This window comes from Brachyistius frenatus, unplaced genomic scaffold (genome assembly GCF_029030835.1).
Source record: "Brachyistius frenatus isolate BFR_SWC_R1_liver_20210118 unplaced genomic scaffold, ASM2903083v1 Contig_283, whole genome shotgun sequence".
NCBI lineage: Eukaryota > Metazoa > Chordata > Actinopteri > Embiotocidae > Brachyistius > Brachyistius frenatus.
Window position 1 is genome coordinate 257,464 of NW_027210882.1, and position 140,867 is coordinate 398,330.

General features: G+C 42.5%; 11 protein-coding genes and 1 non-coding gene across 20 annotated transcripts in view; 7 read left to right on the forward strand and 5 right to left on the reverse strand.

Moving 5' to 3' along the window:
- The window catches only part of aco2 (aconitase 2, mitochondrial), a 9,493-nt gene extending 1,376 nt beyond the window's left edge, over positions 1-8,117 (forward strand). The window contains exons 2-17 of the mRNA XM_069722162.1: positions 742-884; positions 1,089-1,347; positions 1,459-1,551; positions 1,664-1,822; positions 1,955-2,105; positions 2,264-2,368; positions 2,705-2,796; positions 3,717-3,822; positions 3,963-4,120; positions 4,212-4,285; positions 4,379-4,490; positions 4,584-4,862; positions 4,956-5,147; positions 5,368-5,500; positions 6,203-6,324; positions 6,420-8,117. Of these exons, the coding sequence (XP_069578263.1) occupies positions 742-884; positions 1,089-1,347; positions 1,459-1,551; positions 1,664-1,822; positions 1,955-2,105; positions 2,264-2,368; positions 2,705-2,796; positions 3,717-3,822; positions 3,963-4,120; positions 4,212-4,285; positions 4,379-4,490; positions 4,584-4,862; positions 4,956-5,147; positions 5,368-5,500; positions 6,203-6,324; positions 6,420-6,551 (2,310 nt within the window). The 3' untranslated portion in view covers positions 6,552-8,117. The remainder of the gene's footprint in view (positions 1-741; positions 885-1,088; positions 1,348-1,458; positions 1,552-1,663; positions 1,823-1,954; positions 2,106-2,263; positions 2,369-2,704; positions 2,797-3,716; positions 3,823-3,962; positions 4,121-4,211; positions 4,286-4,378; positions 4,491-4,583; positions 4,863-4,955; positions 5,148-5,367; positions 5,501-6,202; positions 6,325-6,419) is intronic.
- A 2,039-nt stretch (positions 8,118-10,156) lies between these two features.
- Positions 10,157-18,470, forward strand: csdc2a (cold shock domain containing C2, RNA binding a). 3 transcript variants are annotated; one of them, XM_069722199.1, is made up of 5 exons: positions 10,157-10,322; positions 14,096-14,467; positions 14,626-14,748; positions 15,324-15,517; positions 16,212-18,470. In XM_069722199.1, exons 2-4 carry the CDS (start codon positions 14,280-14,282, stop codon positions 15,484-15,486), a joined length of 474 nt encoding a protein of 157 aa, XP_069578300.1. In that variant the 5' UTR covers positions 10,157-10,322; positions 14,096-14,279; the 3' UTR covers positions 15,487-15,517; positions 16,212-18,470. The 3 variants fall into 3 exon arrangements, with proteins under 3 accessions (XP_069578300.1, XP_069578301.1, XP_069578299.1); XM_069722200.1 differs by having other exon boundaries at positions 17,803-18,470; XM_069722198.1 differs by having other exon boundaries at positions 10,159-10,322; positions 15,324-18,470.
- Positions 18,471-18,551: 81 nt separating this feature from the next.
- gucy2cb (guanylate cyclase 2Cb) lies at positions 18,552-36,099 on the forward strand. Its single transcript, XM_069722201.1, has 28 exons — positions 18,552-19,543; positions 22,774-23,319; positions 23,955-24,067; positions 25,311-25,378; positions 25,583-25,798; positions 25,963-26,084; positions 26,367-26,469; positions 27,372-27,486; positions 27,947-28,088; positions 28,972-29,054; positions 29,147-29,255; positions 30,015-30,096; positions 30,355-30,457; positions 30,605-30,664; positions 30,744-30,815; positions 30,966-31,070; positions 31,215-31,301; positions 32,451-32,583; positions 32,684-32,821; positions 33,050-33,126; positions 33,206-33,297; positions 33,386-33,544; positions 34,413-34,605; positions 34,675-34,849; positions 34,952-35,050; positions 35,236-35,330; positions 35,428-35,504; positions 35,758-36,099. Exons 2-28 carry the CDS (start codon positions 23,118-23,120, stop codon positions 35,972-35,974), a joined length of 3,237 nt encoding a protein of 1,078 aa, XP_069578302.1. The 5' UTR covers positions 18,552-19,543; positions 22,774-23,117; the 3' UTR covers positions 35,975-36,099.
- Positions 36,100-40,434: 4,335 nt separating this feature from the next.
- kctd17 (potassium channel tetramerization domain containing 17) lies at positions 40,435-56,074 on the reverse strand. Of its 5 annotated transcripts, none has more exons than XM_069722196.1 (7): positions 55,614-56,074; positions 45,941-46,049; positions 45,445-45,536; positions 44,597-44,692; positions 43,372-43,497; positions 42,649-42,784; positions 40,435-41,029 (listed from the first exon to the last, which is right to left on the reverse strand). In XM_069722196.1, exons 1-6 carry the CDS (start codon positions 55,968-55,970, stop codon positions 42,689-42,691), a joined length of 876 nt encoding a protein of 291 aa, XP_069578297.1. In that variant the 5' UTR covers positions 55,971-56,074; the 3' UTR covers positions 40,435-41,029; positions 42,649-42,688. The 5 variants fall into 5 exon arrangements, with proteins under 5 accessions (XP_069578297.1, XP_069578294.1, XP_069578296.1 ...); XM_069722193.1 differs by having other exon boundaries at positions 44,549-44,692; XM_069722195.1 differs by having other exon boundaries at positions 44,597-44,695.
- Positions 56,075-56,935: 861 nt separating this feature from the next.
- Positions 56,936-65,654, reverse strand: plbd1b (phospholipase B domain containing 1b). Its single transcript, XM_069722180.1, has 11 exons — positions 65,365-65,654; positions 64,595-64,817; positions 63,967-64,050; positions 63,318-63,459; positions 63,091-63,231; positions 61,943-62,087; positions 59,864-60,064; positions 58,668-58,808; positions 58,374-58,559; positions 58,134-58,240; positions 56,936-57,697 (listed from the first exon to the last, which is right to left on the reverse strand). The coding sequence occupies exons 1-11, from the start codon at positions 65,462-65,464 to the stop codon at positions 57,521-57,523; spliced, it is 1,647 nt and encodes a 548-aa protein (XP_069578281.1). The 5' UTR covers positions 65,465-65,654; the 3' UTR covers positions 56,936-57,520.
- A 10-nt stretch (positions 65,655-65,664) lies between these two features.
- trnar-ccu (transfer RNA arginine (anticodon CCU)) lies at positions 65,665-65,737 on the reverse strand. The gene has a single exon. It is a non-coding gene; the product is annotated as a tRNA-Arg (tRNA).
- A 470-nt stretch (positions 65,738-66,207) lies between these two features.
- On the forward strand, positions 66,208-67,513 carry cby1 (chibby 1, beta catenin antagonist). Of its 3 annotated transcripts, none has more exons than XM_069722166.1 (5): positions 66,208-66,281; positions 66,520-66,618; positions 66,839-66,944; positions 67,062-67,174; positions 67,354-67,513. In XM_069722166.1, the coding sequence occupies exons 1-5, from the start codon at positions 66,276-66,278 to the stop codon at positions 67,432-67,434; spliced, it is 405 nt and encodes a 134-aa protein (XP_069578267.1). In that variant the 5' UTR covers positions 66,208-66,275; the 3' UTR covers positions 67,435-67,513. The 3 variants fall into 3 exon arrangements, with proteins under 3 accessions (XP_069578267.1, XP_069578269.1, XP_069578268.1); XM_069722168.1 differs by having other exon boundaries at positions 66,214-66,366; XM_069722167.1 differs by having other exon boundaries at positions 66,214-66,361.
- An 856-nt stretch (positions 67,514-68,369) lies between these two features.
- Positions 68,370-73,195, forward strand: pdap1a (pdgfa associated protein 1a). Its single transcript, XM_069722165.1, has 6 exons — positions 68,370-68,616; positions 69,516-69,598; positions 69,678-69,752; positions 70,131-70,255; positions 70,408-70,559; positions 71,650-73,195. The coding sequence occupies exons 1-6, from the start codon at positions 68,604-68,606 to the stop codon at positions 71,682-71,684; spliced, it is 483 nt and encodes a 160-aa protein (XP_069578266.1). The 5' UTR covers positions 68,370-68,603; the 3' UTR covers positions 71,685-73,195.
- Positions 73,196-75,390: 2,195 nt separating this feature from the next.
- On the forward strand, positions 75,391-89,970 carry sh3bp1 (SH3-domain binding protein 1). The gene is made up of 18 exons (XM_069722177.1): positions 75,391-75,634; positions 78,520-78,562; positions 78,947-79,051; positions 79,135-79,211; positions 79,693-79,804; positions 80,163-80,239; positions 80,330-80,417; positions 80,495-80,563; positions 80,698-80,788; positions 80,871-81,007; positions 83,111-83,222; positions 83,584-83,665; positions 83,757-83,837; positions 84,841-84,954; positions 85,441-85,538; positions 86,318-86,483; positions 86,920-87,290; positions 89,208-89,970. The coding sequence occupies exons 1-18, from the start codon at positions 75,585-75,587 to the stop codon at positions 89,492-89,494; spliced, it is 2,160 nt and encodes a 719-aa protein (XP_069578278.1). The 5' UTR covers positions 75,391-75,584; the 3' UTR covers positions 89,495-89,970.
- Positions 89,942-103,031, reverse strand: cdc42ep1a (CDC42 effector protein (Rho GTPase binding) 1a). The gene is made up of 4 exons (XM_069722179.1): positions 102,920-103,031; positions 98,207-98,319; positions 95,185-96,176; positions 89,942-91,660 (listed from the first exon to the last, which is right to left on the reverse strand). Exons 3-4 carry the CDS (start codon positions 95,654-95,656, stop codon positions 90,942-90,944), a joined length of 1,191 nt encoding a protein of 396 aa, XP_069578280.1. The 5' UTR covers positions 95,657-96,176; positions 98,207-98,319; positions 102,920-103,031; the 3' UTR covers positions 89,942-90,941.
- Positions 103,032-124,121: 21,090 nt separating this feature from the next.
- Positions 124,122-127,496, reverse strand: LOC138634950 (probable endonuclease 4). The gene is made up of 7 exons (XM_069722191.1): positions 127,214-127,496; positions 126,156-126,365; positions 125,845-126,027; positions 125,031-125,162; positions 124,796-124,900; positions 124,549-124,678; positions 124,122-124,380 (listed from the first exon to the last, which is right to left on the reverse strand). The coding sequence occupies exons 1-7, from the start codon at positions 127,302-127,304 to the stop codon at positions 124,320-124,322; spliced, it is 912 nt and encodes a 303-aa protein (XP_069578292.1). The 5' UTR covers positions 127,305-127,496; the 3' UTR covers positions 124,122-124,319.
- Positions 127,497-127,509: 13 nt separating this feature from the next.
- The window catches only part of tnrc6ba (trinucleotide repeat containing adaptor 6Ba), a 20,078-nt gene continuing 6,720 nt past the window's right edge, over positions 127,510-140,867 (forward strand). The window contains 13 exon segments of the mRNA XM_069722188.1: positions 127,510-127,859; positions 130,037-130,126; positions 131,544-131,565; positions 131,915-132,352; positions 132,466-133,224; positions 133,227-135,012; positions 135,014-135,906; positions 136,716-136,880; positions 137,822-138,018; positions 138,355-138,429; positions 138,606-138,812; positions 139,016-139,135; positions 139,328-139,453. Of these exon segments, the coding sequence (XP_069578289.1) occupies positions 130,070-130,126; positions 131,544-131,565; positions 131,915-132,352; positions 132,466-133,224; positions 133,227-135,012; positions 135,014-135,906; positions 136,716-136,880; positions 137,822-138,018; positions 138,355-138,429; positions 138,606-138,812; positions 139,016-139,135; positions 139,328-139,453 (4,845 nt within the window). The 5' untranslated portion in view covers positions 127,510-127,859; positions 130,037-130,069.

Consider the following 140,867-nt stretch of genomic DNA (forward strand, 5'->3'; position numbering starts at 1 on the left):
GAGTGACCGCTAATCTTTAGGATGCATCTTCTGGTCATTGTCGACCTTCAGCTCCACAGTTTCTTATCAGGAAGCTTCTTTGATTTGTTCTCGTGATTTAAAAAAAAAAAAAAAAATCTCTGCTCACAGCTTGCTTTACAATCATTCATGAAAATATATATTCAAACCGAGCTGCAGCTGTAGAAGCGCCGTCTTCTCCTGGACGTTCCTCAGCAGCTGCTCCGGAGGAGCTTGTGGGTTAAAGGTCACATAAGGACCACTTTATAGTTGATCGGGCAGGACTCTGGACACAAACAAACGCCTCCTCAAGTTTCCACCCCTCGTTAATCCAGTCACATGCACCGTTTGATGTAAAAAAAAATAACCCTAAAGTCTTCATTGAGTGTTTCAAAGGAGTGAAGCCAGTGTTTTCATAAGCTGAGAATGTATTTGTGATCGACCTTTTGGGTGAGATGAGGCGCCGACATCTGACACTAGAGACTGAACTGAGAACAGGATAGCATTCACCAGCTAACTTCCCATCATATAAGTTATGTTTCCACATCAAGAGGGTTTTGGGGACAGTATTCCCCCGGCCTGCTCTCTCGGCTCGCTCCTTCAAAGATTTTCAGAATAAAAGAACCAAACTTGAAAGAAACATTTACATATCGAACAACCCCGTGTTTCGGGTGACTGCCCATATAAATCGCCCGCTCTGTGATTATGCTCATACTGGTATGTTTATGGTGTTCGTGTCTCCAGCTGGCCCTGGGCCACGGTGCGAGGCGCCTGCATGTGTCGGCAGCTTACAGAGCCAAGGCCCAAGTGTCCATGAGCCGCTTCGAGCCCACTTCCTTCGTCAACTACAAGAAGCTGCAGTCCAATGTTGACATTGTGCGCAAAAGGTCAGTGTTCTTCTATGTGCTCCTGGTCACATCTCTGTTTCCTCAAACACTCTGTTATCAGTGCGAATGTTTATCTGAACTTTACCCCAGTTGTTCAGGATAGTTGTTGTCTCTCCAGCTCTCACCAGTCTGCCCGACTCGCACTGCAAAATGAAATGCAGCCTCCCTTAATCATTAAGATATGGTTCAATGTTTTCTCTCCAGACTCAACCGGCCGCTCACACTCTCAGAGAAGATCGTGTACGGCCACCTCGATGACCCCCACAACCAGGAAATCGACCGCGGTCGCACCTACCTGCGCCTGCGGCCCGACCGCGTGGCCATGCAGGACGCCACCGCCCAGATGGCGATGCTCCAGTTCATCAGCAGCGGCCTGCCAAAGGTGGCCGTGCCCTCCACCATCCACTGCGACCACCTGATCGAAGCTCAGACTGGAGGGGTGACGGATTTGGCCAAGGCAAAGGTGAGAGGGATTTGTTTACAGAAGATATTCTTGCGTTGTAATGATAAATTCTTGTCAAAATGCGACGCGCAGCATCTTAAACTTGAGCTGGAGTCGTGGCTCTCTTCGTAGGAAGTCAACCAAGAGGTCTACAACTTCCTGTCCAGCGCTGGGGCAAAATACGGAGTCGGCTTCTGGAAACCCGGCTCTGGAATCATCCACCAGGTATAATTACTTCAAATTTGAAAGAAGCTTTGGCTGAACATGCTAATCTTTAGAGCCACTGTAATTATAGTGCTATAATTATGCTAACAGTTGTATTTTTGTATCCTAACAGATCATCCTAGAGAATTATGCCTACCCAGGAGTGATGCTCATTGGTACAGATTCCCACACACCAAACGGTGGTGGTCTCGGTTCCATCTGCATTGGAGTCGGTGGAGCTGATGCAGTCGATGTCATGGCGGGAATCCCCTGGGAGCTCAAGTGTCCCCAGGTTTGAAGAATCCACCATTTATCACACATTATTCTGCCGCGTCTCTTTGTTTCATCTCCCTCTAGTATGTAACTGCAGCTGTTTTGTCTCTGCGTTCCTGCACTTCTAAAACACCATAAATTCCCCTCTAAGGTGATCGGTGTGAAGCTGACCGGCAAACTCTCCGGCTGGACGTCTCCTAAGGATATCATCTTGAAGGTGGCCGGCATCCTGACAGTGAAGGGAGGCACCGGAGCCATCGTGGAGTACCACGGACCGGGAGTCGACTCCATCTCCTGCACAGGTCAGAAATAAAAGGTTTTTTTTAATTTATTTTTTTAACCTTGAACATGCTTCGCTCTTCCATAATAACGCACTTCAAACCAAGACAACCCTCTTTATACCAAATGTGTAGAAACAATAACAACAGTACTGCTCATGATTGTGTGTCTTTGTGTGCAGGCATGGCCACCATTTGCAACATGGGAGCAGAGATCGGAGCCACAACCTCTGTGTTCCCCTACAACCACCGCATGAGGACCTACCTGGAGAAGACAGGACGTGGACGTAAGTTCAGGGCTTATATGTAACGTTTTAAAAAGTATTCCCATTTAATCACATGCAGAGTGACGAAAACTTAATGATAGAGTTGTGTCGAGTTGGTAACAGGCTTTGTTTGAATCCGGCCAAATACCACACTTGAAAGAAAACATAATCAAGATTACAAAAAGGCATTACGGTCAGTTAAAAAACCTCTAATGCAGAAATCATGGAGGAATTGAAAGTGTGTGAAATGTCATCCAAAACTATGTTTACAGAAGTTTTCCTGGAGGACTTTGATGTTGTAAATGTGAGATTCAGTGTGTCTCAACACGGCTCCCTCCTCCTCGTGTTTCTCCTCAGAGATCGCTGCCCTGTCTGATGAATACGCCGACTTATTGGTACCAGATGAAGGATGCGAGTACGACCAGGTCATCGAGCTCAACCTGGACGAGGTTTGTCTTTTTTTTTTTCTTTTTTTTTAAATGATTGTTTGGTGTTTGTGCCTTTTTATTGAATAATTCAGGGGTCACTGAGCTCTACTGCAGAGATTTATGACCAAATCTCAACTTTCCTCACAGAAGTTTTATTTGTATATTCTATACACTTTGTATTGTTTATTTTAATGGTATTTTATAATCCGCTGAAAAGCAAGCTGTTCGTGAAATTACAATATTTACTCAGTGTGATGAAAAAGTTCTCCGACTGCGCCCACAACAAGCAAAAACTGCACCTGATTTAAATCTGGCTGCCATCCCAGCAGACAAGTGGCGTCCTTGTGCAGTGACACGGCGCTCGCGGTGCTCCTGCTATGCTTGGACGGTTCCCAGGAAATCCTATTCTGTAAGCGCCCCCGGCACCATCTGTGATTCCTGGTGGATCTCCTCCACAGTATCAAAACAGCTCAGCTTCAGCTCGAAATTCACTTTTGGGAACAGGAAGAAGTCAAATTCAGCAAGTAAGGGTGACGGGGAGTGATGAATGAGGAATCGTTTGAGGACGAGAACACAGAGACACTTGTGAGACAGGTGCTGATGCTGATAAAGCGATGTAACTTGGAAAACTTATCCACAGAAGTTATTACTTCCTCCTGCTCCGTGCTCATTACTGTGCTGCGCTACGTTTGTGCACATGAACAGTTTCTGAACTTTTTTAATCGCACCTCGTACCTATTCTGAAAACATGCAAACCTGTGTGGGTGCTGTCAGAATGTGTCTTCACCTCTGAATACCCATTTTACCACTAGAACTGATCATGTCTGTAATAACTCACAGCAACATGTATGTGTACGTGAGAGGTTCAGTTCATGTGGTACATTTCGAGTTTATCTGAGAATCGGCGTGTTCCTTCACCGTCATGCTATTTCTCTGTCCAGCTGAAGCCCCACATTAACGGACCGTTCACCCCCGACCTGGCTCACCCAGTGTCCGAAATCGGTGCTGTGGCTGAGAAGAACGGCTGGCCGCTGGAGGTCAAAGTTGGTAAGAACCCACCAGAGAGGGATTAGCTGCGTGGCTTCATTCATACTCCTGCTTTTTATGTTAATTGCAGACCACAGATGAACATTACCAGAAGGATGAAGTTGCGAGTTTAACTCCCTCTGGTTGCTTTCACTTTTCAGGTCTGATCGGCAGCTGCACCAACTCCAGCTACGAGGACATGGGCCGCGCCGCCTCTGTGGCCAAGCAGGCTTTGGACAAAGGCCTCCAGTGCCAAGCTCAGTTCACAGTCACCCCCGGCTCGGAGCAGATCCGCGCCACCATCGAGAGAGACGGATACGTGAGTCCTGGCACTGGGAAGAAGCGGAGAGTTACTTTCCTTACAGGTGGTGAAGTGATGAAAGCTTTAATGTGCTTTTGTTCTCCCGTAGTCAAAGATCCTCCAAAATGTGGGAGGTGTCGTCCTGGCGAACGCATGCGGACCCTGCATCGGACAGTGGGACAGGTAGCTATAGACCAAGAGCTTTGGAAGCGTTTGTTCCACGGCCAGCTCGTTCAACTCCACACGTCAACATACCGTCTGTGTGTTTGTGTTCAGGCGTGATGTGAAAAAAGGAGAGAAGAACACCATCGTCACCTCCTTCAACAGAAACTTCACTGCCAGGAATGATGCGAACCCTGCCACGCACGCCTTTGTTACTTCTCCTGAGGTAAACTCACAACAGACCAGTCCACGCTGACGAGGACACACGAGCTCATATTGTGAACCTAAATGCCTCCCTTCTTCTCCTCCTCCTCCTCAGATTGTCACCGCCCTCGCCATCGCCGGCACGTTAAACTTCAACCCCGAGACGGATTACCTCACAGCCCCCAACGGAGAGAAGTTCAAGCTGGATCCCCCCACCGGAGACGAGCTGCCCTCCCGCGACTTCGACCCGGGCCAGGACACCTACCAGCACCCGCCCCCGGACGGCAGCAGCCTGAAGGTGGACGTCAGCCCGCAGAGCAACCGGCTGCAGCTGCTGGAGCCCTTCGACAAGTGGAGCGGGAGCGATCTGGAGGACATGCGGGTCCTCATCAAGGTCGGGTCCCTGACATGAGTTTTAACAGTTTGCGCTGCTGCTGAAAGAAGAAGCGCTGTTTTTTTTTATCGTAACCACGTTCTGTCTCTGTAGGTGAAGGGAAAATGCACCACAGACCACATCAGCGCTGCGGGACCTTGGCTGAAGTTCCGCGGCCACCTCGACAACATCTCCAACAACATGCTGATCGGCGCGGTGAACAGCGAGAACGAGGCTGTGAACAAAATCAAGAACTACCTGACAGGAGATTACGCAGGAGTCCCTGACGTGGCCCGTCACTACAAGGTGAGGATCCCAGAGGAGGAAGATTCAGCTTCATCATCATCATCATTCGGCCAAAGCTGCTTCTTTCTTAATGTTAACGTTCATAATCTTGCTTCAATCACATGAATTCTGTTGCTTTACTTTCTGTTCGACACTTGAAAGCCACTGAGCTCTGAATGGAAGCACGTCCTGCTGAAACGCTGAATCGATGAACTCAGTCCTTGTATCTGGTTGTGTGCAGGCCAACAGTGTGTCGTGGGTCGTGGTTGGAGACGACAACTACGGCGAGGGCTCCAGCAGAGAGCATGCGGCGCTGGAGCCCAGGCATCTGGGCGGCAGAGCCATCATCGTCAAGAGCTTCGCCAGAATCCACGGTACCGCATGAACACTACACAGGAGGAGGGGGAAGTTTAGTATATGGAGGAAGCCTTGAAATCCCCCTTTGCATGCTGAATGTCTCATGATTTGTTCCAGTCCATCACTTTCGTAGTTTGCCCTGAATTTGCATAATTATGCATTCGGTTTTTTTGCGGTATCTCGGGAACGCCTCGAGGGAACAAACGTTCTCCTGGACTGGATGAACTGATTAGAATTTGTTGGTCAAAGGTCACTGTGACCTCACAAAATGTTTGTGGCCTTAACTCGAGGACCTTGGCGCAAATTATGACAACATTTCACACAAATGTCGAATAGGATCATTTTATATCCAAAAGGTTCATTTCATTGTGACATCATAGTAATCGCCAGAAACACTTTTCTGGTCATTATTCAACACCTTAATTTAGGAACAGAAAAGGAGACGGTGAGCTAATGTTTCATGTAATGTATCTTTATTTGTTGCATCATGTTTAGTCAGAATCAGCTTTATTGGACAAATTCCTGTAAAGTCATCACTGCATACATTATGTTGATTCTCTGGACAGATATGAATGTACTTGACTGTCTAGTGGAAACACAACTACTATACATATATTCTAGTATATTTCACCCTGCATTTAGGAGCGTGGACATCTTTGACCCCCGTGTTTGCAGGCTTTTTATCTCGGTGAACAACCATGTCTCCTTCGTGTCCTTAGAAACGAACCTGAAGAAACAGGGCCTGCTGCCCCTGACCTTCAGCAACCCATCAGACTACGACAAGATCCGCCCCGACGACAAGATCTCCATCAAAGGACTTAAGACCTTCGCTCCAGGAAAGGTAGGAGTGCGGAGCAGCTGGTAAAACGGCCTGGTTTAAAGTGAGCTGTCAGCAAAAAGCCTCTTTTAACGAGTCTTTCTTCTGTTCCTCCACAGTCTCTGACCGCCATGGTGAAGCACAGCGACGGCAGCGAGGAGAGCCTGAAGCTCATCCACAGCTTCAACGAGACGCAGATTGAATGGTTCCAGGCAGGCTCCGCCCTCAACAGGATGAAGCAGATGAACTGAGGGATGTAGAGAAAAACACAGAGGTGGAGGATTATCAGGAGGGAAAACAGGGTGGTGAGGAAGGATGTTCACCACAGTTTCATCATCAGCATCAGCACACGGCTTCGACTGAAGAAATGTGTTTGTATATCTCAAAGAGTAGAAAAACGTCGGACTAAGTGTCGAGCTGATGTTGATGATGGAACATTTGGTCTTTGGTCAGATACTTGTTCAAAACTTCATCTGTCAATACGTAGCATTTCTTGAAGTTAATGTAAGCTGCTATGTTTCAGCGTCCAGCAGTGATACGTGGTGGTTAGCGATTCAGTTGTAAAAACAAAGGGGAGACACACACGCGCACGCACACACACACACACACACACACACACACACACACACACACACACACACACACACACACACACACACACACACACACACACACACACACACACACACACACACACACACTAAGCGTGACATAAAACACTGCCAGCTGATGCGCTGCCAGTGTTTTTGCAGCTGTTCAAACACGTCAGTGCAGAGTGGAGGCTGCTTGTTGCTTTGGGTTTGTTTTGACCTCTGCATGGCAATAATAAGCTTTAGTCAGCTTACTCGTGTTATTTAAAGTACAGCCTAGACAGGTAAAAATTACACCATTTGTTTCATTTCCTGCTGTGTTAAGTTTGCTCAGTGAAGTTGTAATGATCCAAAAATAAACTTGTGGGCACACTTTTATTCACTCACCTACTTGCAGTTTGCTTGTCTGCCCCCTGGTGGCCACGAGGAGACACTGCAGAGTTTTGCAAGGCATATAAACTTGAAAAAAAGCAAATCCACATGTGTATAATTGGGATTCAGGCAATTTAGCTTAACTTGTTGGCTCCATTGAACTTCAGATGACTGTGTGTGTAACAGTGTGACACCACTAGGGGGCGTTTTTGTGTCCATGCCCTGCACTACTGTATATTTTTTCATCCATCACAAAACATACTGTAAGTGTTACAGGTTGTAGACATTTCCCAACACACAAACACAATACTGTGTACCAACACACAACTGTTCTTCCCTGCTACTTTCTCTACCGCCATCCTTAAACTGCTCCCCCCGTCGATCCTGACGTTTTTACAAGGTCAAATACATCCTATTTATTTATACTTCTTTTCTGCCGAGGTCCAGACCCTGCATGAGTTTTCATAAAAGGCTTTTGTTTTTTCTTCATGCTGAGGGTGAGCTCGGACCTGCGTCCTCTTCCATCCTGTATCTCCAGTGCCCTTTTTTGTAGGGTATCGTGCCATTGTTTTTTTTTTTTTTTTTTTTTTAACTCCCAGAAAATAAAACCACACAGAGAGGAGGGGGTCATTTTCAGATCAGAAGCAACACTTCACTTCCTGCTCCCTGCAAGATAAATGTACCAATCATATGAAGGTGAAATCCATCCCCCTTCTGCTAAACCACTGTATGTAAAGTGTCTGGTTCCATATGTGCATTTTAGTGTTTGTGTTTCTTTTCTCCCAGATTATCTTTTCTGTATTATGGAAATACCAATGGGTTGTAAAATAAAAAGTCACAGATCTCATTTATTTACATCGGCTCCAGAGATGTCACTCTCTAGACTTGGAGTTATTGATATCTTTAGACATTAACCTTGTTAGACTGAACCATCCTTTTTATTACAACTCTGTACATATTAACAATATTCAAACCAGGACAAATGAGCAAAGTCTTACACTTATAATGTGCTTGCGATTATCCTGTTAATCAGGATTGTTACAGGAGGATCGAGTGTTTTTCATCCATGTAAATGTAAAAAATTGAATCCTTGACACCTCTTTTGAGTGACAGGTTCTTGACAGCTCAGATGTATCTGAATAACCGAGGTGCCACATTTGACAAAAAAAAAAAAACAGACCTGAAGACAAAAAAAACAAACTGTCTGCCTTTGCTGTAGGACGGGGGTGTCAAACATACGGCCCACTGGCCGGATCCGGCCCGCCAAGGGGTCCAGCTTGGCCCGCCGGATGACTTTGCTAAGTGTGAAAATTACAGAAAGACATAAATTGCATTTCTATGAGAATATGGAGGTTTATGAGTACAAACGTTTTGTAATTTTTTTTTAATCGATCCAGTAATTGCTTCAAAAACAGCGTAAATGTGACGTCTGCTCCGGAGGCAGAAGCGCTCGCTGCTCGCTTTGTGACCCGTTAAATCTGCAGAGGAGAGCCCAGGCAGATAAACAGTGGGCTGATGTCTGAGTTTTTGGTCTTTATGTTTCTAGTTTATTGTAGAAAGACCTTAAAACAGGGTTTATCATCCAAAAACCTTCACCAATGATTTAAACATAGAGAAATATTGTCGTTATGTATGCGTTATTATGCTATGATTTTACTAGTCTGGCCCACTTGAGAAAGTGGGCAGTATGTGGCCCCTTAACTAAAATGAGTTTGACACCCCTGCTGTAGGACATTTGAATCTGATGCATTCAGATTTGTGGGGAATGACAAAGTGTTTAAATGTTTTTTTAAACTCTTTGGGAACATCAGAGGTCAGGTGTTTAGATATTGTCCACAATCAAGTATAATAGTAATCATAATATGCACACAGGATGTACAGGAAAATTATGAAACGTGCAGAATATGAATACATAATAATTTACTCTTGTCAACAGATGAATCTGAACGCAGCCGTCGAGTGTCGCACTGCAAGATGGAGCTCAAACATCGAGGTGAAGGTATAAGTTGAACACATTTTAAGTTGAGGGATACTTGAAGGACAATTTTATTTGCATAACACATTTCAACAAATAGGCAATTCAAAGTTCTTCACGGAAAACATACAAGTCATCTAACAAAATTACAAAATGTAAAAGCAAAAAATAGACCAAAGGAAAAAAAGAGGATTTAAAAATAGACATGCAAACCTCATTTCAAATGTGTAATTTAATTAAATACAGTCACACATTAAAACATAATTCCTGCACTTGGATAGGATTCAGTTTAGAGGAAAACTACCTTGCTCAAGAGCAAACTGTAGCATTAGTTAATAATAATAATAATAATAATAATAATAATAATAATAATAATAATAAATAGCCACAACTGTTTGGGGTAGTTATTAGTAAATATGCAGGCATATTTGCTAACTACCCCCAAACAGTATAAAAGTATGCACACTTTTCACAGCCTTTCATTGATAGCCTGAGATGATGTCATCAGAAACGTCCCGGAAGGAAGTGGTCCATTGAAATTGCATGAAAGATCAGAGTTTAGTGGGGAAAAGGCTGCAAAGCTGTCATATAACCAAAACATTTTAAATAAGCTTTATTAAGTGTCTCTTTAACCAGAAAAAGTCACAAAAACCCACAAATGATCACGTGTAAGATGAGTATATTGGACTTTTTGATATGTAAGGACACAGACAAAGCACATTAAGGCCCGCTGGCTGAAGTCTGTGAAGCAAATACCCATTCAACATCCAATTAAAACTCCCCGGACCGAAGAAAGCCATTAAGACATGTTTCCGTCCACGAGGAGAACAAAGCTTTGACTGTGGCATAGTGAAGCCCGCTGTTGTTTTCAGCACAGTAACCCCCTGCACCCCCGCCCCATCTCTGCTGCCTCCTTTTGATTTGCTGCTTTTTCATCCCGCCTGTGTGCGCCGCATCCATACCAACATCCACAGACTCCTCCACCACCACATGTCCCAGCAGCTCGCACCCGATTCAATTACATAATTGCTTTATATCGCAGCGAAAGTCGGAGCCGTCTGACGTCTGACTGACAGCCGATCACGGTAAGTAATCGTTTGATCGATCGGGTTTGGTGGGTGACGTGCAGCCTGGCTTTTACGCATCCGAGCCTTTTATTCTCCGGGGCGGGCAGGCGGCATCGGTTCGTGGCTGTGTGGTGATACGATCCCGGTGTGGGGGTCTTTGCTCAGATTTTTTTTTTTTGCGATCTCACTCTTCATCATTCTTTAACATGTTGTGACGCCGAGGCGAGGCGAGGCGAGGTGTCACATTTTGCGGCCGTCATTGGAGCATCCATCCTCTCGAGCTGCCACAGTGTGAGAATGTTCTGGAAACAACCCGCCTGGAGGGCTCGTATTTTGTAGTGAATTATTGAGGCTCCGTCAGCCTCACATTTGAATCTAATTACACCATAAAGCGGGCTGTTTGTCTCTTTAAAAGGCTGATTACAAGTTTGCAGACGGGCTCCGTGTGTTGCAGAGGAGCTGACGTGTCTCCCATGCTGATGCGGAGCCCCACAGACGGCCACAGTGCCCCGGCTTCACAGGGAGGTGCTTTTGGCCTTTTGTCTCCTCTCAAAGCCCTTCCAGCTCCCTTCCTTCCTCCAGTCCGGGGCTGACACCCTCCGGATTAAATAGTTCCCACTACTCATCACACACCAGCACTGCAGACTCATTAAAGAAGTCCCATTTGTTGGCCGGTAACAGCCCTAATATGTGGGCTAATGAAAGAGGAGCTCGTGCTGCTGAATTATTTAGGTTGCATATTTATGCCTTGTCATCCGTCAGTCATGCTTTCAGCCCGGTCCTCTGTGCCCCCATGATGACAGGTGCTCATCATCACTGCATCAACAACAAAATCCAACATGATACCTAGAGGATAAAAAAGCCCATCACCCTTCAGCCAAAACAGCCATCTCTTTCCCTCAATGAGTTTTTAAACCAGAGAGATTAAAGCCGATCCTGTGGTGATGCTGAGGACTTTTGAACCCCTCTGATACTTTCACACGTGGTTCTGCTTCACAGAGGCCAACTTAAGCCTCTCAGTTACTCCAAAGTACAATTTGCACTTCTCAAATATGTTTTCCATATCAGAGCCATTAGGTCTTTTTCAAAAGACATTGCTTCATTATTAAATATTTACTACTTATTGAGAAAATATTGTGGGGTGTTGTTTCCACCTCGCAATTAGGCCTACTTATGAAAATAATAAATGATACAAGCAGGCTATTTCAAAATTATATGACAGAATTAAAAACTTGATGCATGGTAACTTGTTGCTTCTGTAATGCAGTCGAAAACACATTCACTATATATCTTATTTTATTTTAGTCTCTTTGACCTAAGAGAAGGACAAGAAATCACTGATAGCAAAGATACGGCACACATCAACATAAGAAGTGCTTCTATATATCATTGTCAATAATTAAAATTTTAAACTAATTTGAACTAGGATGATTCGCTTCTACGGCTATCAGTGGGCGGGACGTAGTACCTCCGGGTTTCCAATCAGATGGAGTCGCTCCTCCCCAGCTCGTCCAAATATGGTCGCTACAGGCTCCAAAACCGCTCCGAACTAGCAAGATGGCGACGGCCAAAACCCAAACTCTTGGCCTCATAACGGCCGTTCAGTCAGACATTACTTTAAAACAACTGAATTGCAACCTAAATTTTTGTTTCCTTCCCTCCACATTTATCTAATTCTAATAGACTATTCCTTCTTTTTATACTTCAGTTTTCATTAGTTGGCCTATATTTCTTTCTCCAGGTGTACATGCTGCCTACTTTAAATAAATGATCATTCTAATAAGGACCTTTTCAAATACAGTAAAAAAAAAAAAAAAAAATTGTCACAAGATTAAGACTAAAACAATATAAAACATCCCACACAGGCCTCTCAGAGAGTAAAGTAAAATCTCGGGGCTTGCACTCTTTATTCTTCATGTGAGCTGTGTTTGTGCATCTAAAACCTCAGTTTGCGTTTATGACGTGTTTCTGTTGGTAACCTGTGCCTCAGGAGGCCTCCTGCCCGGGATCCTGTGGTCCGGTTCAAAGATAGCCTCCATCCCACCACACACGGCTATATTTAGACTGACTGTGAGAGGCAGAGAGTGTGATATTAGATGGAGCCAGTGGGACTCACTCTGACACGCACTCATCTCATCTGTCTTTGTCGAACACTCAGCCTGAAAACATAAAGAATGGCCGGGGGGTGGCTGCCGATGACCCCAATATCCCGCCCACACACGTCTGTGGTTTCACGATAAACCATGTTTTAGTGTAGGTGTCTAACCGCCGCAGAACAACGGCCTCGGAGCCCTTTGTGTTTGTAGCGAATGTCATAATGAGCCGGCTAATGACACGCACATCACAACCGTAAGTTATGAAATGATAATTGGGTTTGTGTCGAGGCACGGTGGAGCTCTGAAATGAAACGGTTCAGAGAGCAGCTTGTTGTGAGAATACCGAGCAATCCTGTAATGGATGTCAGTCTGCTGGAAGTGGTCACTTTAATGTAATAATGTGTGATGAGCCGAGCCCAGCACCTCCAGGATTGGATTTTTATTTACATTTTATTGGGACCTTTTGCGAGATTGTGGCCTTTCCTTTGGAAATCTAATTTTGTTGTTATTTTCTCACAGTAGCTTCCGGCTGTTGTACACCTAACTGTGTTGTACAAAGCCAGAAGGGATTCGCTATCAAACACGATTAAAGGAGAATCAACTGTTGGACATTTCGGAGCCTTTGTCAGGGTCTGTAATGTGGCCTTTTTCTTAATGGATAAATGTGACAACGTTCATTGGTGGAGTCGGATTCAAATTGTTGGAGGCCTTCATATTAAAAAAGCATAATGCACCAATATTCAACTTTAATGAAGGGAGAAATTAAGTATAAAAAAAGCACAACTTTGAGGGCTTCAAATTACCAAAATAAAAATAAATAAATTGAGGTATGTCAGTTCTGGGCAATAATGTTTTTATCCAGTGTTATCATACAAGGGATTTATGACTGAGTTGATGATACATTGATGACACCTTTGTGTTTATTCCAAATTTTCAGTATAACTGAATTTAGACCGGATTGTTTACCGGACAGAGACAATAAGTGTCCATTTTGGACAAAAGTTAATATCTCACTCTACGCGTGCTTCTTAAACCTCTTTGTAATGATTCAATTTACAATGTTACTCTGTGATAGTGAGTTGCTTAAAGGATCCACCGACTGAAGAAAACAAAGATGGCTAGAAATTTTGTAGTAATATTGTGATATCATAATGACCTCATATTGACTTTGACCCCTGACCTCTGACCACCAAAATCAAATCAGTTCAACAAGTCCAAGTAAACATTTGTGCCAAATTTCAGATATCATTTTCACGGGAATGGGACGTATATACGTCCATGCAGTGCTTTTTGACATCTAGAGCACAGGTCCAGAGTAATCATCAACCTCACTGGTGGAAACTAGACACAAAAAATGTCCCTGCAGTAAAATGTGCATCAATACCAGACAAAATTAAAGCTGGGTTGGAATATAGGTTGCTCGAAGCCATTTAATCAGTTTTGTAATCAGTTCGAAAAGCTTGTCTGGCCGCTGTTGTTATTTGGGAAAATATGTCTGACTAAAATGAAGGCAGTTAGTGGGGAAGTGAGTAAAAGCAACAGACGCTGAAAGCACTTCACCACAAAGTAACATTTTAACGTTGTGAATCTCACCTTCAGGGTTTTTGTGTGTCTTTGTCAGCCTCTGATCCCTGACGAAGCCTTTCTTTCTCTCTCTGTCATCGTTCTCGTACCTTTCTTGCTCCTTTATTGCAGCGTGTCGTCGCTCCACTCCTCCACCTGCAAGAGCTCCGCTCTGAACATCTCCTCTCCCTCACAACACACTCGTGCCATGCAGGAGGTGTAACCCTCCTCCCTCTTTTTCTTTGCACACCATTGGAGGAAACGTTAAAAAAAAGAGGGGGAGTAAAAAAAAGTTCCCGACCTGCAACAAGTGGAGATGTCAGACCCCGACCCGTCCTCGCCGGCAGACCCCCCGCTGCCCCTCGCTTCCCCACGCACTCCCCTGCAGCTCTCCTTCCCTTTCCTGAGGGAGGGCAGCCGGGTTTGGGAGAGGGAGAGGAAGCCGCCCCAGCCTGGAGAGCTGCCCAGCCCACTGCCTACCAAACGCACCCGCACATACTCAGCGTGAGTACGAACATATTGGCCGAGAGTTTTCCTTTTTAAATTTTTTTTTTTTTATACTGATTATCCAAAAATAACGTCTTCAAATTACTGTGGTGATGATTTATAATGCACTGCCCCTCTCTCTGTCTGTTTCTGTCTACGTCTCTGTTTCTCTGCAGGACAGTGCGAGCCAAATCAGGTCCTGTATTTAAAGGAGTGTGTAAAAACTTCTCCAGGTCTCAGGGTCATGGATTCATACGTCCGTCTCATGGAGGGGAGGACATCTTTGTCCACATCTCTGAGTGAGTGACCTCACTGAGCTGTCCTGCAACTAGTCGGTGAATTTGTTCAGCATTTAACTTCTAGCACATATAGACCAGCGGGCTCCAAACAGTAACAAATTACATAATTTTGCAATTTCGACCCCAAAAAAACCCATAAAACTTGCAAATGACCTCAAAATCTTTGACAAACGCTGCTGAAATTTTAACATTTTGTGATAGCAATAATTTAAAAAAAAAACTTCTGAAGGGACTGATTGAAACTATATTAGAGTTTTTATGATTGGAATAAGCCGGGAAGGTGACAGCAACAGGTGGATCTGAGGCTTTCCGTGGAAATTTAGGACACGTTATACAATACAAATGCGAAAGAAAACCAATTACTTGATCTTTATTTCCTATTCTACCAGGGCTCCTTATTCCTTATTGGCCCGAGTGCATTATTAGAGCAGCTTCATGTCAAAACTCACCTTAGCTTCAGAATCATTCTGAAGTTGAAAAAGTTTATATTGAAAGAAAGTACTGGCCAAATATATGAATAACCAATACTTATTAATTACTTCCTATTTTTGATGTGATTTCTGTTTCCTGGACAGCATTGACGGGGAGTATGTGCCTATGGAAGGGGATGAGGTCACGTACAAGGTGTGCCCCATCCCTCCCAAGAACCAGAAGATCCAGGCTGTCGATGTGGTGATCACCCACCAGAATCCGGGCACTAAGCACGAGACCTGGTCAGGTCAGATCATCAGCTCCTAGAGCAGCGCTTCCTGGCTGCTTGGATTCAAAGGCAAAGAATGGGTCGGATTTACTTTTTAGGTTTTATGTTTTCGGGTCATGAGGGATGGGACCAGGTCAGGGGGCAGAGGGATCCGAGCTCGGCGTACGATGAAGGCCGGCCAGATGTGGTGACCATTTAAGTATAAAGGTTAGAGTTGGAAGTTAAGCTTTGAATGTATTTGTTTGAATGTTTTTTTTGAAGGTCATGGTTTGGGTTTGGAGGTTTTTGTTTCGGGGTTAAAAGTTGGGTTTGGGAAGTTGTGGTTTTGGCCTTTGCACTAGCATTTTTACTTTGACCTAGGTGATAAACTTCAGTTGGGAGATCAGTGGCTGTTAAGGAAGTGATGTCGGGACGTCGAAGCCGCAGATGTATTAGGGGCCGAAATGCATTTTGAGCAAACTGGAAACAATTCAGCCATATTGATACTCTATGTGCACACTGCATAACAATTTGAGGTTCAAGGGACCAGCCCAATGGAGATCTGTGTTTTACTGCCACTTTGTTTTCAACTGATATAAATTGCAAGCTGCAGTTGCCAAAAAGTTATTTGAAAAAAAAAAATCCCATTGAAAACATACAATACATTCTAGCCATGTTGTGTGAGTGTTTACAACGACAGATGGAGACAGTTTTCTCCAGTCGAACCAGGATTTAAAGGGGGAAAAAAACCCACTTTTGTAACATCCCTGTCTGTTGTTTGCAGAAAGGCTTGGCTTCCCGTCAGAGGAACAGCTTGTCAGATCTGCCTTCATAAATTCAAAGTGTTCTCAAGGTTGTTTGATGTGCCATTAAACACAACCAAGTGAGTACACTCAGCGTAGTAAGTAGATACATTTTACACACATTCAATTTGCTCTCGATGTATTCTGGCCTTGAGAGCTGTGATAAGCTCTATATGTTAGGAATTATTTGCCTTCTTAATATTGTAGCACTGCAGTATTTTGTCTGCTCGGCAAGTGTAGAAATCCAGTATTATTGTAGCCAGCTCCTATGACGGTCTTACGTTTTAGTGGTAGAGACAGTAGAGGGATGTGGTGTAGGCCTGCCGCTGGAAAACCAGGCCAGAGGGTTTGGAGATGGGGGAGGAAACTGGAGCGGGGAAGAGGGTCAGGGAAGGGGAAGAGGATGGAGTGATAATCTGTAGAGGTACTTGAGCGCAGAGTCAGCGACATTTGAAATGTTATCAACCATCAAGCACGTGTGAGGAGGAAGATCAAAACTAAAGTCAGCAGTTTACAAACTGCCGGTCATCAGGTGAAGCTAATGATGTCAAAGAAACAGTTTGACATTTTGGAAAAAGAAACGCTAATTTGCTTTGTTGCCTGGAGTAAGCCTGATGTCACCCTCGTGCATGTGGTAAATATGAAGATATGGCCAAAAGACAGGTAGCTTATCTTAACATAAAGACTGGAAATAGAAAAAAAGACCTTGCCTGGTGTCTATTTAATCCAGCGACTCCCAAACTGTGAAGTGGTAATCTATTAGGAAATTTGGTTTGGTTGGAAAAGTTTGGGAACCTTTGAGGCTAAACTAACCAGCTGTTAGCTCGAGCTTCATATTTACCACACAGACACAACAGCAGTATTGTTCTTTTCATTTGACTCTCGGCATGTCAGCAAACACGTGTATTTCATAAAATGTCGAACCGTTTCTTGAAGTCATATATTTAACCAGAAAAAAGAACATTTTACCCTGAGACTGTTCCTGTTTTCTATCTTTGCGACAAATGAATTCCTTCTTTTCTAAATATCAATCAATTTACAAAAAAAAAAGAAAAAGAGTCACCACATGAAATTTTAAAAAGTTGGGTGAAGCTCAGGATGATGAACTGCTGATTTTTAGGTAGAAGATTGAAGATTCAGAAAGTTTCACAGGTCACGAGCGAATGACTGAAAAAAACAGAGCAGCAAAAGCTTCCAGATGTAAGTTTAAAAAAAATATTTATTGACTTATTTATTTTCATTTGTTACTATGAGAACATTAGTTGTTTGGTAATTAAGAGCTGCATTTATAGGTATTTGTGCAAATCTAAGCCTGTTTGAAAACACTGCACTTCTCACTCTGATGATACTACCCTGTTAAAATCCCCTTTGCTACTGTCATGTCGTCATCGACAGGCAAAAAAAAAAAAAAAGCTTTTCCGAACGTTTCTAATTTCTACATAATCTTTGTCTAATTTTCAATAACTATGTGACGTTCAAAATAACACATTTTGTTGTTTTGGAAATCGGCATGTTCTGTACTGTTTGTCGTAATTTATATGTAGAATATGTTCATTTTGTTTCATCATGCAGTAACGCAGCTGGAGCCTTCAGAGAGGCGTCGTCAGGTCTCCTATGCATCTTTGACTTCTAGCCAGAGTGTGACTTAACATAGTCAACCACTTTTCCAGCGCATGGTACAACTCAACTCGACTCTACTCGGCTTTTTTGGTTTTCCATCGAACAAAAGTTGTGGACATAGTTCCTGGTACTTCTTTGGTATCACGTCCTGCAACATCATTACATCACTGAGTCATCATTGCACTACACGGGGCATCCTGCTCAAAGCTGCCAGCCAAGCTACTATAGAATAGATGGCGACACGCAAAACAAAACCACTCCGTGGACATATTTAAGAGATGCAGACGTTGATCTGTTTGGTTCCAGGAGTATGAATACGGTGTTAAAGATGACTTTACGTAAGTTCTGTCCCTACGATGACCAGCTAATAGATCTGCAACAAAAAAAAAACAAATCCCAAAAAGTACCTGGTACCAAAAGTGAGTAGAATTAAATAGAACAGTCAAGTTGAGCAGGACAATGTGATGGAGAAGCTGCAATAGTAGCACACTGTATCTGTTTGGTTTCTTTTACATGTGAGAGAGCCAAGTTTGATTGTGTTCACAAGCACTTTTATTTTTGTCAGGTTACTGTGACACTTGTCTTTTATCGTTTGAATAAAACTTACTACTGTATTCACAGACCTGTGTGGCAGTGTGTTTAGAGACTGTTCTGTTTTTTTCTGAGACTGGATTTTCTCTCCGTCTCTCCGATCCTTCTTGGTGTTAGTACAAAGTGGAATAACTGGGGCAGTTATTTTAAGAGCCCTCTTAACTTTGACAAAGTTTTTGCAACGAGCTCTGTCTCAATTTCTCAGACAGCTGTGCACGATTTTGGGAAATATTCATCTGCATGTGGTTTTCGTCTTGTTTCATGTCCATGTCCTGTCCATTAGAGGGCATCCCTGCACTGATAACCTGCTGATTCAATTACATGACTGTCTTTGGTGGCTTTAAGACATGAGAGTCAGTGAAAAAGGTCATGACAAAAAACACAAATGGGCAAAAATAGGCTTTCATCTCGCTGACAAGAAACAAAGGTCGCCGCTGACAGACCGAGACACTCAAAGACACAGCAGAATATACTTTATTATACAAAACTGTTTTAGAGTTCAGAATCAGTTTATCGCCAATAAGTAATATTTTTACATTCAAGAAAATTGTCTTGGTGTTATGATACATTACAATCAAAAACTAACATAAGAGACAAGTAGCTATATAAAGTGAGAAACATTAACACAACAAATATATATATATATATATACACAATTTCCAGATAAGTACAAAAATATAAACTACTGCAAATGTACACAATAAAAACAGCATTTGAAATGTGCAAGTGTAATAATACAGAGAATAGTAAACTACTGTTTATCATTAGCCTGTTTTGTTAAGACAATAATTCTGACCACTAGATGTCAGTAATGTGTTGAGGAGAATGAGGAGAAGGAGAGAAACGTGAACTGTCCCATTTAACTTTTCAAATCTTCTCTGCCTTTTTATGTCAAACAAATAAAGACACAGGACATCTATTTACCAGGTCTGTCACACTTCATCCTTACAGCACAGTGGGATGAAAAAAAATACAGAAAAATTTATGAATGTGAATAGAAATGTCTGATTTTAATGCCTTGTTTTCATCGTTTTCAGGTTCTCTCAGTGGGTGCACTGCTTTCATGATGCCTATGTGTGTGAGTTCGAAGAATATTAAGAGGGTAAAATAAGCCTATTGAATATATTTGAAAAAAAAAGAAAAGAAAAAGAAAGTGAGGCTGAAAATGTTTCAGGTATAAAGAGAAATCAATAGAATAGACAATGATAATATGAAAATGACAAAGAAAGCAAACATGAGGTTAAGCATGAGGTGGTAATGAGAGGACTTTGGTCCGATTCATACATACTGTGTTTGTTTAGTTTTTAGACGTGACGTTTTATATTGATCGGTACCTTGTAAACCTCAAAATTGTAGTCAAAAGTTTGAATTATTTTAATTTGAGCACCTGATTTCTCTGATTAAAGAAATCATAGGAACCAGCTCCTAACAGGACTGTTTTTCTGACAGGTTTCCTGACTTACCATCTGTGAATATATATTCTTCAGAAATATATCCTAAAACATCATCAGATTTTTACCATCCTAAAAGAAAATAAGAAGAACCCAATTTAACAAATGACACTAAAATATAATACTTGGTACTCTATTAATTGAGAAGAATGATCTAATATTACATATCTGTGAAAAGTGTGGTAAAAGTAAGTTAACTTCCAAGATTAGCAGTTAATTTGAAGGTGAAATTAGACTCAGGTGTGTTCAATCAATGATAGAATCAATTGAGAATGAGAATCAATGAATCAGGTGTGAGTGGGCGCCTCGTTTTATTTAAAGAACAGGAATCAGTCACAGTCTGAGCAGAGAAAGAGTTGTTGATGCTCATCAGGCTAGAAAAAGGTTACACTATCCATGAGCTCTTCACACATTGGCTAATGTTAATGTCCATGAGTCCACCATCAGGAGACCACTGAACACTGAAGGGCAGAAAGCTATCGGACTCCAAAAAGAACATTTCTGCCCTACTGAAGTTTGCTAAAGATTACATGGACGAGCCAGAAGGCTGCTGCAAACATGTTTTGTGGACAGATGAGACCAAACTAAATGAAGAGCATTATGTTTGGAGAAAGAAAAAACACACGCAGTCCAACGTAAGAACCTTATCTGTGAAACATGGTGGTGGTAGTATCATAGTTTGGGCCTGTTTTGCTGCATCTGGGCCAGGACGGCTTGGCGTCAGTGATGAAACAATGAGTCCCGAATCAACTCAATGAACTGAATCTCGAGAAAGTATATCATGCAGCAAGACAATGACACAAAAATTGTTCTGTCAAAGAATGGTTAAGGAAAAATAAAGTTAATGTTTTGAAATGGCAGTCAAAGTGCTGAACTGAATCTAATGGTAATGTTGTAGAAAGACCTCAAGTGATCCGTTCATGTGGGGAAACTCACCAGCATGTCAGAGATGCAGCTGCTCTGTATGCAGGAACGGGCTGAAATCCCTTCAAACCAAAGTGCAGAACTGATCAACAGTTACACATAAAGTTTATATAATGACTCTCACAGCAAAGGTTCACATACCTCACACTCACACATCTGTAATGTTGGATCATTTTCCTTAAAAAATAAACGACCGAGTCTGATGTATTTTGCTCTCTCTTTCTGGACTTGTTTGAAAATCTGAAGATGTTTTAGGTCACATCTATTAAGATACATAGAAAAGTCTAAACTTTGGTGGTGGGGTGGTAAAATCAATCAATAATCCCAACGTGTTCTTCTGCCAGCTTCACTTCCCACAACTTCATTCCCTCAGTCAGTTCACCACGCCACTGCATTTTAAATGTAATTTAACTAACATATTTATTGCTTTATTTTTACTTGTATCATTTTGTTGTCTACGTAGGCTCTACACACACACGCACGCACACACACACACACACACACACACACACACACACACACACACACACACACACACACACACACACACACACACACACACACACACACACACACACACACACACACACACACACACACACACAGACAAAACTTGTATTGCCATGTTCAGGTTGGTTCCCTTGATGTCACAGTGATTAACAACATATTTGTGATGTGGAGAGGAAGTGCATTTAGTCGTCGACTGATAATTTTGAGTGTGTTTTTGTGTTCGGCTGTAGATAACTGACTGTGTGTAAAATAATTTAGATTTAATTCAAGCGGAGAGATAGTATTAACTGAGTGAGAGCACTCTCAGTTGGTAATAATGACTTTAATATAGACTTCATTCAGTCCCCAGTGACTGTATTGCAGAGTCTGGACATCCACATGTGGTGCAGATAAGCAGGAGAAAAAGCCTCTTGAAGTGAATCAACAGGTGTGTGTGTGGTTTCACAGTACAGGCACGCTATCTGTGAGGAGTTTTACAGCCTGAACAACCTTTGTTCTTCTCTTTTTTTCCCCTTCAATACTTCTCAGGTGTCATTCAGAAATTTATACGTTTATGAGGTGTGTGTCTGATTGCTATCTGCCTTCATATCTCTGAGGTGTACACGAGGACACATGCACACAGATGTCTTCTGTTGTTTTGTCATTCCAACTGTTTCTATCTCGAAGTGTCTTTTGTTTCTTACCAAATCTGTTTTCGTTCCCAACAAACTTTCCAATAATTGTTCTTTTCATCACTGTTTCTATGTCAGACAGGACAGAGCGAGAGCTCATTTGTTCATTCCTGCCGGCTGATTTCTATTAATTTAAATGCAACCTTGTTTTGCTTAAAAGTGATTCAAACTGAACTTTCCGGAACAGATGAGCCAAACAAACTTCGGTTTATTAATGTAGATAATTACATTGCTTCACCTGAACCCTAAATGACAAATAAAGTTCATATATTTGACTTTAATTTATTTGTCATACTTCGGCATCCTCTCGAGGGTAAATGGTGTTTGTTAAATGCCACTAAAAAACAAGTGTTGCTCCTGTTTAACTTCGACTGTCTACGAGGGAGGTATTGTTCCTTAGAGACATACGCTGCATCGTGTGATGGACAGATGTATCCACTGAGCATCACTATAGCCGTCACCTCACACCTCAGTCCCGATAAATGCCCTCTACAAAATTACAGGATGTTAGATTGTTTTCCAGAAGTTACATGTGTGCAAAATCTCATCATCACTCAGATTATTTAGGCCTAAATCACACCGATATATATTAAAAAAAAAAACGGTTGTCTTATTTTTACTGAAATATTAAAGTAATTTGTTATTGAATAATCTTTGTGTGTTAGCAGTAAATCAACTAAACAACCAGCTGAAACATGCGCTCTGTGTGTTTGTCTGTTTCAAGCCTGCACAACAAGACAGAGAAATTTATATGGCCTGCCTCTGTGTCTTTAAAGGTTGTATATTAACATGGTGCTGTAGAAAGGACGGGTGAGCGGCTGCTCAGAGGAACAAATGAGGCGTGAAGCTGGAAGGCACACATCCCAGAAGAGAAAACTCAGGTCCTGGATATTGCTTGTGTACATTATACTTTTCAGGACGGACTCTGTGAATTGGACAAAAGTTTATGTCCGCAGACCAAAAGTGAAGAGGACGTTTTTGGATTGTTTGGGGACTTTAAGACACGGTACACTTACTGGACTCTGGATCAGTGGATCAAGTGGGGGGAAAAAAAGCCTTCAGCGTACCATGGACTCTCTTTAACAGACCATAAATACACACAGTGACCTCAGTGCTGAGAATGGGCCGAGGTACATGGTGCTTGTGTTTGTTCACCTTGGGGGTTCTTGTAGCTCAGTGTCTGAGCACCAGACCGTGTCTGGACGGCGTTACAATGAATGTGATCCTGCTGGATGATGAAAAGTCTCCCTGGAGCCTGAAGTACGTGGGGGGAACAATATTAGAGGCCATAGAGAAGGACTCAGCAATTAATGCTGCACAAGGTAATTAAATATGAACATCTAAACATGTGTACAGAGAAATATAGGTAATAATACTTTGATCTGTAGTGTGAGAACATGATCAACTGTGTATGTGTGTAACTAAATTAATGTGTGAATAGCTTTTGCAATTTGAATACATTTGTTTATGTATTATTTTTGCAAAAAATTAATGGGTCATTATACAATAAACCAAAAGGACCTTTGGTCTGTGTGATAAGTTATTAGGCTATAAATTGTGACTTGTGGATGGATTAATATGCTACATTAGTTAAAGGCCTCTGGTGTTTGTGATTGCTTGGTCAAATACAAATTTATAAATTTGTCGGGTTAATTCACCCCTGCACCTCCTGCCAGATGTTATTATTACTGTTATAATGACTGTCTAGTTAGCACCACACCGTTTATTTCGGTTTCTACTTCAATTTTCTGTGATAGCAAATCTACTGTTCAGTGAATTATGAAACAAAAGTAGACAAAAACTGGATTTGTGATTATTGTCATTAGCAGATTTTTTTGCTAGATTTAACCTGCTCGGTTAAAGTTTTGGAAAGTAACCTTCTTTGACATCGCAGCATTCAGGAGTCCTGCACAGTAACATCTGGATCCTTGTCTTTCTGCTCACGACCACGTTACAGATGTGAAGTTCAATATTACGGCCAAGTTCGGAGGCTTCGACACGACATTGTATCCGCGAGTAGGCTGCGTGAGCACTCAGTGTGAAGGAGTGTCGGAGCTCACCAACCTCATGGTGAGTTCAACACCTCCGTCAACACGCACAGCTGGTTTTGTGTCTCGGGATTAACATCTGCAACAGAACCGATCAGGCTCTAAGCTTCATTTTCCCCAGTTCAGTTTAGACAACAGAGAACCGCAAGGCCTTTTTTTTTTTTTTTTTTTACTATATTTTCACAACGTTGGAACTGAAAACGTTTAAGTTAAGTTAAATTAAGTTTAAAAAAAAAAGTTACGGGCCTCAAGTTCCTGAGTTGTGACGTGTGTTCTGACGTTTACGGAAATGGCAGAAGTTCATCTTTCGTTGAATGTTTAAAACAAATATATTGCAATTTTACTCGTGGTGAGGTTGTTTTCATAACTTAGATCATAGCTACGTCTGAGGAAAATGTTGATCTTCACAACCGCCTCATATTTTCCCTCTGTGTCTTTACATTTTACTAAACTGTTAGCCAGTGTAGCTTCTAGACCTGTCCACTTTGCTGTTGCCGAGCAACTGTGTGTTTTAACTATTCAACCACCTGAGCTGCATGTGTTGCACGTGGCTTCCCGTGTTGTAATCACCATCAGTATTAACCACCAACCCCGCAATTAGTGGACGGCCCACTCTCCCGCCTGAGACACACCTGTCCCCAATGACGTCATCAGCCTCCTGTCCCCAATGACGCCATCAGCCTCCTGTCCCCAATGACACCATCAGCCTCCTGTCCCCAATGACACCATCAGCCTCCTGTCCCCAATGACATCATCAGCCTCCTGTCCCCAATGCCATCATCAGCCTCCTGTCCCCAATGCCATCATCAGCCTCCTGTCCCCAATGACATCATCAGCCTCCTGTCCCCAATGACACCATCAGCCTCCTGTCCCCAATGACACCATCAGCCTCCTGTCCCCAATGACACCATCAGCCTCCTGTCCCCAATGACATCATCAGCCTCCTGTCCCCAATGACATCATCAGCCTCCTGTCCCCAATGACACCATCAGCCTCCTGTCCCCAATGACATCATCAGCCTCCTGTCCCCAATGACACCATCAGCCTCCTGTCCCCAATGCCATCATCAGCCTCCTGTCCCCAATGACATCATCAGCCTCCTGTCCCCAATGCCATCATCAGCCTCCTGTCCCCAATGACACCATCAGCCTCCTGTCCCCAATGACACCATCAGCCTCCTGTCCCCAATGCCATCATCAGCCTCCTGTCCTCCAGGTAGCGGTGAACCGACAAAGACTCACACTGCTCTCCGTTTTATTTTGCAGGAATCAAATAGTTTGGGATGTGCTGTGCTCGGGCCCACCTGCACCATTGCTACCTTCACGATATTTGAGTAAGTGCTGGTTTTTCTGGCCTTCATGTCCACAGTTGTTCCGATTATTGGAAAAAAAAAAAAACAAACACCGTTAACGTATCTAAAATAGAAATACACTCACTTTGCATTGGGGACATTATTCCCTTTATCCCAACAGTGTAGACACCATCATCTGTCTCTCTCTCTCTCATCCCTTTCCTGTTTCTCATTGTCTCCTGTCAGTGCTCAATTCGGCATGAAGTTGAAGACACCCGTCATCTCGGCGGGAAGCTTCGGCGTCTCCTGCGACAACACGCTCAACCTTCAGCGACTCCTGCCGCCCGCCCGCAAGCTCTCCTGGTTCTTCATTAACTTCTGGTCAGAGATCAACGTGGTCAAACCAAAGTGGGACACGGCCTATGTTTACAAGAAGAGTGCCAACACCGAGGACTGCTTCTGGTGAGTCACTCAGGTGGTGTCTTCAAAGAGAAACTCTGGATCTTTATTATACAATCAGGTGATTCTGGCATTTAAAATGTAAAATTGTTAGATTCAATAGTCCAAAGGTCTGTAAATATGTTTTTTTTTTTTAAGGAGGAATTCACAGTGGTTTTCTTCTGCAGGTATATGAATGCACTGGATGCCGACATGAACGGGTTTGCCAAAGAAGTGAATCGAGTGGTTCTGCGCAGACCTGAAGACCTGATAAACGTACTTAAATCACCCAAAAACAGGACAAGCCATTGTACGTTTACAGTTTTTATTTATTTACACAATACACTCTGTTTCCTACAGGAGCTCTCTTTATACTTAAAAAAACAAAAACATTTCTAAGTGACTTTTAGAGGTTGATAATGACTGTTTTTAGTCAGCTTCAAATTAAGACTCTGTATTTCTTTTGTTTCATGCTGATGCGACCAAACATTTGAGTTTGGTACTAACTTTTAAAGGTTGAAGTGGCGATATACATGTAAATCAGAGTTTTATAGCCACCTACAGGTTAAATATGCCACCGCTTTGTTTGCAGTGTTCATCATGTGCGGGTCACCGTCGGACATAATGGAGGTGAAAAATGCCTCTAACGCGACAGACGGCAGCGATATTCTCTTCATCCTCATCGATCTTTACAAGTCAGTGTCGCGTATTCTTTCATCTCTTTTCGCATCTCTAACTTAGTCGTGTTTTTTTTTTTATATCTCGTCTTTCTCCTCTTTTCTGGTACTTCCTGTATTTGTTACGGCGACATGTTTTCACTCATTGTCGTGGACAGTTTGCCAAAAGCAATGAATACTCAACCGAAACAGTAAGCTCAAAGTAATGGATACACGATGGGCTGACCTTTTAAATCACCTGTTCCTCATTTTGTCTATAATAGCGATAACGAATGTGGATACGTGCATAAAATTACCATTTCGTAGCATAATGATTTTATATATTTTTTGAAACAGTTATTGTATATAAATGTATATTTTCTGTCTGCCCACCTACAGACAATCACAGTTTATGTTGGTAAGGTGGAAGGTGAACTAACCCTAAAAAAACCCTTTACTTAAGTCTTTAAATACAATCCAGGTAAAACACGGTCAATTCAATAACCAATTAAAGCACTGCAAGTACAACAATGCTCAACATGGTGAGCACAATCAAAGAATTTTGTGTCTAGACTGCAGCTTCTACTAAACTACCTAACAAGCACAATTATCCATCCATTATCCTGTATCTGGCAAAGTCGGGGTCAGAAACTATACAGCTATAATTACTAATTTAACTATTTACTAATATCTGTGTGAATATATGGCTCTGACACTGACATTTAATAATTTCCATTAATAGTTAAGGTTATATTTGTACATATTGTTCAGTCTTTCTTGATCTTTTGAAATTTCGCTGTGATAAAAAAAAAATGAAATGACTTTTAAAGTACGAGTCTAAAGATGTATCTATGTAAACATGGGAATGAGGTATTCCTGTGAAGTATGATGCGCATGCAGCTCTGTAAATTAACAGCATCCCCTCCGCCTCCTCCACACAGTGACATCTACTACACCAACACATCTTCCATGCCAGAGATGAAGAACGTGTTTGTGCTGACGATGCCCAACACCAGAAATTACTTCACCAACTCCGACCAAAAAGGCAACAAGACGGTGAGGACGCGGGAGTCCAAAATCACGCTGTGAAATAAGGGTTGGACATTTAGGGAAATAAATATTAAATATTTTTTTAAAAAACCTGATTTTTACAGGCTTTTGTTTATTTATTTATCTATTTAGCAAGACTTTCTTAGCTGCCTCCACGGGTTTTTCTGAGCACCAAAATGAAGAACTATCCCTTTTGATTTTTAGAGGACGCAGCTGTTATTGGTGTCCACTCACCTACTGAGTACTGACTCCAGTACACGGTAGGTGAGTGGACACCCAAACATTGATATAGTCTCAGTTACCTCTGATTTTATTTAGTCATTAACTTGACAGTTTTTGTTTTGAGGTAACTATCTTGGATATTTCCGTACAGAAACACCTCTTTCTAAATAACGGTGTTGTTAACAGTTCTGACAGGAATTGACTGAGAGCCGTTCCAACCATCTGTCTGTCTCCCTCTGCGCAGATGAATGACTACGTGGCTGCGTACCATGACTCGGTGCTGCTGATCGGCCAAGTGATGAGAGAAATCGCTGAAAAAAATCAGACGGAGCTGGAAGAGATGGAGTTTATGAACGTGAATTACTTCAGAGACATATCCTTTAATGGTAAGAATGGCGGATCAAGGAAGTCTTTATTATCATTGGGTCAAGGTCAATGGCAGCTGGGAGAAAAGAGAATCTATTTGTCTGCATGTTGGTATTTAGTGCCTGCGGCCAAACAGAAGCAATGTAAGCCCTTTGGGGCTGGCTAAGATCAGTCAGGACTGACGGGGCTTTCTTCAGGGTCCTGACCCTGTGCAGATGAGTAAAGGTCGTTCAAGGTCGTGCCTGAAATGTTGCTGCACACTTTAGCAGTACTCTGCAATCTGCCCCCATTTTCACGTTGAGTGACCCCTACACATGGTAAACATAACACGCTGAAATGGGAAGCATGCTTCATGTTAACAGTGACACTGTCAGGTCAGCATGTTAGCATACTGGTCGTAGCATTTAGTCATTTTTGCCCTAAAACTAGTCCCAGTCAAACATATTGAAATACTACAATGAGCTGATGAAATATTTAAAGTGTGCAAGGCTGGACTTAAATCTCCTCCAAGACGATGAAAACCTCCAGATCATTCCCCAGGATCCTGCTGACCTGAGAGCAGACACTGGTGGCCGTGAGGTCGACCAGATGGAGGCTGTCAACTGCTGTCACTTTTATCAACTTGTGTTTTTCACTGACATGCTGAAAAGATGATGCGTTATAAGCCCGCAGGCCGCAGCTGGAAGTAGCCTGTGTGTAACTGGGGGTGTGACACCCCCAGCTGGTAATTAATTATGTGAGGTCTGACTGTCTTAATTGTTTTTTCACCGATTGCAAAAAAAAAAAAATGCATGTTGAATCATATCACGAAACACCACAGTGCACCAGCTGGTAGCCTCTATAATGAAGACACCCATGAAAGGGACTGTTTGTGTATGAAGGTGTTTGTATGGTTTTGTTCAGGAAGTGCTGGATACTACAAGCTGGACGAATATGGAGACAGAGATGTGAATTTCTCAGTCATTTACACCACCACTGACAACAAGGTACCTTATGGTCATTATTTTGACATTTTTGTTTGAATCTCTTGCTTTTGATTTTATGCTGAAATGTTGTCGTTCTTTCATGTCGTCCTCAGTACAAGATTTTATTCTCTTTCGACACCGAGCACAACCGAACGACAGTGGTGGACACGAAGCCTTCCTTCATCTGGGGGAGAAAACTTCCTAATTTCAAACCAGAACACAGTATGGCTAACACACACACACACACACACACACACACACACACACACACACACACACACACACACACACACACACACACACACACACACACACACACACACACACACACACACACACACACACACACACACACACACACACACACACACACACACACACACACACACACACACACCTCTGAGCTTAGCTGACAGCGGTAAGTCATCATTCGCGAACATGATGTGCTATCAGGCAGCAGTATTGTGATCTGAGATCAAACTCGTCGTGTTCTTGTTTTATAGTGAAGAAATAATGTTCGTTAAAGATCAGAATCTCGTCAGAGGCTTTTCAACGCGTTACAAACTAGATTAAAATAAAAACTGACAATGAAGTGACAAGTTCTCTCTGACAGTTGGTCAGTTTGTCTCGTATTTGCTACGATCAGGGAGAGTTCATCTTTTTAAATGTTCATGTCACGTTCAAGCTGGCTCAAACCATAAATAACTGTTTTTTTTTCAGATTAGTGGTTAAAAGATAATAATTCCTAATGATCTTCCAATGTAAGTGATCAGAGACCATGTTTACAATCCTCATCATAACCTCGCAGGATTAGAGAGCGTGAATCTTAGTCTTCAGCAGTCTGGTAGAAAAATGAAGCACATCTTTAGCCTCAGTTTTATTTGTTGTCCTGTTATTCAAAATTTACATAACGAGTCGTTAACTTCATTAACTTTGAAATGAAGTTGTGTATTTTTCCTTTCTTCGTCCTTACAACCGCAGGCCCTGCAATTCACAACATCATCGTCATCGTGTTGGCCGTCACAGTGGTTGTCGTGGCCACCATTGCCTTTATTTTCTACAGGTATGCCATAGCACACAATATGTGATTTAATCAAAGATTTTCTTAAAATTTCCGTATATCTAGTGTACATCCTGTATGTTCAGTGAAAAAGGCCTAATTTGTCCGGATTTTCAAACTAGCTAAAATTGTTGTGTAAAATTTACAAAACTGACACTAAATAAGGGCCAGCACATATTTAGTTGCATGTCTTGGGAACCAGAGGTCTACCCTGTGTGAGTATTTAATCCTCTAATGGTGTATTTTTTTTCCCTTGTGCAGACAGAACCAGAGAGATCGGCTGCTCAGGAAGCGCTGGTCCCACGTTAACGCTGATCTCATCACACTGCTGGAGAGCGACGAACACAACGTCATCTCCCTGGAGGTAGATAAGATGTAAACCTGTCACTCAGCCTCATTCAGAAAGTACTAGCAGCATCCTAAAGTCAGAAACCTGCAATCAAGTGAAGCAGAAGCTTATTTTCTCTGAGAGGTTTGAGTTTCTACAGTAACCTTCATCTTCTCCGATCAGATTGAAAAGGAGAGGAAAAGCGTGAAATTCAAGATCCGCCGTGCGTTCTACGATAAGAAGGTAATGAATGAAATGAATGAAACTGCTTTTACACTGAGTACAAGATGTAATTTGATCGGTGCTGATGTGATGTTTCCAGATCGTGATCCTGAAGGAGCTGAAAAACTCGGATGGAAACTTCAATAAAGCCCAGAAGATAGAACTCAACGCAGTGAGATGAACACGCAGCTGATGTTTTTTTTTACGCTGTGGTTTCATTGATTTGATCTCCTTTTATTGACTGTTTTCTTTGTTAATATTCATCCAAGCTCTAGCCTAATGTTCGATGTCTTTTTTTTTTTTTTTTCCTTTTCCCCTGCAGCTGCTGCACATCGACTATTACAACCTCACAAAGTTTTATGGCACTGTGAAGTTTGATCAGGGTGTGTTTGGAGTGTTCGAGTACGCAGAGCGGGGGTCGCTCAGAGTACGTACGGCATGCACACACATCAGTGCAAAAGTAGAAACAAGCAACAAAAATAAATGCAGAATAATCTGATTTTACCAGACCACAGCATCATTTCATGTACAAGTCATTTAAAACACACGATCTGTCCCTGTTTTCATCCAGTATGTGCTGAATGACAAGGTTTCATACCCAGATGAGACCTTCATGGACTGGGAGTTCAAGATCTCCGTCATGTACGACATCGCCATGGTGAGACAGAAACTCTCGGTATTAAAGATGATCAAAGATCAGGCGCTACATGTGTGATTTGACACGTAACTCACTGCTCTGGAGATGAATAACGATCACGTGTCATAAAGAAGCGACATGCAGGAATCGTTCAACAACATAAATCATTAGCCGTGTCGGGGACAATATGTTCCTCTGTAATAAATCACAGGATTGTGTGTTCTGTTAAAGATCTGAGTCATAACAGTAGTGTTGAGCACTATGTCATCAGTTGTTACTTTTTAATCTTGAATTTTAGTACTTGTATTGACAAGATCATGGGCGTATTTATGAAGTTGGATGTAAGCAGGATCTCTTAAAACGAAAAGTGCCAATAAATAGCTGAAATTACAAGACGTTATATTTTCTTCCTCAAAAAGGAAAGTACGTGTCCAACTTGCCATCCAAAAGACCTGAACTTTAAAGTTGTCTAGTTATTTGGGATCATTGGGACCACACAAGTATAAAAACTAAGCATCGTCTTTGAACAGGAAGTTGTTTTTGAAAAAGATGATGTCCTTGTATGGGGACAATGGTCTTATTTAAATGTATAAAACAATCAAATGACAAGTGTGAAACAAAGTATAAAACACGTCTAAAAGCCTCGTGATTCATTCAATGTTCTGTGACTAAATTTCCACTGTTTTTTTTTAGTTACTTACTAAAGTTCTATATGTTAAAGCATCTATTTAGAAAAGAACAACAATTAAAAAGCAACTTAAAAAACATCAAAAATAAATACTTAATCTAAACTGTGGCACCACTTTACCTGTTGTTCTGAATTGAATGCACAATTATCCCTCGATTTATAAATCTATATCAGAAAGGAAAGGCACATGCAATAGTGCACCTGAAACTGTCAGTTTGCAGTGTGATTAAAAATGTTCTTACTCAAGCATTAGCTCCAGTTATAGCTCTTAGGGGAGTATTAAGGTACACGCCAGCAGAGGAGCATTTGGATGATACACGGGTTTATAATTAGGAATTGCTACTGCAGTTTTGTCGAGCTGCCAGTAGAGGTCACTAAACATCATGGATGACTCTGCTCTCTTTGATTCACTGTAAACCTGCATCATTGGAGAGTGTGTCTGCTCCTGTCTGACGCTCCCAGTGTGTGACTCCTCCGTGCAGGGCATGTCCTACCTCCATGCCAGCAACGTCCAGGTGCACGGCCGCCTCAAGTCCACCAACTGTGTGGTGGACAATCGCATGGTGGTGAAGATCACAGACTTTGGCTGCAACGCCTTCCTCAGCCCCGGCCAAGGTAAAGCCACAGTCTACAACTACGTCATACCTCCTTACGGTTTTGGTCCTTTCTTCACTTTCTTCTACTCCCACCTCCCGACGCTCCTTCATCCTCTCAGACCTGTGGACAGCTCCGGAGCATCTGAGGATAGAGGGCACCTCTCAGAAAGGAGACGTCTACAGCTTCGCCATCATCGCTCAGGAGATTGTTCTCAGGAAGAGCACCTTCTACAGCAAGTCCTGCTCCGACCGATCAGGTGCTAAACGCTCAACTCCACCAAAGTCCAAAATCAAAACCACACTCATGAGCTCGGATACAGTACAGGACGGTTATGGTCAAGTAGATTTGAATCAAACTGAGATTAGAGGCTTCTGTTTTTGTAAGAAGGAGTCGATCGAGGTCTGTTTGATGCAGAGTCATTGCTTTGCTTTGACACGCACTTTATTATATCGTCATTTAAACAGATTTCTGTGTTTCCTTTCAGAAAAGCTGTCCAGGGTCATCACATCCTACTTCAGACCTGATCTTAACTTGGAGATGCTTTCAGAGAATGAATCAGAGGTTTGGTCTCCCTTTCATCTCCCTGCATGCATTGTTGTGTCTGATGTGTCTTTAAAGCTTTGCGTCCTCTGACTCCCAGGTGTACACACTGATAAAAAGCTGTTGGGATGAGGACCCAGAAAAAAGACCCGATTTTAAGAAGGTAGAAAACTGCCTGGGGAGAATCATCAGGTAATCACGCCCACTGATCTTACAGCCTGTGGTACACGTCTCTAGTTGTTTCACTGAAACTAAACGTTTTCATTTCCTTCTCCTCCAGTAACATCCATAACCAGGACAACGAGAGCTACATGGACAACATGATCAGACGGCTGCAGATGTATTCCAGGAACCTGGAGCACCTGGTGGAGGAGAGGACGGTCCTGTACAAAGCAGAGAGGGATCGAGCCGACTGCCTCAACTTCATGCTGCTCCCTCGGTCTGTTTAAAGGAGCACGCAGAACACGGTCACCAAAACCATACACTCATCCTGAGAGAATTATTTCTGGTTCTAAATACACTGTGAACAAACAGAAAACAGTAGCTGGAAACACAGTATGAGCCCAGTGACTCCCAACCAGGAGTAGCCTGTTAAACACCAACTTCTTTAAGGTTAAGTAACTTGTTATTTAAACAAATAATTCCACATATTGAGTCATGTCAGCACCGTAACACCTCAACATGTGCCTCCAAATAAAAGGAGAGTTGGCAAGCAGGCAGGGAAGCAAAAAAACAGTTGGCCAAAGCTAATGAGTAAGTGGTGGATATAGTTAGATAAATGTACTCAACAGTTGCATTAGCTGAAAGTAATGAATGGCTTTAAAAGTCCATAGTAATGCAAAAACATTTGAAATACCAACTAATATGGATGAATTGATGGAATAGTTTCCTCGACTTAGTGACGAGTTAAATAGCTACCTGAAAATAGGCTAATTGATCGATTATTTAGCTTAAAGAAAGGGTTCAAAAAGTTAGCTTAAAGTAATGGCGAAACCTTTTGAAATTTCTAGCTTATGGTTGAAATAACTAATGTAAGGGATAAATGAGTGAAATAATTAGCTTCAAAGTGGATAAAGGTGCAATAGGTAAAAATGGATGGGTGAAACTGCTGAAAGTAAATCGATAAATTGTTTCTACAATGTGCCTCGATTGTTGTTGTGGTTAGCTAATGGATAAATGGTTAAAATGGTGAACATATAAAGTGATGGATAAATGGCTGAAACGGTTAACTTCAAGTAAGTGAATGGACATTTAAACCGGACTGACGGCTCAGTATGTGTCCTGCGTCTGCGTCTCTGTGTGTCCAGCCCTGTGGTGAAAAGCCTGAAGGAGAGCGGTGTGGTGGAGCCGGAGCTGTACGACAAAGTGACCATCTACTTCAGTGACATCGTGGGCTTCACCACTCTGTGTCAGTACAGCACCCCGATGGAGGTCGTGGACATGCTCAACGACATCTACAAGGGCTTCGACAGCATCGTCGACCACCACGATGTTTACAAGGTATGTGATGGGTCTGAAACTCCATCTATAGACGGATAACAGATCACCGCATCTTCCGTCCGTCCTCAGGTGGAGACGATCGGTGACGCCTACATGGTTGCCTCCGGCCTGCCGAAGAGAAACGGGAACAGGCATGCGGTGGACATCTGCCGCATGGCGCTGGACATCCTGGCTTTCATTGGCACCTTCCAGCTCCGACATCTGCCTGGGATCCCAGTGTGGATACGCATCGGCGTGCACTCAGGTAGACTGGATGTCCTCCCTAAATTCAACGACCTTCTTTCTTTTTTTTACTTCTGTAATCTATGATGGGAATCTGACTGACCATCTGTGTGTTTGTGTCCAGGTCCTTGTGCAGCAGGTGTCGTGGGGATAAAGATGCCCAGATATTGTTTATTCGGAGACACGGTCAACACGGCGTCTCGCTTGGAGTCTACAGGACACCGTGAGCAGACAAATAAACACACGCACGCACAGAGTCATTTAAACTGATTTAAAATGACATTTCCTGCAGCCACCTCCTCCGTTCCACTTCTTTTACATTAGCGTCTGCCTGCACATTGCTCTACTGCAATTACAGAAGCCACCAGTCAACCTGATTGAATAAATCGAGCACTTTATATCCTGCAGCCCTGCGGATCCACGTCAGTCAGCCTACTATAAATATCCTGCAGAGGACATACTGCAAGTTCGAGTACGAAATGAGAGGGGAAACATATCTCAAGGTAAAGGATGGCCAGTTTTGAAATAAAAAATGGTGGCTGTGCAGATTTCACTGCCACACGCTGGTTCCAGTGACCAGAAATATGTGTGTATTTCCAGGGTAAAGGCACAGAGACAACCTACTGGCTGACGGGTGAAACTGGCGAAGACTACGACCTCCCTACTCCACCCACAACGTGAGCAAACACTCCCAACTCCAGAGATTTACTCTTCTCAAATAATCTGTCTTTACTCTTCACTTTATGTTCTGTAGTCGTGGTTTTGATTCTGACACTTTGACTGATAAATATAAACTTAGTGTAGCATAAAGACTAGAAACAATGACCTCACTTTGTACAGTCAAACTTCAAATCTGACCCTCAGACATGTATTCTGCCTGGACATCATACTTGAGATTTGCCTGTTTAAACCCAGTTCCCTGTTTTCCAGAGAGAACTTCCAGCGGCTCCAGCAGGACCTGGCCCACATGATCCTGACATGTCTGGAGCGCCGCTATCGAGGTTCGGTGCGGAGGAAGAAGCCGCTGTCGAGTCAGAGCGGAGAGGACGACGACAAGGACCGGAAATCAGGGGTGGAGTCTGAGAGCAGCCAGCCGGAGTACCTGCAGCTGGCCACCGTGGATAACACCCTCAGTACCTTCCTGTAGGACACACCTGCTGCTGCTGAGAGCATCTCTGACACAATCAGCGGTTTAGGTTGGTGCACCGGTCAGTACGAGCGTAGAGGTGCAGACTGGGAAAAGGAGGAATATCTGTAGATATATAGAGATAGATAGATGGTCTCATTGTTGGTTTGTGCTGCTTGAGATGGAAAAGTTTTTATTTCAGAATATATTTCTGACATTATTTCTCCTTAGAAATGAGCTTATTGTGCTCCTTACCAATGGTGGAAGAAGTATTCAGATCCTTTAGTTATGTAAAAGTACCAAAACGGCAACATAAAAATACTTCATTACAAGAAGTACAGATGCAATAGTAGAACAACTTAGTTAAAGTAAATATTAAAGTTGAAAAGTCGATGGTTTGGTCTGTCTCACTGATATATGATTATATTTGACATCATTAGATTATTGATAGTGAAGCATCAGCGTGTTGGCAGCATGTTACTGTTGTAGCTGGTTTGAACTAGTTTAAATCCAGTTTTCAACACGGGGACAGCAGATAAAGGTGAGGGGTCGTCAGATGATTACTGGGAGAGGAAAGAAGTTCTGATCCACAAATATGTTTTAGGTTTTGGACTCTTTGTCTAATCTTTGATTTTTCACTGGAACATTTATTGAAATGAAACCATGTGAGAAGTTTAGAAGGAGAAATCATTGTTTAATAGAGCTGTTAACACCATCTGAAATGTGACCCTGACTACACTGATTTTTGTAAGAAATCAGTAGACAAAAAAGTGGGAAACTATTGGTTTCATCTATATCGTGTTCTATTTAAAAAGCTTGTTATATAATACATTGTGTCAAATATTCATTTTAAAAAGTAACTAAGCTGCAAAATAAATGTAGTGTAATAGAAAGTAAATGAGAGAGTGAGTGAATGAACTGAGATACTCTTCACTGAACCTCTGCTTCATGTAAATAGTCAGCTGTGATGCCGCGTCTTGATACAAGTTGTTATAAATTGATCGGTTTCATTCATCAGAGGCTGAACTGAGGCTATGAGGAGCATCAATGTCCAAGACTACATTCAAATATTGTTCTGGTACACGTAGATGTTCCTCATGTTTGTTCTGGTCAGTAACATTGATTGTTGAAGTTTGTGATATTTTTACTGCTTTATATTTGGGACGTGACTGGTGATTGTTTATCTGGAGGTCAGTAAGAAGAAATAAATGATGTGTTCAGATCTATAGAGCTTATTGATATGTTCCTTTATGTTTGCTATGAGATAATAATTTGCATTTATATTCTGATCTAGATTATATATCTCAAGATGACTTTTCTAATGGACATCTTGTGCATCTAATGTCACTTTTGCAGGTTTTCCAAACATGTCAACCACGAGAGGTTAAACTGAGTTCAGGGAGTAAACGGTCTGTGCTCAAACACTGAAACAAAACAAGACTTTAAAATCTGTATCTTAAACCAAAAGACACATTTTTAATTTTTTGTTGACAATGGTGACATTCATTTACATGAAAAAAAGAGCCTCGCCCTCTGTCACGTTATTGAACATGTTTGATGTTCAGCTCCTGATGAGATACAATTCAATGAAATTTAAAACACAGCGTTTGTTGAAGCCTGTACAGGATCGTCTGAGGTGTTACATTTCATGTGTCACATTGTTTTATGTTTACAGACAGAGTACAGCGAGGCTCTACGAACAGCAGGTGACAAACTCCAGCATCAGAGAGAAATGGTTTCCATACATATTTGCCTGATAGATATTTGTTGTTGTTGTTGTTTTTTTGCACAGAATAATGACAGCTAGGTAAGACTTTTACACATCAAATACTTTGGAGAAAACACACGCTCACAAGTAGTGCACAAATAAAATAAATGAAGTGTGGATCCAGAAAACCAAACGAGGTAACCGGACATGCAAGTGGAGGAAAACTCTCAACTTTATTATCGGAGTAACGCTTGTTTAACAGCATTATATGACCTACGACTAAAACCGAGCGTATTCAGTAAACCTGGTGAGACTTATAGACACACGTTTTTAGATCATCATCAAACTAATATAACACAAAAGCTAGTTTTCGAGTAGAAAAAAGCAAAAGTCACCCAAATATGACCCCCCAAAACTAAAAAAAAAAAAAAAATCTTCTTAGTGTCAAAAAAAAAAAAAAAAACACCTTGAGAATAAATTAAACAAAGTACAAAATCAATTTTAAAAAGGTGTTACATTTTATACAAAACAGCTTCAACTCCTACATGCAGCTGCTAACTTTCTTTATCTCGACTTAAACACCCTCTCGGAGCAAATACACCAAAAAATTTACATAAATAACAAACCTGAACTGTGAGATTGTAAACTATCCATTCTTTGACTAAAATATTAATACAACTTAAAAAAATATATAAATGCATGTAATAACACCCATGATAATTTTTGACATGTTGGTCTTCTGACATGTCGGTTTTGCTGCTTGAACTCAAGGCACTGAATGATCCAAGTTCAAAAGAGCAATAAAAAAAAACAATAACTCTTTGTCCACTTTGCTATTATCACTGTAATGATTATCATATGCATGTTGATTAATTGGAGCTAAACTAGTAACATTTAATGTGTTTTGCTAAGATCCTAAAGGTCCAGAATATCTCTTTAACACTAAAAATGGACGACACTTTTGTCCTACACACACGCAAACACCCAATATTGTATTTGCAGCCTTTTTTTTTCTTTCAGATTTAATTATCAAAATGTTGGCAAAAAAAAAAGTCGCCAAACATGATCTTAAATTGTCGATTGTCTCACATTGTTACTCCAGCTGCTTCTTTATTGCCCGTTTGAAACAGCCCGAGTGTACTTGTGTGTTTGCGGGTCAGTCGGGTTACACAGGAGCCGAACGGCAGCAGGTTCAGACTTAAGCTGCCGACGCTGAACACGCTGCAGTCGTCTCGGGCAGAAATAATCTCTGCGGGTTGTGGTAAACTTCGCTGGGCAGAATCGAGGAACTGTAGCGTTCAGGGTTGGAAAGATCTGGTGATATTTTAGATTTTTTTATCTTTAAACCAACAAAATCCATAAAAAGACTAAAACCAGCAAAGATTTTATTCTATTCTATGAAATGTCAGTTAATCTGTAGCTGAAAATAGACTCCAGTGAATCCACTATTTACTCTACTGTTGTGGTTATTTAAACCTCCATGAAACGACTGGAAAGAGAGTCAGTGTCTCTTCCATCTATATATTTTCTGTTGTATTTGACTAACTGTTGTCCGATTAAGCTACAACATGACGCTGGACTACTGTAGACATATTCTAAATGTGTATTTACATGTTTTATTACTGAACTGAACACCCTATTGTTTTGAACTGATGTGTAACCCTTTACGGTCCACCGTTCAACGAGTACTTTTCCCATCCAGTAAATGTGCTGTCGAAACCTTTGAGAGGTTTGTTTGCTGAATGAATCCAAGAAATTTAGTCTTTTATTATCAAAAGTCGATTCATGTGCCACATGCTTACGCGGGGATTTAAAATCTGACCTGTGGTGCAATTTTTAACAATAGAGGTTGTTAAAAGTTATGTGCCATGTCAGTCACTGTTTCTTAATTATTATTTTTTTCAGTCACACCTCTGCAGCGCAGCAAATCTGCCCACTGTGAGTTGACAGTTTCAGAGCTGTTCTTTACTTGAACAAAGAATACATAACCTGACTCTCCTGTCTTCTCATTTAAATCGGCCTTCCTTCCTCTACCCTTCTTCTTTTTTGAACTTTTCCCAACTGTGCTGCTGCACCGCCACAAGGTGATGCAGGTGTGTCTCGGCACACAGCAGGGTGTTGATGCAGGGACAACATGTGGAGCAGTGTGTGTTTCTGTCCGTGTGGTGTCCACGCTGGCTGCCCTTACTTTGAGCTCTGTTGGACAGTTTTTGGTGACCTTTGTAAGCTCCAGCAAACACGTGTTGAAGTGACACCGCGTCTGTCAGTTTAAAGCGAAGGTCTCCAACCTTTTTTCTTCCAAGAGCTACTCGTATCATTTATTCACATAGCTGAGCTCCAACCGAACCGGCTGAATAAGCTCCTTTTAATGTGAGCAATAACAAATTGATGGGGGCGAGATGTCGGTGAATTTCATTGGATAGAAATTTAAACACATTTAACAAGCGACTCCGTGGTATCAAATTTCCGTACATATTGTTCGAATGTTCAGTGAGCTACTCAGAAACGTGTAACAAGCAGCAGGTCTGGGATTTAAAGTCAACCAAACCAAACAATGGCTAAGCTGACATATAATATGATGAGATCAAACCAGATGCACCCGTGAACACACAGAGCAACAAAGAAGCTGAAAGAGCTGAAGGTGGACTGACTCGCGGATGAGGCCACGAACGCACGTTTAAACTACCATTAATATTTACTACAAGTTTAACAACCATGTGAAGTTCTGGCTGAAATCTTTTACAGTGAACAGTTAGTGGGATCACTGTGGCTGTTTATTTTTTATTTTTCCATGAATGTCATACTTGAGTGCAAAATAAATGGGGAGACTACAGGGGAAAGTTTGGGGAAGAAACGTGTCCATCACCGGGACGATGGCAGATAACTGATCAATGCCTCGTTAAGAAATGTAATGATCCAACACCGTCAGATCATAGTGACACAGTAACAGCTCCTCACGGGGTAACCAAGACGAGATCTGTGCTCTTCAGGCAGATTCATATTCGCTGCCATGTTATGGGGCTTTAGCACCTTGGTTCAGCCAGCTTTAATATGGATCTTTGGTTATGGTTTACTAAGCTCCACTACTGCCCTTTGGCAACACAACGCACACGGACACGTGATCATTTCTAAGAACTGAGTTGGACTGAATAGTTTTGGATGATATTGCTGCGACTCACTGTGATATCTAGGTGCCTTTTGGTCGTTCGCTAACTGGCATGGTGTCAAAGAACTGGTCATGATGCTACAAAGGTTTGGATGGCGGTCCATTGACGCGACACGCAGTTGCACCGCGCACAGACTGTCATAAGCCTAGAGAAAATAAAGTCTTGCCGTTTCTACATCCGGGAACCATGGATCTGGAAAAGCTGTGAAAAGATAAACAATAACAGATGTCAGGGATTCCATCTAATCTGGAATGATTTCATACAATCTAAGCTCTGTAATGGTGGTGATGATGATGATGATGATGATGATGAATATGGCGAGAGAATGACTGTAAATGACTTAACTGACAAGCATAATGACTGTGGACACCAACAAACCATACACAGATATCTTGAGCACTGATCTTGAAGTGTGTGTGTGAGTGTGTGTGCCCCTGTGACATTTACTTCATTTTATGTGTGTAAATGTCGTATCACGTGGTGGGTAATACTGTGTGTGATTTTTACATCGACACCGCACGTATGCACACAGACTGAGAAGGACATCTATCGCTACTGCTGCACTGAAAGGTCAGGGATATTCCATGTCACAGCATTGGTAATGAGAGCCCGTAGAGATGCAGCGCCTGATCAATAGCTGGAAGGTTTTGTCGGGTCGCTGTCGGGCCACACTGAGCACGCACGCACGCACACACACACACACACACACACACACACACACACACACACACACACACACACACACACACACACACACACACACACACACACACACACACCGGGCGGTGGAGGACATTAGGACAAGCAGTGCTTTTGGTTTTATATATTTCTGTCTGAGGAAACAGAGGAAACATTTTCAGCAGTGGGATGAGACTTTGTTTTTTTTACAACTATATTTACTGACTTTGCATCCAAACATGTTCTACTTCTAGTAAAGAAAGTAGGTTACATCCCAGCAGCTTCTTCTAACAGATGCTGGCCATCTTCTTCTGACGCCTGCTGTAAAACAGGACGACGGAGGGGAAGATGGTGGCGGTTGGAGCGTAGTGTGGTTTATTTGCAGAGATTTTCAGCAGACAGCATCAGGACTGGAGATTTTTTAATTAAATAATGATGAGAATTTTCCAGCAAATACTGTCATCTTCAGGGCTGAGTGATAATTCAACAACCCAATTCACATACTTCGGATTATATTTCTTATATTCCTCATTAAAGGGTGATGATAACAAAATTCTAGGTAGCTGCCAGAGTCCTGTGTGATTGGCCCGAGTAAAGACACAAACATCTTTACCACCATATAGCTGTTCATAAAAAATAATCTGTTGCCTGAGAATTTCTTTTCTGAATTAGCTTTCATTAAACGGAGAACAGAACTTTTGTTTCCCCTTTTTGCCAGTCAGAGTAATCCTCTCACTGTTGCGTCTGTAAAATGATGGATAAATGAAATTAAACAAATTGATACCCTGCGAAATGTCTTGTTTTACTATTCGATAACATTTGAAAAGTCTAAAAGAGCAACACGATTGATTTATTTTATTAGCATAGAGCTAAACCAGAAATCAGCTAACTTGGCAGTGTGGGAATGTCTCACCAGACACCAGATTTAAAACCTTCGTAAAAGAGGTTTGTCAAGCGGTGACAGTCTTTATCAGCATGTTCAAATGAAACAGAAGGGCAGCTTAGAGGTCATACTCAATGCTGTGCCATGACACACCCTGCATTTCTGTAGACATCACACACTTACACACACACACACTAAAATCTACCAGATCTACCCACTAGCACATCTTTTTGTTGTTGTTGTTTTTTTTTGTCCTCACCCATTCCAGCCTCTCTTTGGAACAAAGAAACATGACTCCCTCATTCTCTAAGCCACTCATTTGGTGTGGTATCTCTCCCTCCCTCCTCCTCCTCCTCCTCCTCCTTCGCTGCTTCCTCCGCTTGCATCTCTGCCGGCTTCATTCAGCATGAAGGAAGGAGGGGGAAAACACAAAAGAAAAAAAAAGAAAAACAAACGAGACAGAAAACGACAAAAATGAACACAATGATGAGTGTCAGTGAGTGGACAGTGAGAAGTTGAGAGGTAAATACAGAGACAGATATATTTCAATATATCCATATGAGAGAGGAAGGAAACAGAGTGAGACAGAGAGACGCTCGATCACAGCAGGGAAAGAGAGGCAGAGCTGTGTGAATGATGGAGTGAATGTGTTTGTGAATGACATTTCGAGGCGAGTGACATTTGGAGCTTTCAGTGGAGATCGCCGGATCAAAGCACGCTCCCATCCACTTCAAACGAGAGGCGATACCTCGCTCCTCTCACACATGCTGCGACACGACAGAAATACGCACATACATGACGAGGAAAGGACCACGCACCAACACACAGCACAATCCTGCAGAGTCTTTGAACATTCATCGTGTGTGTGTGTGTGTGTGTGTGTGTGTGTGTGTGTGTGTGTGTGTGTGTGTGTGTGTGTGTGTGTGTGTGTGTGTGTGTGTGTGTGTGTGTGTGTGTGTGTGTGAAAAAAGCAGAGATTCACCTTGGTTTTGTGGCTCTGCTTTGTAGCCAGCCCGGATCCAGGTGTGTGGAGCTCCTTGGAGACGACGCACAGAAACTCGGCCTGGTCTTCTGTTCCGTAGCTGTACGACGAGCCGATGTTCACCATCTAGAAAAACCAGGAGCGAGACACAGACGCGGAGAGATGTACAGGGGAGACAAAGAGGCAGAGTGAGCGTCGGGAGCAGAGACGTGGCAGCAGACAGAAAGTGACCCCAAACTACAGCAAAGGGAAGAACATCAGGCTCATGCATCTGGGAAAGGACAGCTTTCTATTAAACAGCAGTGGACTCAACGAGTACTCGTGGGAACAGCAAAAAAATAACTGTGGGTCAGCTTCTGCCTGAAAATGTGTGCAGCATGCAGTGGAGTGGGGTGCCGAAGCAGAGGTGTGGGAGAGGGGGCGGGGCCTTATTGTGATTTTTCTTTTAGGCTACAGAGTGGACAAGCTGATCAATTTAACTCCATGAGGCTCTTAGTTGGAGTGTCACTTTGGGAGAGAGCGTTAAATCGATCACAGAAAGGCACTCTGGCCTTCTTCTTAAAAGATAATGGCAACAGCGAAAGACTTTGTCTCATTACTGACATTAGGATCAATATAATCAATATCTGATCTTGATGCTTAGTAGTTGCGAGCTCTCTGCTTCTGAAACGGAGTAATCAGCTGGTGACCTATTGATCATGTTGCTCTCATTGTGAACACACCCTTTGTGTTGGTATTTTTTTTTTTTAAATTTTTTATCTTGTTGTAGCAGATCCAAAAGGAACATTTAATGGATTTAGTGGTTCTTTAATGTAGTGATTTAGACCCAGAACAAAAGGCAGAACAATTAAGTGATTACTCAGGGCTGTAACCCAAAACAAACCCGACTATTGTGCTTCCTTTTTGTGCTGTACAATTGCAAGTTATGGATTCAGTGGTCTGCAGCAGCCCGACCTCTTTATGTATTCAGAAGAACAGAAATTTAAGGTTAGACTTACTGGGACTACCTGAGATTAAAACTCTTAAGGTCAATGAATCGAGATTTGTCTATGGGGATAACCTATTTTCTGATATAAAGTTGTTATGTTTGGGGTTGCGGACAGCAGGGCTCAGGTCAGGGCCAAAGAGGGAGGGGGGTCAAGATTGAAGGGTCAGCAGCAGCGTGAGTCCAACCCACAGTCCAGAGCAGTCCGGTGCGGGGCTTTCTGCAGGCGCGCACGCTGACCTGCTCAAACTTCCAGCCGTCCGACATGGTGGAGACCATCTGGGTTAGCTCCTCCTCCTGACACTGCAACACCCGGTAGACGTGCTTGGGGGGCACCTGCTGGGGAGATAGAGAGATGGGGGTGGGGGTGGGGTTGAGGACACAGGAAGAGACAAAGACAGTCAAAACTTTGCTAGATTGAATAAAACAAAGAAAACTCAACTATAATGTGAACTGTTCAACTTACAAAAACAAAAAGAAACGCTAATATGTTGCACTCGTGCTATATACTGTAACTGTGAGTGTGTGGAGGATAAAAAGCCCTAAAAACAACACCCCGGTCTCTCACAGACCGGACCCTGTTTGGCCAGTGAACCCTTACAGCGCTGATGTGGCGGGCAGCAAGAAAAGAGATAGCAACACAGGCCATTTTGTATTTTCATATTTTTGCAGCATATTTAACCCGAGGCAAACACAAGCAGAGAGTCCAGTGAAGTACAGTAGAACGCCGGGAGAGTGGGAGTATGTTGGAGAGCGCAGAGGGATTATGTAAGCGTGAGTGCAACCATCCCGAGAGGAGAAAAGAGGAACGAGAAGGCTGACATACAGCAGAGGGTTCTTTAGAGAAGCACTGAACTCAAAGGAAATGAACTGGGAGTCAGACCGTATTGTAATATCTAGTACAGTGCTGGCTACACAGAGCTGGTGGATGTAATATGGTGTCACAATATCAGTAGTTACACTGTGATAGAAACAATGATATTTGTTTGTATTTGGGAGTTTTCTTTCAAAATGAAGTAACAGAGGAGACTTTTTATAGAGCTCAGAGTAGCACCAAACAAAAACACGTTGCCAGGTTGTGTGTTTACCTGCGTGGCTTTGGAGTCCCTCTCCACGATCCTCTCCTTGATCAGTTTGATCAGTGGGGTGATGTTGTAAAACTCAGCCTCTTCCAGGACACCTTGGAACAAAACAAACACACAACTCAGCTGCTGCAGTCGACCCCGAGTTCATGTCAAATGGATATGATATCATGATGTGCTGTAAAAGTTTACAGAGTTATGGTGGATGTTTTCATTTCAACCGCCTGTTTGCTGTTTCAAAGTCGCCCTCCGCTCAGAAATGTTTTATCTTCTTGTTCCTTAAGTTGAATGTTTGAGTTTCTGTTGAATGTGCAAAATGTTTCTCTGTGCCCAATGAAAAACACTTTTTAGGTATATATGTACATATACAGTAGCAAAGCAATGTAAGAAGAGAAATGACATCACGTGAAACAGTCCAGAGAATCCTCTCAGATGTCCTTATTTCTACCAGCCCAACAAACAGGACAAACTCAGTAGAGTTTAGAGTCAAAGCGTGCGAGACCTTCTTCAGCGAGCTCCTTGTTGTAGACCAGTTTGCCGTGCCGCAGGTAGTTGAGGATGGGGCCGAAGTAGGTGGGGTCTCTGTCAATCACGTAGGCTCCTGTCTCATCCTGTTACAGAGGACGAACCACAGACAGAAAGAACACAGTCCGTTATACGGTTATCACATGAACACCGTGTATCGTCAGGACCACAGTAGGCCTCGACGTGTTTAAACTTTGGACTATAGAACATGTATTGACCTGTATTAGGGCGGTATTCTCTGCAATGCTGTTTTATTATGAAAAGTAACCTGTTGCGGAAACTCAAGACAACTTTTTGTGGTCACGTGTGACTTAATGCACAACTTTTTCACGTGTGTAACAGTTATTTCTCGCATACGAATTTGGTTGCTTTATTTGTCTTCCTTAAGAAAAGGACTTATTTAATACACAGTCTGGTGTATTTTTGGGCACAAAAGCTCAATAGCTGGAGAAAAACCTGCCCACTCTGCAATGTGTGTGTACAAAGATAACAGGGCTACCAGAAGTCCAACAGAAAAGAAACCTTTCACAACGCTGACCATGAAAAGTTCAGCCCGCTGTTTGCCGTTCCTTTCAGAGCTTCCTGTAACAACGGCCTCTTGCAGAAACGCTCTGAGGAGACGACGGCGACTGTTGTGCTCACACGTGTGTCGACAGCCTGCTTCTCTCCCACCTCCGGGCTACTTCTGCCAAGCCTGCCTGTTATGTCATGACTGCTGCCCCTCCAACATATACACACATCCTCACCCCCTCCTCTGCTCTTCCTCGTGATGACTGCTCGGAGCGCCGCCCTCCCTTTTAGAGCTGAATTTGCAAAAGAGACACCGCTCGAGAAACTCGCACAAAAACACGGGTGCCTGAAGGAGATTCGAGGAGAAGGATACGGCGGGGGGAAGAAGAGGATGAGCTTTTGGGAACTGTAGGAAAAGGGAAGTTAAAGAACATCGTTGTCATTGGCTGATTGTGTGTCATTAACAAATGTTTCAGTGGGTTTCCTCCGTACAGGGAGATCAGGCAGACAGATAGACGTGCGTTACATTATATGAAGACAAATTTACATCTATTTTGATTATGAGTTTGAAAACCGGCTCTCTGACTCACAGGGTACGCTCGCTGCTTCCTGTCAACGACATGTCAAAACAAGAACATGCCTGAAGATACTGAATAATGAAAGGTGAAAAAGTAATCTGCAAAAACATAACACGATCTGAGCGATGAAGCCCTCGTACTTCAAACTGGGATCTCGTATTGAGACATCGGGGAACAGAGCGTGGCCTTATGTAGCTTTAACTAAACACCAGCATGTAACTGATGGCATATACATCAATATTTTGGCATCCATATATGGATCGGAAAAGACAGATAATACCCAGATTTAAACAAGAAGTTGTTCACCATGATGAAGAGAACCTGCTTCACGTGACTGATTCTTCGACTGCTTACTGAAGCGGTAAAATACAACTTTGGCCTTTTGGCAGCATCTTGTGCAGATGCAGCATTATATCTTTTATGAGTAGCTGCTGCACAAGCAAAATACAGCTCGCCATAACTGGACTATTTATGACCTTCTATTATTTGATTATTACCTGATCTCAAATATTGAATCCACACAAAGGCCTGCCTACATTGTTCACAGAAAAACACCCATGTATCTGATATTCCTGCTCCGGTTGGTGTGCTTTTGTAAAAAGGGCTTTTTCGCCCACACACTTCTTTCTCTACTGATGTGAACCTGGTCAAATCAAAGCTGAAACTTTATTGTAGTATCCATATTTTCAAACTGAATGAGCTGACGCACGAGTAAAAAGTAACATGATTACTGTACAATCGTGCAACTGGACAATAAGCAAACAATATTTCTTACAGCCTGTTTCCAGCTCGGGTTGTCTGTCTCGTTCGTCCTCACTTCCTGCACATGGAGAGGCTATTAGATTACTGTTAGGCCTGGCTTGTGGAAGTGGCTTCTTAACCCCCCCCCCTCACACACACACACATACATACACACACACACACACACACACACACACCCACCGATAATGTGTTTGCTAGGAGAGGCCTAAAGGAAAAGGCCTTTTGTGCTTTGACTGGTTGTAAAATCAGGCAGATTGGGGGTTGATTGCACTGATGTCTCCTCCTCAATGGTGACTTGTTACCGGTGGTTCTCCCTCTGAACACTCCTGCAGCACCACCCACCTCGGTCTTTCTATCTCAAGGAGCTGGAGGATGTAGCACGAGCTCTTTCTGAGTTATAACTCAAATCTTAACTAAAGGGAGAGCACTAAATTTTACCAGGCTGCACCGCACAAACTACTTCAGTTGAAATACGAAGAGAACATGATGATGTAAACAGATTTTTTTTTTTTAAATGTCTGTTACTAAAACTGCCTTTTCACAGCTTAGTATTACTATGACTAAAACTAATGTAGCATTGTTGTGCTTCATTTCTGTTGCATCTAATTTGTGGAGCATTTTTTTGAACTGGTTGAATAACATCAGTGACACCGACTTGTTATTATAAGGATATTATTTTCTCTCTAAAAGACGATTCTGATTATGTGGATGTTAAAAATGTCTATTCTTCGAGTTTTTCAAATCTCACTGTGACCCGGTGATGGGGACAAGGAGGCTTATTGTATTTCAGTGTGATAGATGGTGCGCTCCTGTCTGCCCAATCTTCATGCAGTAAATGACTTTGTCACTCACACTCATCTCTTCAAATCCAAACAATCGTCCGATGAGCCGTTCCCACAGTGAGACACGAAATAAATTCAATGAACTGGGACAGCGACAAACACACCGAGATGGATTCAGACTGTACAGCAGCCTGCGGGATGGCGATGTAGCTCGGTGAAGGATGGATCGGAGAGGGAAAAGAGAAACGGGCAAGGCGGGAGGAATCCTGGGAGAGACATTAAAATCAACAGGGGACAGAAGACGAAAATGGTCGGAGAAACAGCAGAACAAATAACTTCCTATTACAAATGAAGGGGAGACACAGTTAGAGACCAAATAAGCAACAGGGAAAACAGAGGGACACTGTCAAGACACGGAGGATGAGGACATGTGTGTTTTTTATGTCTGTGTGTGACTGAGAGACAAAGAGGGAGATAGAGACAGAATGGAGGGATGTGACGACCAAGAGGATTCCTGTAAACACAGTGTGTGTGTCTGCACTGAAAAATCACAGTGATTAGAGCGTGGAAGGGCTGAGACTGCAGCAGAGCATAGACAGAGGCACACACACACACACACACACACACACACACACACACACACACACACACACACACACACACACACACACACACACACACACACACACACACACACACACACACACACACCATCCTAAACGAGCAGAGCTGCAGTGGAGGACAGACCGACGCCTCATCAACGTGACTTGACTTGACAGTGTGGGCATGACAACGGTGGGGAGAAGCTTTCTGAATGTGTCAGAGCCACAGTTTCTCTCTCTCTCTCTCTCTCTCTCTCACACACACACACACACACACACACACACACACACACACACACACACACACACACACACACACACACACACACACACACACACACACACACACACACACACACACACAGACACACACACACACTCTGTAGTTATTAATTCTGACAGACGCATTTGCAGCCGCACTACATTTACTCTTGAAAAATATGATCACCAATTATGTATCTGCAACATACGGTGTTGAATGCACCCTCCAAGCCTCTCCTCGTCGCCCTCTTCTCCTTCTCTCGTCGTCTCTGCACCACAGATCGCACAATAATGCAACATACTAATATCCAATGTGCGAAAAGAACTCTGGAGTACACGGGCAACTTGTTTGGGAAGCTTTCTGATGCATCAGGGAATCTCTTCATCTCTGGACAGATCCCTTAAATTCCCCTTTTTTACATTGACTAATGTATAATGCATCTCATACAAGTACGATGGCATCATGCACATATTCTACATCTGCTTGTTGCAACAGTTTACAACATGTTAACAGTCATGCTGTAGGATTACGACACCAATCACTATTGAGCCGGTAAAGATGTCCCCATGTATTTATAGTTCTTTGGCCGTTTCCACATTCAGTTTGTAACTAAAGTGTGTTCACAGCACAATACTGTCAACTGCTGAAAGGACAGGGACACTAGCTGGTGAGTTAATGGTTTACAGAACATTTGTTCAGGGAAATAAGATGTGACTTCACAACATCACGTCAGCAACAACCAAGAGCCAAACCAAAGCCTTGTTAACAAAACCCACACACAAGATACACACACATGAAATCTGCTGCCTGTTCGAGCATCTGTTAACAGCCACCGACTGATACTGGAAAAATGTAAAACTGCAAGATGTTACGTTTTTTTTTGGCATTTAATTTTACCAGTCGTTGCGCTCAAATCCTGCGAGTGCTGTAAATATTTACCGGACAAGAGGCGGATTTCAGAGAAACCAGGGCGGATGTTCAATTTTCTGTTCGAGTCACTGTGACATCGACCCTTCAAACTCAATAAATCAATACTCGGTCGATCCAGGCTTGACGTACGCTTGTAAAGTTGTGGCACGACAACCACGCTGGCATTTTCTGCCTTTTGTTGAGGATCAAGACAAATGTTTGGAAAACCTGAAGTTACACTAAAGCCTGTTAAATTATTTTCCGTACGAATGTTTTCTAAAACCAAAAGTCAAATCCAACAGAGAGGGATGTTAAATCGGTGGTAATTCATGCAATATTCAGAGAGACTAGACTGTTGGTCTGTTACAGCGTGATGATGACATACGCATACGTTGTGATGCACATATTTATATACTGCTCAGTCTTGTAACTGATCTAGCGGAGGGGGGCAGGAGTTGTGAGAAAACGCTCGATGTAAGTGCGATTTCAAATTAGGGATCAGCCTAATTTAGCATCCGATCGCAGATGGTCTGGCTGAACCACTGATTCGTCAGCACTGGTGACATTTTTGATGTAGGAGGCATCAAAGCGGCTCCACGCTGAGAAAAACATCCAGTTTCGTGGGCCTCCGCTCCTTGCTGGGGGAACTAAACAGCTTTGTGGATTATAAAGTGGATTTTTCTCCCGAGTCCCAACCTGTTTTAGCTCTACAATCTGTATTGATTTAATTCTCTAAGTAAACAACAAGGCGTTTAAGGAAATAGGAACTGTCGCAACATTTCACCGAGCAAGCTTACACTGTGCCCCCAAACTAACTTATGTATCCTGATGCTGACAAAATAACAAGTTTACACAACTCTTAAATAAAAATCTTGTCTCCAGCATTGTTCTAAAGGTTACTCGTCCCAAGCCAGCGTCTCATATAAGACATCTCGCAGCACAGATAAAGTGATAATGCGAGTCCAGGCATGTAGGAAAGACAATTAATACAGGCAGGACCCCTCATGGCATTTAACATAAATCAAACCACTGATCATCACTAATAGAATCATGTGGTTGCATCAGATAACATCATCTCGGTATCAAAGCTAAATCTTTAGCTACATAATGTAATTGGCTCTAGACGGCTAGAGGTCAGATTAGGTTGCATTAAAGGAAGAGATCCCTAGGTTTGAGTCTTTGAGGGGGGGGCAGGGCCGCTGAGGGCAACGTAATCTCATTAAAATAGTGACATGCAGACACACTGTCCGTGTCTGCGGAGGACCCCTGAGCAGAGACACGCTAACACCAGCGAGTTAGAGGGCGACTCCGGCACAGATGAAATCAGCCTCTCTCCTGAGTGAAGGAAGGAAACACAGGTTGGACCACAGTGAACTGTGAGATTCAGCCTCAGACTGCTGTGTACTAAACAACCCCAGCAGAGGCTGGTGTCAGCTGGGTGTCTGCCGGGCAACACAGTACGCTGGCACAATGGGCCCCTTCAAAGACACCTCCCTGTTCGCTTCATACGTTTCCTCGTCTAATTATTGGACAGCAATTTCAGTGTCTTTAATTAATTGTTTCCCGAATTTCCTTTCTACAAAGGGAACATTGCAAAGGTAGGGTTTCACTCGGGAGAGTTTATCAGAGATCCTGACACATCTGGTCTGGTGATCCATGTAGTTACTGCTCCAGCAGCCATTATAAAACCTCTATTACCCTGAAGATTTATGTTTCCTTACATAAAAGTGCATTCATTTAATTCAACCTATGATTTTTGCTGGAGTTGGCTCTGAATTCAGGTGAAGAGGCGCACCACTGAGGGGGACCCTGCGTAGCTATTACCTGTACAGGTGTGTTGTTTGTAGTCGGCCTCTGCCAGACTGTTACTCACAGCTCCAGTTTTCTTCACTGTGATCGTAGCTGAGGAGCTCTGTTCACACTCATGTTTTCTCAGCCACTGTGAGGGGGCGACCAATCAGTGAGCATCGTCAGTGGTTCAGTGCAAAGTCGAGTGTTTTTTTTTTTTCTAGATGTAGCTACTGCCTCAATGGTTTCAAGATTAACCCGAGGTCTACGCCCAGCAGGATCCAACAGCTACACCAGGCTGTGATGTTTGCAGTCAGCTGATGCAACAATATGAGCCAAATATTGGTTGGTCGCTAATATTAACTTTCACATGTCAACACAAGTTTTAATCATCTGGAGGAATAAACAGCACTTGAAGAAGACACAGGAAGTTCCACATATGTCGACTTTTTAGAAAATGGTAGATTCACGAATCAGACTTTTTTGTTTCTGACCTCCTTTGCGCCCAATCTGTTGTATCTGTCCTGTTTGTTTGCTCTCAGCTGTTAAGATGAGTGTGTTACTGATTCAAAGGTTAATATGTCCTGTAAGGTTTCAGAGCTCCTTGTAATTTTTCATGTAATTAACAGTTAAACATTATTTAACCGACTCACCAGAGTGAGTGAGCTGCAGGGAGCGAGGATGAGGAGGGGACAGGACAGGACAGGACAGGACAGGACAGGACAGGACAGGACAGGACAGAGGACGGAGGAAGGTGTAGGCGTGTGTTTTGTATGTGTGTGTGAGGCACAGCGAGGACCGGTGTGTGTCTTCAGGCAGTGCAGAGGGAGCTCCTATCAGGTCACGGCTGAAGGTCACACAGGAATTTTTTTTTTCCCGCGGTGCAGCAGGGGAACAGTCATCATTGCTGTGCAGCAAAAAAAACAACAACAACCTCCTATCTCCAATCCTGCTGGTTGTTTCTGGTTTTACTGCCTCTGGCTGAAGGACTACCTGTTCCTCTGATCCAGCGGAAATTCTTCTGCAAGCCACAAGCATGTGACTCTGTCTGAAACCCTCTGCTGGATAACTTCTACAGCACACAGCGGTGAAATGAACACAAAGCCGATTCGGGTTTGGGAATATGACGCTGTTTACTGAGAGATGATATAAATGCAGGTATCAGGTATTCAGTTGGTGGTGGTATAAGGCAATGTGGGAAACCACTGAGCAGGACTCAGCATTGATGAGTTTCTATTGTGAAACGTGACAAAGTCGTGTCATTTGTCTGGTATTTGATTTTAAGCCATAACCACAAAATGATCTTTCACAATATTTTTTTTAAAATTGCAACTAACAATCATTTTCCAAATCAATCAAACTACATATAAATTTCTAAATAATAATTTGGTACATAAAATACCAGCAAGAAGTTTCCATTAGCCTGTTCGTCAAAAGAAAGACATAAACCTCTCGTTGTGTGTTGAGTCTACGACCACCACAGCCGGTGGAGGTGCTGGTGGACGAGGAGACGATATCTACAACACTTACTCGCTATTATATCCGTTTAGGATGCGTATTTGCGTCATCCCAAGACGGGCGGTGAAAGAAAAAGATTCATTTTCTGTTGCCACCTGATTCAACCAGCTCAGTGAAATGACCCATAGACGATGTCAGCGAAGTTATGAGACTTAGTCGGGCGAAATCATGCAACGAGTGTGATCGTTAAGAGGCGGGTAAAGGGTGACGTCGAACATGATCTGAAACATGTAAGTAGCCTCACGTTACCCACCGAGCACGGCTGCTCCAGATCGTTTTATGGGCTGCTGACGGGCAACTTGTGCACGATGTTTACAACATAACACTCTCTTGCACCAAAGAATATATATTCAAATCATTCACGTCAACACTTTCTGTCATTTCATGATGTGAACAATAGCTGCAGCTCCACATTTAAAAAGCTAATTATCAATATCTCTCCGGTGTGCTGCTGGGCTTTGGACGTTCACCATGTAACTGTATCGTCAGTGGTTAGCATTTGGTCAAAGGCCTCTATTAAATACACACACACACACACACACACACACACACACACACACACACACACACACACACACACACACACACACACACCCTATTTCCTGTGTGCTACCAAACAAAGACACTCTATGTTACTGATACTGCAAGATGGCCAAAATACTTCATATATATTGATAGTGGTATAAAATGACCTCCACCGTCTGGCATTTTATCCACATCATCCCCTCTGACAACTAATTATTCCTACAGTTGCTGAAGGAGATTATTATTATTTTTATTTTATTACCTGACAGCAACAAAATGCCAACTTCCTGTAGGCTACAGGCTGAGGAAGACCTCCCTCCCCCCTCCACCCCATCCCCCTCTCCTGTCTCCCTCTGTCACACACATGCATATCAAAGGCGGTGGGATAATAGAAAATCTGCATCATTTATTAGTCCTTCCAGCCCTCACAGTGCGGTCGCTCTACATGTGACTGGGTAGATGCATAATACAGCCCCGTCTCTCTCTCTCTCTATAAGATACCAGCTGTACAGCTACCGACTGTGGGCTCGCTGCAGAAGAGGAGGCACGTGTTCTTCCATCTGACCCAGGCTACGTTCACCACAAAATGATGCATAGACACACACAGAGGAAAAGGAGAGAGCGAGACAGCTTTATGCAGCACAAATATCAACTCTCTAAATCTATCACTGTGGTACTAAAGAGTTCCTTTTATGGCTACTGTCAGACCTGAGGAGATAAAATATAGAATAATATTCTGCCGAGCCAATTTTTTTAATTTTTTTTTTTTTTTAGCCAATCCCCTTTTGTCAGGTTGGACATTTAACACGCCTTTCATACCACAGCAGTGCCTGTTACAACACATCAAACAGATCAGACAGAACTTTTTTCACAGCAACAGTTTATAAGCTTTGTTTTTACCAGTGCATGATGGCAGATAGAGCATTTTTAAATCAACGTTGATAGTCCAATTTGATGTGAAAACACATATTTCAGTCAAATACCTGGCCTCCAAACACACACACTATATAATGTACTATAAATCTATATCAAAACAAACTCGAGCTCCCTGCCAGGTAATAACAATGTAAAGAAGGGATGGAAATGACACCAGTGTGGTTGTGAATATTAACATAAACTCACTCATAGTTTACTATTAGTATTACTAATTAGTCATTACTATTAGTAATACTAATAATAAGAAACTAAGAGTCTCTGTTGTAAAGTGTTGTTGTAGTTTTTATCTAAAACCCTCATTTCCACGGTGGTAACCAACAATGTGATCAAACTCGACATGCCTTCAGGTCCGTTTCAGCTCGTTAATAAACCACGTGCCGCAGGCGCGTGCTGACCTCCCGTTAAAAACAAAGTAACGGTTATTTCCCGCCAGTTAAGTAAACGACCGCCGGGATTAAAGCGCCCCGAGCGGGCTCACCGTGTCTGAGTGCAGGTCCTGCTGCTGGCACAGCCGGTACAGGAACGAAGTTTGCTCCTTGAGGAGGGTCTGCCGCGTCGTGAGGAACACGGTCCCGCCAACGTTCAGCCGGACCCACTTCCCGTTGTTCCCCCCGTTGGGGTTGATGACCGAGCCGTTGCCGATGCTCTGCGGCGCCGTGCCGCCGGATTCGGTCGCGCTGGCGGTGGCGGAGGTCGCGGTCTCTCCCGCCTCGCTGTCTTTGTTGTTATTGTTGTTGTTGTTGTTGCTGTTGCTGTTGTGATGGTGGCATCCGTGGTGCGTCGACAGCGCAGCGACGTCCGCCGGTTCCCGCCGGTCCTCTGCTGCCGTTGCCATTTGGGAAAAGCCGCTGGACACGAAGTAAAAGCGAGCGAGGACGTCCGGTCCGTCCTTGACTGTTGCCTCGGCGTTATCGCTCCGTTACCGACCGCGCACGCTCCGCCCCAGAACTGCACGAGCTCCAAGATCAGCTGAGTCAAGGTACAGAAAGTTAGATATACTACATCCGGGAAATACTTTAAAAAAGAAAAAGAAGAAGCTGTCCTATACATTTCTGCCATATCTGAGGCGGACTGTAAATAAAAGTTGTTGTTCAACAACAACAACAACAACAACAACAAAAGATGGAAAGAAAATGGTCTCACGTGCGCTTTTAAAATGTACGTTTTTATGAGGGCTGTGTTCACCTTCTTGGGACATTAATGAGTGGTGGGCCATTCATTCTCTGAGCACTGTGTGCATTTATTTGTATATGGGCCTACACCGTGCAAGCAGAAGATAAACAGAAATGATAAAGCCCCCCAAAACTACATCTTAACTTAAGGTTCCTAAATGGAGCGGTCCATATCATTTTAATAAACAAATCATAATTAATCAAATAATCAAATACCTGGAGCCCCATAATGATCAGGAGCAACAGAGCAGAAGTTGCTCACTTTGCCGGCTTGGCAATCCAGTTCAGGGTATTGCTGGATATTTAGTAAGGCTGTACCTGTTTTACGTGGGGCCTTTCTGCAACAAATCTGATTAATCTTGGAAGACTAAAGTACTAAAGTAAGGTTGAAGTTGAGTTGGTTTCTGTATTAAATCCATAGAATTAACCGAGTGAAGGTTTGTGTTTTATTTTGAAAGCATAATTGGCGCCATTTCTAGTTTGCACCTTCTTTTCTTTAGTAAACTTAACAGGAACGCCAAAAAAAACCTGGGTCTTGTAGTTTGTGTAAAACCCTTATGAACGTTAAACAGAAAAAAAGCAATATATAATATAGGAAACTTTATTATTGTTAATATTTGCATGAAGTCAGTCAGATAGTTCCAAACGGTGTAAACCTGAGTAAACATTGATTGCATAGAATTTAAAATAATAAAGCAAATCAAGTTATGTGCAAACATTAATAGCATTTCCCTGATGACTGAACTCCAAACCTTTGTGCAATCTTTTACACAGTCGGTGAAAACACTGACACATAATCCTAATTTGAATCCAGTCATTCTGCTGCATGAATACTGAGAATGTTAATTTAAAAATGCATTTTAGGATGATATAATAATTGATTAGGTACTAGTTAAATAGCAAATCATCAGCGTGGTGTCCATCCACCTCAGACCAGCTGGCACCAATCAGCTGAGAAATAAAGGATTGTGACACCAAATTCAAATAGATCACACACAGGACAATGGGATAATAATTTGAGTTAAAATATATATGATTAAATTATATTTCTGAGCAAATTAGGGAGACATTTGAATAATACATTTCCAATCTTATGTTCAATTATTAGAGGTGCATCAGCAGGATGTTCAGTGACGTGACAAAACATTTCAGATTTCCTGATTTGAGCACGTCAGCTCCACCTGGCTGGATGGCATCTTTAGTCTCTGTGCTTTCAGGGCTGGCACAGTGTGGGCCTCATGGTGACAAAGGGAAAGCTGTAAGTGTGTGGGAGACCCTGATGAGCCGTTAGGTTGAAGGATTGCCACGAGAACGGATGCAGACCCCCCTGCGTCGTGGGGCCATTTATTGCCTCGGCGACAAGCTGGAGAGCCATCTGGTAGTCCGTCACCTGTACAGCGAGGCAGACATGAAGGGGGAGGGCAGGAAAGAAAATTAGGTCATTTAATAAGGTTTAAATAAGAAACTGATACTGGGCATATCCATAAAAACATTGCTGCTGTCATAAATGGGGTTTAGAAATTCAAAACTTGTACTATACTGTTAGTTTCGGGGTAACATTAGCATTTAGCTCAAAGCTGTCAGAGCAGCTAGCGTGACTGTTGACATTTGTTAAAAAAAATTATGTAATTAATTTAGATAATTAAAATATTAAATGACTAAAAACAATTGTAAAACAAGTGGTGAGTCATTAACCAAATATAACCAAATACCAATTAACCAAAATATTATTTCTACAGAAAACCATTTCAAAGACATGCGAGAGTCACGAACATAGCATTTATCAGAAAGTCGATTCTGGCCCTAATGCACTGATATCCTCTAACCTTGGTATCATAGCAGCCTGCTGGGCGCGGTCTCCTTGGTCTCAGGTCGTTACGGCAACAGATGGTTTTACAGGGATGGCCCTTGGAGTAGGGATCTCTCCTGTAGTCTGAAACAGAACCGGCGTGGCTTTTAGCCATGCTGCTGGATATAACACCAACAAAGTCATGAAATGTTTTCTGTCACATCTCTGAGAAACAGATGCAGGACATGAGAACTGCGAGCGTTCTTGTTGCACCTACTGTTGTATCTCATCATGTGTTTGAGGGAGCTGAGGTCGGACACCTTGGCCTGGTCCCTGCGGAGGATTTTAGCTCGGGGACAGAGATCGTAGGAGAAGTCTTCTCCGTATGTCTTCCACATCACGCTGTACCCGCTCAGGTTGTAGATGTCAACATGAAAGGGTATGTTGTAGGACGGCCAATAACCTAACAGATGTGGCACAAGGAAGGCACATCATTACCTCAAGAAGTCTTTTTAGATTAAGCTGAAAGACCTACAAACAGTCAGAGAGACAGAGATGGGGAGTTCCTGACCTCTGCGTAAAGCTTGAGTCTGATCAGAGTGCATCACCTTCCCGGGAATCTGCTCTACAACAGTCAGAGCTCCGGTCCTGATGCTGTGACCCAGAGAGACTCTGTTCAGGTCCACCACCATGTACTGACTGTTGTACGTACCTGAAATACAGAGAGGGACAGAATCACTTAATACCAACAAGACTTACTTAAATATTAACGACCGATTACGTCTACTTCACACATGCTATGATACATTTTCAGAGAACGCAGACAGTCGGTGGTTGAACGAAAATCAACCTGCAGAGACGTAAAAGACTGATTGAGATTGCTAAACAGTTGGTCACGGTTACACCGACTGAGAACCAGTAGAATCTGTATTATCATAAAATAAATGCAGAAGATTTACAGGAACATTTTGATGTTTTTTTCTCAATAACTTTCAGAATTTTTTTTTTTTAGGACGGGTCACCATTTTAGTCCGAACGATGTCTGACCTGTATATCACTTGGCCGATGTTGACCCATCACATACATATCTGTTTGGCATATATGGTGGCCAACATGAAAACTTTTTTTTTTTTACAGAAAATAGTGCAGATAAAGAGGCTTAGGGTAAAATTGTCTTTTTTTTAAATGTATTTATTTTTCTATAGTAACTTTATACCAATACAGGGAGTTTCACCTTTGTTGCTTCTAGCAAATGATTATCACAGGAAAGATAACGTGTCGAGTCTTGCATGCGCCTGAGAGATTTGGATCTCGTGGAAGAAACTCCGTAGACTTCTGGCTCCTGGGTTACTTACATGCACAGACAGCAAGTACTGAACCTAATCCTGCTTAAATGAAATGAAAAAACAGACGAGGGTAAAGGGCTCCCGTGCCTCCCGGCCAGCGCAACGGTTCGGCAGGACGGTGGATATGAGAGCTGAGTGATGAGGTGACTGTCGGTCTCAGGAACACCCCGTCCTGTTCTCCTCTGCCCTCCCATAGCAACATGACAAGGAGGATCAAAGCAGCCTTCAATTAACACGCACAAGTGTTGTGTAATGAGCAGGATGGTCTGCTGCTTGAGAGTCAGTTAAATCACGATGGAAATCTGTCAGACAGCTTTATTCCTCAAACCCAGAGTGCAACACAACAGCAGCAGGTGTTTTCTAAGTTTTGATTAAAACACCAACAACCACCAATCAAAATCCTTCTTAACTCAGATCTCACCTGAGTTGTATTTGGAGAAAACTTGCGCCCACTCCTCTCCCCTGTGAGCCAGACTGTTAGCCAGGCGGACCCTTTGCCAGGCCAGCAGGCTGTGAGGGCTGAGCTGAGAGAACAGAGAGACATTGAAGACACCGATGGAGGTCTGAGTCATCAGCAGGCCGCTCCCCAGCAGGTAGAAGTCATCCAGAGACATCAGGAAGCCTGGAGGAGGAGGAGGAGGAGGAGGAGGAGGAGGAGGAGGAGGAGATAAGAGTGTCATAAAGAGGCCAAGGGCAAAAGGTGAGTGAGAGGAGGAGGGTTTTGTTTTGGGACAAATATTTAAGGGGATATTTAAGGAAGGTGAGAAAAGTACAAGGTTGAGATGTGATACCACCCACAGCTTGATTCACGCCTCTTTGCAAAGGTGGAAAGTTACATTAACTTAAATTTGGATTTCAAGTTCAAGTCTGAGGTATTTGTACTTGTATGCTACTTTATAGTTTGCCTGTATTACATTTCACAGTGACAGATACTGTTTTACATTTTGTTATAGTTACAATCAACAGACTGTCCAAACTAAACATGATCTAAAAAATAAAATATGACGCGTTTCTGTAGATTAAAATGTCAAACATAATGTATATATAGTCGTTAAAATCTCCCCTACTGTAAACAGGTATAATATCCAAATGTTGCACATGTTAATGCTTCAATATGAATCCATCTTCTTCAAGCCATTATAATCAATATTTTTGCACAATGACTCACGTGACTGTGTAATGTAAAAGTGTCAACTCATAATGATGAACCTGCTGAGAATTATATGATTCAACCCTGAAGTTTCCCTCTGAGCTTTTAAGCATCTTTCACCGTTTCACTGTTTTTTTGTTTCTGTTCAGCAACTTTCCTGCTTTATTTCACTCTCAGTGCTCCGATGTTCTCCGCCGCAGTAGGAGGCTGTTTACAGTGTGAACGCTCTAAAACCCCAGAGTACATTATTGGGGACAAGCAGCAGCCGGATAATGACTTCAGCTGCTAAACATGATTCAATATTCAGCCTCTAAAAGACTGTATTTCCCTCAGGATGTGGTGGTGAAGAGGGGAAGAAATACAACTCTAACTGCATGCTGATGTTATCTTTGTGTGCAACTGTATGCTAACAAGTTTCCTATATCATCTTGATGATATGTGGTCATGAGTCAGTGTTGTGTTAACACCTTGTGAACTGCGGCCTACAGATGGCTCTAGGAAAGTTATAGTATGTTTCAATAAAAAAAAACAAAAAGACTTGCATAACTGTTTTAAAGGGATAGTTCGACATTTTGGAAAAAGCACTTCTTTACTTTGACGGTGATAAACAATCTCACACCTGTCTGGGAAGCATCAGAAGTGTTCTTAGCGGCACTATTTGAACTATTAATGCTATCGTTGTTATTTCAACCAAGAATAAAGACTACTGTTGGTGCTGATCTGTTCAGTGTTGGTCATTACCAGAGACAAAGCAGCTTAAGAAGGCTGCAGGGGTTTCACATCACCTCCACTGGCCCCAGTGTATTTCATCTCTTCATTCTAATACGGTGCAGTGATGTCCTCTAAAAATAGAGCTTTAAAACCACTTGTGTTCTGATAGCAACGGAGCCCGTAAGAGGATTTTTATGACCCGGACCACTTGGCAAATTTTTGGCCATAAAAAAATTACTCAGCCTCCTCAGACTTTACGGTGAGGAACGCGTTTCTTGGATACGACTGTTTCCTTATTACTGAATAAGCTGTGTGCTTAGCAGGAGAATTATGTGCAGTATGAGAATCTTCATTGAGGATTTGGATTTAAGTCCTGGACGTCAGTGTTTATATTTTCCCTGATGAAAATGAACCCATGTGGATTAAGGACAAGCAGGTTCACCTCAGCTCAGAGCGTTTACAAGAAAGCTGTGATTTATCTGTGCTGTGGGTCGACAAACTTTGTGCTGCATTTCGAAAAACACGACTCCATCTGCAAGATATATATCTTGGGTCCTTTGGTCAACTTTATATCCCATTTAAGGAGGATACAGTAGTCTTCTGCAGCTCATATATGTGAGATACTGTGAGTGTGTGTACCAGGGTAGCTGCTGAACGACATCTTTCCAGTGGCGGCGTACGCGTCAGACACCCTGAAGTCCCAGTGTTTATAGATGCGCATGGTGGCTGCGTAAGTGTACCAGCTGGAGTGGCCAAACAACAGGTTCTCAAAGCCTGGCAGCACCTTAGACACAGAGAGGAGAGAAAATGGGTTGTGATGATGTTGTTTCTGTTTCTATGCCTCCATGACAGCCTGCAGTTAAAGAAATTATGTTTCTGGGTTGTCCCACTAGTCCATCGGTTCTCCTGAATCGCTCTTTAAATGTGGCACCAACATTCACTTGGACACAGTGATGATCACGTGACATTTTGGGGGTCAAAGGTCAAGGGCACCTAACAACCTTTCTGGCCATAACTCAAGAAGTCATGCGTGTAATAATGACAAAATTTCAAACAAGTGTCTAATAGGACAAAACGATAAAGTGATGTCATTTTTTTTTTTAATCCAAAACGTGAAAGGTCAACTTCAAGGTGACGTCATGATGGTTTGTAAAAACACTTATTTAGCACCATAACAGAGGAACAGACGGGGAGATTGTGACCATATTTGAGGTTTGGTCAGACACTGAATTGGTGACACTAATCTTGGGTGTCCATCTTGAAACTGTGGTGATCTTTTGGGCTGTCAGGCTGAAGATTTGTTTGAAGCATCTACGTTTTAGAGTTTGTAGCTTCATTGCAGCAACATCCATATTTGAAGCATTGTGCTCTATCATTGTACAAAACCAGCTTTATTGGCCAAATTAATTCAAAGTCTTCACTGTAAATATTGAATGAGTCTGGACAGACGTGGATGGATGTAAACTGCGACTTGGTTGGTGGAGGCATAAAACCAGCGGTTCCTCACAAGTTACAGAGACAAATAACCCGGAAATTGGAGTAACATAGTGCTGGTTTTCTTAGTGCACCTCATCCCTCAGTGTCCTCACTTCCATCTACACTTTGTCTTTGTTCTCTGAATGGGTGCAGGTGAAGGAGGAAATTTAACCCTTGGAATGGCCCTTTATACGCTTTGACTCATTCAGAAGAAAAACAACCCACAGGGGTCAACAATAAAAGCAATTAGGTCCATGTTGAAATTTGCCAACTGCTCCCTCGCAGCCTGAGCCAAATGAGCTTGGCCTAACCTTTATGAGAGCAGTGCAGTGGCCCATTCCTGGCATCCTGAAAGTCCCTGTGGAGGAGTTGGAGCGAGGCGTCAGAGCTGGGACGAGGTCCAGGAGGTCCCCAACACCATTCAGGAACTGGACCGCAAACGCTGAGAGAGGCTGGGCAGGAGGGAGAGCGAGTGGCACAGATTAATGAAATGATACTGTGACAATTCTCTCACCACCTCTCCTGCACACTCACACACCTCTCTCTGTTTGCTTTTAGCCCACTGTGCAGCTCCAGCCTGGAGTCCATCCAGCTGGGCCAAGATCAGTCCCAAGTGCTTCCACAAGGGGTCACTGTTCCTCCTCAGCTTCACCTGCTCTCTGACCCACTGGTCCTGTTTGCTGCAGATCGATCAGAGAACAGAGAACATTTGAACTGTTTCTGTCATGATGCGGTTAATTAGTTTCTCAAATGTGCCTCCTGATTGTCCCACACAACTACAACAATCATTTCATGCATACAAGTCATGTGTACATTGTGTGGCCTGTAGACTAACATTTGACAATTAACAGACAATACTGGTGACCCTATAATAGTAGTTCATATTCAGTATCTTAACTTTTTTTTTTAATGTGTAATAAAAATATATATATGAATGCAAATATTGGTCATTTAACCAGAAAAAAAACGTATTTAGTCAGGTAAAAAAAAAAGACTCGATCACAGTGTGACTCAAAAAAGTTGTCCATGAAGACTCAGAAAAATGAAATCCTCTCCTTTGTTGCAGGCTTTAAAGACTATTTCTCTGTAGCTGAACAGAGACACCACTGGTATATCAAGAGGAAACTAAATTCTGTCGATATACATGAGTTAAATTTAATTCAGATACTGTACTGTATTGACTGTACCTCAAAAAGTTTTTCAGGGGAATCAAAACGTTCTCGTCCTTAATCAGCTGAGGGTACATGTTGGAGTAATGACTGAACATCTGTCTGCAATGAACAAACAACAAATAAAAACAGTGACAACAGCTTTGTGACATTCTACATGTTGCGGTAAGTCATGACGTGATTACATCACATCATTTCTGCGGATATGTCAGTGTCCTGCTATGTCCCAGAGGTGCTCTACTGGATTCAGGTCAGGAGCTGAACTCTTGGTCATGTTTATAAAACCAAGAAACAGGGATGATTGTGACTATGAGCTGAAGGGATGTAAGCCTGCATGGTTGAAAGCAACACTCAGACAGGCTGTGGAACTGGTAAGTGATTGGTATGAAGGGTCCCAGCGTGTGCAAAGAAAATGTTCATGCTCCTGACCTTCATATCTGCATGATTTTATACATTTCACTGTTGCCACATGATTGGCTGACTGGAAAATTGCACGATTAAGCAGGTGTACAAGTGGCCCTAATATAGTGGTTGAATTTGATGCTGTTTTCTGATCTAAAACACAGAAGTGAGCTCAAAGAGTTTGGTTTTGAGAATATTGTTTCATTTACATTTTGCTTTTCTCTACAAGAACTGTCCTACTCACCCAGCAGTGAGGTAACCTTCCAGGTAGCCGGCTAGGAAGAAGGTGGTCTCATCTTCCTGTGCCAGTCCTCCATAACCTGCACTGATCTCCAAGATGCCCCATCCAGAGAGGAGCAGAGTGTCATTGAAGTAGCCGTGAGCTCCCCCGTCTCTCTCCATCACCCCCTCCTTTAGGATCACACTCTTCTGGGCAGCATCCCAGCGCACAGTGGCCTCTTGGAGCTCTACCATTGTCGTAGGATGGACAGGGTTGCAGGGTTGAAGTTAGATAACATGCATTATGTAAGATAATGACATGACACCAAAATAATGAGCTATGCTTATGTGTTGTTTAACTAGTTTGTGTCAGATTAATATAAGTTTTTACAGGGGTCCCTATTGCTTGGACAGACAGGCATAATTTAGGCTACTACTTAAAACTAAATATGGTTTGTTGGATGTGTAGGTTTAAACATAAGAGTACATGCAAGATTTGCTCCAAGTTAACATTAGCTAACATAAAACAACAGAATAGATAAGTGTTTTGATATTTATAACATTAATGCAGTATGTCCAAGTAAATACTCTATTATGAGGTGATCATATTAAAAAAGAAAAAAAGAAATGCAAATACATTTAGAATATAGCAAACAAAAATGTGCATGATGTGAGCCTTACATATAACGTATCTGTATCTGCCATACGATACTTTTATATAGTGTGAGGAATAGCTTGCTTTCTTCAACATAACTGTATTGGATGGATCCAAAACAACACAGTAACGTTACTCACGGTAAGTTTGCACCTTAGTTCTCCTTGGTACCTCCATGGATTGCACTGATACAGCTAAAGTGCACAGCAGTACGCACAGTCCGATGCACTGTTTCTCCATGTCAGATGACAATTTCCTGCGAGTATCTCAATAAATAAATGCCCTTGGTGCGGTAACTTCGAGAGCGACGTAGACCGAGGGCGATTTATCAAAATATTGTATCGCTGTTAAATTTTTATAACTTAAAAAAAGATTCTTCGAAAGCGTAAGTCGTTGTCTATTCATCAACTTTATTTCCCTAGAGATAAAAAAAAAGTGACCACCCCAGATGGGACTCGAACCCACAATCCCTGGCTTAGGAGGCCAGTGCCTTATCCATTAGGCCACTGGGGCTGCATGCGTCATGAGTGATATCACAGTGATGATGTAGATCATACATTCCATACGGCCAATGAGAGTTGACGACTTATTGACTTAATAATACTTTTATGTACAGTCTAAGATTAATAAGACATATTGACTAATCAATCGTTTTCTTTAACTTATCTGAATAAACGTTTAGAGTTTGATAATAATGTAAACGCTTGGAAAGATCACCATGGTGATGCGGTTACGTTTCACGGATGGTTCCATTATCGTTCCAAAATACGGGGAGTTTAGCCACACTAATGTGTGTGAGTATTAAAATTTAGAAAGAGTTACATAAAAAGAGAATTTAAATGACCAGTTATTTGTTAAATTTCTTTAACTTGCTACTGTTGGAGTTTTTTTCCAACTAGTTTGTACTAAAGTCGTTCAGTATATGGGAAGTTTTTTTTTTTTTTTTGGGGGGGGGTGATAAATGGTACATTCACACCTGCGCAGTAGCAAGCATGTTTGGAGAGAAAAGAAGTTGCAACCATCACGTTAAAAATTTAAATAAATAGTCTGTATGGAGGTAAATATTTTAGATATGTATTTTCAGTGACACGACAACTACTAACCCTTCCGAGAGGCAGTCGACAGTTTCAATTAAATGTAAGGTATGACTAATTCACACCAGTGGGTGTTAGCCACCTAGCATTAGCTTGGGATTGCACCCTATTTGTTTACAAGTAAACAAATAGTGTAACTAGGAGAGGGCTCGCGTTACTTAAAAAAAATACTAATTAGTCATTTGTAATGTCTTTTTTCAGGACCTCAAGAAATCACTAAAAATGCCGCTCTTTGGAAACACATTCAGTCCGAAGAAGATTCCTCCTCGCAAATCTGCATCTCTGTCCAGCCTTCACACGGTGAGTCGAGGAACATACTCCTGAATACTAATATACTACACTATATATACTACACTATATATACTACACTGTACTAATGTTCACTGGTGAAACATTGGTCAAAGTAGTTGTTTTAGGACACGGTTAAATGTGCAGAAGAGGCTGCAGCACAACATCCTGCGAGCCGGTATTTGTCAGTGTGTGTAAATGCAGACAGTTTGAACCTTCTCGTGTCTTTTAGTTGGATCGTTCAACGAGAGAAATAGAGCTGGGCCTCGAGTATGGACCTCCTGTGATGAACATCGGAGGCCACTGCTGGAAATTTGAAGACGGACAGTGGATAACAGGTAGTAACTAGTGGGTGTGTCGTATCTGCTGCTGGATAGTCTTCTTCCTCTTAACAGACAACACAACACAAATTCAGGTTGTTGTTGTTGTTGTTTTTTCTCGGTTTGTGAAACCAGAATCTGGTGGACATACATCTGGTCGGGAAGTGCAGCGGCTTAAGAATCGAAATGTCCAGCTGGAGGAGGAGAATAACCTTCTGAAACTGAAGATTGAAGTTCTCTTGGACATGGTGAGACCTGAGAAGCTGTTATTATGTTCTTACATTACAATGATAATAAAAGATGCAATATGAGATGCGGTGGTAGGAAAGATTAGATCGCAGATACACTGGGTTGCCTTTTCAGATGCCGACGTCATTTAGTTTGTGACCAAAACTATACGTAACCATATTTAATCTTCTCCTTCAAGCTGACAGAGACGACAGTCGAGTACCACCTGATGGAGAAAGAAGTGGAAGATGTAAAGACTCAACATCGAAGGAAAAAGTGACATATCTAATACGATGCCTCCTTTATTGTGGAATTAGCTGTTTTTGTATTCACAGATAGTAGCTTGTTGACGTAAGGGAAAAGATATCATACTTTTTTCTCACAATGAGAACTCTTGTGTTGTTTGTTTTCTGGCCTTAGAAAGCTGCTGAATCAGATTTAGTGACTCCCTGTATTTGGTTCGTTCTGCATTTGTTGAACTATTCATTATTATTCATAAATCTGTTTTCTTCACATTGTACTCCAGACAGTGTCCTTGAATTATTATTTAATGTATTTACTGTATTCTCATTTTTAGATTAAAAAAAAAAAAATCAAATCAAATTGATTGGATCGGAGAAGTGTTTTTCTTCTTTCAGCTTTCAGAAAACTAATTCAATCACTCATTGGATGAAGAGTTTTAGGAGTTGTAAAACATTAAGAAGAAAACAGATGCAAAGCAACAGAGTAAAGCTTGATTTACTATGTACTATTTATGCTTTTCCACACTGTATATGATTAGTATTCTTTAGTTTGGGGTAAGAGGTTTGACAAATTACACATTTTATCTGAAGGTCCACTCACATTTTGTAGAGTTTTTACTTGCAGCTTTCTAAATTGACATTGAGCAAAAAAAAAAAAAAAAAAAAAAAGATTCAGAAGTCTAATAATGGTTCCACAACATGATGATGGTTTCGTAGCGTTGATTTTATACTATGAATAGAAACTTGTATTATTATCTATGTAATATTTACCAGCACTGTGATGTACTGCTCACATTTCTGTAGTGAAATGTAGTTTTTAATTCAAATATTTTTCTAAGAATATAATCCCACAAAACTATTCTCCAGAAGTACAACTGTACAACTTCACCTAATGTATTAAACATACAAATCTGTAAAAGAAGGTTTACGTACGTATTTCGTCTCTCCCATCTGATTGGTGGATCTTCATGTCAGTTAAAATGTGCCGTGCAGCGATTGGCTCACGATATTTTTTACTGCGCATGCCCAAGTGGCTACGAGTGTGTGCAGTCGTTTACCGACGTTTGTTCCCCAACAGCGGGAGAGACGAAGTCGTTTCTAGCCTTTTTCTTACGGCACTTTAAATTGCCGGCTTTAGCTGTAAACTGCCGTATTATTCCCGCAACATTTTTAGTACACTTTGTCGGTACAAACTTCACTTTGAACAATGCCTCGTGGTGGTAAGTATTATTAAAACTATCGTAACATGTCGGTTTCTCGCGAGCTAATTCTAGCTAGCGAGTTGTTAGCTTAAGTAGCTTGAGTTCCCGTTAACTCTCACGTGTTTAGCTGTTAGCGTGCTAATTGGTTAGCAGAGTTGTTATTTGTGGATACTAACGAATCAAAAAAAAAAAAGACCGAGTCGACTTACTAATGGCCTTTTAAAGGTATTTTAACGTTATATTCATGTGTGGATCTCGGGACCAGTTCGTTTGTAGGTTCACCATATAACGCTGTTTGAGTGGTTCCGCTGTTCAACAGCTCGTACCATGTGGACAGGACGCGGTGCCGACCCACTGGAACTTAGTTATCCTCATTTATTATGACTCCTGCTGGGTGGAAGTTGTTAGTACTCACACATACATTCACACATGTTTTGTCACAGTCACCGCCGGCCGTGTATAGGGTTGTGTTTCTTCCGCTTTCGTTACCTGTGGTACTCGGTGGCCGGTGAAGGGAGCTGACGTCAGTGTGACTCACCACCTCACGGTCTCTCTGCGCCTGATCACACAGCAGACTGACATCTCTTCCGTGGACATGTTTTGAGTTCAGTCCGGGTCGTAATGTGATTGTATTGGGATCATATCGCTCAGGCCGTCAGGGGCAGATGTGTCCACATCCAGATGTGTCCACATCCAGGGGCTGTACTCGGTGGCTGATGTGAGGGATGGTCAGTCACCAGCCCGGGCGTCTCGGTGTTATCAGAGCATCAAGGCATCGTTTATTTAAGCGGCTACACCCAAGTGAATCAGTCGTCAGAGAATGTGCTGAACTCTACGTTTTTATTTCTGAAACAAACAACAACAAAAAACTTCCCACACCTCTGGATACCTTGACGACTCGGATAATTGTGTTTCAGGAAAAAAGGGCCACAAGGGCCGAGGGAAGCAGTTCAGTAACCCAGAGGAGATCGATCGACAGATGAAAGCACAGAGAGAGTTGGTGAGTGAAAGACTTTCGTGGCAGATCCGGTGTTACCTTCAAACCAGGTCTGGTGTGATTGTATGTGTGTTTTTAACAGGAAGAAAGCGGTGGTGCAGAGAAAGAGAGCTCTCCAGATTCTGATGAGGAGAGCAGCAGTGATGATGAGTCTGAGGTGAGTGAGGTCTTCTCAGGATATGATGCTGACTTAGTAAAAGTATTTGGTTTGTTAAATTGTCAGCGAACTCAAGAAGGCCTCAATTACAGTATTGCTTGCTGTAGCTTTTAATTCGTTCTCGGTGTCTACCTTCGAGCATTTCTGTGACGAAATCATTTAGTTTTCTTTGTACATGTTGATTATTAATTTCCCTGATTTCCTCTGAAAGTCTTCAGTAGATGAAGCTGTCTATGTTGTGCACAAGGGATCATAAAAGCCTTTTTCTAGAGGACAAAATCACAACAAAATAATGGTTCATTACAGCAGCCACTGTTGCAAAGAGACAAGCCCTGTGCAGGTAACTGGTTTTATAAAGGTGTTTCTTTTTGCACACAGTCTAAGAAGAGGAGTGGAGTGGAGGGGCTTATTGAGATTGAGAATCCCAACCGTGTGTCTCAGAAGAGCAAGAAGGTGGCCGAGGTAGACGTCACTGCTCCCAGAGAGCTGTCTCGCAGAGAGAGGTGGGTGTCGCGCACGACACAGATGACGTTATTTTTGGTTTAGATCCTAACGATATATAGTCTTTTTAACCCTTGTTTGTCCCTTCAGATTTATTGAGAGGGACTAAGTTGTACTTTATCTTATGAGTATACCTTCCTCTTCCCTCTGTCAGAGAGGAGATAGAGAAGCAGAAATCGAAGGAACGCTACATGAAGCTCCATCTTGAGGGGAAGACCGAGCAGGCCAGGGCCGACCTGGCCAGACTGGCCATCATCAAAAAGCAGAGGGAGGAAGCTGCCAAGAAGAGAGACGACGTCAGGAAAGGTGAGAAAACACATCAAGGAACCTTGTGTAGAGCGGAAACGAATGTATTATTTATCCAGTTTGAACAGTAATGTTCAATATTTTGTAGTAGCTGGAAGCACACAGCAGCAGAGATCACTTCGGACTGCATCAGCAAGTTCACTCTGCTGCTGGTTTGAACCTTCAGGTCGGCATCTAAACTCGACCCGTGTCAGGCCTGTGTATACGGAGTGGCTCAATGATATAGGAACAACTTTTAATATGATAAATGAAATTTAAATTGTGATGATGACAATGTTCCAACTTGTTGAAGTTATGACGTCTGACGGTTCTGCAGCGCAACGGTATGACCCACGTTATGTACGCAACTTCTGCACAGCAACAACAAACGCGGCTGAAAGTTGATCCACGGAGGAGGAAGTGTTTTCAAAAAGGAAAACCATGGAAATAGTTTGATTATAAAAAGATCAGATGTACAACAGACTAAAGTAATGTGTTAGTTTGTTACAAAATACTTAGCGGTAAACTTATTTATGCTGACATATGAAACTGTAACACTTATTTTGTTGCAACTGTATGTTCTTGAAATTAATAAAAAAAATACTTTCAGTATTTTTGCCATATCGTCGGGAATATTTTTACACTGAAATGCTGTGATATTTTTTAAGGGCCACTTCCGCCATTCCTACCGTGTGTAAGGTTAAAACATTAGCAACCACTTTTGACGGCTGTTAATCAGCCAGTAAGGTTTGAGTTATCAGTGAGTTCAACTCCAACACAAAACGGCTACAAATCGTGAGATGATTCAGCAGATTATCTTGAGCTGGAGGATTTCTTGGTTTTGATTTGTTTGTACATGAACCGAACACTTAATGTTTACACACTGTGTCTTGACAAGTAGAGAATACAAATGCCTGAAGAAGGTGGGAACTTCGAACAATGGGATTTACCACTTTTCTGGGTTAATTAACTATCTTCTCCTCATAATAACCTTTTCCAACAGCAGACTTTATGACTCAAAGTGTGTGGAGGACTTAAATGGACATTTGTGTCATTGCTTTACACCATTATCTCCGTCTTACACCATTCTCTCCGTCTTATTCGTTATCAGAAAAAGAAGCAGATGATACCAAAGCAAAGCGCTAGTCGTCCACTTGAAATCTCCAACATGTACTTCAGTCTCAGAGGGATGGTGGGAGAAGGAGATCTGGAACGAGAACGGGGAGGGGACCGATACGAGTGTGGCGTCAGATCACGGCTGCTCCTAAACTCCTGTCCCTCATTTCAAATCAGAGGGGCATGGGTCTTCCATGAAAGTGCGGTCATGACGGGGAAAAAAAAAACGGACGGAGCAAAGCAAGATGAAGAGGAATGCAACATTTGGGATGCCTCTAGTTTTCTTAAAAGTTGAAGGTTGAAGAGGAGACAATCACAGGTTTTCCAAATGCTTCACAGCCTCTTCACCCCCCCACCCTCCAACACACACTCACACACTCACACTCACTCGCCCAGGGTTTTAATTCTAAAGCTGCTCAAGTTATTTTCATTCCTTTTGGTTTCTAAATTTTTACAAGTTAATAAATATAAGCTTACTTGACATGTATCACAGTGAGCGTGCATGAAGATTACTTTGTGCTTTACTTTTTTCTTTCATCTCGTCTATTTGGTAAGAAGGCAAGTCAGATGGAGGAAAATAATCAGAGGATAAACCGATAGGCAGGAAATGGAGTTCACTGTTTTGTTCTGGGTTTAAAATGACATTTCATCATCTGCTGATGCATCTGCATCTGACATGATTTTTTGCTTTCTTTCCACCATCTGAATGAAACTTGTTCTTCTTCCACCGGTTCATCTTGGTCCCAGTGTCGGTCTTACTTTGATGTGAACTCTATTTTACAATTGGCAATTTACAAAGTTAGAATAATTAGCTTCTCTCCCATCCACAGCATGTCAAAAAAGTAGGAAATATTCAGTATATATTCCTCTCCCTCATGCATCTTTTCCAAAATTAAGCCTTTACTCCCTTCAGTCAACTTTTTGCTCTCAGTTCAAAAGTGTTTCAAAATGTGTTTTGTAGTGTTTCGCTCAAAGCACCAGGAATATTACTTGAATTTTCAGTTGTTGACCAGGAGTGCTTGTAAACACCGCCTCAAACTGCCTCAGTAACTCACCATGTTTCTGATGGGATCCTATGGAGGGGAGATTGTGTCTTTTGTTGCCTCTTGAAAGTTTACACAAGACCAACTTACTGTCTTTCTCCTGTAATTAAAGTGCGACACAGAACCTACACCGAGTTAGTTTATTAGGTACAATCTACAGCGACGCACTCCTTTACATCAGCACCACTAAGAACACACACACACACAGCTAAACTCCTCTCAGTGCAAATACAACATTAAAAACGGTAAAGAAGAGGCTTCACTTCAGGTCATTTGTATTGTTTAGACTTCACAGGTGTACATAACAAACTGGAAGCTCAGGACGTGACAGATTTAGAATTGCCTTGATCAGGAAAACGGTAATCCCTATAAGACGGAAGTAGATGACTGACAAACCATAAAGTTTAAGAATTGTAGCCACAGCATGAAAGTGAATTACACGTTTTCCATGATGTATTTCAAGTCATTTTTAAAAATAAAGTCATCAATAGATACGGGGCTGTTTTGTGTTTATATTGGAAATGTTAATCTGTTGCTCAGCTGAAGTAGCTGGGATGTGTCGTTTTATTTCATTCTAAGTGGGGTTTTTTTTCACTGCGAGTTGTTTTGACAAGAAAGAAAAATGCTTTGGCAACAGAACAAAGAAAGACTTAAGTCTATAACTTCATTTGCAGAACAGATAAGGTATTCATTTCATGTTAATTATGTGCATTTTGCTAACGCTACCACTAGACTGCAGCATCTGTCGGACACCTGGTTAGTCCGACCTCCACCTGCAGCATCTGACTTTGTGCAGCTCCTGATGTTTTGCCAGTATCTAAAAGAGTCATGTTCAGCAGTATTATATAAAAAAAAAAAAAAAGGTAAATACTATTTTTAATTTGAATTTTGACAGACATCAACAGGAAGCTAATGTTTGTGATGGAGTAATGCCATGTCTCCTAAATCTACAGGTCAAGCAGCACGGTTTGCCAAAATGTTGCAGCGTTGAGGGTGTAATTCAAAGGTATGTCACTGATATTAGGTGAAGTCGTCCCTCTACATGCACACAGTGGCATAGGACCGTCTCACACATGGAAACAAAAAGGGTTCAAGATGGTTTAAATTTTAAATCACAGTAACGGGTATTGTTGTCAGTAAATGAGTTGAGAGCCAAGGACATCCCCCGGTAGAGCGAGTGCAGGGGCAGAGGGTTGTTCAGTTGGATATGCGAGTCTCGCTCTATGTTAAAGGCTGAAACAACATATTGGGAAAATCTTTCATACAGTATATAAGTGTAGGCAGTGGTGGAAGAAGAACTAAGGTCCTTTACTCAAGTTAAAGTACTACTAAAACACTTTACTAAAAGTAAAAGCCCTGCATTCAAAAGCTTACTAAAGCAAATGCATGTGAGTATGATCACAAAAATGTATTGCTCCCTGTCAGTGTTTTGCGCATGATGTTTCTTTTTGTATTAATATTACTGCTGCATTAATTAGCATTTTACTGCTGTAGATGTTCAAGGCTGAGCTCATTTTAACTGCTTTATGGACTGTTGGGTATTTCTTTCTGGAGTCATGCATCAAATACTGTAAGATTTTTATATGTTTGCAGAATCCCTGTGAAATGTCAGAAAACAGCATCTAATCCTTAAATTTATCTAAAAATTCAAAATCATCAAATTTGGAGATACGTGAATTTCATTTGACAGGAACGGTATGAAAAGCTGTTATCTTGAAGGTACCTAAAGCTGTCAGACCGATGTAGTGGAGTAAAAAGTATCTAGTAGTAGAAGTATAAAGTTGCATACAAAGTAAAGTACAAGTATCTTGAATTTGTTCTTTAGTACAGTAATGTACTAAATGTATTTGGTTGCATTTTAAAAAAATATCTCAAACACTGCTGTGTGCTCCCTCCCCGGGGTTGGTGGTGGAGAACAATAATAGAGCTAAAAGGAGACTGGTCGTGAGAAAAACAAATATATAACTTAATAAAGGTTAATGTTGCTCAAATTCTTCTCAATGATTAACTGTTAAACTAAGCATGAAAAGAATGTAACATGTTAATGTTTGCAGCTCCCCCAAATAGTCCACAGATGTAGTACTGTAGGTTAAAGGCCCAAAAAAACAACAACCTTAAACTAAAATACACCTCAAAAATGTTAAAATAAAGGCAAAGGAAAGAAATTTCTCACAAAAATAAAACCTCTGCAGACGAATGGATATTAAAATAAGAATATTTTTAAAGCTGATGTGATTTTTTTTTCTCTTTTTTACAAGCAGCAGTTGACAGTTTCCTCTTTTGGCTATTTCACATCCTTTTAAGTGTTTAGCAGCGGCTGTTACAGAAGCAGCAACCAAACACAATCTGCCAGCGGGGATTTTGAGGGGTTGGGCGTCACTCTGGTTCCGAGCAGTCCTGCGGCACAGAACTGCACAAATTATGTTTCGTGAGATGTCCACCTGTAAAGACATAACGTCCAGATTTACCCTCTCGTATGGTTAGAGGTCAACAGAAGCCAAATGATCTGTCGTTATACCTACACAATCCCACTCGTTATCAGTGGCGTCTTTTTAACCTGTTAAAATCATAGCGCGACACTAGAACCTAAGAAAAAAAAACAACAACACTCCCTCTGACAGCTGACGCTTCATCTGTGTCACTTCCTCATTCTCCACCTTGTGTTCGACATGACTTCAGAGCACTCTCCCGAAACGAGAACGAAAACTGACGGCCAGAGCACGCATACCTAAACACAGAAAAACAACCACCGCTGGGGCAGAACGATCAGTCTGCACCTTCCCTTCCTGATGAAGTAACACACTGTGCGGACTGTTTTCGTGGACCGGGATACCTTGAGGGGCTGCACAGGTCAGGTTGAGAAAGCGGGTTGGACTCTACTGACAGCATGCTGCGGCAGTCTCTGAGCATCCTGAAGCAGCTCAGCTCTACATCAAAGTAAGCCTGTCCCCTTGTTTTAGTTGAATACGTTGAGTGTAAGAATCAATCAAGACGGTTACACTATTATTTACTCTAAATTCAAGGGCCTCAAAAGTTGAATGTTTTGGTGTGAGATACACGGCTGATGTGAGCTGAGTTAACCTGGACTTGGTCTGGTTGGACCAACAGCTTGCGATTACTTTTATTCAACTTTAGACAGAATTTGCTGTGTGACTCCAGGGTTCATCTGATTGCCTTCATGATGCTTCTTCACTTGTGTAACTTTTGTTTTTATAATGTATTCTTTTCTCAGAAGTCTGTTGAGTCTACATCGCAAATTCTTCCTTTTGAGGTGTCAATCTTAGGATGGATCACAAGACCTATTTTACTTTCCTCTACTTCTACCTCTTTTATGGACTCTCACAAAGGTTTTGGGAACTCCTGTGCATCATTACGTTGCCGCTCTTCAGAGGCTTTCATGCCATTGTCATGTTCTGTTTTGGGGAAATGTTGAATTCTGCTTTCGTTTCCATGTTCCCTTTTCACTGTGGCAACCATAGGTTTGAAAGGTGTGCTTGGCTGCTATAGGAGACAGTTTCTGGTTCCTCTTTGAGGTGACACATTCTGTTTGGGTTGGAGGGAAACCTCAGGCTCATGTACGAGTGAAAGTCACGAGCGGTTGAGCACATTTGACTTGATAAATGTGATTCCGGGTTGTGTTATATGTTGGCAACAGACAATGTTAAAGTAGTGTTTGTCGGCCAGATGTTGGTGCTCCTCGTGTGGACGTTATGGCATCTCTGGGAAGAAACAAAACTTTCAAACTGTAAAATTAGCTTTTTTTCAAAGAATTAGTTAAAAAAAAAAAAAAAAAAAAAATTTGTACAAGGCCGAATTACAACATAAGTAGTGGTAGGGCAGTTTGCATTGTATACTCGAGGCCTTACAACATGACAGAGAGAAACATAACAATTCAACAATTCCCACGAGTGACAGTGGGGTTGAAAAACCTTTAACAGGAAGAAACCTCTGACAGAACCAGACTCGGAGATCGGCGGCCGTCTGCCGTAACTGGTTGTGGAGAGCAGAGAGAAAAAAGAACAGCATAGAAAAATAACAAACTATTACAACTGGGTAATTGTAGATAGATTCCAGCTTGTTCATGTCATCGATGAATCTTCCACCCACATCAAAATGTATCACAGAGTTCTGCAGGGTTCTGTTTTGGGACCGATACACGTTTGGCTTTAGATAATCAAAAGATTTAAAGAGCAGAAAACATCTTTTGCAGCATGTTCTGTACTCATGAGTTGTCAGCTTATCTCAGCTTGGTTGATAACCATTGTGTAACTGATGTTTTGCAAATGAGTAGGTGACCAAATCATAGACCTTACACCCTATTTGGTTTCCTTGTTAGAAACCTGCCTGCGGTTGGATGGAAGGAGTGTGTTTGCAGGCCATGCTGCTTCCACTTCTGACGCACTCTGGTTTAATGACAAACCTGCATAGCATGCATCTGCAGCAGAGCAGCGTGGGCTCCAGCTACCACAGCATCTCACCCCCTTCTCAGCTTGTACTGAAGCGGTGACCTGTGATCAGATAAAAGCCCACGCAGGCTTTTACTTTTTCGATATAAGCATGCGTTTAACTCTGCATGGAACCAAACATTTGTTCTGATCCAGAGAGTCCGAGGACAAAAAAAAAAAGAAGGAAATGCTGTGTAATTTAAAAATGTTGAACATTTCTCTTCTTATTGTTTCTTATTGTCAGATGTTCACTGGAGGAAATAAGAACAGACACCTTGAAGGTGCTGAAACTCATCTGATCCCTTTGTGAACTGGGTTGGGTTTCCTTCTTTTGTGACACAAGCTTAATGTTCTTCTCAAAGCTAGAGAGAAATTTGTTGTCACCACTCTGTTGATCTCTGAAGAGATGGAAGAGGGTGTCGGTATTTTAGTCCCCCCCTGTGGGTAACAAAGTAAACCACAGCAGCAGCTCTCTATTTCAGGTTGAGGTTGTTGTCCTAGTTGTGTTTGTTAATCAGGCCTAAAATGTGTTTAACCACATGCAGTCATCTTGAATTTTCAGTGCAGGAGAGTAGTAAACTGCAAGACCTCTGCAGTGGATTATCACTTTATCAGTTGTCCTCAAAGTTTGACTTTGACACAATAGGAGGTCAGTGTAAGGATTCCCAGCAGGTAACCTAGTCCTGTAAAATCTTGCATCTCAAACTGCTCCACCAGCACGAGACGGCGGCACAATAGTTTTGCACTCTAGTTACATAAAAAAATGTAAATAAAAAATTCTAACTATTAGATGGATCACCATCAAAATGTATACATTTGACATTCATCATCCTCAGAAGATGAGTCTTTATGACATTGATGATCCTCAAAATGTTTCATCAAGCGCCATCACCAGGTCAAAATCTGATTTGTCCAATATGTTTTGGTTTATGTTTAAATTGTGTTTATGGTTCACATTAAATCAAGATGGTCACCATGGTAAACCTCATATCTGATAAACATTTACAGGTCACTGTGCTGATGTTAGCATTTCCTTCAACCCTTAACAAATATATATTCCGTCTTCAATTTTTAAGCATGATCACAATCATGTACAAATTCTTATATGTACTAATTTCAGCTCAAAATGTCATCTGTGCACCGTTAAAATTGTTGATATGTGATGTGTAGATTTATTTGGGACTGGGGCTGTCAATCATTCTTATTTTTAATTAATCTTTTGGTTATGTTTTGATTAGCCAAGCAATAATTTACTATTATCATTAAATTAAATTTCCAGTACAATATCACAGTCCAAGTTGACATTTTTCCGTTTGATATCAGACTTGTTTCCCTACATTATATATCCATTTACTGATAAAATACACACATCTGCAGGTCACAAGATGCCACCGAACTTCTACATGAGGACCTGGTTATGGTGAGAGAAAAAAATCAGTTTCATTGCCACAGTTATCAATAACTTATCAGTATAATTAACATTAGAGCTTTAGCTGTTTAATGCAAACATTGCTACTCCATAAGCTTCAGATGATACACCCGCTTTAGTTGAGTTGAACTTGGTTTTAGTCTGATATCTATTTTTATTAAGTGTAATCTATAGCATACATTATATTTTATTCTAGTTTTTACTTCTATAACATTACATGCTATTCACAGACATTATTGAAAACAAAACACACCATAACATCATCATTAGAGCCTTTTTTTTCAGCTCGCATCTTCACTGTGTGTGTATGTTTGTGTGTGTGTGTATGTTTGTGTCTGTGTCTGTGTCTGTGGGTGTGGGTGTGGTTGAATAAAGGTGGGGCAGCGGGTGGAGCCGGCCAAGAAGGCGGCCCAGGTCCTCCATAAGAAGCTGCAGGGCTGCATGCAGAGTCAACCGGGGCTGGAAGCTGAAAAACGAATGGTAGTGAGACTCCTACATCCACCAGATGTATAGAAATGTTTTATTGGCGAACTGAAAAGTCACATCTGCTTCTCTGTCTACAGAAAAAACTTCCTCTGATGCTGCTGTCTGTCAGCATGGCAGAGAGCCTCAAAGACTTCGATGCAGATTCCTCAATCAGGTGACACGTTTGATTCATTCATCAATCAGTCCATCCAACTGTCAAATCATCCATCCATCCAACCATGCCCTGCACTTGACCTCTTTAGTTTCTAACTGTCATGTGAAAACCTCATGACTCTTGTATAGAGGATTTTCACGTTTTCAGTTCTGAATGAAAAAGAAAGGATGCTGTCTACAACTTGTGACTACAGCTCAGTAGACTCACCAGATGAGTTTCAGTTAATATCATGTATCCGGCTCTGTATAATGACGTGTTAATTTATCTTAGACCTGACGAAGATACGTGCTAGATCAGATTATTAAGTTCTTATTATGTTGCAATTTTCCTGTGTTTGCTTTTAATGGTATTTTTTCCAACACATCTTTCTCTAGATTTTGATGTAAATGCATTTTTATTGTTTTTAATCCTAGCATAGATTCAAAAGAATACATAACTAGTGAAACTGGTGTTTACCATGAGGATTGTGTTTGGGAAACAGGAGGGTGCTGGAGATGTGCTGTTTCATGGAGAAGATGCTGGCCAACATGCTGGCAGACTTTGAGATGAAAGTGGAGAAGGAAGTCATGGAGCCGCTCAACAAGCTCAGCGAGGTGATGATGGCTCACACTGCAAGTTGTCGAACAGAAATTAAGATAAAACTTGTGATATGACTTTTGATTTTTTTTTTTCTCGTCATTTTCTTTTCATTATTTTTCAGTACAAGCACACTTATGTGTATGTAAGTTCATATAAAGGAGTGGAACAAAATAACAAGAACAGAAAGTTGAATTTTATTGTTAGTCATGCTTTATTCTGCACATCCACAGCACGTGCCACATTATTAGTAGTATGTATAAGTATTTTATTGTTAATTCCTGTCCTTTTATATAGCCCTTATAACTGCATGGACAATTAGCTGCAACTAAGGGATTATTTAAGGTAATTTTCCTTTTTTTTTTTCCCTTATAGGATGATTTACCAGAGATCCTTAAGAACAAGAAGCAGTTTACGAAGCTCACTACAGACTGGAACATTGCAAAAACCAGGTGAGTTACACAGCCTCACTCAGGACTATGTGCGTTATAATTTAACAACGACACTACAGCTTGCAAACTTCTATGTTTGTGTGTTGTCAGGAGTCAGGCCAGCACTGGTGCCCAAGCGAAGCAGGATGGACTCAGGGAGGAAGTAGAAGAAGCTTGGAGGAAGTTGGAGAACATCAAGGTATGAGCGTTTTCTTTTACAGCCGACTGGGCCATCCAGTTTTGACCTCTGACCTCTCTGTTTTTGTGTCTCTGCAGGACCAGTACTCTGCAGACCTGTATCACTTTGCAACTAAAGAAGATGACTATGCTAATTACTTCATCCGTGTGAGTTGCAGTTAAGATGATGATCTTTCTTCTTCTTAACGGATTTAAATGTGCACAAATGCAACGACATTGTATTCTCACATAAAGTATGATAAAGCTGTAATTTAACCACCAACTTTTGTTTCCAACCGTAGCTTCTCGAATTACAAGCAGAGTACCACAAATATTCACACCAGTTTCTGGACAAGAACATCAGCGAGCTCAAAGAGAACCACAATCAAAAAGGTTTGCGCTAATCTGTGCATTTATTTGCTGCAGTATTCCTACATGTGTTCTCATTTCCTCTGTGCACTCACTCGTTCTGCAGAGCCAGCGCTCGGCATCTCTGGGCAGAAGGTCTACGGCGAGCCTCTGCTCTCACATCTGTCTCAAAGCGACAGAGAGATCGCTGTACCAATCCAGGAGTGTATTCACATGCTTCTGAGGACAGGCATGACAGAGGAGGTAGGACTGATGGGACCACAGGGTTCACACTGAGATAATCACAACACTCAGTGATAACTGTGTAAATTCATCTTTAAAGCGCTTTTATTATCGACTTCACTTCCTCTCAAAGTTCCTGTGCACAAACACAGCAAAGATCTTGTTTGCTCGTGTTGTTTTTTAGACTCAGATGTTTGTCATTAACTGCTGGACGTTGATGTGTTTTTCCCTTTAAAAATGTGTCATTTTTTTTTAGGGTAGATTTATTTTCTCCTTGGCCCTGCAAATACATTTTAGCTCTAGAATCTGTACATAGTGCTTTAACATCATTATATATACACACACATTTACATTGTTATCAGCTCATCCTCATTTGTATTTGCAAAGACAAGATGGATCTGAAGCCATGCTAGCCGCTCTGCAAGTTAAATGCTACTCTTAGCATGCTAACTGCGTTCCAGTACTACCAGACTACTTAGTATGTCAAAGTTCAAAACTTATTTTTATGATGAAGTAGTGTGTCCGTATTGTACTACATGCAACAGTAGATACTTTTTAAGGGTAGCTGTAGTCCGCACTAAAAGTAAAAAGAAATAGTATGCGTTTGTAACGCATCATGTTTTTTCTATTTATATAAATTATATTTATAAATTATATTATAAGTACAATGCTGACATGCTGATATGCAGCATCCTGTTCATCCTCTTAGTTTACTTTGTTAGCGTGCCAACAATCGCTGACTTGCACTAAAAACAAAGCACAACTCAGACTGATGGGAGGACCATTCGTGTTTGCAAGTATTTAAGCACAAATCATCATGTTTGCCCATTTGAAATGGAGACCATTAATGCCTATGAAACACTGGTAATAAAAACCGACTGGACCCAAAAATAGCAGGCGTCAATACAAAAAGGGCTCAACAATAATCTAACCAGGAGTCATCAAAATACCGAAGTAGTAAGAAACACACTGGGAAAACCAGTGGGAACAAAGAGCACAAGATAAACAGAGTACTGGTACTAAAGGCTTGGAACCAAGCCGCCACCAACAGTGACATCACCCATTGTTTTGTGAACCGCTGTTATGAGGCCCTGAGTTCAGATTTTGGACGTCGCCATCTTGCTGGTTCGGAGCGTCTTGGAGCCAGAAGTGACCATATTTGGGCGAGCTTGGGGAGGGGGGGGGGGGGGATTTGAGCGCGGAAACTACGCACCGCCCCCCTGTAGTGAAAACCTGAGTGCACCAAAGACCTGTCAATCAAACTGATCTGATTGCTACTTATTGAGGCTTTATATCTAAATATTTATGGGATTATTTTCAGATTGAACGCCAGAAAAGTAATAAAGCGGAGGGACTTTAGTGAACTAAAAATATATATATTTTTTTTACTTTGTATTTCATGAGTGAAGTTGAATGGGAGTCTATGGAGCCATGGGCTTTTTTGGAGGCAACCCCTAGTGGCCCTCTGTGGCATTGCAGTTCAGGGCATTAACGCTTTTACAGTCCCGGAAACTACGTCCACTTTTATTTACAATCTATGCTTAGAACACACAGCTTAAGTACACCCGAGGAAGGGACAACAAGGGGACACAGGTCACACTCAGGGCGGGCACAAGAGCAGGAAGTCAAGACACGTGAAATAAGAGAAGTGAGTAACCAAAATAAAACGCATGATAAAACATGTGATGAAATGAAAGCGTAACTCATTGACAGGTGTGGGTCATGACAGCATAGAATTTGATAAGAATCCACCTGATACTTGTTTCAGTCTGGTCTGAAGTGTTGGACTGACCGACTGGTATTGACATCCTTCATCCATCCAGCTGAGGTGGCTACAGATTAAGGAGCTCGGCTTTAATAAATGCTGTTAATGCAGACACCTCAGATAAGATTACCTTTAACAAACACCAGCAAAAATCGGTCAAATTTTCTTGGATCGCTTGTCATATAATCAGTGAGTTTTACAGGCTGCTTGTTTTTTTAGTTTATTTTTTTAGTTTTAGTCTTTGTATGCATCAGGACACTCATCAGACCTGGTCTTGGTTTTGACTTTATCTCCACCAGCATCTCCACCTCCCTCCATCCCTCTTTCCCTCTGTTTGACTCCCTGTTGTCCCTCCTCAGGGTCTGTTTCGTCTGGCAGCTGCAGCCTCGGTGGTGAAGAGGCTGAAGACTTGTCTTGATCAGGGGACGGTCGACCACAGCGAGTTCAGCATGGACCCTCACGCCGTGGCCGGTGAGAATGTGTCCACCTCTCTTGTTTTTCCCTTTTATGTCCTCTGGGTGGAGTCTTGAGTTTCTGTCAGGGTCGCTCTTCCTCGTCTGTTCAGCCAGCGTGACTTTCACAGCTCGTTCTAACTGTCCAGTTCCTCCTCTGTGTGGTCCAAGCACACCGCCTGTATCAGCTTCCAGTGACATCAAATACACCATTTCCATGTCTGCCATGTGACATTTTCAGTCACATGGCAGAATTATGAATCGATAAATATTATTATTTATCAATCGGTAGAAAAACTGGCTGTAAATGAGTTCATGTTACCTGAGATTCTTCAGTCAGAGTTGTGATTATGGTGATTTATCTCTGACTTTGTTGACAGGAGCTTTGAAGTGTTACCTTCGAGAACTTCCCGAGCCTCTGATGACCTTTGAACTCTACAGTGACTGGTTTAAAGCAGCTGGGTGTGTATGATATCTCCACTCATTCTCATTTCTCGTCTCATCTCTACATTTCTCGTGTTCTGTTTCTTGAGTTTGATCTCTTGCCTTGCAGAGAAAAAGATTTGCCAGAGAAGCTGGAGCAGTTCAAGAACCTCCTGAAGAAACTGCCACCTGAAAACTACAACAACCTCAGGTGGGTACCATTTCTTTTTTCCAGAGTCACATGATCCATATGTCTCTCTGTGTTCACGTTTTTCAGTCTCAAGCTCAAACCTGTCACAAATGTACATGTCAAAATTGTCAGGTGGACTGAAAACATCGATCGATTTCTATTGTGCTGGCATAGAAGGCATTTTTACTGGATGCATACTGGTATGGAAACGGACTGAACAGGACCACAAGCAGCTAAAAAGGATCGTAAAAATGTCATTAAAAGAGACAGGAACACCACTGCCACACATTCAGGATATTTATATCAGCTGCTGTAAAAGGATGGTTGTAAAACATCATGAAGCATCATGGGTAATAGCAGCCACCCGGCACGGGGCCTGTTCTCTCTCCGTCCATCAGGGAAAAGGTTGCAGAGCATCAGAGCTCGGACCAGCTGCCTCAGAGACACCTCGGCTGGTAGATTAATAAACATGCACACTTTACACATTATAAATTATTCATCTATTTATTCATTACTGAAGAGTATTTTGCATGTGAAATTGTAACATTGTTACTTTACCATTATTGTCTGATGATCAATTAACTATTTATTTATTAATTGTTTATCACTTGCATCCTTGCTGTTTTTAGGGCTGTGGTAGCTGTGGCAACTGAATTTCATTCCATTTGAATACACATATGCATTTTTAATGTATATGGCAATAGTAAACTTGAATTAGAAAAAGGATCACACCTTTATATTTACACTGAACCGAATGCAGTTTTAAACACACTAGTGGCGTAAACTCTATTGATTCCCTTATTGTCTCTGTCAGCCAGTTTAGTTCTTTGGTTGTGACTGAAATATTTGAACAGCGTCATTCACACATTCAAAGTTTTCACCTGACATCAACCATGTCTTATCTAGTAGATGCTTTGGTCTCAAGGACGACAACCCCTTCAAATCAAAAATACAGTCCTCTCTGGTTTCCTGTGTCTGCTTCCTTTTCCCACTCAACTCTGTTTTTTCTCCTCTTTCCTACCAGGTACCTCGTCCAGTTCTTGTCTCTGCTGTCTGAGCATCAGGCTATAAACAAGATGACACCCAGTAACGTGGCCATCGTCCTGGGGCCCAACCTGCTCTGGCCTAAAGCTGAGGGGTGCGTGATGAACCGCTCATTTTACTGTTGATACCCTGTGTTCCTTTACCTCACTTCGTTCAATCATGTTACCTGTCCTGCCTGCTCTCACTCTTTAATAATCTTTGTTCTTTGTATGAGTTTTGCTGTCATATTTTGTCAAAAAATTTAAAAAATTTCCCCTCGGGGATTAATAAAGTAACTACCTAACCAACCAGATGAGCTCGTAACACAAAACTAAACCGCATCTAGTCGTTAATAGATAAAACGGGTTGAAGGAAGCAGCTCTGTAATCTCTGTGGTTAAACCTCAATGGAAGATTTTTTTTTTTCAAGAAACTGAAACCGCTGTTAGAAACTTAAGCTTTTAGTTATTGACTCTCTGGTTTACTTTGTGTTTAAAGAGTAATTTGATCATTTCAATAACTTGATTTAACCACGAAGACTTGAGTTAACCCCTCAGCAGTCTGCTGTCTGAATCCTTGTATGAATCTCTCTGCCTTTTTAGGGAAGCTGCTCTGTTTGACATGGCATCAGCTTCTTCAGTTCAGGTGGTGACGGTCATTGAGCCTCTTATTCAGTACAGCTCCAGTCTCTTCCCCGAAGGTATGCAAACCTTATATATATATACACATACATATGTATATATATATGAATATACATTACAGGTCCTATAATTTATGGTGTTTATATGGTTGTCTCGATGTCCATAAAAATATATTTTTGTGGTTTTAAGTACCAAAACATCTCGATATGGTTTTACATTTCCTCTCCTCTGGAGTTCTACCAAGAAAAGGTGGTTTTGTTTTTGTGTGTTTTTTTTAACCACATTGATATCAAGCAATCTGATCTGCTGATTAATTTCTTAGTGGCGCACGTCCAGGCCAACCGAAGTTTGTCTTCGGCCTGGTAGCTTGCTAGCTCCACGACTGAATGATTGCGTAGTATTTTCTTCCACATCAAAGATCGGACACGGTACTGTGCTAAAGGCCGCACATAAGACACGAAAGTGAGTTTGTTAGATCACAAACTTACCAAAGTCCAAACGGCACAGTTGCTGAAGATGGGCTGTGTGCAATTATGTGTAGACTGAGCATTTGACACTTTGACATATTTATATACCACCCAGAACTGCTGTATTATAAAAAAAAAAAAAAGAAGTTTGGGACCTTTAAGGCTGGTCACCTTAATGTCCACTTTGATGTCCTCGAACCTAAAAAGCAAACAAACTGCACTGAAAAAATAACCATCTGGTCAGAGGGAACTAGATGATGGCAAAGAATGGTCCCAACTACACAAAGAAGTCCCAAGGTGCAATGACCCAGAATTCCTATTTATATAAAATACTGTCTGAACTTTCTGTTGATATGTTTTGTTTTGGTCAGCTATATCCTTTGAGATCCCAGAAGTACCCGACGTCCCAGAAGTGCCAGCTCCGACTGACCAGTCCCTCTTCTCAGAAAGGCAGAAACTGAGCAGAACCGTTTCCTCCTCTTCATCCACAGCCTCCTCCTGCTCCTCCTATCACCCCCCTATCACCAAGACAAACAGGTAACCCCCTAGAAATACTCCAATCACAATCTGCCTCAAATCACGGTGGTGCAGTGGTTAGCATTGTCGCCTCACAGCAAAAAGGTTCCGGGTTCGAATCCGGTCCTGGGCCTTTCTGTGCGGAGTTTACATGTTCTCCCTGTGCTTGCGTGGGTTCTCTCCGGGTTCTCCGGCTTCCTCCCATCATCCAAAAACATGCCCCTCAGGTCAGGTTACCTGGCGCTGCGCTAGTGGCAGCCTGTTGCAGCATCTCCCCCCTGAGAGCCCCCCTGCTGTAGTGAAGAAATTTCCCCTCGGGGATTAATAAAGTGTATAAAATATAAAAATATTTAAAAAAATTGGACTGACAAGTGGTAACCCGTTGGATTTATTGGACCACATTTTGGTGTATTTACCAAAAAACATAACCGTTTGTCTATTTCTTTCTTTCCATCAGCACAGCCTCTCAGGACAGTGGCTGCTTCTTCCTGATGAAGTCTGGCTCTGTGAGTGGTCGCAGTGGCACCTCCACGTGGGGCAGCCCCACAGCTGAGACTGCAGCACAGGCCCTTCAAAACACAAAATCCAGCAGCTTATCCTCCTTCGACCCTGGACCCGTTCCGGCCCCCAATACTTCCGCTGCGTGCAGCTCCACAGCGGACCAGAACCCATCCCCACCCAACAGAGCAGCAGGTCTGGCACCAAACCCGGGTCAGGTCAGGAGCCCCACCCAGAAGCAGTGCTCGGATCAGGGCCAGCTGGAGCCAATTTTGGAAGCACCGCCAGACTCTCCCAAAGTGTTAGTGAGCTTTACATCACCGTATAAACGTAAGTCAAAGGTTCAAACCTTTTGGAATAGGGTTAGGTTAGGTTAGGTAGTTACTTTATTAATCCCCGAGGGGAAATTTTTTTCGCTACAGCAGCATACAGAAGCAATAAGATAATAATAGAATAATAGAAAAGCAATAAGCAATTAGTGTATTTAAAACTAACGTTTATTACTGTTTCAGATCAACCAATAATCTAACCAACGCCACCAACAAACACAAACCTCCTGAACTGTCGGTGTGTGCATGTTTCAGTTTCTGACTCCCTAGTGTTGCACTAATTTTGGGGACATTTTTAAGTTAAAAATTATGCAGCAGATATCCTCCATCTTAACTCTCTCTATGAGTCAATCAATGTGTCTAAAAATGTGACTACGCTGATGACATCACTGACATCATCAGGGCCATTTTTCACTTTCTAAAGGTCATGTGAGAGCCTCTGAAGATGAAGCAACAGCAGAATTTATCGAGCAGCGCCCCTTTAAGAGATCCAACATGCAAAAACAGAAAGCCCCTTCGGTAACTGTTTTTGGCTCTCGTCTTTTCTATTGTGTAAACAGATTCTTTACTTCTGCCCCTTTTTCTCACACAAACTCAAAGTGGTAGCTTATTAGTGCAGGCTGACAGAGAGAAAATAAATCTATCGCTCTTGTTGTAACAACCAGGATGTACACAGGAAACAGGAAGTGTCAGACCACTGACCAAAATATCAGTCACTGTTGTAACTGCCTCGCTGGCGGGTAGAGGCTGAAATACTTTTCCTTATAAGTCCTCTCATCCTGTTTGTCAGCCTACAAGCTGAACGTTTAACTTTACCTCATGTTGTAAAAGCAGCAGGTTTTTTATAATCACATCATTTTATAATCACATCATTTTATAATCACATCTCACTGAGGTATCTTCTGATGTAAAGGTCAATGTATCATTATGTATTTTCACCACCGCTTAACATTTCTCTAATTTTGACTAGTTTGTCTTTCAGGATTTGTTTTCTAACAAAATTGAATTTCAGCGCAACCCTGACAGACAAAAGTCAGACCTGCCTGGTATTTGAACTCAGTGTAGAGGTGTTTTAAAACGGGGCTATTCAGCTTCAATAGGAAGTGGGACACAGGAAAACCACTGGTAACTCAGGGGGCTGCACAGAATCATTTCTCAATTAATGACTGCAAATAACTAACAATAGATGTGTTACTACATGGAATAAACTAGTCAGGCACGTCCCTTCTCTTGCATTTAAATGGCTTCCTTATATTTGATTACAGACAACAGCCAGCTTAGGTAACGTGAGTCTTTTCTGTGGCCTGTCAGCCCAGACAGCATCGTGAGGCGTGACCGAGTAAATCGCAGGTGCAGAGCAGTTTGTTATCCAGTTGCGGTCGATCGCAGCTCATGTTGTTGCTAACTCATGCGCACCATGGGTTAGCTTGATCCTCCCCGTCCCTGAAACGGCCTCCTGTTTTCAACATTTTCAAAAGGACCGTGTCAGGCCCACGGGCCGCTGGTTGGATAGGCCTGTTCTAAACACTCAATCTAAATTGCATATCCATCAGTTAATTCACAGTATTTTTATTTAAGTGTATTTTTTTTAACTTTTGTTGTCAGAGGGAGGAGATATAAGTTCTGAGTGACGCTGAGGACATTATCCAGATTCATTTGAATATCCTGCTAATAAAAATATCGTTGGTTTTTACATTAACTTAATTCATAATGAGTTATTTTGAGTTCTATTAAAATAAGCATTCTCTAATCGTTTCAATTGTCTCATCACATTTGTCACAAAAATTCAGGTCAGAGGGAAATCATGTGACTGCCACTGTGGCCACACGTGGCACCTACAGGATGAACATGCTAAAATGTAAATGTGCCACACGTACAATCTGATTGTTCTGTTCTTTTTTGTCTTTACTATTTACAGCAAAGAGAAATGCCATCCTGAACAAACCTAACCCGGCGGGCGAGCAGGTGACAGTTCAGTTCTCGAAACCGAGACCCACACCGCCCCCGAAGATCCAGGCCCCTCCGAACCAGACCGCGGCCCCGGCGGTTGCCGACACGAAGCTGAAGCCCGGACCCCGACCTCCACCTCCACCGGGCAGCTTTAAAAGGCCTCCGCCAAAAAAGCCCGGACTAAAAGCCCCAAACTGCCCTCCACCCCTCCCTCCACCGTCACAAGCAAAAGAGGTGCCTTCTATAGCACAGTGAGAAAAATGTTCTTTAAATATGCAGAGCTTTATACTTTACTTGGTAAAAAGCAGCTGAAACACTTTTATATGTTGCCGGTAAATTAACTTTTTCTTTGGTTTCCCCATGTTTTTGTCACCAGCATCATTTATTTATTCTGCTGTCCAATACTTCCCACATCTTTCTCATCAAAGAAACAATTGCCCAAAAATAAATACGTCCACGTAGTTTTCTGGATGGAATTTCCCATTTAGCTACAAAAGTCCTACAAATGTCAGCTAATTAAACATTGGAAAATGATTTTATAAACTTTGAGGCTGAACTTTTCTCTTGTGACATGAAACTCCATCCAAAATCTGTGTTTCCCCGTCGACAACGGTCTGATTTCCACCTTTTTAGTTCTACAGATGTTGGAAAACTCCTTTAAACCAACATTAAATGTTAAAACAATGTAAATGAATGCACGCCTTATTAAAAACATCTTTATTGTCAATTTATATCATCATAGTATATCATTGGTACTGACTGCAGCATGTGGATGTAAATTGCACTATGTACTGCAGGTGCTCATACTCTAAGTACATACTTATAGGAGGTCAGTTGATATCTTCATTGTATAAAAGAGCATATAAACGACACTTCTATAAAAAGCAATACAGGGGGCGGACTTCATAATCAACAAACAAAGGTGCACAGAGTATCTATATAGAAGGACTGCAGCATAAAAGGAACAGTTATAAGGTTAAGGCTTTAGTTGCATCAAGCAAATACCAATACTACTTGTTATATTCCATCAGTCCGTGTAGTGTAATCACTGAGATGTCTGTATTTCTTTGGCTTACCAGACGAGGCCTCACAAATTTGGAGATTCCCGATCTCTCATTCATGAACTCTCTTCTCCCCCCCCCCCCCCCCCCCCTCCCCTGGTGGTATATTCCTGAGTGAAAGGTTGACAAGAGATTGTAGTGATGGTTCTGACGAGATACAACATATTTTCCTATGCCCCACTTCCTCTCTGTTTTGACATCAGTAACGTGGGAGAGAATCTGTCTTCCCCTTCGTATAAGAGGAGGTGTAAAGTATAAAGTGAATGACGCTGAGCAACATCTTCCTCTGAGGCGATCTGAACTACATTCTCTGGTACGTCCTCACCTACCATGCCTCCTCTTTACTACACTTTGTTTTTTGTTAAAGCAGTCGTCCTTTTTGTGCAGAGCAGGAAACATGCGGCATCGAGTCCTTCCCTCCTTTATAGATACATTCAGCAGCAGCTTTGCATCAAAACTGTACATCCCCGGAGCAGGATTGCATATAAGTAAGGAATCCAGACGCTGGATTCACGTTGTGGCGGTCATCCTGTCAACAGAACCAGCCTTGTCAACCAGATTTTAGATGATTGTAGATGATTGGAATTACAGAGGAATCATACGTCACCAAAAGATTTTTAAAACTTTTGTCAAACATTTGCTCAGACTTTGATTTCGTCCTCGTCGTCGATGTAGCTGTAGGACATTTTCTTCGTCGGCTGGCTCATGATCATCATCTGTGAATCTCCAGCCTCCCTCCTGCTCTGTCCCTTTAAGAGGCCGACGCCATAGTGGCGTGCGAGCACATCTGTAGCGCTCTGGAACCGCTCGCTCTCCATCCTCATCCCCGCCATCGCTCGCTCAGGAGACCCAATTACTACATCAGGAACTTTAACAGAAAGCCCGTTCACCTCCATCGTGCCCCGATCCTCCTCCTCTTCCCATTCAGCCCCATGTGGACTCTTCCCGCCCCCACAGTCCTCCCTCAGCAGGGAATCCACGTACGAGATAGTAGCCGAGTCCATCTCCGATCCCTCGTTGGTCAGCCCGCACGCTGACCCCACCTCCTCCCCCTCCCAGGGGTGGATGTGCTCCTCCGGGTGACCGTCGATCAGGCCGAACACCTCGCTCATGAGGGAGGGGCCGAGGTCAAAGGTGAAATTGTCCAGGGAGGTGAGGGAAGGGAGGGAGTCGGAGTAGGTGGCGTGTTTGGGGTCGGAGGTCACAATCGAGGTGGAGCAGGTGGATAAGATGGCGTCAGTGGGGTCGGTCAGTGAGCCGCGGTGAATGTTGGCGGAGCAGGAGGTGGGGAGGGAGATGGACGGCTGCTGACGCTCGGAGCGGGAGAGACGGGGCAAAGTGACGAAACCGGACTCCAGACCTGCACACACACACACACACACACACACACACACACACACACACACACACACACACACACACACACACACACACACACACACACACACACACACACACACACACACACACACACACACACACACACGGAGACATGAACGTCTGATGCACTTCTTCATTTCATTTAACTTTCAATAGAAATAGTTTTTGACACTTCTTTGCTTTCTTGCTGAGAGTTGGAGAAAAGGATCAGCAGCTCCCTCATATACAGTATGTACTTAATTCAATTCCATTCAATATAATTTGATTCTGTTCTATTTAATTCAGTTCAATCTAATTCAATTCAGTTCAGTCTAATTCAATTCAGTTCAGTCTAATTCAATTCAGTTCAATCTAATTTGATTTTATTCATTTCTATTCGATTCAGTTCCATTCCAATTCATTTGTCTGTACCTAGATATTCTGCTGATTAAGAACCTCTTTTTCGGCTCAGAAAACACTCTGCATGGGAGGGGTCCGTTTCAGCACCGTAGAGGATTCATTTCTTGGCTCTGGTCTTGTGTTTGAAGGGCTTATAACTGTCCAATATGTATGAAAAGTGGAAAAAGAGCAAACCCAGCTTTGTCTACTAAAACTGCCCACCAGCACCTGATCACCCATACAAAGCTGAAGATTCGTGGTTATCTGAGTGACTCGCTGGCTGCATCTCGGCTGTGCAAAGAAGTCATTGCAGCCTACCTGGAAATAGTCCAGCACACAAACCTTGCTTTTTCTTTTTTTGTACAAATGAAACTAACCAGAAGTTAATTACAAAAATAAATGTAACTCCTAGCAGGAGTACATTTTTCACGTCAAATGATTCCTTTTAAAGTGTATTGAGAGCCAACTTGCATCATAGGGGGGGGGGGGGAGTCTTTTTTTAAAAAAAATTTTTTTATTTCCAAACTTGTATCTTAAAACGAGCAGCCAAAACTCAAAATCAAAGGCTATTAAATTATATATATTTTATCTGTATATTTTTGTGCATGACCTACTCTGTCAGATTATGATGCAATCACACTCTTAGCATGATTTAACAGTTCCAACAGGGGGCGATGTCAACCCAGCCTGTGTGATGAGGACAAACCAGAAAAAAAACAAAAAAAAACACCATGCAAAGTGCGGAGTTGTCCAGCCATGCGAGCAGTGAATCATCTTCCCGAACCCTGCCAGGTCACTTAACAAGTCACACACTCACACACTGCCTGTGCTGCATGACCCAAATGGGTAAATTACCACAGCACTTCTGAATGCCAGCCGCACATGGGGCCAAGAGAGTCTGCAGCTTTTTCAATCCAACCAAAGAAAACGGCATCCGATTTCACAGATGAAATAAATACGAAGGATTTGGTTAGATGTAAATATTCCATGTGTCATAATTCACAATTCCTGGAGAGTAAAGTAGCTTCTGTACAAAACACTGCAAAAGTAAACGGTCTTACTTTTTGATTTAAACTTAGATTCACATAAAGAACACATGAATAGAAATGAATACTTGCACGTGTTTTCGTATAGTTACTGGATACAGCAGGCAAAAGATGACAATATTTTAAGAATGAAAAAAAAAAAAAAATCACGTATTCAGATCATTTAGAGAAATCGTTTGATATTTTGTGAGATTTGTTTTCTTATTGAAAATGAGATTAAAAGACATCTCTCTAATGTCTGTAAACTTGATATGAATCTACAGTCAGGAGGTGGTTATCTTAGAGAGAAACTTCCAGCTTGACTCCATATAAAGTCTACCTACCAGCCCCTATCAAATTTGTGAATGAAAGAGATTATATCTTATTTGTAACAAAAAACAAAGTGCTGTTCCTTTTTCCAGTCTATGATGAGCCAACTGTCTCCTGAGGATTTGATAGACAAGCTTCACATACTCTTCTGGAGTATTTCCAAAAATGGATTGGACTGTTTCTTTATTTAATCATTGTCAAGGCAGGGAATTGTTTGGTGTTAACAATAAAGTCTCACGCGCACACACACACACACACACACACACACACACACACACACACACACACACACACACACACACACACACACAGAGTAGGTCAGACTGCATGAGCCATGACTGTGCTGTTAACATCGATCTCTCCCACGAAGCTTGTTGCCAGCTCCGTCTGGATCTCTGTGTTATCAGTGTGAAGGCTGCTGACGGCGAGACGAGGTGATTCATAAGGACATCTGGGACAAATCTGTCTCCAGATTACTGGCAACAACTGAGGAGCGGCTTTCAGCGGACCTCTGCACATGGTCGCCACTTCGTAGTTTCCGGTTAACACTGATTAACTCTTTTGAGCTTTTCCCGCGTGTTTCACTTTGTTTAGCAACGCTGCCGTTTCATTTGAAGGAAAACATCTTCCCCTTAAACTTGGGGATAATTTGGGGATTTGGTGGTGTAGTACTTCCCTTAATCCTTGATTATCTGAGCAAAAACAGACAGCGATGGTGTTCCGATCCCTCAGAATTAAAAAGCAAAAAGCTTATTTCAACCATTATAACAGGAGAAATCCATTAAAAGTAAACGACGCACAACTTGTGTAACTTTGTCTGACAACAACAAAGACTTTTAATCTACAGACTACAAATTAGACAAGTTCGGGCTCCAATTTGAGCAGAAATAGACAAGTTGCTTGACTTCAACCTGCATTGACTGACTTTCTGGCCACTTGGGGGCAGCAGTCTGTAAACACAACGCTGACATAAACCGCATTTCCACAGATTGTTTCAGCTCTAATCGACTCGCTTTTGTAATCAGGCACTTTCCTGGATTTTGTTTTCCCCTGCAGATATTACCTCTGCCGAGGAATATTACCTCCTCAATGCAAGTTTGCATCTCTGAATAGAAAGACTGGCCACTGTGCTGTGGAAGCTTGTGGTTTGTAATGTTTTCACGTCATCTTTTAGTATTGGCTTAGTTCGTGTGGAAGCTGACAGGTGATACCAGAAGTGGAACCAGGTACCAGGTAGCATCCACGGAAACCTAAAATAGCGAGCGGAGTTAATCCGAGCCAAGCAGTCGAAAATGGGCTACACAGTCCAGTGCAGCTGATATGACGAACTTGTTAGCTAAGCAGTTTATTGTGTCCCGTAGATTCTGAGCATCAGAAACCATCCACGTTTCTGACGACCTGCTGAATGTAAATCCAATATTTACTCTCTTTTACCCCTATTTTTGGTCTCCACCAATTCCTGAGGGAAATATTTGTCTTTTTAGCTGCCAAACTCCAGTTGTTCATTTTGCATACCTGCATTTGGTGCAGGCAGGTGGTGTGTAGTGGGTTTTTTTTGCTGTCTGCTGCAGCTGGAAACGATTCCAAGCAGAGCGATCACTCTGAATAAAACTGTAAAATTGTGGACTGTGAAACCAAAATTTAGCTCAATTATACTAAAATGCCCCGCAGAGCTGAGGGGAACTCCAAAATTGGGTGATAATTCTCTGCGGGTTTGTCACTGCACACGTTGATACGCAGCATTTAGAAAATAAGATATCCCCCTACTCACCATAAGAGCTCTTCATCTCCTCTGGCGTGCTTTGAGAACTGGGGAAGAGCACCTTGGTGGTGGGACTCCCATTAGGCATATCCACATCCAGCCTGGGGAGAGAGATGGCGTTCTTGATGATGGGAGAAATGGCAGGAGGCGGTGGCGACAGATCCTTGGATCCGTCTCTGGGTCGAGTGTCGGAGCCCCTCCTGATTTGACGGAGCGTCCTGGAGAAGAACGCGCCGATCTTGTTGTCCGGAGAGGAAACAGAATCCGTTTCCCCGTTGTTACCGTTGCCCGACCCGCCGTGATTGCTGAGGAAGGAGGTGTCCCCGAACGCATCGCCGCCACGGCCCACGTGCATCGTGTGGCGGAAGTCAGGCAGAGGAGGGCTGATCATGTCCACCGTGAGGTCGCCTTTATGACGGCGCTTGCTGTTGGAGTGTGAGACCAGACCTTTCAGGCCTGACAGCTTCTCCTGAAGATTCATGATCACGCAAAGTGAATGGATTAAGTTTTCGTTGAACTTCAAACAATTCCTGGAATTGCCTTTAATCCCACTGAAAGGCCAAAACTGAACCACAAATTTCAATTTCTCCCCACTTAGATTTTTTCCAAAATCCTTGACAGTTCAGCAGTCCGAAGTATGTTCCTGGAGAAAAGCTCTCAAAGGTTATTCCAAGATCGTGAAACTGTGTAATTTCTGAGGCCAAAAACTTGTACTCCGGGCCGTGTAGCACCAAATAGTTCACTGGGATATCATCTGTGTTTATCACGTATCGGCCAAATTCTGTCCCACTCTTTGGAGCTTGTTGTTATGCATAGCTGGCTGAATTAAACAGGCATAAATTGAGGAGAACACTATGCAGTTGTGTTCCTGGAGGCGGCCGATCCAGTTGGAGTGTGGTCAGGTTGCCTGGCTCGCTTTGGGCTTTGGCTCTGTCAACATCAGCTCAGAAATAGGTCCGAGTCCAGCTGCAAACGGTTCTGCGGTCGCACCATGGAGCCATCTATTGAGTGAACACAGGGAAAAAACATCTATCTTTAAAATGCAGGCAGAGATGTAATGATTTTGAGGCATATTGAAAGAAATGGATGACATTTGCAGTAATGCTGTGAAAGCTGAGATTCGTCGAGAGACCACGGTTGCTTTTCCTCCTCTGGATACTGCGTGTCGTTGTATAGCAACGTCTTTTTCTGCACACATCTATCTTTCCGCAGGTTTTTTTAGGTTTCTGCGTTCCAAGTGTCCGCTGGTCTGAAACCATCTAAATTTAGACCACAGTCACTCCTCTGTGCAACACACCAAAGTCTGCTTCTGGTCCGTGAGAAATGGGGAGACGTTGAGGGAATTTCTGCTTCACTTTTGTCCTGCTTTGTCTGGCGCGCAGGTTACGCCGAGTTCATTTCACATGTCACTGACAAGACTTATCGTGCATTTAAAGCGGATCAGCAGGTTTCATTCAACAGGCTTCCATTTGTTTATAAACAGGCGGAGTATGCTCGGCGAGATAGGAAGAGATAATGAAAACTTCCTGATAGGAAAAATACCCCTGCGACTTGGCTGTACTGCCAGACCGGAGTCCCAAAACAGCCGAAACACAAGCAAGTACTAGATTGAAAAAAAAAAAAAAAAGGTTCGGACTTTGTCATGAACTTCCTGAACTTATTAAACTTTTGTTACAGAAGCTAATGTGGTCCTGAACGCTAATGCTAACAAAGGTGCTTACTAACACGTTTTTTTTTTTTTTTTTACATTTTCTTAAACTTCATATTTCCGTCTCTAAATTATGATCTTGATTTAATTTGAACTAGCAACTGACTGAAGATTAAAGAAATAATATAAAGTTTTAGATTTCTTCTTAAACTCCGCTTCAGTTATTTGACTAATATTAACTGGCGTATTTGGTTTTATATTTTTGACTTGACTGACAGTCTTTCACTGGCTTTTTTTTTTTTTTTGGTTTTGGAGCATCATACCTCCAGAAGAAGTCTATAAGTTTGTAATGAAGCCATACAAGAAAAATTGGCCTTCTGTCAAGTGTTGTTCATTGCCAGCAGAGTAATTGATATCCAATTCTAAAATATTTTGATAGCATAAGGCAGCACCGACATGGACCTCTGGTTCTCTTTAAAAGCTTTCCACTGCAGCCGGCTGGCCTCCCACGCATGCACGGCCCCGTCTGGCTTCATTAATGACCCGCTACGGTTCACGAGATGGGGATTGCGTCAGGTCCAAGGCAGCCCTTCTAATTTGCTGCCGACCGCAGTCCCAGGCCCTACGCTCCACTTCCCCTGGCTGCCGTTTTAAGAGGGGCATCTGGGAGCGGAGAGGGAGGAAACATGCCACATACCAGCACCGAGCAAAGCCATATCAAGGCTCGCAGAGGGACGCCAGGGACCAGTATACCGAGGTGTGAGCTCGAACCTGAGACGGCGTGAGCCTGTAGGGACCTTTGCACGTTCCCATGAACTGTGCCAAAGCTGCAGTCTACTTCTCGGATTCAAAAAAAAAAACCTCCCTTGGGACTGTGATCACAGACACAATGGCACTTATACTGTTCCCAATTAGGGGAAAAACATTTGTCTTGCTATTTCAAGGTTAGAAAGGAAAATCTCAGTCTAATTGATAACCTGCAGAATTACAGGAAGACACATGGAAGCATTAATTACTGTGTGCTAACGGACAGCCCTTCTCTTTTGTCTCTGCCTGTAATCCTGTTGAAAGACCTTTGACCACAGCTCAGAGGGGGTCGCTCCCGCTGTCTCCTCTTAGGTCGAAACCTCTGGGCGACGCTCATTTGATCTGAAAATCTTATCCGCTCTTCTTTCGTCCACCCTGTGGAACTTCTTTGCACTTGCTCTGTTTTCTGAGTTACATACAGGAGCCAGTAACTCAGATAAAATGGCTTTAAAAGCACAACAAGGACGACATATATGTTGAATCAATACTTTTAATGCTATAGTCCTGTAGCAGGCTGCCCGTCTTCGTCTTAGATATCAGAAAAGGGACCTCTTGACAGAAGGCACTTGAACATACCCTGGATTATCCCCTAATCCTTCATGTCCTCCATTATCCCCGATGTGGCGCCTCTTTCTGGGCACGGCCTGACTGCTACCACCTCTGGTCCACCGGTCCACTGGTTCTGGTTTCTGAGGGGAAAAAAATTGAAAATCACTTTAAGGGAGGGAGAGAGTGAGAAGTGATGGAAGGAAGTAGGAGACGAAAAAAAAATTAAGTTTCATTTTCACAAAAAGGAGTGAAGGGGAGGAATGGCAAGTCAGAAATGAAAAGAAGATGCTGGTCAACAACATTATTGACATCATCACCACTGATTGGCGTGGCTGACGATGATCAACACCTGTGTTATCTTATTATTTATTTTTCAGTACTTATGACTTTTGCCCGATTTTGTACCATTTTGATCCATGCTAGCAGAACAGCTTTAAGTTTCCTGACCCTCAATTCTGTTATCTAGCGCCACCAACAGGTCGAAGTTTATGCGTAGCCAGTGAAAAATTTCATTATCTAATCGATGTATCGGCGCAACATTTGGTACGAAAATTATTTATTTGTAGACCGTGAATCCTAAAGACTTTGGTGTTCCCTATTCCCAGACTCATTGAGCATTGATAGGGAACATTATTTTCTGTTCCAACCTCAGTACGGGATAAAAATGAGAGTTTCATTGCATTAAAACGTAATGCTCAGTCCAGGTTTAAGTTGCTTTTTTGGCCAAGTCACCATTCAGGGGATTTTGGTGCATTCATACATCACAGACTCAATACAATCTTTCCATGTCACTGTGTATAGTATTTTATTGAGGTGGCTTTGCAGGATATAAACCAGAGTCACCACAGTCTAATCGGAGCCGTGTGTGTTGTGCGTTGTGTGTGCGTGCGTGTGTGTACGAACACATTCCTCAACAAAGCATCAGTCATTGAGTCTTTCTCTCGATTACGACCATCAAACATCCTTCTTTTCAACCTCTGCACTGATTGAAACCACGTTTGGGTCGGAATCTCCTTTTTTTTTCTCGCTCACTCTTTTCTCGCTCACTCTTTTCTCTGCTCACTTTTTCGTTCTCCCTCATGTCATTGCCATTCTTGCCTGATATTTTTCTTCAAATTGCCTCTTACTTTTTGTCTTTTATTTCATTTTTTTGCACTTTACCATCAATCTTTGTTTCTTTCCTCGTTCTCTTTCCTTTGTTCCATCTCTTTTACTTCTTTATCAACAATTGCTCTCTCTTTTCTTTTCTTTGACTGTCTCGACTGACTTATGAAGGCTGAAACAGCTTGAATGGAGCAGCTGTTGGACCACACACACATACACAAACACATAATCTCCACTTTTGAGAGCTATAACTCAAAAATGTTTACTCTGCTATAGTTTGTCTTAAAGTAAAATCAACTTTAGACTTTGTGTTTGGTCGCGGGTCTTCCCCTCCCTTCTCTCCACCTCTCCTCTCATGTCCTCCACTCACTAACTCGGCTAACCAGGTGAACAAACATACAAGATAAGGGCAAATTTTTCAGAGTCACCCTTTGACTTTCAATTACGTTTCTATTTTCACCATTCACACTCGGTCTCAGTCCAAGCAAAACACTGCTACACTTCCTCCTGAGCCATGAAAACATTTTCATGCTTCAATAAATATCCATACTCTCTGAGCCTCCCGGTTTCCTGCTCCTGCTGGAGTTGGCCGTCCTAATTTGCCTTCTTCGTTGCTCCTTTCAGTTTATATTTCCTTCGTGCTCATACATAAACTTGTTTCTTTTCATCTCCCTTTTTTTCAGTCACACATATTCCCCCTTATTTCATTTGTTATTTATAATAGAGGTATAAGGAAAGTTTTAAGCAGTCAATTTTGGTTTATCACAGAAGTATTGTGATCAGCATACCGTATAGAAACAAAACATGTGGTACAGAAATGCCAAATATTAGTTTGAGTTAGAAATAGTGTACCGTTTCTTTTTTTACTGTAACATTTCTCACAATGCGTTTGTCACAACCATTAGCTAAGCCTCACCCCCTTTGTTGCTGCTCGTACACCTGTCAAAGCTTTCACGACCCTTAAAACGTTTACAATAATGGTGGAAGATTTACTACAGAAGTAGTTTCTAATTTCTAGCCAGTGACAGACGATTTTGAAACCTGAAATTAAAACTGCTGTTATATTTTATCCGCCGTAGTTAGCCTGATAATTAAGCTATTAACGCCTGCTGACTCGTTGTAAAATGATAATATTTTAAAGAATGGCTTCATGCTTAGGCTACAGACATGACATGATATTAAAAGGTATAACTGTATCGACTGAACTGCTAATGTGAGGTGGTGAGCTCTTTTGCGCTTGCAATTTTGGTCAGGTTGAAAAATTATCATTCAAACTCTTTGGATGCCGAGTATATCGCCTATTAAGCCAAAGCATGTAATACACCCACTAGCCCACTAGAGGACAGCGTGTCAGTGCCACGGCTTTGGCTCGCAAAAAGGATAAAACCACGTGGTAAGGGTTAGGCGCTGAAACTGCTTGGTCAGAAAAAAAACTAAACAAATCCACATCGCTTTCTTATAGACTCAAACCCTTGCCTATTTTGTTAAATTACCTTTATCATGTGACCCGTGTCATGTATTGTGTCTACTTTTCACAGGAGGACAGGCACACTGTCCTCTAGTGGACTGGTGATGTATTACACACCTTGGCGTGCACACTGTCTCGTCTGCTCATCTATTGTGAAAGGTCAGTTCTTTAAATAATAAAATTCATATTATCCATATTATGTTGTGTTTGTCCAAGAAAGAAACTACTGGCTGTTGTAATTTGTTTAATAAACTTTCAAATATTCAGATTTTTGCCCCCCAAAAAAATCTAGTATCAGTTAAGGTCTAATGTGACCACATAATCTACAGGTCAAAGTGCATCTTTAACTTCAGAGCTTACATTCTTGCATTCAACATTTTGAGTGATGTTTGTGCAATCTCAAACATTTTTGGGTAGAAATGTGTTCCTCCATGCAGCTGGCAGAAGAGACAGTCTGCTGTGGATTTTGTTGACCAAAGTCAGTCAGTTAAAAAAACGTGGTGTTGTCCTTTACTGTAGGGGTTGGATCCTGTTGTAAGATGAATGAATTGTGACCATTTGATGACGACAGACAGTGATGGTGCAAATTTCCTAACTTGTGTGGCCAAAAAAAACAGCCATGGTGCCCTCTGGTGTGAAAACAAATACAGCAGCCGCATTCAGAGTCCACACTTCTGCAACTGAGCCTTTCCTGGTTGGCTGCGTCAATGACACCTAAAGGTTACAGAGGTCCCCCTCAGAGGAATGTAGTACTCAGGTAAAAAAAAAAAAAGTAAGGATGAATACTACAGAGGAAAAACCACAGGGAACGTCTGGACTCGTTTACTTAATCAAGTGCTTTGACATGAACCACCTCATTAGTGTAAATCATGTGAGGGGGATGTAACAGAAATGTATTACATGCATGTGTTAACCATCTGCTGCTACATACAGGAAGCCAAGATGACAATATCAAAGCATGTACTCAAGAAGGATATACTGTACGCCTACCCCGGGGAGACTAACTAGGAGAATGACAAAGACAGTTAAACATGGAAAAATTCCCACACTGTACAGATCTACAGTGAGGAAGACTGGATCCATCACTGCAATTTATCGTCACTGAAGCCCACCGGCTGTTTATTGATCACCCTTGTGCATGTTTGTTTACTTGGCAGGCTTTCACAGGCCAATTCTGTATCAGTGCATATGGTTGTGTTCTTGTCTTTGTGTGGCCTCCCTCCTGGCTCACTGGCAGGTTGCAGGGTCACAAGGTCACTCCCCCAACTTGTAAAGAGTCCAAGTCCTCGCTGCCTGCTTGTCACCATAATTAAAACACGCCAAGGCCGGCGGCTTCAACTTCACCGTGTCTAGTTTCACTGAAGCCGAGTACATTTGGCTACTGTCATTGACATATTTGACAATTGATAGATTATGTTGTGTAACTTCTGTAATTACAAGGCAGAGTGATAAAAATCAAAGCACTGCCAGAACTTATTTTGACCGAGGCTGCAGTGAGGGAAATACTAATGATATGCTGCTGCTACTGCTGGATATAAATATGTTGCAGAGCAGATTGAGTTTCATGCCGGACCTGAGAGAAGACCTCATTCAGTGGGGCCGTTAACACTGTGTATGACAATTTTTTTTTAGAGCTTTTAATGGTACTGCTGCCTTATCTCAGACTAAATATTTACTTTCTTCCTTCAGCCAGTGCCAAACTTTGACTTAGTTATTAGTTAAACTGTATTTTAATTATTTTTTTTGCTTATATATTTAATTTCTATTTTTTTAAATGCTGATAACCACACCAAAACACATAGCAAAACAATGCTACCAGCAGGCCACTGATAAGTTCTTTTAAACGTGTTTTCCTCTCCAAACAGAAGTAAAAGTATCAGAGGAATACAAATATCATCAAAAAACATTGAAAAATCACTCATAAGAATATTATGAAAATATTACAGGATAACATAGCTGCTAAATGATAAAATCACTGCACAAATAAACTCAATGTCTCAATATACAGAGAACAATCACTGCAAAGTCATTGCACTTTCTACAAACACACACACAAAGTCTCTGCATCACTTTAAAAATAAAGTCAACTCAGGTTCCCGTTAACTGACTGAGGATTACAGAATGGCTTTATTTCTGTCATTGGACGTCAAAACTGAATACAAACTCACCTCAGGAGCCTGAGACACGGAGAAAAAAAACTCCAGTTGTATTATCTTTCCGGGAGACAAACGCTGTAGGTTGAGGTGGTCCGAGCGAGCCGCTGGTGCAGCCGGACTGTCCCGCTAGTGCGCCGGATTTGTGGAGCGGCGCAGCGCGGCGGATGAGGAAAGGGGCGGGCTGACGTTCAAATACCAGCGAAACCATGAGAGAGCCACGCCAGGAGCTCCCACACCGTTTCATGCTTCACTTTTTATGTCTCACTGTAACAGGGGCTTTCAACACAAATGACACAGCCATACGTCCATAGTACAGGCGCTGGAGCGTCATATCAAATATGTTTTTGGAGACTCATGTAGGCATCACAATCAACTTGAATAATGTTGAAGGGACAGTTGCCTCTTTCCTATTTAATAGATGAGGGTGGAAAGTTGTTTTTTTTGTAATTTACTCTTAATGACAGTAAGTTTCACTAAAGTGCTCATCACCAGACTTTACCAGCTGAGTATCTGCTGATTTTCAGCTATGGGGAAATACATAATTATGAAATTGTGTCACAGTGACTCAGCTGCTAAAGTCTCCTTAAAGTCCAATAACAAACAATTCAAAGTGATAATTAAAGCTAAACCTGATATTGACTTTGACCTTTTCTGGATTTTTTAAATTTTTTTACATGCCTTAAGGGTATAATATGGAAGTTTTTTTGTGTTAAAAAAAAATATATATATATTATAATTTATTTTTCTTTAAAATTTAAATGTAAAAAAAATAGCAGTTTTGACCTCATGTTAAAGCCACCAGTAGACATATCTACTCAAGTTAGCCTGCTAAACTGGTGGCCCCGTCCCATCCTCTCTTGTAATACAACCCCGCACCTCAAGCGGTGATAGTGAGTCACTGTAGCATCCAGTCTGTCCAACGTCAGAGGAAGAAGAATTTTCTAACCTGTTGCTGTGAAGAAAACAGTGAACACAGCATCTAAACACATTAGTGTTGTTTTCTGCTGGACACATCTGTTGGCGAGCAAAGAAATTTGTTTATTGACACAAACCAGTTACAATAGCTATACATGACTATCTTAATTAGCTCATTATCTGGCTATCTATCACAACGGAGCAATTCTACTCGGCAAACAAACCAACCGTACGACCTAGTTTAGACAATTAAAAATGAATATTTAGTGTCGTTAGTGACAACACAAGTTGTTCCAAAAGACATTTCAAATGTGGTTTTGCTGTGTCTTGTGATTATGGTCCTGTTAAAAAAATGGAAATACACAAACGATAATGTAAACGATTGGCTTTACCGAATGCCTTTTTTTGTAGTCTTATATTAGAATCATGTTATAAAAATAAAAAAAAGCCAATTACCAACTAGCACCAGGGATCAGACCAAGCTGCCAAAACCCTGAAGGCCAGACTGGACTCTACAGTGACTCACTATCGCCCCCTAACGTACGCAGGTGTATTACAAGACGGTATAAATTTGACATATTCTCACTTTAAACTTGTTAATTTGTTGATTTTATTAAAAGTAGTAGTAAGTTATTATACATTATTGGGAAATATTCACTTTGGAAATATGCAAATTCTTACCATGAGTTAGAGGAGAACATCGCATGCACTCTCATATCTGTTCACTAAAATTTAGACTTGAAACCCGAAGCAACTTCTAGCCTGGTGGCTTTGTCAAGTTCACCAGTGAACACGTTGGATTGCATTTGTTTAATTTGTACAAAACATTCTCAACTCAAGCTAAAAGTGTTTCTGATGATATTCTGTTGATACATCTGACAGACTGTTAAAAACATAGTTTCTTATATTGGAGGCTGGAAGCTGTTCAATGGGCAGTTTTGCATGTTGGTAATGTTGCCATGTAGCTTTAAAAACTGTTTGAACAAAAATCCTGATAATTTGATGTCAGCCTGTTCATTTTCGGATGATTCATAAAGATTAGGGACGAGTGAGTCACAGAACAAATGGCCTTCCGCTAACTGCTGTTTATGACAGTTGATATTTTGCTGCAAATTCTTGTAAGTCGATGGTACAGTCGGCCCATCGGAGGGAAGGGTCCATTTTCATCTTTTGCAAGATCGACATAAGTAGAGTTTGCGTACATATTTTAGCACACTCAGCCTGAAACTTCAATTCAATTTAATGACAACAGCAGGACTTTATCCAACACTCCCAAGAACAGCTACCGAGGTGTAGCCCCCCCCCCCCCGTCAAACGCTCACGACAATGCTTCCACGCTGACCTGTCCTGCAGGAAACGGAGGCTTATCAACGGGAACAGAATCCTCCTCCGGACCTCAAAGGCCTGAAACAGGCCCGTCTGTCGTTAAAGCGCCGTGGTGGCCTGTAGCTCAGCCAGCGTTCACCGCCGCTGGTGACACCATAGCCGCATACCACTTGTGAGTGAGCTGCAACACTTCCCCCCTGCCCCCCAAACCCTAGGTACCACACACACACACACACACACACACACAAGCACACACACTTAACAGGCTCACGAGTAGCCAAGCGGAAGTAACAGTGACACACAATCTGGAAAGCTGCCATCGCTCAATGTTTCAGAACAACACCCGTCTCTCGCTCCCACAAAGGCTGAAGTTGTCCTCTGCTGATACATGTTGTCAGTGTTTCTTTTAAAAGCTGTTTCATTAACATTTTTAAATACCCACTCATTTTCTCAGACAGTTTTCAAACTGAATCGAGGGGATTACTTTGTGAGTAGTTACTGTCAACACTGAATTAGTGAAGTTCATCAGGACATTTCAACATGTCAACATTTTGTTGACCCAAGCGGCAACCGACAGTGACATCACCCATTGGTTTGTGAACTGCTGTTATGAGGCCTCAAGTTTGGGTTTTGGCAGAATTTTGCTACTTCAGAGCAGTTTAAAGCAAGAAGTGACCATAATTGGACGAGGTAGGGAGGAGCAAGCGATGGAGCTGACTCGATCTGATTGGATAATACTACGTCCCGCCCAGCATTAGCCGTAATCTGACTGCTCTGCAGGCCTGTCAATCAAACTGACACGCTGTTGAAAACACTTCTTTTTTAGGCTTATTTTCTAATTAATGACAGGATATTTTTCAGATGGACCGCCAGAAAACTAATAAGAAGGAGTGACTCTAGCTAGCAAAACCAAAATAACTATTGGAAAAAATGTATTGACTTGTTGAATGTGCGTCTATGGAGCTGGAGGCTTTTTTGGAGCCAACCCCTAGTGGCCCTCGGTGGTATTGCAGCATAAGGCACTTCCACATTGATCTTGTTTTTTAGACCAGAAACAACATCCACTTTTATATACAGTCAGTTAGTTTACCTCGTTGTTTCAAAATGCCTGTACAACACCAAATGAAACGTTTGGTAACTTGTTAATGATTGGATCGGGGGACTTTTTGTGCCTTCAAATGTGTTTAATGTTAAAAAGGTTTATTGAAACTTATCACTCGTTCATCAGCTGATTTATGGTGTGTTTAGTGACAAAGGATTGAGCATCCTTTAAGAACAGACACTGTTTGATACACACCTCTAATCTGTATATACAGTCCTGCAGGGCATCTGAGGATTGTCCTGTGTGTGTGTGTGTGTGTGTGTGTGTGTGTGTGTGTGTGTGTGTGTGTGTGTGTGTGTGTGTGTGTGTGTGTGTGTGTGTGTGTGTGTGTGTGTGTGTGTGTGTGTGTGTGTGTTCTGTGAGAGAGACTGCATGGCTGTATTTGGTCTGTGTTGTCTGCTGCTGCCACCTTTGCCCACACTCCCCGCGTATGACGTGTTGGCACTGTTGCACTGCCTTCATTCCTGTTTCAACACAGATTCATTCAACTGAGCCAACAACCAACCGACCAGCAGTGACGTTCACTTTGGATGTTTGTTGACTGAATTTACAGGCTTCTTGGCTTAGGTGTCCCGAACCAGCAAGCTCGTTTTCTTACAGAAAGTGCCCCTTTTAAACTAGTTTGCACCGTTTCTCGATAAAAATTCCATACGTCAACCATTACGTAACTCACGTATGAGCAGGTTTACCCAATCACCACACACATTAAAAATACCTAAACCATTAATTGATCCTACTAACAAGTGTTGTCCACATAGCCAAAGCTGAGTTAAAAAACGATTGGTTAAAACACATCATTGAGCCTCACCCTGGCTCTGGGCTCTCTATTCTGATGCATGTGGATGCTGTACTTTATTTTCCTGCAACTGTAAATACTCACCAGAAAACACACGTATGCGGTTGAAGATAGTCCCCAACAAATACAGTCTTAACTCTTATTGTTGTAACACATGCTATAAACTGTAGTGTGCAGATGCAATGGAAATACGACATCTGTTTTTTTAATTGACCTTTTCAGTACTGTGTACTAATACATTATTGTTTTTTGTTTTATCGTGGGATTTGTTGACAATTAAAAAAAATATGTGGAATGAACTAAAAAAAAAATATGTTCAGCCTTTGTCAATTGGTATGATCTGATTCATTACAATAATTTAAAAGGAGGGCTTTTAATATCAGTGGTAGCTAACCCATATAAACAGATTTAGTTACTAATTCCTTTTCAGATTGGGATTACTACTACAAAAAAGAAGGGCATTTAAAGAACACAAGACCTCCACCAATAGTCAACTCTCCTGTGATATGTAAATCTGCAACTGCAACCACTATATATTAATTTGTGTGAATATACAGTTGTATTTCCCGAAACTATTAGAATGATGTCAAAATAGGCTCTTGTCTATAGCTGAAGCCTAACATGTGAGTTATTGTACCGGTTCTGGTTCTCCCTTATGAAACCACTGTTCCTGAAGTTTAAGAAGGTACACGTGGTACAAGGGCACCATCAATGTGGATTACGAAATTAAGTCATCGTATTTCTAAAATTGCCTATTTTGACCCTTTTGAATTTTGCTGCCATCTACTTGGAGTTTAGGATGGATTGCATTTAACAGGGCAAATCTTGCAATATTAATGAAAGTGAAAAATAATTCGTAGGTTGGCACTGTTGTTCGGATCCAGTCCAAACTTTAATGGGTTCTTCCTCAGCTCTTGCTTCACCCTTCTAATTTCATGGAAATCGTGCGGGTAGTTTTCACGTAATCCTGCTAACGTCAAACAAACAAATTGCACCGAAAACATAATCTCCTTGGTGGAGGTCAATATAATCAACTAATACATGATGATGGATTAATATGAGTAAAGCTAACCAGAAGTCGATAAAATGGTGAAATTAGCCACATAAGTGACGCTTACAGATTTCATTAATAACCAATCTAATAGCATAACATGAGTGTATTGCTCTGGAATTTGTCCTTCTATATAGTGAATATTTACTTTTGTTACCCTAAGTATATTTTGATGTTTAAACTTTTGTTTAAGTAAATATTTGAATACCGGAGATTTACTTGGAACAGAGTATTTCTACACTGTTGTGATGTTACCATGGAAGTATCTGACTACTTCCAACCACTGTTTCATGTTGACTTGATAATCGCTCTTTTAAAAGGTAAATGCTGCAGTCCTGATGTTCCAGTCATGTATATTTTCATTATGTCGTGACTCTTGTTGAAATATCTTTTGAAAGCTGTGTAATCGGTTGTTGTTAGTTGGTATTTTCCCTTGGCACATGGAGATGATTGATTAATCTCGAGGTGCTCTGATTAAATCATGTTTGTTTAATAAAGTATTAAGGGATTTTCTTTAAGGGGCTTTTTGACTGCTGTTATCTGAGTTGATATGTTATCTGCTTTAAGTCAGCACGTCAGTCTGCAAACCTTTTTAAGATATTGCGATTAAAAAGTATTTTGTGGAGTTGCAGACCAATGTTGAGGATGATTTGTAGCATACTGTTTTGCGTGTGTCACTTATTCTCCTGCAGACTTCTTGCTGTTGTCGAGTCCTCTTCTATTTTTATATACCACTTTATACCTCACGTATGTTTGACTTCCCACTCCTGTAGATTTATTCTTATATTAAATCTGTGTTTGGGCCTGATGGTTGTCCTAATTTGGAGGCTGCTCACGTCTTTGTTGCTACGAGTTTGAGATACAAAATATTATTCCTGTAGATATGCCGAAGCTGTCATTTGTTGTTTTTTTTATAGACCACTTTCCCAAGCATCTCATCTCTCCTCTGCCTCCTTTTTTTTTTCCACAATCTCAAATCTGTCCACCTCTGTGTTCTTGCCCTCTCTCCCAGGCTTTCCTTGCATCCCTCTCCTCTCTCTCCTTCACTCCATCCCAAGATAAACAACCTCTGTTCTGAGGCATGTCAGCTATTTGTTCAAAAAAGCTCACAAGTTTTTGGACGCTGTTCAGATCTGTGTCCCCGAAGGGAGGCAAGATTGCAAATTTAGTACTTTTTCACCATCTCCCCCTCTGTTTTTCATTTTTCTTGGTCTATGCTTGTCTTTTTTTTCTTCCAACTCTCTCACGACTCGTGCATCTCTCACTTAAAAACTGGGTGATTCCCAGATTTGTGAGTTTTGACACCCTGCCATCTTTAAGTTCCTCGTGTTGCAGCCAGTTTGGCCGTACAGAATCGTCAGATTCTTGCTTGTTAACTGGTGATTTATTCTATCTCAGGCTTTCATCACTCTCCTCCGATTCACACATGAGGCGAGAAACTAACACGTGAACACCAGTTCTCATGCCTCTGGGCAGCTTGTGTCAAGTCCCTCTGAGAGTCACACACACACACACACACACACACACACACACACACACACACACACACACACACACACACACACACACACACACACACACACACACACACACACACACACACACACACACACACACACACACACACACACACAAACAAACACATACTTCAGGGACTCTGTGGCAAAACCTTCCCAATTTGGCATTTGCTTATCGCAAGCTTGTTTGGAAAAGCTCTTTTAGAGTAATGAGCTGAAGTGTATGTTTCTCTGATGACAAGGAGGCGTGAAAAGTGTGTGTGTGTGTGTGTGTGTGTGTGTGTGTGTGTGTGTGTGTGTGTGTGTGTGTGTGTGTGTGTGTGTGTGTGTGTGTGTGTGTGTGTGTGTGTATGTTTGTGTGTATGTGTGTGTGTTTGTGTAAATCCAGAACATTGTGCATGGTTTCTTGCCTGAAGAAGTTTGTAAAATAACTTTTAATTCAACATTGATCTTATTACCTCAATCAAGGAGGTTATATTTTCAGTGCAGCTTTATTGTTTTTGTGTCTGTTTGTCTGCAGGATTACTAGAAAAATTACAGACCTGACTTGTATGACACTTAGTGAAAGGGTGTAGCATGGGCCAAGGAAGAGCCCATTCAATTTCATGCTGTGTTTAAATGGAAATCGTGAGCTCGTGGTTACAACATGGGAAGTCGTGTGCACCGTATGCTTGGCCTTCAAGTGGTTAAGTCGTAAAAACACTGTTGCTAGGCAATGGCAACATGGACGGCGTGTAGAAGCCTCAGACGCTAACAATTTAGCAAATTAGCAGGGGGATAACGTAATGCAGGAAATGCAAAGGCACGGAGGGAAGAGATGAGGCCGATTGGAAGATCAACATTTTCCTCAGATGTGGACTATTATCTAACTGATAAAGACAAACTCTACATTAATAAAATTACAATACGTTAGCTTAACATCCAATGAAAAATTTACTTCATTGGCCTCTGCCTTTTCCATAAACGTCAGCAAACACGTCACAACTTGTGAACTCGAGGCTTATAGAAAATTTCGAGTTACGACGTCATGAATATCACGAGGAAGCCGTTTATATGGACTTTTTTCATGCACGCAGTAAATACGACTCCATTGAATGCAGCATTAAAGTGGATCTGAATCACGGGACGGGGATCGCCGGAGGAGGTGGACAGGTTTAGTGTCCTTGGGTTCTCAGTGCACATCCATCCCACCTTATCCCCAATCTCGTCCAAATCTGGTCACGTTTAAAAAAAAAAAAGATGGTGACGCTGCAATGCCCAGACTCAGGGCTTTGAAACGGCACCTCACAAACCAGTGGGTGAGTTGGCTCCTCAAGATTTGTCCTGGTATGCCCGATGGCCAATACACCATAGTGGGGCAGTGGTTTCAAAGGGGAGAGCAGGAACTGGTTCAATTGTAACATCATGAGAATTATAAATATATCCAGACATTTAAAGTGGTTGCGGCTGCAGATTTGCATATGATAGAAGAGTAAACTGTTGGCCTTGGCGGAGGTTTGCGCACTCCGAGTACCGTTCTGGTCTTCTCCAGTGACTCCCTCCTTAACAATAGTTTTATGTGTTCCCAAATTGAACTGGTGGAACCACGTACAGGTTTCCAAACACACTCACTGACCATTTTCCTACTGTGTGTGGGTATGGGTGAGAGTTTGTATTTGTGACAAACACACATTTGTGCACACCCAGAGCCAGTGATGTGTACTGACACACAAACAGAGATACATTTCTCTTTGTTCCATGAAAACACACACAAACAAAGACACATTTCTGTGTGTCTTTGTCTAACCCACACATACACACACATGCACATGTACGACAACACAGGCGCTGTGTTTAGACTAGGCCACCATTCCTATATGGAGATACAGATCACTGTTTTGCTGCAGCATGATGAAGGGGTAATTATATCTAACCAGAGAGAAAACAACAGGGGGGGAAAGGGGGAGGGGGGTTGGGGGGTTGGAGCACTACCCGACTAAAAGAAGGGAGGAGGGACAACTGCCTTTCCTTTCATGGGCCAACATGACCCACAGCAGTGATGGTGAAGAATATGTTTATATGTTTGTGTCTAACTCCAAAGTCCACCTTCCTAATCCCGCCTCCTGCCTCAGAAGGAGGTGTGCAACGACAAACAACAGCATCTGCAGGCTTGTTAACCGCTGTGATTTACTTTGTGTTGGAGTGTCAAAGTTGCTTTTCTGGTCTCAACCAATTTTGTTGTTGGCTTGTCTCCTCGGTAAGTCCTTCCAAGTGGTGTCGGGAAGAGAAAGACTCAGCTGCAAAGTGCAAATGATGCTGATTGATGCTTCTGCTGGGATGAATCGCAGCGTGGGAAACGTGGTTTTGGAATATATTCATGGTGTAATGTGTGGAGCCCACGTAGATTACCATGTGAAAACCTTTCCACATGTTACCATATGTTGCAACATGCGGTAAACGTGTCATACATGTGATCATATGTGGAAATCGTGGGAAACTCTGTACTGGGAGAGCTGCAGCGTTTCTGGTTGAAGCCAAGCTTCACCAACAGTGACTTCACCCACTGGTTTGTGAACGGCTGTCATGAAGCCTCGAGTTCGGATAATGGCCGGCGCCATCTTCCATCTTGCTAATTCAGAGCGGTGACCATATTTGGATGAGCTGGGAAGGAGCGAGCGTTAGATCTGACTCCACAATCTTTAGCTCTTATAGCTACTGTAAGCTGAATTAGCTAGGTAGCTAAAGTTGCTCAAATCTGACAGTAACAGCTGTCAGGTAAATTGCCAGAAGTGATGGTCAAGGGCAAGAAATGCGCAAATGCTTTTGTCTCTGTGTCCAAAAATATCTAAGAATTCAAAGCGGTAAATTTCCCACCGTTATCATTGTGAACTGCATGTGCTGTGAAAAAAAAAACAGGACTGAGTGGAGCAAGACTTAGCGACTGCCTATCAAAGCACCTCATGGCATAATGATGTCTAAAAATCTGACAGTAGGATGGAGTAAGAAAAGTGAGGAAAGAGTGGAAAGGAAGTGGAGTTGCAGGAAAGCACTGAGGAGGGAATGAGGGAGTCTTGAGCAGGAAGGTGTGAAGGGAGTGAGCTGAAACAGGATGAATATTTCAAGCTAGAATGTCGGGATGTCTTTCCAGGAAACTACTTTCACACAGTGCAATGCCTGCCAGATACACTCAAACCATTTCCAGCGGCACAAACCCAAGAAATTCAACCCAATTACCAAAGTCATTTTCAAGCCAGCAGCGAACTGTAACATTCAGTATTTTCATTTGAGACCAGAGACTTTTTCGGGTAATGATCAACAGCCCTTTGAAATTATAAGTAATGGCTTGGAAAAAAATCTCCCTCCCAAATTATGAAGCAACTTTATCGACTTATGTACTCTCATAATGAGTGTGCTTCCAGGAATAATTTTGTTTTGGGTAAATTTTGTAATATTGCTGTTCCTCGATCCACATGGAATAAACTAAAAGAGGCTAATCTCCCCATTGAGCATTCCTTGAAAATCCATTCTTTGACATTAAAATAGCAGCTGGGACTTCATCTCACTGATAAAGTCAAAACGCATTAAAGTCCAACTTTGTCTTTAAGTGGCCCAGCGTCCTTTGTGTGAGTTTTGGACGCTGAAGCAGACAACCTGCCTGCCAACAGACTGTTTTATAAAGTACGAATTCTCACTGTCAAAGCAAAACCAAACTTTATTCAATTTAATTAAATTCAAGTTCTCAGTCGAAGTAATAGCCTCTCTAATATCTATCTGTTGCAGCGGTGCACATCGCGCACCAGTTAGTAAATCCTTTTTCTGCAGCCTGATCCGACTCCCCAGTGACCGGACTGGTTTAAATTAGGACTCTCCAACCTTTAGCGGCCCGTGCGCTAATTTGACTCCTAGAATAACAGCAGCTACTGTGTTTTTCAGGAGTCTGGAACCGAACGTCTGTCTGGGGAGTCTGCAGTGGACACAGGTGCTCCCTCTCTCTCTCTCTCGCTCCAGGTTTTGGGTTGAATTATGAGCTCAGGAGGGACTGTTTTACTATTTTGGAGAAAAAAAAATCCACAAATGTCTTGTTTTCATCAGTACTGTTTCCTGATCGGATCTTTACTCTCCAGTCCGTCTGTGGATTTGGCAGCATGTGTGTGTTTATCCATGTGTGCTCGAGTGGGTGTGAGTGTAGGTGTTGTATATGTGTGGGGGCAAGTCTGCCAGTTAACCCCTTTTAGATGATGACTTACCAGTAAATTTTATTATATTATTCATACTTTTATGATTTGCATAACAACAGACAGAGGCGATGTCGAGTAATACCTGACCATCTAATGCTAAAACAACTACAACTGCAGCCCTGCAATAGTGTGTCTGTTACACTGAATCGGAGGGAATTAAATCCGATTGTGACTTCTGACTCCATTATATTGAAAATCTGTTGGGAGCTCTAAAGTGTCTGGCTCAAGAGAATAGTCTGACATTTCATGAAGGTCAATAACCACTCTCGTGTCTGTGCAGCACATACAAAGCAATAAACTGGGGAAACAGCTTGTCTGACCCTGTCCAAAGGTCACAAAAATCGTTTGCCAGCAGCTCTAAAAGTCTCTTAATTAACACATTTAATTAACCCATTAGTTTAGCACAGACAAATGACAAAGTGCAAACAGTGGACAAAAAAATAGCCAGGCATCCTTGTCTCTGTAAAACCATTACCATGAAATGTTTCACTTTTGTTTGGGTACCTATTAAACAAACCAGGTAAAGCACTGCTTCTTTAGGGTTGTTGAAAGGCAAATATGTCACGTGAAATGAGAAACGTTTGGTACAGTTACTTGTTACAGTCTACATTGTGTACTAAGCTAGCAGTCGCTCTCTATTGGAGTGGTATTTTTCTCATTTAACATTGGGTAAGCGCATATTTGGGAAATACGATAATTAAACTGCTCCTTTAAAGTTACCGCCTCAAAGATCACAGTTTTGTTCTCTTTGACAACCCCTATGTCGATAAGTGCTAATTGCAGCCGTGTTTTTGGATTTCATTTCCCAGAGATCCTACCAGTGTCACCTGTGTAATGTCAGTCAGTTGCTAGTTGAAGAGGGAGTTTAAGAGCAAGGTTGTTGTGTAATCTCTGCCTTCCCTATATGTTGGAACAACCTCAGCTTGGTGATGAAAAACACGCCGTTGTGCGCCGCTTGTGATTTTTGATTTTGATTTTATACACTTTATTAATCCCCGAGGGGAAATTTCTTCACTACAGCAGGGGGGCTCTCAGGGGGGAGATGCTGCAGCAGGCTGCCACTAGCGCGGCACCAGGTAACCTGACCTGAAGTGCATGTTTTTGGATGATGGGAGGAAGCCGGAGAACCCGGAGAGAACCCACGCAAGCACAGGGAGAACATGCAAACTCCGCACAGAAAGGCCCAGGACCGGATTTGAACTCAGAACCTTTTTTTTGCTGTGAGGCGACAGTGCTAACCACTGCACCACCGTTTCCTGTTTGTCCACGTTGTAACACTGCAAATGAAATGACTTTGATTGTTGGTCCAGGACCGATCACCTTTGTGTTACCTCATTTAGCCACATATAGTGACTTATAGATATTTATTCAAGATCTTCAACTTCAATATTCATTTTCCTTTAAATGCTTATATGTTTATTTATAGAACACCTTTCAAGAGCAGAACAAAGTGTTCAAGCAGACATAAAATACAGATTTAAGAAGAATAATAACACCATAAATTATATTACAGCATTCACTAAGTTTATAGCCACATTCATATCATGATGGATAGATCACAAATATTGTTTTAGGAGATGGTGCCAATGTGGCGTCTTGCTCCAGAGAGAATGTTTGACTGAACTTAATGGCCTGGACACCAAAAGCAAGTAGAAAATGTCAGATAAACAAACAAATTCGGAGCAATTCCTTAAAAATCTGTCATGTTACTTCCTCTAGTTCTTGGTGTTTGTCAGGATGACAGTAAAGTCAATAAACTCAAACAACCACACGATCAGAAAGATGATCTCCCAAGTAAACTGCGTGGAATAATTTATTATAGGTTCACATTTATGACATCACTGGTTGGTTTTGTTCAAGGCTTTAAACCATTTTTGTGCTGGTTTTCTGAGATGAGGAACAATTCCTTTTTAAAGCCAAGATGCTGAAAAAGAGACAAGTCATGTTTGGACTCTGCAGCCAAACCTAAAAGTGCAAAGTGCACTTTCCCACCAAAGAAAATCAACACACTGTAAGTGGAATCACACTTTTTGATAAACTACAAACCATAAAGGCCGGCGTTGGAAATCCCCGCCATTCCTGGTTTCATTTCTCAAACCCCAACCGTTCCCTGCTCCACCCTTCACCACCTCCTCCTCAGCTCACCATCAGTCCACACTCACACACATCTGAGCTCACACATGCATACTGTAGATGCAGCTCTCCATTGCATTCGCCAAACTGGGACGCGACTCTGATTAGCTTCCTGGCAGGAACGCTACCACCCACCCCTGAGTCGAAGCCGGGTTCCTCCAGAAGGGCCCGACAGTGGGTGGAGAGCTGTAGCCGACGCTGTTTGTTTGCACTGTGCGCCGTGTTTCCGTGAATTCTGACCTGACAGGAAGCGCGGAGGGGAGACGGGACAATGGGCTATTGTAAGACCACGCTTTATGTCACTGCGAGGCTGAGACAGGAAAGCACACTAAGACGTGTCGCATGCACCAACTCTAACCAGCACGGACACACAGAGTCACACAGACCCAAGGAAAGACCGTCGAGTTCCCTGTCCTATCGTTTAATCACGCAACTCTCTCTCGTGAGGATATTTCATTGACTACACAAGTTTAACCTCCTCTTGGTCTTACCTTCAAGTCACCCATAACTTTCACCCCCATCCTGAACCCAAACTGAATCCTCACCTTAAACCCGAACCTCAACCAGATCTAACCCTTTCCAGAAGGGAAGAGCAAGAAATGTTCCCCCTCTGCTTTATTTTCACTCTCAGCCCATGACACATCTGTTCTTCATAATACAGTAAATATAAAAACACACACACACACACACACACACACACACACACACACACACACACACACAGTAGTATACATCCCTACACATGTGGTGCAACCCCCATAAATATCTTTTTTAGGGTGTGAGAGCCTCCAAAACTCTATTTAGACCACGACCAGACCAACTGAAATGTGTTTGTGGTGTAAGAGTGACCGAAGTTTCCGAAAATATCAAATGAAGACATAATACCAGCGATAAAACTACATTTTCGTTGCAATTAACAAACTATTTGTGTGTTTGTGATCGAGGATTAATGTGATTCCTGACATTTGAATAACTACATGTACCATATCCTCACACCTTTGAAGTAATTTTGGTGTTGGTAATTTTGAGAGAACATCAACCAATCAGTGCTTTATAGGTGGGATTAAGATGAATGATGTCATATTCCTGTGCCATAACCAGAAAACTGCTACATCAGTGGAAAATAGAGATGAACCATAACTCCAAAAATGACAGGCCTGAGGAAATTGTGAGACGTTGAAGCTAAATGTGATTGAGCAACTGTACCGGGACGAGATACAGAAGACATGTCGGTCATTGACCTACTTGGATTCATAGATGAAAATTAAGGAAAATTAAGCTCGATTTAAGAGTTTCTTAGAAGACACATCAGTGACAGAAAGGATGAATTATTTTGCTAAAGACTGTGAATCTGAAGGTGTGATGACAGAGACGCTTATATAAACTGTACTGTGTGTTTATTCAGCTAATCCATTGGTCAGCGATGTCAGAGACTCTGACAGAAGAGAGGTCAGATCATGTGTGAGTGTGTGGATGTGTGTGTGTCTTTGTGCTGTGAGGAATGTCAGTGTCTGACCGGTGTGCTCTTTGCACATGGATGATTGACCTTGAAGACTGACCCTCTGGTGAAGACTGGCTTCACTCACACACACACACACACACACACACACACACACACACACACACACACACACACACACACACACACACACACACACACACACACACCAGACATGCCTCTGATCCAACAAAATCCAGATCATGCTAACCAAAAACATGCTCTACAAATGTTTAGACACATTCGTCAAAGCTTATCTTAGCCCGTCTGTGTCTGATGGCAACGTCAGTGTGATTTCACTCGCTTCACTGTAATTAGTTCTCAATATGTTTGACTCAGAGGCATCTAAATAGCAGTGTGTAAGTGCAGTGGTAAGTTTGCAAGTGTGAAAATAGCTGAGTGTGCGTGGAGAGCTTGTTGATTAAGGTTTCTATTTCAGTACGATGTGGAAGAAGCAGCTGTATTTTGGATTTAGTCACATTCTGGGTGACTCGTTTTGCTTGGAGTCAGTCTTGATGGTGATTCTTTAGGAAAGGCACCAGACTACTGGTGACTGTCAAACTAACAAGGTAGAAAAGACTGTTCCCGCATTAGTAAAAAATAGCTGAGCCGACCTGATGTTTTCAGAAAAATGCCGGTTAGTGCCTGTCGCACAGTCTGTTTGTATACGACCACTTGGTGGTGCCAAAGTGAGAAATGTTAAACCCTGTAGACTTAAATGTCCCGTATTTTACACTTTTCCTTTGTTTTATTTTTAGTCTGGAAATCCATAAGGAAACCAAAAACCATCTCAGTATAGTTTAATCTTAAACGACTCCCTGGAGCTCTACCAAAAACAGACTGTTTTATGTCTGTGTCTTTAAGGTGCAGCGATATCGGTTAGTGTGATCTGATTGGCTGACTCTTTTCTGAGTGAAGCACGGCAATGTTAGCCACAGGTTTATCTAATAGTTTATTTTTACACCAACCCCTGAAGGAATTGTTTGACTCTTTAGCTGCTAAATGCTCCATCAGCCAGTTGCTAACATTTTGTGCTATTTGGTGCGAGGCATCAGAACTTCTTAGTAAAAAGAACAGCCTCTTAAACGACGCTGATGGGGGTGCGAACAGTCAGCCCAAATAGTCCAGTTGTGGCCCAGAGAACCAAAACAAGTTGCTAAAAGATGCTAAAACTGAAGTGAGCTTCAGAGGCGGGTGATATTACACAAAGTCATTTGATCAATTGGTTGTATAAAACATTAATTATAGGAGCTTTAAAGTTTGCAGAAATTAAGAAAATAAAAAAGTAAAAAGGCAAAATGTGTGACTGTATTCTCATCATGTTGTCTACATTTCAGGAGTTGTTAACTAAAAGACTAAAGTTATATTGTACTGTAGCTTTCGTTCAAGGCTACTACCCATGAAAACAATTTGTCCTGTTTTGACCAACTACATTTCTACTACAATCTTCGATAACACCCCAAGAAGGTGCTTCTCAAATCTCAGAGCTGAAGTGTAGAGGTGGAGGCAGAAGAATGAGGAGCTTTTAAACATCGAGAAAGGTGAACAATGTAGTGGTGCACAGCTGCAATGAACCAATTACAAAGAGACCAATAAAGAGGGCATCGAGTTCCTCTCCTCTGGTGATGTATTCACTGTTGATTCAAACTGTGGTTGTATTGCAGTTTGGACTATTGACAAAACAATACTACTGGAGAAATGTGTCTCTGTGTCTTTTCTACAATAAAGGTATCGCAGTGACGGCACTGTTAAGAATGGCAGAATGAGACAATTACGGTTGATCTTTCAGTTCACCAGACATTTTCCTGCTGGGAAGGCAGTCTATATATCACCAGCTTTGCAGCGACATCATGCAGAGACAGCAGTGGGTAAGAAGAGGTGCAGCTCTCACAATGACAGGTACATATAAGTGAAATGATTTACGCTTTTCTATCATAACTCTCTTTTCTCTGCTCCTTCATTCTTCCTCTTCAGCCTCTCTTTTTGTGGCCTTTTTATTTTTTTTCACATCTTTCTCCAGCTCTGCTCTGCTGCTGTGATTGCCTGTCTCCTCGTGGCCTAATGCCCAGCCACCACTGGGTAGCATTCCTCACCCCGAGCCAACGGGAAGAGAGGGATCGAAAGGGGGGGAGAGAAGAGAAGGACAAATGGAAGGAATGAGGGGAAGAACCACATGTTGTAGATCTGTGAGCGCGTTGAGGATGCGAGGAGCAATTTCTTCTCCAAATTGTTTGTAGTTACCAGATTTCTCGCAGCGCCCACTGCTCATAAACCTTCAGTCACGTCCACTCGCTCTTAGACAGCCGCCCACTCGTGACAAAACTCTCTTTCAGGCCATAAGAAACTCGCACAGTTTGAGCATGCAGAGGTCTTTTAAAATACACACGGCCTTTGCTTTCTTTTTTTTCACAGTGGGAGATGAAATGCCATATCTTGAAGGTAACTTATGATGCCTGCGCTGCTGCTGAGGTGCAAAAATAAAGGATTTGCTGAGAAAGCAGAATGGACTCCACCCTGCCCTTCAGCTCTTATTTCTTCTCAACACTTCAGCTCACGTGTGTGTGAATGGGTTTTAAGGCTTTTAGGAGCATGTGTGTGCAGGCAGTACGGAGGATTTTGTGTGTCTGTACTGTGTGTTAGTGTATGGCATGTCCTTTGGGAGCTGCTGGCAGATGGTGCAGTCAGACTGTGGGCACAGAGAGACGGTTAGAGAGTTTGGCTACGCCTGAAATTTAAGCCGGACTAAAACAGAAGAGACACGCATACAGTCCTTTCTATCTCATCTCTTTCTCCTTCGTCATTTTCTACTGTCGCTCACCTTATTTCTTGTTTCTCTTTTCTGGTGTAACTCAATATGGATCATCTTCTGTTTTAGCACACTGGTATGGATGAAAGAGATTATTTCTCTCAAAGTTTTTAAAGTAAAAAAAAAAAAAATGCTCCTGGGGATTAAGGGTGTTACTGTGGGACCAGGAGTACCGCAGGTCGTACTTCTGGAGTTGGTAGGATGTAGCTTACGTAGAAAAATAAAGAAAAAGTCAAATTATTTGAAAGAAAAAAAAATGTTTACATAAAATAGGAATATGATAGCATTGTGGTGAGATACTGATCTTTACTGTATTTATTGTCACAGTTAACAATCACCATTTGACTAGAGGGGGCAGCCGGCACAGGACATGTCTCCCACCAACTCTGACTTTTATGACACCTTCTGATTCAAAGTATGCCTATGTTTAACCTATTCTTATCTATTTGCCTTATCCACGTCATTTTGCACCAAACTAAGTGCTGAGGTTGACCAGGATGATTTTCGTTAGCTTTAGGCGCCAAAACTACTTGCCTTGGTTTCGTAAAGATGGTTTTCGGTATGTTACTTGCTTAAGTAATGTTACATACACAAGTTAAGTTACATTAAGCACGTTATGTACATTAAATATGTTCAGTAAATCTACTTACACGTTACTTGAAATAAATCTATGTTGATTTCTGCTTTCTCACAGACTTGAATTCTGTCTCCTGACTTCTTTCTTCAACAACCCTTCAAACGTAGGCACGCCACAATTTATGAGCTGTTATTGTGAAACTAATTGTGAAACAAGACCTGAATCAGGGGGGCCGACTCTGTCAACCTATAACAAAATCCACTTTCTAGCACCTCTATAAGCTCTAATTAGCTATACATAATAAACATGAAACATGCAAACATTATGCCTCAGTTGTTTAATTTTTTTTGTTAAGAGCCAGGTGAGGTGTTACCGTTTGGTTTCTCTTGTTGCGATAAGCTAACATGCTCCTGCCTATATGGCTTAATATTTAATGTACAGATGTGACAATGGAATTAATTTTATCTTTTGTTTCCAAGACACCAAATAGATGTATTCCCCCAAATTGTCAAACTATCCCTTAAATAATGTGAACTAACACCCAGTTTAAAATTATTCCCACATTTGGAACATAACAGATGAACTTGAGCTGATCTGATGCGCTGCGGAGGGTCGGGGCTCAAAGTATCTGTAGTTGGAACGTAATGGGCTTTTTGAACAGCACAATCAATTAATCAATCCCTGGTTCTGTATAATTATTATTACAATAGTTTAATATTGATATTAAGCTATTTAATCAAAAGCATAAATGCTTCTCTCTAATACAATAAGTGACACAAGCTGTTTTGCTGCAGCACGTATTTGAAGTGAGTAAGAGGACTGTAAGAAATTTGTTGAGTTAAGAAATCTTGGCTATGAAAGTGTTCCGCAAAAAAAACATTTCTATGTATGAGAATGTATATGAGCTGCCTGAGGGTCACTGAGGTGTCTTGAAAGTTGCCAGTTAACGCTCAGTGACCAAAAGCACGCAGCTGTCCCAGAGGAGCTGTTCAGCAGAACAGTGTGGTTTTACTGGGAAGCTCCAGTGCCCCTTTCAGCCTCAATTAATGGGAATAAAATGAGAAGTTGAAGAACTTAAAACCAGCAGCAAGGCTTCAGTTTGTGCATGCACATTAATCAGGGTGATCAAGTGCAAAACTGCAAACTTCACACAGATACCTGCGGATGATTTTCTCCACAACAACATAAATTAATTCCTGCGTTGTAGGCGTCATGCATGCTGCTGCAGCTTTAATTGATTTCTTTCCCATTTGAGTCACTGAGGTCAAAGACAAAAACAATGTCTCTTCGTTTTTAACTGTCGTTTCCAGCTTCTCTTTGGCAGGCAGTTCGATAAATTCCCATTGCAGATATCCAGTCCAGAGAGAGATTATGAATTGGCTATGTGACGGCACTTACATGAGTTTGGAAAGACACTGAGAGACACCGAAATATCTGGTAGTCTTTACAGAGTTGTATAATTAGATCAGTGGCTTTCGGCTGCAGTGGAAAATATTTGCAGCACAATGTAATGACAGAGAAAGAGGAGAGGAAACGGCTGGACGAGCGCTCATAAAACACACACAGTACACCAGAACCAACTAATACCACCCATCTTAAGATAATTAGACAATGGAACGCCATTTATAGTCCTATCACTGTTTCCCTTCACATTCCTCCCCCAGAGAAGAATTCATTTAGAGTTCAGGAGCGTGTGTTCACTGTTTAGTCTTCGGCTCCTCTGGGTTGTAACCCCTGACCCGACCAGATCACCAGAAAGCCTACGAAAACCATCAGGCATCTGCTTATCTAAACTGCAGCACCAGCATCGTTACTCAAACGCCATCCATTCCTCCTCTCTGTCATAACCAGAGCTCTGCTAACAGGAGACTTCTTTTCATCAGAGTAGACTCAAACAGGCCGGACAGGCATTTCCTGTGGGTGGGACCTGCGAGCAGAGACATTCTTGAGCCAGGCACCTCCAACTTCCTGTCTCTGTTAACGCAGCACTGAAAGACGCACTGTCTGGACCTGCGCTTACTTTACTTGACACTGTTGTCCAGAGTACAACAAGTTTAAAGATTACTAGCAGGTGAGGTATTGGGTTAAAAGTCTGAATACCTACAGTAGATAATGGAGGAATAAAAAAAAATACCCTTTAACCCAAATGTAATGATGTGAAGCAGAGAAATGCAAGAGAAAATATTAAAGATCCATTTTTTTTAATTTTTTAATATATATAAGCTAATTGAAGAAGTTCAATTCTGAGGATTGTAGTTCATAACGGTGGAGGATGTGGTAGATACATTTACATGAAACTCAATCATGCATATGATCAATCAGCTGTGCAAATGTTTAACCATAACACTTTCAAATTCATGATACATGATTAAACTTCCATCTGAAGGTGATTGTTCTATTTTAAGTATTAAGAGTCACAGTGTAGGCAACAAATATCAACAGGTCATTTCCCACAATATATTAACTCTGAAGTAGTTTTCTGAGCTCCGTTCATTGGCAGATAGCTGTGTATTTCCAAGCTTCCAGTGTCAGTGAACGTTTTCCTGAGTGTGTATGTGCACCACAGGGTGTTAAGAGGAGGTGTGACAATCAATTAATGTCCTCCCAGAGGTCAACAGCTGCACCAAAGTGTTGGTATTTGACAGCTGGAGCGGTTCAGAGAAAGACCATGGGGGTTCAGTGTGGATGAGAGTGATGTGTGTGTTTTGTGTGTGTGCATGGGTCCTACAACATGTGACAAATGTCAAGTAGATATTGTCCCTTCCTCAGAAGACAAGCGATGTAATATATTATTTAGTGTCCCATAAGCAGTCATGTCATGTATATTTTTCATGTATAATGTGATTTTCCTATACATGTGTTATGTGTTGTGCCCATTGGATACGACCTCAAAAAAAATACTTGCTCCCATATGTTGGTTTCATTTTAATTTTGTACATTTTATGTATAAGAACAATTATTCACCAAGAGAAATTTCTTGAAATTGAAATTTCTTGGTTAAATTATCTGATTTCTCAGACAGACTTTTTCATTTCTGTTCTTTTAAAACCATAGATTATATTGTGCTCAATGTAGCTGTAACACTAAATACAAGTGGGGATTAAGGATGAACACGGGCCTTCAAGGGATGTTCAGCCCAATTAATGCTGGATTTATATTCTCTGCCTGCATCCTCTGACACTAAAAGCACATTAGGTGTTGTATTTGTGTGTCCCTGCTGCCCCCTAATGGTTCACTGTGAATAAGCTCACTGCTCACACATCAAATAAAAACTTTTAACAATACCTTTATTCAACTCATGTTCTTTCAGAGACAAAAACGACCTCCTATTTAAAGTGTTTACACAGTGATTAACAACCAGACCAAGTGAGTGTGTTTCAGGAGAACACGCTCCATCATCCATCCACTGTGGTACATTTGGACAAACAGCTGTTTTAACTGTTCTCTTCAGGAATGCAAATTCATCACAAAGCTTTATTTTTTCTCACACAGGGAATGAAGAAGTTCAATCTGCTCGGCGTATTCGAATCCAGGCCTGTGGGGGAAGACATAACAGCCAAATTAAAACTTCACCCATAATGGCATAAATAGATAAGATAGTTTTTACTTAAATACTCTATGACAACAAATAAGTCCAGTCTTTTCGTTGCCCATGTTTTGACCATGATCACCGACAGTCCCCTTGTCTTTGCTGTTATCTCACCGTCCAGGTGTCTCCAGGATCAGAGGGATGTTGTCCAGTCTGGGCTCATTGACGATGTCTCTGAACGCAGAGATTCCTATGTGACCTTTACCGATGTCTTCATGTCGATCAAGGTTGCAGCCGAGTTTACCTGCACGTCACACAGAGAGAACCAGAAATTAAATTCACAACAGTCACTAAGCTTTGAAAATGAAATGAACAAATCGCCAATCTGCGTAATATTTGTGTGTCCATGTCCTGCTTGTGCCTTTGGAGTCATTGAGATGGATGGCTCTGAGGTAGTGGAGCCCGACTTCCTGATCAAACTCATCCAGCATTGCCTTCACTCCTCCCTCTGCAGCTAGGTCGTATCCTCGCAAGGCAAGAAAGAACACTTTAGCGCACAAAGAAACACCCACATCCAACATTTTCAGGCCATGACATGCATCAACAGCAGCCCTGTTTTTAACTTATTTATTAAGCAGATTTTGAGTTTCTCTCACCTGCTGCGAAAGCATGACAAGTGTCCAGACACACTCCGACTCTGGTCAGGTCTTTCACTTTGTCTATGATGCTCTTCAGCTCACAGAACTTGCCACCAATTGTGCTGCCCTGGCCGCTCATGTTCTCCAACACTGGCCATATGGAGGGAAAAGAAACAAAGACGGTACTATCAATTTGACACACCCATTCAACCGCTACAACTTATTAATATTAATATTCCTCTGCTACTGCTACAACGGCCTGATACAAATATAAGATGGAGCTGGTTGTTGTTGTTGTTAATTCCTGAAATGAAACAGTCTGTATGCAGTTTTTTTGCTGCTGCTCTGGTGTTTTTTCACTCTACTGCAGTTTATTGTTCTCACACAAGTGGTACTCTGGTTATGTGACACAAAAAGACTGTGGTCGGTGCCATGAATCACCACTAATGCAGCACTGGTGTTCAGCCTGCAGTCTGTTTTGTATGAACACAAAAGTCAGTCAGAGGTCAAATGGCTTCGTATGAGAAGGCCTCATGTCAGCAAAAAACATTATGAACATAACATCTACTGCTTTATTTTTGTTAAGAAAAGTAGTGAAACATTAATTCTTTTGAAGAGTGTCGAAATGTGTCGATTACACAACTACATAACACACAGCAAAAGAGCAAATCTCAGAAATAACACACTAACTTTGGGTTATTTATACAAATTCAATAAATAAATGTTTTAACACTACAAACGAGTTATGAAAATAACCCCGGAGTTATATTAACACTTCTGACAAAATCAACAATGTTCCAGGTGCTTGTGTTATTTCTTTAACTCTTTGTACCTGTAACCACAGCAGGTGTTTGCTGGTGAGCGTGGTTAATGGCTCCTGCTATCTTGTCCACACATTGCTCCGTGGTGATGCTGCCCAGGGAGGAGCCGGGGTGGAAGTTATAGAGGTTGAGGCCCAGCAGGCTGCAGCGGCTGAGCTCATCCACCAGCAGGGCCTGGCTCTTCTCAAACACATCTAGATGCAACACGGTACACAAACCAGAGAGGGAGGAGAATGACGAGATGAAAGGACAAGTAACTGAGCGGGAGAGAGGGAAGTCAAGGACAGAATGTGCACATGACATCCATCCGTGTCTGACAAACCCTCTTTAGGAGATCCACAGTTCATCAGGTAGGACCCGTGAGGCAGGATGTGAGCTGGGTCAAAGCCCCGAAGAGAGCATTGCTCCCGAAACTTTTCTGCAGCCGCGTGATCCAAAGCAGGCCTCTTCCATGAGCGCTGGGAGCCCAGAAACAGAGCGAAACTGCTGCCCCCCATCGCTGTGCAGGACTCCACGGCTTTCCATATCCCACCTGGGGACGAGACACGGCACAGCAGTGTTGGAAGAAGTATTCGGGTTCTTTACTTAAGTAGAAATACAAATACCACACTGAAAATACTTTACTACGAGTAAAATTAAATACATTCAAAATGCATTCAAAGTCTTACTTAAGTAAAAGTATGCGAGCATTATCAGCAAAATGTACTTTAAGTATCAAAAGTAAAAGTATACACTGTGCAGTAAATGTTCTCGGTCACTAATAATATTGCTGCTGCATTAATATGCATTTTACTGTCATAGTTATTTGAGGTTGTACTTAATTTAACTACTTTATGCACTGTTGCTTAGCTTAATCTGCAATAATACATCATTTTCCATAAGATTTTCCAGTGCTTAAGTATCATTTTTGTTCTGCAAGACCCAGGTATCTCAGTCAATATCTCAGAAAAACAATGCATTTCCCAGCAAATCCAATTATGTTTTTAAATAGTTTATTTTGTTTAAAAAGTAGGAGAATTTTGTCGATCCACAAAAGGAGCATCTAATCCTTTAGTTTATCAGAAAAATACAATTTACAAAAAAATAAATAAATAAATCACCAAAATGTAGAGATGCATGTTTTTCAGAGGACAAAAAAAAAGGTAAGAAAAACTTCAAAGTAACTAAAGCTGAGACACATCTAGTGGAGGAGAAGGTACAATATTTACCTCTAAGATGTACAGCAGTTGCACGAAATGAAGTAAAGTACTTGAGTATTTCCAAATATGTCCTATGTGTACTTAAGTACAGTAATTTAGTAAATATGTACAGTCCACCGCTGCAGCACAGTGAGTGTGATTTTTACAACGCATCATGGTAACACACGACATGAGGCCCTACCTTGAATGCCAACGTGAGCTCCAATGTATTTGTCATTCCCACATTTCCTCCTCCTCCTGTCCGGTGTCTCCTCAACCTCCTCCTGCAACATCTCCCGGAGCAGCCTCGCTGGAGAAAAAAAAAAAAAAGTTTGTGAAGGTCAAAAAAAAAAAAAAAAAAAAAAAAAGCATTGTGTGTGTGTGTGTGTTTTTTTAATTTTTTTTTTTTTTTAATGCATCTCCCCTCCCGGCTGCACGCAGCCAGTCACAGCGCGTCCACGCAGCCGCTTCGCGCAGCCCCATTGGAGACGCTTCATGCCGAGCAAGCAAAATGGCCGCCCGTCACCCGACCGACTCCACAGCGCTTTGAAATTTAAATTCTTCTGCACATGAAGAGTTTCTTCTTCTTCTTCTTCTTCTTCTTACAACGTTACCGCGTGTTTTTACAAACCGGTAGCTTTACCGCGCGCGTGTGTTTCCCCCCTCCCCCTCCTCCTCCTCCATCATCTGACACTTTACTTGACTCTCCGCTCAGGCGTCGCTGTTTCTTGGAGCCTCCAAAAAAAAAAAAAAAAAAAAAAAAAAAAAAAAAAAAAAAATCGCACTGAAGCACTTTAGCTAAGCTAAGCTAGCACCGCCTAGCTTTCTCTTCACATGTGATTCCTGAGGTGAGTAGATGACATTTAACGCGCGATGTTTTACCAACGTCGTACCGCGCCGGTGTTTGTGTTCGTGCGCGGGAAAGACCGCAGCTGTTTATTACACGTCGTGATTTAAAAACACGGAGCTAGCGCCGTTTAGCCCCCCGTCGGCTAACTTGTAGCTGCTGTCAGTAGGTCGAGGCTAACTTAGCTCATGTGGCTAACAGCTAACAGTGTTGTTTGGCCCTCGGCGGTGTTTTCGGGCTTCAAAGATCGGGTTTAGTTTCCGACCCTGACGTTGGTTGACATCTGTTTGATCTCGTTAACTTTGTTAAACGCGTGCGATGATCTGCGTACACGTATTTTTTATTTTATTTGTGTGTGTGTGTGTGATAAAAGCTGAAAGCCACTCCTTAATGTTTTATAGCATCGACGAAACATACAAGTGTTTGTCAGCTGGTGTTAAAACGTGTCGCTCGTGTGAACCTGCTCGTGAGGAGTGAACGTGGGTTTATACGCTTTTAGATTTATTTATTTATTTTATTTATTTTTTTAATCTGTGGAGGGTTTTGGGTGTGTTTTAAAATGCCGCTGAGCTCGTCATCACGTTGACGGGACCAAAGGTAAGCTGGTGGAGTAAAACCACATCAGACTGCAGATCTGACGGATTCAGATAACACCACCACCACCACCACCACCATCCTCCTCAGGTCTCCGTCCCTCTGCTCCTCCAGGCCTCAGGTCACACATGATTCAGGGAGGACGTGAATCCAGGGATCCTCTGGCTGTTGTCGGTGTTGAAGGGCAAAACGAAACCAACTCAGAGACGGATACAGCTCGAGCTTTGCGAGTTTATGCGTTTTAAACGAGCTGCTCCTCACTAAATTAATATTTATCTGTCAAAGTCAACGAGCTTATCTGATCCGAGACATCCGGTGTGATTTTGGTTATTGTCATAGTCTGTTTTGTGCATTTGCGGACGCCTTCTTGGCTGTGTTACAGGTTGAGGGACAAGATTTCTGCCTTTGCTTGAAACATATCCACCTTATTGATAGATTTCTGAATATTAATGTCTTGAACTTGTCGAAACCCAGTGTTGAAATAGCACCAGATTTCAAGAGTCTGATAAAACAACATTAGATTTGTGCGTCTATCAGCCTGGTCTATGCTCCTTTTACTGAGAATGATAATCACAATGCATTTTTTTGTTGTTGTTGCCGTCATTGGATGTCTAAAGTCTTAAAGAGCCGAAGTTACGCTGAGACTCTTATCTCGGGAACAATTAAAGCTTTGGTTACAAACTTAAGAGTTGATTATTTGTTATGGTGTTCATCGCTACGTGCAGATTCAGTCAGTTTGGTGATCAAATCAAGCCTCTTTTAAATCATCTAAATTGACTGAACCTACAAGTGTGATAATCTTACCGTTTTCTGCATGCTTGTGATGTGGACAACTACTGTGTTTGTTACCCACATGTACATCCGTATTCGTAGCTCTAGAGCCTGATGGCTGATTCATCCAATTGTCTATTGACGGCTTACATGGCCAAGTAGCGACTGCGATGTTGGCGTTTGCCTCTGATTTTCCCCACTCAACATCATCTCCAGCTGCTTTGCCACAGCGTGGTTTGGCTTTCCATGGGGGGGGGGGGGGGAATTGTGGATAGTAACTCCTACCTAGTAATTTTTGGGGGATCGCTGCTGTGAAGGTCCCCAGTGAGCAGAGCCGATACCAAAAGGTGACGTGAAAACACTTCAGACCACTGATTGGTCAGAGAAAGTCGTCACCAGACTCATGGGGTCATCATCCTGTGACGTGGGACTTTCTGTACAAACCCACCAGCGAAGCAACAATAACGACCGCAATTTGTTTTTTTACTCACTGGACTTGTTGATTAATGGCAACCCATAAAACCACTTTGTTTTCAGTTGAGGAGGTGCAGACGTTTTTCTATTTGGTTGCTGGTAAAAAAAGATCCACAGAATGTTTGTGTGATGACAATCGTTTAGTTTTGTGCAACGTCAATATGACAACCAGCAACACCAAAGTGGTACGAACTGCAGTTGAAAACAAAATCCAGAAAAGTACATTGTACCAAAAGTTAGTAGATGTGAGTCAAGTCATAGCGTACGGTTCAAGAAGAGACAACACGATAAAACCCTGGATGTGTGGTCACATTTTGTAATATCTGTCTTTTTCTCTAGAAGAGAGAAGTATCAGGACAGGAGCAGTAGTTCATGGAAGACAAGAAAAGGAAAAAAGACGACAAAAGGAAAAGGGAAGCCTCTCAGAAGGTAAGCACGCTCATCTTGTCAGTAATACTGATGGGCCAGAAATATAGTCCAAATTAAACAGACTTGGGTGTGTTGGAACAGTATTCATGGTTCAATAGTATCTTTGATCCCTAAAATACATGAAGGTTGGCTAACCAACTTCCACACAAGGTAAAAGAGTCAAACAGACACTGATGGATTTCAAAATGGCAAAAACAGCTCGATTCTCCAGGGATAACTGTTTGGTTTTTATTTTGTACCATGTGGAGCTTGTGATTTGCATCTTCCTCGTGACTTAAAGGCTGCTCAGCGATCTTTTGTGGACACAACTGAACAATCACATTGCTGCACTTTGTTTAACAGCAGTTTGATAACCTTTGAGAACAAAGCTCATTATATTTAGTTTGGAGTTTAATTGTTGGTTTTACATTGTACTGTGTCTGATTATTTGGATTTTGTAAGTATTCGAGGATGAGTTAGGATTACATAGCATTCATATTTTGCAGTAGTACAGCTGTACATATGAGGATTGCACTTACACATCATGAAAGAAGATTCCATCAACTCTCATGTAATAATCACTCTGCCATGTAAATATCAGTCTGACCATTTCAGATAATTTGATCATAAGTAAATGAGAATTCTTAACAGGTGGAGACTTTGCATGAAAAGATATTTGATCCAGGCCCTTGACTAACGAGCTCTCGTTGGAGACTCACGTGTCATCAACACGCATTGCTCAACTGTTGCTTGTATGTAAAATGGGGCACTAAGTTGTACAATGTGGACAGAGTTTATTCACATATCATATCAGGTGTTTATAATAATATCAGTACATATCAAGAAAGTACATCAGCCATTTATGTTGAGTTATGGGATAGGCTAATACCAAGTGTGATGTCAACCTTTTGTGTATTTATTGTAGTCAAGTAATTTAATAAATTCAATTTTAGGAGGGGGCAAGGCTGAGTGATGATAATTCAGAGCTATGTTATTCTAAAATCCCACATAATTACTCATGATTCTGTTAGATTTCATGAAACTCAGGAATTTTAACTTTTACTAATATAATATGAAATGGAACAAATCAGAGGAAGACCAAATCATTACAGTTGACAATAATATTTTGTTTATGTCTGTCAGTATCAGGAAAGTTTAAGACATGTCAAGTCTGAACAACTACAAGATGTTGAATGAGAGATGATATTTATTTCCTGGCACACCTCAAGTCAAATGGGGTTTTTTTTCTGTATCAAATCACAGTCAATTTTATTCTTGTAAACTTGCCTTAACCCATGTTTTATACTCTCTTTTTTTCATTATTATTCAAATGGCAACTTGAAATCTAATTGAATAACATATATTTTTATGGTGTTCCCATGTTGTCGCCTTTTTAAAGAATGATTTATGAACTAATGTCTTTTTTTGTTCATTCCAGGTTACAGAGCAAAAAAACAAAGGTAAGCAGCACGGTGATGTGTGTATGTTTAGAGATGGCTGTTTGGTGTTTGCCATGTTTTCCAAAGTAAATTCTTCTTTTGACAATTTGCGGAATTATCGTGTTCTTGTCCAAATAGATTGTGATGGCATCACAGCAACTGTCATGATGCTGGATAACACCTGATGCCTCTTTTAGTTTTCTAAAACGGACTTCTGTCTATCTTTTGTAAAAAAAAATGTTGTCCAAGAATTTTGTAAGAGCTCACATTTACATCAAATTCATTGTGCACCATTCTCTTAAAATGTACTTTGTTAAAAAATGCTTAATTTCATCCCCTCCATTTGTCTCACTACCTGCCCTTCCTGCAGTGCCAGACTTGACCAAGCCGGCTTCTGCCCAGTCTCCTGCCACTCAGAGCAGCTCTGCCTCCCCCAGCCCTGGACCCACCCCCTCTGCGTCCCCATCCCCAGCCACCTCAGGCCCTGGCAGTGCTGCCACCCCGTCACAGGGCGGCAACAATGCCAAGCGCCTGGCAGTGGCTAACGGACAGCCCACCTCCACCACCAGTTCTTCCTCCACTACTGGCGGCCCCAGTGCTGCTGGAAACGGCAGTGCAAGTAGCGGAGGCGGACCTCAGGCGCCTCAGCAGCCACCGCGCTACATGCCGAGAGAAGTGCCGCCAAGATTCCGCTGCCAGCAGGACCATAAAGTGCTACTGAAGAGGGGTCAGCCGCCACTGTCCTCCATGCTGCTGGGAGGAGGGGGAGGAGGGGATGGCCCCAATGCAAACATGGCTGCTGTCTCAGGTAGGTGTTCGCAATGCTGTCGGTTATAATTAGAACAGATTTAATGTATGTACAGATGATTTAGATTTCTTCTTTTTGAGCTCTAAAGTCTCTCGGACGATTTTATTTTTCAGAGTCTGGCACAGCTGCCGCCTCAGTGGCCCTCACCTCATCATCAGTTGCTGCTTCTACTACTACTTCTAATTATGCAAATTCCATGTGGGGGGCAAGCTCAGGCAGCCAGGCCTCTTCTCAGGGCAGGGAGAAGGTGATTGTTGATGGCAACAACCTCGAGGAGTGGCCTAGCATCGCTGGCAGCGATGGGGGAGGAGCTTCTTTCACTGGGACTGGGGGGGGCAGCGGCAACAACGGAATGCCTGTGAATAGCATCAGTGCCTCTGGCAACCAATCCTCACCCACTTCCTCATTCTCTTTGCCCAATGAATGTATGCAGTCGTCCAGCAGTGTGGCGTGGGGGACGGCTGCCTCCCAGGGTCATCTAGGAGGAGGTAATGCAGTAGCTGCAGCTGGGCCTCTGCTACAACAGCCATCCTCCCTTTCCAAAGCCCCCGCTGCGCCAGGGAGCCATGATGCCAGTGGCCCCGTTGACGGCAGCAGTGGGATTCCAGGTGCCAACTTCAGTCCAAATGCCAACCCTTCGGCCTGGCCTGCCCTGGTGCAGCAGGACGGCCCTGCTGCTGCAGGGGAAGGAGGTCTATCTTCTTTCCATCACCAGGGCCCTGGAGGGTCTGCCAACAACTCTGCCTCCCTGGGGCTGGGAGGCGGGGCAGTCGGGGTGCAGGGGGGTCACCCATCTTTATCTGTGAATCAATCAAGCACCCATCAGCACCAACTTCACCAAATGCAATCCAGAGACAGAGAGTTGGGAGGGGGAAGTGGGACAGTGAATCAGCGGGACCAAAAATTGCAGGGGGGGAAGGGGTCGGGGAAGGAATGGACCACAGTATGGGAGGAGGCGGGATGAGTGTGGGAGACCACAGCCTTGCCTCCTCATGGAGAGGCCAGCCTTCTTACCCTGCAGCTAACTCCAAAACGGGTGCCTCAAGGACTGACAGATGGGAGGGCGGAGGAGGTGGCACAGGGGGCTTCGGCGCAGCAGAAGGGGATAATGGGACCGGGGGTTGGGGTTACCCAAGTTCCACAAGTGGGGTTAATGCTTGGGGCAGTGCTGGAAATGGGGGAAACAGTAGTCAAACCTCCGGGGTATCTCAGGGAGGGTGGGGGTCACCAGGAGTTGCAGGAGAGAGAGGGGTTTCTGGAAGTGATTGGGGCGGGAGCGCTCCTGCTGTTGGAGGAGCTAATCCAGCAGGTGAGGGAATGGGTGGAGCCGGCAGCAGTAACAGCAGCAGTAGTGGAGGCAGCACTGCGGGCAACCACCCTGCTGCATCCTCCTCTTCCTCAACCTCCACCACGACAACCAGAACCTGGGACAATCAGAAAGGAGAGGGTGAAACAGGGGAATGGAGTGGGGGAGGAGGACAGGGAGCACGGGGAGGATCTTCATCCAGTGGTGGAAATTCCAGAAGTGGGAGCGTGCCTAACAGCAGTCGTCCTCGCCGGCCGGCACCTGATACTGAAGCTGCCTTACAGAACCTGCTCAGTCGGTCTGATCTGGACCCACGGGTTCTGTCCAACACAGGCTGGGGCCAAACGCAGATCCGTCAAAATACATCCTGGGTCCTTGAGGAACATGCAGGACAGAGTAAAGGTGGATCTTCATCAGCTACATCAAAACACCCATCCTCTGCTAGTGGTCCTAGTCAGTATTCTAGTGGACCGAGGACCCTAAGCACTGATTCTATGGGTCCAGGGGTCAGCCCTTCCCTGGTTCCCTCCACTGGGTCCTCTGGAGAGGGGTGGGAGAGCAGCAGCAACAGTAGCAGTAGTGGGGCCTCTTTGTCTGGGAGAGCCCCACCACCTACAGGCCCCAACACGAGGAACCTTGGCGTCTCACAATCTGGGCCAGTGACCACAACCGGACCTGGTATGGTGTCAGGGGTAATGCCAGGGCCTAGCCAGCAGGGTAAGACTACAGGCTGGGGTGGAGGAGGGATGGGAGCTGGAGATAGCCAGGAGGCCAAGGGTTGGGGTAATGAGGAGTGGAGAGGCAGTAGTAGAGGAGGAAATGGAGGTGGATGGGGTGATCTTGGGCAACAAGGTGACTCAGTGAGCGGAGGCTGGGGAGGAGGTCAGGACGAGAAACGGACTGGCGGGTGGAAGGAAATGGGTGGGAGTGGAGGAGGAAGAGGGTGGGGGTCCGAACAGAAGGTTGGGGCAGGTAAGGACTGGGGAGAGCAAGAGTCCAAATCAAATACCGGTGGGGGGAGTTGGGGGGATGAGAGGAAAAATGGAGGAGGACACTCAGGTGGGGATTCAGGTGGGGGTGGTTGGGGGAACTGGGACGACAATGCTCCCCGAAGGACCTGGGGAGCAGGGGGCACAGGGGGGGGAGGGACCGGAGGAGGAGGGATCGGTGTCGGAGGCATGGGGTCCAAACCCCATCAAAGTTGGAGTGGAGGAAACAAAATGCACCAGATGCCAAACAGCCAGTCGGGCTCCATCACAGGCCCACAGGCACAACTGCAACAGCAACAATCACAGCCCCGCAATCAGCATCCACAGCTGCAGCAAGCGATGGACCAAGGGGCGATGCAAGGGGGGTGGGAGGAAACTCATCTCTCAAGCCCAGAATCAGAACCAAAGCTCAGGCTGGACCGCGGGGCCCAAACCTGGTGTCTCCGGAGGAGGGGGAAGTGGATCTGAACCAAGCGGCTGGGAGGAACCCTCGCCGCAGTCTATAAGCAGGAAGAATGAGATAGACGATGGAACATCAGCATGGGGAGACCCAACCCATTACAACTACAAGCCGGTCAACCTGTGGGACAAGAACAGTGGTCCTGCTGGCCAGCAGCCACACGGCCAGGGACAGGCCCAGCAGCCTCATGGCCAGGGTCAGGCCCAGCAGCCACACGGCCAGGGTCAGGCCCAGCAGCCACACGGCCAGGGTCAGGCCCAGCAGCCACACGGCCAGGGTCAGGCCCAGCAGCCACACGGCCAGGGTCAGGCCCAGCAGCCTCACGGCCAGGGTCAGGCCCAGCACCCTCACAGCCAGGGTCAGGCCCAGCAGCCACACGGCCAGGGTCAGGCCCAGCAGCCACACGGCCAAGGTCAGGCCCAGCAGCCACACGGCCAAGGTCAGGCCCAGCAGTCACACGGCCAGGGTCAGGCCCAGCACCCTCACAGCCAGGGTCAGGCCCAGCAGCCACACGGCCAAGGTCAGGCCCAGCAGCAGCAGCCGCAGCAGCCGCAGCAGCCACAGCAACAGCCACAGCAACAGCAACAGCATGGACCTCCAATACAACAGCAACAGCATGGACCTCCAATACAGCAGCAACAGCATGGACCTCCAATACAGCAGCAACAGCATGGACCTCTAATACAGCAGCAACAGCATGGACCTCCAGTACAGCAGCAACCTAGCAGGCAGGCTGCAGGGCTTGGAGGTAACAGAGACTTTAATACTGGCCATGGACCTGCGAAAGCTTCATCTATGGGTAAGACATCATAGACTGTATTTGGCAATACCTTTGTTTTTACACTTGAAAAAGACTGAATAAATAGAATTAATGATTTTTGCATTTCCGTAGTAAAATCATCCCTTTTGTCAGTGAGATATTCAGACTGTAGACACAGAAATAACGATAACAGTACGAGCATTCATACCTCCAGGCTTTCATGTATGACTGGTTATGTAATAGTTTTCCATTTAAAGGTCATGTGTGAATTTGTTTTTGAATCAGTAGTGGCAGTTTGTCAGAGAAAGATGTTACAGCATATCAAACAAATGTCACTTATTGACTGTCGGTGTGTAAGTCATGGAGAAATGAACCCAGGAAACGATGATGCAGCTGAAGGTTTAGTGAAACAAAGCATCCACTGAGTCATGAGGAAAAAATAGTCGTTCAGCCAGCCACCTGCTTGCCGTCTACAGTTGCATCTCCAGAACCACAGTAACTGTAGTCAGCCACAGTACTGTAGTTTCAGTGTTCGCTGCAACTAAGCTTCACTGAGGCTGAATAAACACAATATATGTAGGGGGATATAATCTGGGTGCGAGTATGACTGCAGCCAAGATGCTTTGATTTTAGATCAGTGTACCCAACCAAGAATTTTAAATCTCTGCACCAGTACGAACCTCCAAAAACAGGCAGAGCACTTTAGGTGACATCATATTACATAAACTAAAGTTACTGAAGGCTCCATCTCCATTCATTTTATCCACATGCATGACTTGCATTGAGGGAAATAGTTGTCCTCACTCTGTCCATTTTCTCACCATAACCTTCTCTGTGTGTGTCTGTAGGTCCTTCAGGTTGGGGTGGCACTTCTCCAACAAGTCCTACAGTAGACAATGGCACAGCAGCTTGGGGAAAGTCAAATGACGCCCCTACTGGCTGGGGAGACCCCGATGATGCTGGAGGGAAGACAACATGCTGGGGAAACCCTTCTTCAAATCCCATCAAATCTGGTTAGAAAATAAGTTAAAAACTAAACTCACTTCTCTTATGTTTAGGATATCCATACAATCGGATTTTGAGGTGCCAGGTTGAGTTTTAATGTGTAGTATTTTAGACATTGGCATACTTCATAGTTAATTAAACATTAAAAATGAGTACGACTGCCTCAAATATTCAACACAATGTTAGTTGAAGATAAAAGTCTACCACATTTTCAGTTGGTGTGTTCGTCGCAGGAAGTTTTGTGTCAATCTCTACATACAGCAGTATGTAGAGTAATACCATCACCACAGGCAGTAGAGTTGCTAGTGTACTTAAACACCCTTGAACAAATGCACTTCCTGTCAAGACTCTGGTTGCCATGGTTTTAGCTCAGGTTATTTGGGCCATTCTGGGATAGAAGATGAAAGGAAAAACAATAGAAATTGTACAAAGACAGATTCATTTTCTGTTGTCAGTTCAGTACAATAACTCACACTGACACCATCTCATACTCCATTTGAGAGCTGGGCCTTGTCAGAGACCTTGTCATAAAAGTTATTTGACTTTATTAGGCAGGAAATCCTTTTAAATGTGAAGGACGGCCCCAAGAAGGTGACATGGCAGCTCTGCATCATCTGAAACATGTAGCCTAACGTTAGCCACCTAGCATGGCCATTCTTGGTCGCCTACATTGTTTTATGGGATATTAACAGGGAGCTCACTTCATGCATGTGCTTCTGAAAAGTAATATTTTAAGGGTTCATTTTTTTAATGTTTTTGTGTGTAACAGTGTTGATACAGAAAATAAACATTTGAATTAATATCATAAACTAGAGACGACTAGCAGACTATTTGCTTAAACTAACGACTACTAGTCAGCCAGGAGAATCTTAAATTGGGGGCAGCCCTAAAAAATCAGTGTCCATTTCGTATGTGTTCATGGCTTTAACTGTGACTCCTTCCCCTTCAGGTTCAAAGTCTATGCAAGATGGCTGGGGGGACAAAGAGGGCTCTGTGGCAGCCTCGCGTCACTCGAGCTGGGAGGATGAGGAGGAAGGAGGCGGCATGTGGAACACCACCGGCTCCCAAGGAAGCGGCTCGTCGTGGGGACAGGGGAGCAATGGGGGCTGGGGCCAGAGCCACGCTGGGAAGAAGCCCGGCAACAAGGTGAGTTACGGATGAGCAACATTAATCCTGATAAAGGACAAGCACCGAAATTTACGAATTATTTAAAAAAAAAAAAAATCATGATATTTGGGTCCTGCAACCTTCATGTTGACGGTTCAATTATTTAGAAAATACGTGCTATTTTTCCCACGCATTTAAGATTTGAATTAGTTAAATGGTATTTTATGCATCCACCATTTGACCTCATCAACATCTCTGAAAAGACTTGGACTGAATTAACTAAAGCTTGAAGTAAAGCAGGCTAAATTACATTATTCTGAATTATAATTTCTCAGTGACATCACTGCCTCTGCTCACTTTGTGTTTGTCTCTCAGGGTCCACTGAAGTCAGGTGGAGGAGACTCGTGGATGAGTCCCATCAACAGACAGTTCTCCAACATGGGGCTGCTGGTAAGACAGAAAATGTCTCTTCTTACTATTCGCCTGAGTTTTACTGTGACGGGGCAAAGCAGGAAATGTTTTCCCTGAGCTTTGACTCGTTGCCACACACTGAAATACACGGGCCATGTGATGATAGCCCCGTTAACGACGATGCTCGTGATGATGATGATTTTTGTGCTGGACAGAATGATGATCCCAGTGGGCCAAACATTGACCTGGCTCCGGGTTCTCTCCAGGAGAAGAAGATGGAGGCGGAGAAGAGAGGCATGGGAATGAATGATTACAACGGAGACATGAGGAAGGGAGGAAGAGGAGGAGGGGTGGGGATGGGTTACCGTCCCCCTGGTCCCAAAGACGCAGCACCTGTGGACGCTGGGTCCTACTTTGACAAGGTAATGCCCCTCTGCCATCTGACCAGTCTTTGCCCTGTATGTCTTTCTTGTGTCTAGATAACATGTTGTCCTTTATCACTATTTATTCCCTCCTGTGATTTCTTCCCACCTCTTCCGTCTGCTCCATCTCTCCTTGTCTCTATCTTCCCCTACACCCTTCACCACCACTCAAATTGGTCCTCCGCTGGCTGTCACTGTGACAGACCTTGCCTTTTATCAATCAGGATGGGTGCCTTGGGGAGGAGGGTCCTAGCTCTCTGTACTCACCACCCACTGTCTACAAGCCCCATTCCCTCTTCAACCACTCTATCCCCTTTAGACAAGTAAGACGATCACTCCTCTTGTTTCTGTCCTACCGTCTTTACATTAGGTTCGTCGAGTGTTTTTTCACACGATAATCATAAATATATCCCAAAGTTGTCTTCATCCAGTCTGATGCTATGTTGTGCTGTTTTTCATATGTGTCTCCACTGTTATGGTTCCTCTAAGTTTTCATTTTCCATCTCTGATCACAGGGTGGTCACAGTATCTTTGGCAGTAGCGGCGGGATGGCCCAGTCAAGACATCAGCCAAGTATCCCACCGATAAATCAGTCCCCAGGGATACGAGCGCAAGTGCCTCATCAGTTCCTGTCACCTCAGGTACTAAAACCTTTGTCTCTTCTCTGATGATCTGTATTTTTAATGGCTGATATGTTTCACACTTAGCATTGACACAGGAACTATATGCATAAACAGTTTTGTAAAAGAGTAATGGTGCATGGTGGGTCATCTTGTTATGGGTCAACTGTTTATATCTGAGGCAAAGCAGCAAATTAAAAAACACAAATTAATTCAAATTGGTTATTGTTCAACTTCAACATTTCGATGCCCACCTCTGTATTTGTGCTTGTAAGGACATTTTTTGTGTCACTCTGTTAGTGTTGGGGCTGATGGCTGACAGTCATCACGATGGGAGCCTAGGGTTGAGACCCACCCTCCACATCGACACCAGGGCATACCCACCAACTGGTTGTTCAGACATTTGCCTTTGAACAAATATCATAAATATATTGTCTGACCTCCCCTGAAAGCAGCATTATTTGACTGAAATTAGATTATCTACGCAGTTCAGAGTTTTGAGACATTTTACCATCTGAAATTGCTCCTCGTGAGGGCGGTGCAGTTAAGCAGACACTCGGAGAGGAAGCTGGTCGGGACTCGGGATGTATTTGACTGGCAGCAGTTGGCAGCTGAACTGTCCGTGGGACGGTAGTCTCGCTTAGCCAGAGCTGCAAATAATAGTCGATAATAGTTCCCAGTACGAGTGTCTTTGCTCACGTTGAAATAACAGCCCACTGACTTACAGCCAACTCTAAGCTGATTCATTTATCGGTCTGAAATTAAACTATAACTGGGAGATTTCGACTTCTGACCCGGGGTTTTACTTGGAAAGACCTCTCACTCTGTTGGATATTTTGAAACTGCAAAAACACTCAGTCCTCTCTGATTATACAGTGGTGTTACAGTGATGCGATTTTTTTTTTTTTTTAACTTTAACTGAGTATAGACAGCCATGTTAAATACAATGTTAAAGTTTTACTTAGTTTAAGTCTTCAATTTTAGTCAATGCAGAGCAAACTTTTCATGCTGTAGAGCCCTGCAGGTGTTTTTTTGGGCACCAATTTGGCATCCGTTTCCAATTGGTCGCATGTGACCAATGTACATAAACAGTGACTGACTGGTCATGTCTTGATTGTGGGTGTTGAGAAAGAGGCGGCTGCACACAAACAGAGACTAGGGTGTTGCATCTTCAAGTGACATATTTTACATCACAGCCTTTTGTGGTTATATAGAGTAGTTATATGCAGTCTGACATTGCCGTTAGATGAATCAACACTTTACATCCGTGACGTGCATCGGGTCCTTTGGATACTTCCTGTGTGAACTCTGACATCGTTGCTTGATTCTTCTTTCTTGTACACATTGTGGTCCGCTGGCCATGTGCGTCGAGTCTATTAGTCAGTCGTGAGTGTTCAATCACTCTTCGGGACAACATTGACCATGTTTCTCCGCT

Coding starts and splice junctions, on each gene's coding strand:
- csdc2a (XM_069722199.1), top strand. CDS start 14,280: ATGTCAGACCCCGACCCGTCCTCGCCGGCAGACCCCCCGCTGCCCCTC. Junction 14,468..14,625: donor CGCACCCGCACATACTCAGC/GTGAGTACGAAC, acceptor GTTTCTCTGCAG/GACAGTGCGAGCCAAATCAG. Junction 14,749..15,323: donor ATCTTTGTCCACATCTCTGA/GTGAGTGACCTC, acceptor TTTCCTGGACAG/CATTGACGGGGAGTATGTGC.
- gucy2cb (XM_069722201.1), top strand. CDS start 23,118: ATGGGCCGAGGTACATGGTGCTTGTGTTTGTTCACCTTGGGGGTTCTT. Junction 28,089..28,971: donor CAGAGACATATCCTTTAATG/GTAAGAATGGCG, acceptor GGTTTTGTTCAG/GAAGTGCTGGATACTACAAG. Junction 35,331..35,427: donor GAGGGGAAACATATCTCAAG/GTAAAGGATGGC, acceptor GTGTATTTCCAG/GGTAAAGGCACAGAGACAAC.
- kctd17 (XM_069722192.1), bottom strand. CDS start 55,970: ATGGCAACGGCAGCAGAGGACCGGCGGGAACCGGCGGACGTCGCTGCG. Junction 44,696..45,444: donor GGGACTCCAAAGCCACGCAG/GTAAACACACAA, acceptor CTATCTCCCCAG/CAGGTGCCCCCCAAGCACGT. Junction 43,498..44,548: donor GCACCGGACTGCTCTGGACT/GTGGGTTGGACT, acceptor TGGTTTTTCTAG/ATGGTGAACATCGGCTCGTC.
- plbd1b (XM_069722180.1), bottom strand. CDS start 65,464: ATGGAGAAACAGTGCATCGGACTGTGCGTACTGCTGTGCACTTTAGCT. Junction 64,818..65,364: donor AACTAAGGTGCAAACTTACC/GTGAGTAACGTT, acceptor CGACAATGGTAG/AGCTCCAAGAGGCCACTGTG. Junction 63,232..63,317: donor CTAAAAGCAAACAGAGAGAG/GTGTGTGAGTGT, acceptor CCTCCTGCCCAG/CCTCTCTCAGCGTTTGCGGT.
- cby1 (XM_069722166.1), top strand. Junction 66,619..66,838: donor CTCTGTCCAGCCTTCACACG/GTGAGTCGAGGA, acceptor CGTGTCTTTTAG/TTGGATCGTTCAACGAGAGA. Junction 67,175..67,353: donor TTGAAGTTCTCTTGGACATG/GTGAGACCTGAG, acceptor TTCTCCTTCAAG/CTGACAGAGACGACAGTCGA.
- pdap1a (XM_069722165.1), top strand. Junction 69,599..69,677: donor TGAAAGCACAGAGAGAGTTG/GTGAGTGAAAGA, acceptor TGTTTTTAACAG/GAAGAAAGCGGTGGTGCAGA. Junction 69,753..70,130: donor GCAGTGATGATGAGTCTGAG/GTGAGTGAGGTC, acceptor TTTTGCACACAG/TCTAAGAAGAGGAGTGGAGT.
- sh3bp1 (XM_069722177.1), top strand. CDS start 75,585: ATGCTGCGGCAGTCTCTGAGCATCCTGAAGCAGCTCAGCTCTACATCA. Junction 80,240..80,329: donor TGGAACATTGCAAAAACCAG/GTGAGTTACACA, acceptor GTGTGTTGTCAG/GAGTCAGGCCAGCACTGGTG. Junction 84,955..85,440: donor CTCTGGCCTAAAGCTGAGGG/GTGCGTGATGAA, acceptor CTGCCTTTTTAG/GGAAGCTGCTCTGTTTGACA.
- cdc42ep1a (XM_069722179.1), bottom strand. CDS start 95,656: ATGAATCTTCAGGAGAAGCTGTCAGGCCTGAAAGGTCTGGTCTCACAC. Junction 91,661..95,184: donor GGAGATGAAGAGCTCTTATG/GTGAGTAGGGGG, acceptor GTGTGTGTGCAG/GTCTGGAGTCCGGTTTCGTC.
- LOC138634950 (XM_069722191.1), bottom strand. CDS start 127,304: ATGTTGCAGGAGGAGGTTGAGGAGACACCGGACAGGAGGAGGAGGAAA. Junction 124,901..125,030: donor TTGTCATGCTTTCGCAGCAG/GTGAGAGAAACT, acceptor TTGCCTTGCGAG/GATACGACCTAGCTGCAGAG. Junction 124,679..124,795: donor CCATCTCAATGACTCCAAAG/GCACAAGCAGGA, acceptor TGTGACGTGCAG/GTAAACTCGGCTGCAACCTT.